The sequence below is a fragment of the Arvicola amphibius genome, chromosome 18, assembly GCF_903992535.2.
Source record: "Arvicola amphibius chromosome 18, mArvAmp1.2, whole genome shotgun sequence".
Lineage (NCBI taxonomy): Eukaryota > Metazoa > Chordata > Mammalia > Rodentia > Cricetidae > Arvicola > Arvicola amphibius.
Genome location: NC_052064.1, coordinates 1,251,140 through 1,395,318, shown reverse-complemented (window position 1 = coordinate 1,395,318; position 144,179 = coordinate 1,251,140). Strand labels below are relative to the sequence as shown.

Here is a 144,179-nt window from a genome sequence, read left to right as displayed (position 1 = left end):
AGCTCAAAAGTAAGATGGTAAGCTGAAATCCCCTTACAATAGAACCAAGAATAAATGTAGTAATAGTTGTTCTTAAGCCACATAAAATATAAAATAGATTTCAGTCAGAGCTGATGAAAAACAATGTCTTCATATAAAGGAGTCAATTTAGCAAGTGTCTCACTTAGGGTTTCTATTGTTGTGAAGGAAGCATGACCATGGCCACTCTTATAATGGGGTGGCTTCTGTTTCCGAGGTTTAGTCCATTATCATGGTGGGACACGGAGGTGTGAAGGTAGACTCGTACCGGAGAAGGGGCGGAGGGTTAGCAAGAAGGGAACTGGCTCACTGGGTATGGCATGAGCAAATAGGAGATCTCAAAGTCCACCTCCACGGTGACACACTTCCTTCAAACAAGGCCATACCCCCTAAGAGTGCCACTCCCTTTAGGGAACATTTCCTTTGAAACCACCACAGCAGGAGATGCCAGTTCTCGCTGCAGGTATGCCCATTTAAAGTCACCAAAGTGCAGAACGTGGGTGAAAATAGACAAGAACGAAGAGATGTGTTACTGCGCAGCGTTATCTGGGAACCTTCACACCTTACCTCCACAACGTACGGGATCATTTAACTAGAACATCAGTGAGCACCAGAATTCATTTGCATCCTACCCAAAATGGGACTCTCGGACACCTATAGATCCCTGTATCTAACAGGGGCCAATACAAACATTTCCTAGCCAGGTACATAAATGTCTCTAGGATACATTAAATGAAATCATACAGAATCTTATTTCTAACACAAAAAGATATAATAAAATTGGAAACTAAGAAAAAGAACAAAATAAGTCTCTGAAAGCTATAAAAAAAAATACACAGAAATTAAAAAATTACCAGTGGATCCATGAGGCTTGATTGCAGGAACTTTTATTTTAAAAAGTCTCAAAACAAATGAAAATGGAGACATATTACATTGAAGCAATGAGAAAGCAGGAGTAAAAAGGCAATTTACAGCAGTCTGTGCCCATATCAAGAAAAGTAACGAGTTTCCAAATAATATCCTAGGACCACATCTTGCGGCCCTAGAAGCACAAGAGCAGACCCCAACTAAAAAAAGAAAGAAAGGAAGAAAAACAATCAAACTGCAGCAGTAGAACATGCAGGAGCAGTAATATGCAGATTTGTAGAGAAAGAAGATGGGGAGGAGAAAGGAGTGGTGAGAAGGAAGAGACAATGCTTGCCTAAGCCCGGGTCCTAAGAGATTGCCTGCCTGCAGATTCCCCAAAGGAAGGGACTGTTAAGTGGGCTTTAAAAGCTTGCTCGAGGGGTAGCATAACTAAAATCCCATCACTACATTTAATATTTATTTTGGTACAGTAGCTCTTCTGTACTAAGGACGGTGGGAATGTTTTCTGTAATTCTCTGGCTTGTGTTTGCAATTTTAATTGTACTCCAGAAATATCCAGTGGCTTCCTTCCCTTCTGAGACACGAAATTCCAGGGCTCTTTTATACTTTTTCCCTACTGCAGGCCAGGAATCAGCCATTTCTTCAAATTCAGGTATCCATTAATGAGGGACTAAGGGACTAAGTGATACGGAATGATGTCGGTTTAAAAGGCACATTGTGACTTTCTCCCTGCACTTAGCCAGAACATGCCCTGAAAGAATACACATTACCAATGTGAAACTGCACAAATAAATCTTATTCGTAGATCAGACCCACACTTGAGAGTAAGATGTTTCTCTTAACTCGTTTGACATTTTATCACTTTTCTCATATATGGACTCTTGCTACCTAGCCACATGAACTTAATTCCCCCATTTGTTTTATTTTATAACAAAATAATTAAAAAATAACATTAACAAATAGGGTTTAATGACTCGATCTTATAGAAGCACGTTTTATTTAGTATTATATTCAAAGGCCTCTTCTGCCATGTATATTGTCAGTTTGTTAGTGCTGAACTCCTGGCCAAGCATCCTGCAATTTGTGCCTGAAAGAAGCTCATCTAAGTCACACACTCCCTGTTTTTTCTCTTTTAGAAAGTATATCACAGCCTTATTGGGAAGTAGCTTGAATCCAGCAACATACTTGGGGACTATTGTAGACAGCGAAGTATGGGAAATGCTGCATTAAACAGCCCACAAAAGTGGCTGTTTACAGCAAGAGAGATGAAAGAGGAAAGCCAGCATCTCCTCGTGAGCTCTTCGGTGATAAAAAGCTCCTCAAGGAAGCCCACTCTTTCCCACTCCATTCATGGGTCCTAGTCTCTGTGAAACTCCTGGGGTTTCATTGGGAAGCTACACATAAATGTTATAAATAGATGGTTCTCAGATGTGGCATCTGTACATGATGATTGTTGGCTGTCTGTGAAAGAGCCGGGGTCACACAGAGAGAGGAATGACTGACTCAAGAATGGGGAAAGGGTTGTGGGATGTAGATTTCTCAGGATAGGACTTCTGTAGAGGAATGTGGACATGAAACGGTGGGGGTGGGGGGGGTTAAAGGGTTTTAATCTGCATGTTAAGAATGTGTTTGTGTTCTGTGGTCGTTTTATGTCCTGTGGGAGAAAAACGTGAGAGGAGAGTTGGAGACAAAGCAATCAGATAGGAATAATCCCTGTTAGAACGGATGGAGCCTCTACTAAGGAAGAAGAAAGGGCTGTGATATGAACTACCCAGGCTCCCTTCTGAAGAAGACCAGGACAGGAAACAGGGTTGACTTTCTCCATCATAGAAGTCCCCTGTCCTGAGAAAAGAGTTAGATGAAACACAACCACTTTCATTAAGGGGGAAAAAATGCTGCAGAATTGTATTTAGCAACCATTTTGGTTGCTACAGATGCTTATAATACATTTAGCTGTATATAAATAAGTTAAATAAAATTTATACAAGGAAAAAGGGATAATGACTGAATGAAAACATAACAAAGCAAAACAAGAGTTTAAAGGGGGTAGACAAATATGGGAAAGAAAGAGTGTGGTTTTTTTTTAATCAACCAAAACAATACCTAGAAAAGACAGAGCTTCCATAGATGCTAAGAACAAATTTCAATGTGGAAGAAGCCAGTAATTGTGCAAATTTTGACAAACCATCAAAGCAGTCTCAGTCAGGAAAGATGGCTAAACATTGGTTACCCAGCAGGGTGTCACTGTAATAAAGGCCAGACTGGTGTACCCAGAAAGAGAACTGGGTGATAAGGAAGTCTACGCAGGCCATCTGCAATCTAACACCAAGCTTGGCATTTGTCAGCTTCCCGATTTCAATTCTGTCATTTGGAGGTTGAGGTAACAATCACCATTCATGCACTGTCTCCATCTTATCAGTCATAAATTGTTTCGGTATAGTACTAGATATATAGGTGAGTGTAATGAAGAAGAAATGAGATAATACATGGGAAATGATCAGAACATTACCTGGAACTGCTAAGCACTTCCTATTCATATCAAATGATAAACTCTGATGTATTTTTATGAGAAGCATTCTGTTATAAACAACACAGACATAAAGAAGAGGGTTACATAATATGCACTTTCTAGAGAAGAAAGTCACATCATCCCTATGCATGTTTTGGGAGCTGCTTGTACTACGTAGCTATTAATATAGACAAATATAGATTATAGATAATGCCACACACTGGTGCCAACTCAGTGATCTTGTTGTTGGGCTTGCAACACGGTGCAAACACTTTAGAAGATAATCCATTTCTCAGAAATTTCTGTGCGTGATTTTATCAAATGACTTAGTAGACAAGTTTCTTGCTATTTATCCCCAAAAAGGTTATTAAAAATCCTATTTAATCAATACTCAGATTAAGAACTTCATTCAAGATGTCCATTAGTAAGTAACTGGATTAAAAGGGGGGAAATATTTAGACAATAGAATATTAATGTGTTGTCCTAAAAGAATGAGCCCTTGAATCAAAAGAGATGGAATAAATTAACTAAGTATTACTAGGTGCCTTAACTAAGGCTTCCATTGCTGTCATAAAACACCATGACCAAAGGCAACTTAGAAGAAAAGGGTTTATTTTAGCCTTTGCTTCCACACTGCGGTCAGACACTGAGGGAAGTCAAGGCAACAACCTACAGGCAGTATTTGATGCAAGGTCATGGGAGAAAGCTGGTCACTGGCCTGATCCTCATTGCTTGCTCAGAATGTTTTATTCTAGAACCTAGGACCACTATCCCAGGGCTCATATGGTCCAGAATGTGTCGGACACTCCCACATCAATCATTCATCAGGAACACCCACTCCTCCCTGCCCACAGCTCAGTCTTGTCAGGTATTTTCCTAGCCTAGGTTTTCTCTTCTAAAATGCTTCTCGCTTCTATGAAGCTGACGCATAACAAGCCAGAACTCTAAAACAAGTCAATCCGTTTCTACACACGGATTCTAACAATGATTTTAATTTTAGAAACACAAAAGCCAGGAAGCCTCTGAGAAGATTAGTGGGTATCAAAGTGCGGGTTGGTAGGAAACGGGGGTGTAGACTAAGAAATGGGGATTTTAAGACAGTCCACATACTCTGTATAATAAAACACTGGATGTGTCATTTTACATCTGCCCAGAACCACAGTGTGTAAACACCCTAACCCCAACTGTGGACTTTGCATGGTTCTGAGTTGTCAGAGGTTCAATGATTGTGAAAAAAAAAAGTCGTTCTCTGATGGGAGGAGCTGATAATGGAGTTGTTGTCTCTGTGTTGGGGGAGAAGTGGACAATACCCTATATACCTCCTTATGTCACCTAAATTTAACAATGGACCTGACACACTAAAAAAAAAAACAGACGAGTAACTGGTCAAAGGGCTGAGAACAAGTAATTGTTGAATATTTAGCAATCACCAAGACACTTGTAGGGCTCCTCTAAGGCTAAGAGAGCAGCAGAGAGAGGGGCCTGAAGGATGTGAGCATCAGAGGGAAAGGCTGGAAAAGCTGTCTGCTTACACTCATTCAACGCAGTGGAGCAGTGGATCATAAACAAACAGAGCCCAAGGTGACAAAGGGAGCGTTGGGAAGAGAGATTCTGATCTGGGCGGGAGGGAGTCCAGAGGATCTGAAAGTGAGAACAGGCAGAATGGGATATGTAGATGTGCAAAACTAGCAAAGACTGAATTTAATTGCTTAAAAAAAAGCTAAAGAAGAACTCAGTGCATAATAAAGTAAAACTTAAAAAAACAAAGTAGTTCTTATTTTCAATGAAATAAAAAAGCCAGCAAATATTGTTTATGGTTTATTGCAACTCTGCAAACTAATATTTTTCCATTTTGAGATCAGAATTTCTGCAGATAACGTTCATGGTATTTCTTGCACATAATCAACCTTAACACTGTTATTTTAAGTCACTTTCATGTCAGACGTTTTGAGACTTTTTTCCTTAGTTCTACTTAAGCTTAACATACTTTTAAAAATTCTAAAATAAAAATTATTAAGATGATAAATTTTAACCATTATTTTATTGGCTTTCTATTTAGTCAAAATGTTACGCTCCAATCATTTATCCTTCAGCATCATAAAGTGTTGAGCCCCTTTAAACATTGTGGGTTTTGGATGCTCCATTACCGTGAAACTGCAATGTTTTAAGTGTGAAAGCGCGAGGCTTTCGAGTTTGATTTGGTATGGATATTTCTCCTTGGCAAACCTTCAGCTTCAAAGGCATGCATGTCTATTTGTGGTTTCTTATGGCTCTGAGCCTCTTTGGGGGGGGGGGAGGAGAGATTGGCTTAATATGGCGAAAAGGATCTGTGTGGGATGCTGGCAGGTAGAAATGGAAACAGACAAGAAAGGAACGACTAAACAGAAGATGCTTCAAGGATGTCCCAAGAGAGAAAGAAGTCATCCCTGTGACTGTGTTAAACAAAATACCCATATTAGGTACAGTTCATACTTGACAAAACCATACTTGATATTTATTTTAGCTAGATTTGCCTTGGTATTAATCCAAGCTATTCAGTTTTCTATTTCTGGAACTTACTGTTCAAGTTGTCTTTACATTAAAAAATTTCTCCTAAGCAACCTACAGTTATGCTACAAGAACCTTAAGCTGAATTTTCCAACGTGTGCAACTCTCAGATCCTACTTGCCCCGTCATTCCCTCCTCCATAGGTGGAGTTCCAGGATACCCTTCATTTTTCAAAATGATAATTCAGCAAAATTATTGGGAAGCTAATATATACAATACATTTTATAGGTTTCAGTGACCTGAGAAATAGGATGTATTTATTCCTGGATTGCACTATAGAATATCCAACCTAGAGTGGAGTCAAACCAAAACTACTTGAAATAATCATAACTGCATCTTTGTAATGAGACATAAAGAGAATAAATCACATATCAATTGAACATCAAAAATCAAATCCAGAAATGCTAAATTCTGAAAGTGAAAACCAGAAATAGAAGGTGTGAAGGAATTCAAGAACAAGGTATTTGTGCAGCCATAACAGGGCCAGCGAAGCTAGAGTTAAAGCTTGGCTCGTGGGTAGGAGGATGGTGGATATGTCTGTACAACCATGAAGATAACATCAAGAACTGTATTTCGAAAAGTTAGCACTCATTAGATGCTTGTTGAGTGCTTTCAGGCACTACAAAAAATCTATTATTAAAATATCTAATTTTCCAAGTACCAATATAATGTACATTTTTATTGCCATTGTCCAGAAGAAAGGATTTGGCACAGAGAGCTTAGACTCATTCCCAGCATTACGTAGTTAGCAATCAGGGGAGCTAGGAATGGAAGTGGCTCCAGAGGGTATTTTCTTAGCCAAAGAGTTTTACAGTCTCACTGACTAGACTGCTGAGCTATGCTAAGGATTTAATATTATTTGAAGTTATTTCTATTCTGAAGGCATTTTCAAAATTTGCATGAGAGGTCACTAAAACTTTGATGGAGAGAAGCAAGCAACATGATAGTTTTGCTATTAAAAAGATGAAAATACTCAAAACTGTATGTTGTGGAGTAGAGCCCGGGATCTTGATGTGGAGCAAGATGACGGCAGCTCACATTTAGTGGTGGTTCCAAAATATGAGAGGGTTCAGAGAAAAGAGGGTACATGGGATTTACAATTAGAAAACAGACGAAGAGCTTAGTGTTCAGTTCAATGATCATTACAGGTCTTCCATGTTAAAAGCCATGGATTGATAATCCATCACTAAAGGAATGAAAGAAAAGAGAAGGCAAGAATAGAAAGGAAAAAAGAGGAGAAAGCAGGGAGAAGAGAGGAGAGGAAGGTAGGGAAAGGGAAAGAAAAGTAGGGAGAGGAAACAAAAATGAAAAGAAGAAAAGAAGGAATTATTACTTCTAAGCTACTTGTATGAATAACCTCATGCATTTTGAAAAATACACGTCTCTTACCTACAAAAGTCAATATATTAGCGTGCACATAAAGATTAATATTGCTTTAATAATTAATGGGGTCAAATGCACATAAATCATGTACTCAGCAAACAGCTCAAGGACTCTCATCTTGAGAGTGCTACTATTTATTCTGCATGTCCTAGTGCACACCGGAGCTAAAGATCACCAAACACAGCAATGGAAGTGAGATTCAGTGCCTTGAGAGTACGCTTGGATCATACACAAGCAGTCAGATGGTAAGAGAAAGAATAAGACTGTAGAGGCATGTATGTAAGTAAGTACAAGCAGGATAAATGCTCACAGGAGTGTTTTAATCTTCTGAAAAGTTACATGTATTTAGTCCATAATTACGAATTTATTATCAGTTTACAAATGTATCTAAGTTACTAGAGATCTGCCTTATTTTTGTCATGATTTTCTTATTTCACTAGATTGTAAGGTTCATGACAGAAAGGCTATCCCTATGTCTGCTCACCTCTATTTCTCTAGAAGTGAGAAGAGAGTTCAGTCTATAACAGCCTCTCAGTGAGCGTTTATTGAAAGTCTTCATCCATCTTCTGCCTTTTTGTCTATATAGAAACAAACAGAAGCACAGCAACTCTACATTCTGGAAGAACAATGACGCTAGATCCTGCATGTCTGTGTTACTCTCTTTCCCAGCTGTCATCCTATAAATTGACTGAAAGTCTTCAGTGATGGGGAGAGTATTTGCAAATCAAGCATGAGGCTCTGGACTTATTGCTCAGCACCATAAAGCATAGAGCAGGAGAGCAGAGGAGGAAGAGAGGAGAGGGCACCATTTCCTTTATAAGACACAAAAATAATAGCACTTGAGAGGCATTAGAGCTACAGGGCAGGGAGAACCAGGAAGACAGAGTTATGTAGACAGAATAAACACAGTAGAGTCGAGCCCAGACTCCCCATCATTCCCAACCACAGATACTTGATGTGTGTTCCTGGTACAGAATGATCATTCCTGAAATGCTTTTAGAAGCCTGAAAAGGATAATTAGGAAAAGAAATTGTTGATAGCAAAGTATTCAGAAACTGAAGAACTGATGTCACCGAAAAACAAAAAAAAGGTGAACATGTCGGTTGAGAGGACTGTCCGTAGAAGAAACTTCTGGTTCCCCAGATCTGTAAGTTAAGTAGCAAAAGAGTCAAATGTGAAGAGCTAAGGAAGCCCCAGCAGCACTAGAAAGCTGGGAAAACAAACACTGGAGCTCAGGCTCAGTAGGAAGGAAAAAAGGAGGCTGCCTAGACCAAGCCCATGCCCTCAGGCAAGACCGCTCCAGACTTTCACCATAGAAGAAAAAGCAGACAGTCTCACTCTCCACAGCTGGGAATCCAGCATCTGATTCCTTTATTGGTAATTTGCTCCTATTCCAATTCAATGCCAAACTAAACAAATTTGTCCTGCAATGAGAGATAACAGAAGCCAGAGAGTAAGTGATTTTATAGGAAGTCATAATTAAGTCAACAATTATAGAGGGTGAATCAAACCAAGTCCAAGTAACAGAAGTGAAACTAGAAATCTTCAGAAAGGAAACTATATGTTTCCATTCTTAAGTAGTTTTTAGAAAAACAAAATCTGTTCAAAGAAATAGATGGAAAAATGTTGAAATTTCACCTAGGAATTTAGGATTAATACAAAAAACAACTGCTCAGAGAGCCCCGAGAGACTGGGCAAAAGCACAGAGTTGCAGCCAGACAGCAGGGAAAAGCTCCAGTAACCTAGTGCATGCTGGGCAATCTTACCCAACCATCTGTTTTGTAATCCAATATTGATACAAGATGGATTCTGAGTGTTTTTAATCACAAATAAATGACAAATGTTTGAGATGACCAACGACATGAATGAAGCATTATAAAATGTATAAGGAGTCCTAAGAGTCACTCTGGGAAAAGACACCAAGAATGGATTCTATGTTCCCACTGCAAAAGGGAAGAGTGTATAGTAATAAATATATAGCTAGATGTAATGTATGGATGCTTCAAAGCCTGGTATAGATGACAAATACAGATTTAAACACAACAATTTGAAAAAAAAATTGTATCTGAAAAAAAAAAACAAGTGGACACTCCAGAATTGAAACGTCATAATAATATGCATAAAGTTCTCATTAACTGAGTCTTTCATCTAAACATTCATGACAAAAAGCAGAACTAATAACCTGAAAAAAATTATTCAGTTGCAGTTGCTCAATCTGAAAAGCACATAAGAAAATTCAAGAATAAGAGACACTGTGTCATAGTGGAACATTCTGGAGTACTGGTATCTGTAATATCAGAAAATGAGGACGAATGGGAGAAAAGAGACACTACTTGTGAAGATACCAACCAAAGATCCTGTCTCCCAGCCCCACCCAGGAGAGCTATTTGTAGGTGAGGGCTTCTGGGAAAGAAATGCATTATCTTCAGTACAGTCACCATTGGCAAGTGAATAGTGCTCCAGTAGATAATTCCATACTCACACCCTTGAAGGTTGTCCTGGTTAAACCCAAAGGATGACAGACAAAGAAAGAACAGAATAGTTGGAGAGATCTCATACTAGCAACTTAAAAACACACCTGAACATTCTCAAACACAAAGAAGCAAGCACACCCAAAAGTCCTCAAGAAATAATCAAACTGAGGGCTGAAATCAATAAAATAGATACAAACACAGCAATACAAAGAATCAATGAAACAAAAAGTTGGTTCTTTGAGAAAATTAATAAGATCGACAAACCCGTATCCAAACTAACTAAAGGACAGAGAAACGATACACAAATGAACAAAATCAAAAACAAACAGGGGGACATAACAGACACCAAGGAAATCCAAAGAATCATTAGGTCATGTTTTTAAAACCTGTACTCCATTAAAATTGGAAAATTTAAAAGAAATGGATACTTTTCTCAAAAGATATCATTTACCAAAATTAAATCAAGAACACATAAGTAATTTAAATAGACCTATAACCCCTAAACAATTTAGAATCAGTCACTGAAAGTTTCCCAACCAAAAGAAGCTCAGGAACAACTAGTTGTAGTAAAGAATTCTATCAGACTTTCAAAGACAAGTTAATGTCAATATTCCTCAAATTATTCTACAAAATAGAAACAGAAGGAACATTGTCAAATTCCTTCTGTGCTTCCACAGTGACTCTGATATCCAGACAACACAAAGGCTCCACAAAGGAAGAGAATTCCTGAGCAATTTTCCTTATAAACATTGATGTAAAAATACTCAACAAATTTCTCACAAACTGCATCCAATAACACATCAGAAATATAATCTATCATGACCAAATAGGCTTCATCCCAGAGATTCAGAAATGGTTCAATATACAAAACTGAGTAAATGTAGTCCGCCTAAAAATAAAGTAAAAAAAAAAAAGTATGATGATTTCATTAGATGCTGGAAATGCCTTTAACAAAATTGAACACTTCTTCGTGATAAAAAGTCTGGTGGGATCAGAGATACAAGGGACATACCTAAGCATAATAAAAGCAATTTACAACAGCCCAACAGCCAATATCAAATTAAATGGAGGGAAAGGCAATGCAAGTTAGTTAAAACCAGGAATAACACAATGCTGTCCACTCTCTCCATATTCATTCAATATAGTATTTGAAGCAATAGTATAGTAGCTGGAGGATTAAGAAAACTGAAGAAGTTCAAGGGGATCCAAATTGAAAAGAAAGAAGTCAAAGTATCATCATTTGCAGATGATATGATAGTATTAGCAACTTCAAAATTTCTACCAAGGAACTCCTACAACTGATAAACATTTTATCATTGTAATAACTGAATACACAATTAACTCCTAATGATCAGTAGCCTCTCTATATACAAATGAGTAGCAGACATAGAAAGAAATCCAGGAAACAACAACTTTCACCACAGCCAAAAAAAAATATAAAAAATCTCAGAGTAACCCTAACCAAGCAAATGAAGGACTTGTATGACAAAAACTTTAAGTCTTTCAGGAAAGTAAATGAGGAAAATATCAAAAGATGGAAAGATCTCCCTTGCTCATAGATTGGTCAGATTAATATAGTAAAAATGGCCATTCTATCAAAGGCAATCTACAGATCCAATGCAATCCCCAGCAAAATTCCAAAACAATTCTTTAAAGACTGTAAAACAACAATTCTCATCTTTATATAATAAAACAAATAATACAGAATGCTAAAAAATATCCTAGGCCATAAAAGAACTTTCAGTGGTATAAATATCCCTGGTTTCAAGCTGTACTGCATAATAATAATAATAATAATAATAATAATAATAATAATAATAATAATAACTGCATGGCATTTTCATAAAAACAGACATGTTGGTCAATGGAATTGAATAGAAGACCCAGACATAAATCCACACACTTATGGATACCTGATTTTTTGGTAAGGAAGCCAGAAATACAGAATGGAAAGCAGAAAGCATCTTCATCAAGTGATGTTGGTACATAGGTGTCTGCATGTAGAAGAAAGCATGTTGATCCATATTCATCACCCTGCACAAAATTCATGTCCAAGTGAATCAAAAACCTCAACATAAGCCCAGATACACTGAATCTGAAAGAGGAGACTGTAGGAAAAGCCTTGAATGTATTGGAACAGGAGGGACCTTCCGAAACAGAACACCGATAGATAAGGCACTGGGATCAACAGTTGATAAATGGGACCTCATGCAACTGAAAAGCTTCTGTAAGGCAAAGAACACCGTCAATAGGACAAAACAGCAGCCTACTCAATGGGAAAGGATTTTCAACTCCAGATTCAATAGAAGGCTAATGTTCAAAATATATAAAGAACTCAAAAAGCCAAATAATCTAAATTAAAATGGACTATGGATCTAAACAGAGGATCCTCAATGGAAGAATCTCAAATGGCTGAGAAACACTTAAAGAAATGTTCAGCATCCTTAGCCATCAGTAAAATGCCAATCAAAATGCTTCTGAGCTTCTATCTTGCACCTGTCAGAATGGCCAGTATCAATGCAATAAGTGACAGCTTATACTGTTGAGGAGGTGGAGCAAAGGGAATGCACCTCCATTTCTGGTGGGAGTGCAAACTTGTGCAACCACTATGGAAATCAATATGGTGGTTCCTCAGAAAATTGGTAATTAATTTACCCCAGGACCCAGCTATATCACTTTTGGGCATAAAACCCAAAGGATGTTCCATCCTACCTCAAAGACACTTGCTCAACTATGTTCATAGTTGATGTGGGATTCCCCTCTGTATGCTATGAATATGTTTTATTACCATTGGTTAATAAAGAAGGTACTTTGACCCATAAGAATGCAGAATATAGCCAGGCTGGAAGAGATAGATAGATAGAGATAGAGATAGAGAGAGAGAGAGAGAGAGAGAGAGAGAGAGAGAGAGTAGGTGGAGTGAGAGAGATGTCATGTAGCTGCCAAAGGAGACAACCTAGAACCTTACTGGTAAACCACAAACCATGTGGGGATACATATATTAATAAAAATGGGTTAATTTAGGATGTAAGAGCTAGCTAGAAATACACTTAAGCTATTGGCCAAAGAGTATTGCAATAAACATAGTTTCTGAGTAATTATTTTGACACTGGGAGGCTGGCAAATGAACGAGTGGTCTCTACCTATACATAGTGGCTTTTCTCATAATAGCCATTACCTGGAGACAACCTAGAAGCCCCTCAACTGGAGAATGGGTAAAGAAAATGTGGTTCATTTATACAATGGAGTATTACTCATCTGTTAAAAAAATGACATCATGAAATTTGTAAGCAAATGAATGGAGCTAGAAAAAAAATCACCCTGAGTGAGGCAACCTAGACCCAGAAAGACAGACATGGTACATATTTACTTATAAGTGGATATTGGCTGTTAAGTAAAAGATAACTGTGCTACAATCCACAGATCCAGAGAAGCTAAGTAACAAGGAAGGCTCTTAGAGAGACACATGGATTTTTCTGGGAAGGAGAAATAGAAGTTATTGTGAGTAGGCTGGAAACAGGTGAATATTGAAACAGGAGGGGTCAGATGGAGGAGGGTGGACAAAGGGAAAGAGTAACACAGGGAAAAACATCTGGAATTAAAAGCATCTGGGGCATTTGGGGAGCGTTGTAGAATCCTAGCGTTGTAGAAACTTCCTGTAATCTATGAGGCTGACCCTAGCAAGTACTCCTAGTAACAAAGGATACAGAGCCTGAACCAGCCATCTTCTGTAAATCAGACAAGGCCACTTGTCTGGTAGAGCTGTGACATCAACCCAGCCACAAAACCTGACACTGCCTGGATAGCCACAAACCAGAAGCTGGATGACCCAGAGGACTAAATATGACTGGCAAAAAAAAAAAAAAAAGATTACTAATGGTATTCTGCTTTACTCATAGATTAGTATCTAGCCCAATCATTCTCAGACAGTCAGAGAGGTTTCTTTCTGGTAGCTGATAGAAGCAAAGACAGAGACCCACAGCCAAACATTAGGCAGAGCTCAGGGAACCCCACAAAAGGGGGGGAGTAAGATTGTAGGAGTCAAAGGGGGTGAGGTCATCAGGAAAAGACAGCACACAGAATAAACTAAGTAGGGCAAACAGAAGCTCATAGATGGAAGCAGCCATCACAGAGCCTGCATGGATCTCTGCTAGGTTTTTTGCAAATATGTTATGGATTTTCAGTGTTCAAAAATTCCATAGCCAATTGTTACTGAGGAGAGCACCCCAAAGAATCTTTTTTGATCAATGTTGTCAAGTTCAATCCCTTCCTTATAGAATTTATTAGGGTTAGTTTAAGACAGGAATTCAGATGTGTAGATTGAGCCAGAAGCCTTCAAGTTCATGCCTTAGTTTAAAGTGTGTGTGTGTGTGTGTGTGTGTGTGTGTGTGTGTGTGCGTAGAGTAAATGAAGGCTATGTGTATTCAGATTGTGGTACACATGACGCAGTCTGCTTTGTTCATTTGAGCCTTTGGAGCAAGTGTATAAGCATAGGTATAACTGTAAGCATTGTAGCTCAGATGGAAAGGTATCCTTGTTATCGTTTATAAAGAGATGATGATCTAGGCTGGTGCCACAAGGGGCAGCAGTACCACGAGGAGCAGCACAGCATTCAAACTTTACAGAGGCTATGCTGCACCTTGGCAGGTGGGAGGTCATGGCAGATGAGAGACAGACAGATGGGCTATGCAGCGAGAGCTGGGGTATAGAGTTTATTTAGTGGGTTATGGAGGGAGAAGGAAAGGGGAGAAAGGAGAAAGGAAAGAAAGGGAAATGAGAGAAGGGAGGAAAGGGAGAAGGGGAAGAGAAGAGAGAGAGGCAGAAGCTGCCTCTCCGAAGAAGGGCAGACAGAGAAAGAGTGGGCTGGAGAGGATTAGGAGATCTGCTTGCCTGGGCAGCTGGAGGCAAGGGTTGAAAGTGGGCAAGGCTTGCCTCTTAAAGGGACAGGGTACCCAGGTGATAGGTCAGGCCAGCATATTACACAATCCTGGCAGTCAAGAAACACGACAAAGTCATGTAAGCACAGAAGCTTACAGCTCTGCTCCAGGGAAAGGTTTCCCCAGTGCAAATGTAACACCTCTGCACCAGATCTGCTCTGCTCTGTTCTGCTCCACTCCGCTCTGCTCTGCTCTGGAGATGTGTGACAGCTCTGTTCTACTAGGGGGAAGTTTCTCCACCTCTGCTCACGTAGTTGGACTTTTTTGTTGGGGCCTTATGCTCCCCAATAATGACATAGATTCTTATTGTTAATTATGAAACCTTGTCTGATAGCTTAGGCTTATTTCTAACTACCTCCTATAACTTAACCCATTTCTATTCATTTACAGGTTGCCACAAGACTATGGTTTTCACCTATCTTCCTACATGTTTTGTTCTCCCTGCATACGGCTGGCCACTCCTCCTTTCTTCCCAGAGTTCTGTCTCTAGAAGTTCCACTTAACCTCTTCCTGCCTAGGTAATACCCATTTAGCTCTTTATTAGACCAGGGGTAATGACACATCTTTTTGACAGATGCCACTCATTTGTTCCCGGACACCCAGACCCAAAATAACCACACATGTACTGTATTAATAAAAACACTGCTTAGCCAATCCCTTAAGCATATTGTTATCTAGCCCTTATATCTTAAATTAACCCATTTCTATTTTATATTTTACCATGAGGAGTGTGGCCTACAGGCAAGGTTCTGGCTACAGCTCACATCTTTCTCCTTTGGCAGCTACATGAAGTCCCATTGACTCCACCTACTTTCTCCCAGCATTCAGTTTAGTTTTCCTGCTTAGCCCTACTCTGCCCTATCACAGGCCAAAGTAGCTTCTTTATTCATTAACCAATAAAAGCAACACACATACAGAAGGACTTCCCACATTACATCTTCACACAGTGTAAAGGAATATTCCCCAATATTAGTAGAACTCTGTTCTACTAAGGGGAAGTTTCCCCAGTGAAAGGGTTATGGTTCTGTTCTGCTAGGGAGAAAGTTGGTACAGCTGGGCTCTGCTCTGAAAAAAAAAAGGCAACCCAAAACAACAACAACAAAAAAACAAAAACTGTCACACTGCACAAAAAAACATCGTCTAAGAGATTTTGGGGGAAGGAAGAATCCAGGATAATGGCTGCCTCTGAGGTGAGAAACAGCAGCAAACTGAACAGGGTATAGAGCTTATATAGGGTTTTTGGTGGGGAGTGGGATTCCAGTGGCTTGCAACTGGCAGATTTTAGTGGTCTGATTTAGTGGTAAGTTCAGGGATAGGAGGAATTTCATGTTCAGGGATTGGTGGTATTCTGTGTGCAGGGACTTCAGGGTTTAGTGGTATTCTGTGCACAGGGACCTCAAGGATTGGTGGTATTCTGTGCACAGGGACCTCAAGGATTGGTGGTATTCCGTGCACAGGGACCTCAAGGATTGGTGGTATTCTGTGCACAGGGACCTCAAGGATTGGTGGGGTGCTGCATCCTGACTCGGGACCAAGCTCAGGGAGTGGGGGAATTTTAAGCTCTGACCACAGTATCAAATCAAGGTCTGAGTATTTCTCCTTGGTCCAGGTCTCAGGTTTTGTAAGGGGCAAGGTGTATTTTCCGTGGCCCTTTTCACCCCAAAATAACATACTCATAATATACTTTGTAAAGGAGATATATGTTAAGGGTTTTTTCATCTTAGTGTAAAGGTATTTTTCTCAAGCCCTGTATTTTTCAAAGGAAAGAATTTAGTTGATGGACACAGAGTTTTGGCAGAAATATTTTTTTAACCAAGCAAACAAACGTAGATACAGATTGGAGTAGACAGACTCGAAGCAGGGAGTTGGTAGCAGCTCATTGGTTTCTTTTTCTCCCCCACCCCCACCACTGATTTCTTAATCGTGGGTTTTGGTTGTGAGGAGACTGCTAGTTAGTTCCCGGCTGCTTAGCCCTGAAATAATCACACAGAAACTATATTATATAAAACACGGCTTGGCCTGTTAGCTCTAGCTTCTTACTTGCTAACTCTTACATCTTAATTTAACCCATTTCTAGTACTCTGTGTATCGCCACGTGGCTGTGACTTACCGACTAAAGTTCCATTGGGCTCCAGCGGGGCTCCATGGCTTTTCTCTACTCTGCCTTCCTTCTCCCAACATTCAGTTTTGTTTTCCCTGCCTACCTCTGTTCCCTGCGTAGGCCAAGACAGTTTCTTTATTAACCAGTGGTATTCACAGCATAGAGAGGGAAATCCCACATCAGGTATTAAAGGCGTGCGCCACCGCCGCCCGGCCCCACATCAGGTTTTAAGAAAGATTTTTTTCTCTTATTTTTCAGATATAATTACATCATTTCTCCCTTCCCTTTCCTTTCACTAAACCTTCCAAACACCTCTCCTAGCTCTCTGTCAAGTAATGGCCTCTTTTTTCATTAACTGCTGTTAAAAGTATATGTTTACTCATATGTATATCCATGAAGTCAATGACATGTAATGGAGAGAACATCTCATTATGAGTCATGATGAGTCAGATCTTTGTTTTGGGATAGTTCTTCCTGTAATTAATGTTCTGGATAATTTTCCATCAGCATGACATAAACTAAAGTCATCTGAGAGGAGGGAACCTTGATTAAGACAACACCTCCAAAGATCAGGCTGTAGGCAAGCCTGCAGAGCATTTTCTTAATTATTGATTGATGGGGGAGGGTGCAATCAATTGTGGGCAGAGTCATCCTTGGGCTGGAGATCTTGGGTATTATAAACAAGCAGGCTGAACAAACATGATGTTTAAGCCAGAAAGCAGCACCCTCCATGGCCTCTGCATCAGCTCCCGCCTTTAAGGTTCTTCCCCTCTTGAGGTCTTTTTCTGACTTTGATGATGAACTGTGATATAGAAGTATAAGCCAAATAAACCATTTCTGCCCCAAATTTCTTTGGTCATTGTGTTTCAACACAACAATAGTAGTCCTAAGTAAGACAAATTAGTGCTAAGATAGTGGGGTATTGCTGTGACAGATGTGACCATGTTGTTTTGGGGAAGATTTTGGAAGAACTTTGGAACTTTGGGCTAGGAAAGCTATTGAGTGTTGAGAGCTCAGTCACTATTCTATGGGAGTTTGAAGATAATGATGTTGCTAATCACACTTGCTTGTGATGTTTCTGAGTAAAGCAAAGACTCACCGAAGATTCTACTTGTTCTTCTGTATTAAAAACCTATGGTGTCTGGATCTGAAACTTCAACTGTGATTAACAAGAGACCAGAACAATTAAAGTGAAACCCTTGTTTTATTGGGAAAATCCATGCTGGTCAGCTGGTGCTGAGAAATTTGTGGTGGTTAAGAAGGTTAACCAGCATCACTGAGGTTAAACCTTCTGGGAAATGTTTCCTGAGAGACAGCAAACTGATAGAAGCTGTGTTGCAGAGGAGGCAAAGGTTTTACTGGCAGCCAGACTTGGTAGAGTAAGAGTCCACCAGGTGGTACTGGTCTTCAAGGCATGAAGGGGTCATGGAGAGCAGCTGAGGCTGGGCACTGGGAGAGACCAGGAGAGGCCACTGGTGAAGATGCAACCTCAGTAGCAACTGCAATCCCAGGATGGGAGGGGTAATGCAGAAAAATTGAGATTTGGCACCATAAAGAGTGCCAATGAGAAGCTATTGGTGAAAGTGCAGCAAGAGACCCCACTGTTTTGGAGATGCCGGTATCATAGGATGACCACCAGGAACAGTAGCAGCAACAGAGGGGAGTCAGCCAGAGCCTCAGAAACAAGCTGTGTGTGCAGAGGATGGAGCCAGGAGTGTGACCCACGGCAGTTGGAGGAGCCCACAGAAGATCATGATCAGATCTCAGACTTTGGACATTGAGTTATTCACATTGCTGAGGGTTAGGTTTTGCTTTGATCTGACTGTGACTGTGCCCTGATTCCTCCCTCTTGAAGTAATAAGTATTTATCCTAATTTTAATTTTTGCCTGAACCTGCAGTTAAGAGATTTTGAACTTTTAAAAGCGATTTGGGATATTGCAAAGGGACCAAATTTTAATGTGTTTTAATTTGTAAAGACTGTGGGACTTTTAAAGTTATTTATTTTTTTAATATGAGCTCTTAGGAATAAATGAGAGAGGAAATGTTGTTACTTTATGGAGATGTATTTGTCAAGTTGATAAGGAGTCAGCTGTACTGGATAATTTTATGTCAACATGACACAGCTAAAGTCATGAGAGGAGGGAACCTCAGTTAAGAAAATACATCCATATGATGACTGCAGGCAAGGCTGTAAGGAGTCTTCTTTATTGGTGATTGTTGGGGGAGGGCCCAGACAATTGTGGGTGGACTTATCCCTGGGCTGGCAGTCCTGGGTTCTAAAGAAAGAAAGTGGCCTCAGCCTATGCAAGCCAATAAAGCACTGACTCCCCATGGCCTCTGCATCAGCTCTCAAATGTCCTGCCCTTTTGAGTTCCTTTTCTGACCTCCCTTGATGATGAACAATGACAGAGAAGCATAGAAGGGTGAGCTGAATAAAGCCCTCCCCCATTTCTTTTGGTCATGGTGTTTCATGATAGCAAGAGTAACCCAAACTAAGACAATCTTTTTGAATCACAATAAAAGGGGTAAGTGATATTATAATGAACTTGTAAGCTTTTGAGAATGAAGACCCTTAATTGTGAAGGTGTGGCAATTGGTAGTCTTCTGCTACTATATTTTCTGATACAGTCAGAAAAAAACTAATGACGACTTCAAGGATATTTAAAGAAAATGGAGCATTCTGTCAGGAGACATAGCTAACACGATTCACCTCAGTTTCCTTTGGTCTCTTATACCCTCCTCCTCTTAACTAGGAGACAAAGTGCCATAATTAACTGCAGCTTCCCTTAGTTACCTCATGGCTTTTCCCTGCTTATATAACCTCATACAAATACATACCTATAGGAATAAATATTATTTGTAGCTTGACATTTCTATTATAGTGTGGTTATTGAATTTACCCCCACAAGAGAAATATTGCTCATAAAAATTGTAAATATTTAGTTTATTTTATGGTAATTCAATATATAAAGAAACAGGATCAAAGACTGGGGCAGAATCATGCATTCTTTTGGAGAGAATATAATCATTTTTGGTACTAAAATAAAGTCTAAACTTGTTTCTTATTTTCCTTTTCTTCCCTATGATATAGAAGAACAAGATGAAGAAAAGAGTTTCACTTCTAAAAGATTCCCAGCTGGACATATTTATTTATCCAGAATTTCCTTAACAGAATTGGAAAAGAAATTTGACTGAAAAATAAGTTAATAAAACACTAACAATAATGGCCACCATTTTAATAACACTGACTTATTAAGATCCAGATGTTCCTCTAAGAACTTTCAGAGTCTATGTAATCCCCATCTCACCAGGATGAGGTAAAAACATCTTGCCTAAGGCCATGCAGCTGCTTCTGGGAGAATATTGAAGTTGGTACTTGCTAGTGTCTTTGTGCCGAACTTGATAAAAAGCCATTACAGTTTTTAGAACCTGGCTAAGAAGAACATGTGACAGTGCTTTTTCATGGCTTTTTGCTTCCTTGCTTTACCTGTTAGCGTCCTGTCACAAAGGATGAAGAGTCCAGGGCGACCTGAATAATATATCATTTATAAATTACTTACGATAGCAACTTAGCAGGCTTAAAATTGGCCAATAACTGCTTATATGCAATAGCTCCTGTACCATTGGGCATCTGATTATGTCTTAGTTTCTTCCCTGTGATCAAATGCTCTAGGAAACATAATTTAAGGGGAAAGGACATTTTCATAGCTCCAGGTCACTGTCCATTTTAACAGTGAAGTCACAGGGACAGGATTTGGAGAAAACTAGTCCCAGCTGATCCACGGCCAAGAACATAGAATGGTGGATGAATACATTCAGTGCTCAGCTAGCTTTCTACTTTTTTATTCAGTCTTGGTCCACTTCAAAGAACGATGCCATCCACATGGAATGTGTTCCCTATAGATCGATGTAAGTAAGATAATCCTTTGCTTTCTCTGAGGCCCTTCTCAGAGCTGATTCTGGGTTGTGTCAAGCTGACAGTTAAAAATAAACATCACAATCCCACTGTCAATTTGATAAACAAACACATCATTTGAAGCAATAGCTTCTTGTCCCCATAAGCCATGACCTCTTTTATCATCCTAAACTATACTCAGTCCAGCTTTAAAACTTCATATAGTCATTAACAGTTCCACCAGTAAAATCCAAAATCTGTTTTTTCCCACTGACACAGGGTTTCTCTGTGTAGCTTGACTATGCTGGGACTTACTTTGTAGACCAGGCTGGCATCAAATTCACAGAAAGAAAATCCAAGTTATATTCTTTCAACTTATAATTATATTCTCATTTTAAACAGAAGAAATAGAACATAGCAAGGAATGATCTAAAATCCAGAATACTGCAGGACAAAGAACAAACCCCACAGACCCATGTCAACCATTTTGGGATTCTTACAGAATTCACTGGGCTCCAAAAGACTAGAGCAGTCTACTCCAAGTGTGCAGTCCGTAATACATAGAAACTCTCTGTTGACTCAGCTCCATTTTCTATGTTTCTATATAGATTTTTGTGGTGGAGGGCCCAGGGCCTGTCATCTCCACTATCTTGAAGTCTCTGCTGCAAATTAGGCTTCATTGCAGCCTGAGGCAGCAAACTCTCTGGGTCTCTGAGTGACTCAACCACCCTAAATATTGCCTTGCCTTCGTCTCCTTTCTGTCGCTCTCTCAAACTTGCATCCTTCCTGACTTCAAAAACCATTGCCAGGATGCCAAACCCTGCCAGCACCTTGGGATGGAACTCGCTCACTGCCCCACCACCCGTACAACATAGCTGCACCAGCTTCTGGATTCTGACCTTGGAGAAACACTTTTCCAACCAGTTGCTTTTGACAAACACAGGGCCTCTTCACTTAGCTTTTCGTTTTTACAATGGACTCGGGTCTTTACGAGATGGAGCCCCGTGAAAGAGTGGCGTTTATTAGCTTGGCTTTACACAATATGATGTGAGTAGTTCAACAATGACTGCCTCATATTGGGCTGGCTAAGAACCTGATATTTACTCAGTCCGTGGAGTGGGTGCCTCAGTGACCCCAATATGGCACTGAAAACATGGGGTATCCTCAAGAGCTTAGCTCTACACCAAAAGCTCAGAGACATTGGGTCTAAATGCTAATCTTGTTGATGTAAAGAGAAAGATCACTGACCCAAATCATCATGGAGAAATTAATTTAAGCAAGGAAGTAGTTAATGTAAGTATTTTTCTTCCTGTACATGGGCTGCCCCTTCCTAAGGAAGGGTTAAATAGGGCAGCATTGAACATGGGCAAGATAAGTGTTTCCATGGCAGCGGGTACGGGGTTTCCAAATGGGGGATTTGTCAGGCAAATAGTCAAGGTTACAGAAGCAAAACATAACAATTTGGTCATAACCACGTCTTGTGAAATAGACATGGTTGCAAGGTAGTCATAACAAGAGAGTCTTAACAGGTGGTCATAACTATAGATGATCATAATCTTTTGAAACAAAGGCATGGTTGCTATTTCCTGGAACAGGCACTACAGAGCCATTTGTAGTGAAGGCTACAGGCAGGACATAGCCCAATCCTTGAGACATATAGGTTTAATCATATCCAGGAATGAGCCTAGTTTATGTACTATAAAATGGCTTTCAAGCCTAAGATGGAGGCAGACTGGCTCATCACTGACATCATTAGAGGAATGTCGCTGCCATGGCAGGGGCAGCAGCAGCAATGGCTTCACCAAGAGGGAAACTTAGATTGAAGGCTAAGGTGCCTCCACCACAACCTGGTCAGTGACATCTCTCCCAGGTACACTCAGCAGCTTGCCTTCAGCTGGTTAAAGTTGATGCCAGATCTAGCAAGTTGATATACAAGATTAAACTCCACAATTGTGAAAGAGTGCAAAAAGGTTTTCCACCTTTTGTTTTGGCAATGGATGTTAAATGACATTCTTTTTTCTTTCTGAGAATTTTATTAATCCAAGACCTTTCCTTTGTTGTTCCAGGGATTCAAGCTTTGCTCAATATTTGCAAATCAATAAATAGCTTAGACAGAGGACAGAAATCACATGATCATCTCAACAGAAAAAGAAATGACTCCTGATAGGCTCACCATCCCACCACGACAAAAGCTCCAAAGACACCAGAAGTTCAAGAATGGTAGGAAAACCTCTCCCCTTCCCCCCCCCCCTCACACACACACACACAAGTGCAAGAATAGTAGGAATACTTCCCCCCTTCCCTCTCTCTCTCTCTCTCTCTCTCTCTCTCTCTCTCTCTCTCTCTCTCTCTCTCTCTCTCACACACACACACACACACACACACACACACAAGAAAAGAAGTATATGGTTGTTTTAGTTAGAATTTCTATCGCTGCAACAAGACACCACAACCAAAAGCCAGTTGGGGAGGAAAGGATTTATTTGGTTTACACTTCCACATCCAATGTTCATCACTGAAGGAACTCAGGACAGGAACTCAAACAGGGCAGGATCCTGGAGGCAGAGCTGAAGCAGAGGCCATGGAGTGGAGCTGATTACTGAGTTGCTTCTCATGACCTGCTCTACCCACCTTCTTAGAGAACCCAGGACCAGCAGCCCAGGGATGGCACCATCCATCATGGACTGGGCCCTCCCCCATTGATAACTAAATGAGAAAATGCCTTAGAGATAGATCTCATGGAGGAGTTTCCTCAGCTGGGGCTTCTCCCTCTTTGATGATTCTAGCTTGAGTCAAACAGACACACAAAACCAGTCAGCACAGTGACCTACCCAAAGCCAACATTATGCTAAGTAGGAAACACCTGGTAGTATTATCTCACTCATCAGGAATGAGTTCCCCACACTCATGCCACCCTCACCACAGTCTCTTCCTACTTTCTAGCGTCTTCAGTTACATCAGGTTATATATTCAGGAGGAAAGATTCAGAGCCAGGAGCCACAAAACAAGGAGCATGAAGGGTTGCTTTGGGAAGACCTTCTTTAACGATTATTGTTTTACACACACACACACACACTTCCTATGTATATGTAGCCTAATGAGTCCATGTAGAGCTGCTTATAATTTCCTGTGTTTGTGGAGCTGATCTCTTGGGATTAGATAACCCATTAAGAAGTCTGGTCTTGAGGTAAACTGATTTTCCCTCTCTCAGCAGCTATGGATTTTTCTAGAGCCCCATCATCAAGGGGTGGGGCCTCATGCAACATATTCCAGCCACGTGATCATATCGACTGCTGTGGTTATTATCCAAGTATTGTTCAGACAACCCTATTGTCAAGATTTCATGGGTTCAGGTCTTCAGCCTTTTCGAAACTACATTCTAGCAAGAGCAATGCAAAACAGCAAAACCAAAAATCAATAAGGTCAGTTTAGCTGTGCAGTAGTCTGTAGGTCAAATATTCTTCTTAAGGATGAGGAAAACAGTTCTTACTTCATAGCTTTTGCTAAGATTCAACAAAGTCATGGTAGAAAGCATTGAACTCTCCTGTAGCTACGATAAAATTACACATTTAGCTTTGGATCTTTCTGTGGTTTTGTTTGTTTGTTCGTTGTTGTGTTTGCTTTTTTCATGTGTGGAAGCAATATACACTTCCTTTAGAACAACTTATAAAAATGTTAAGTGAGGCTCCTAAGTATTCCAAAGGGGAATCTCGGTTTATCCTTGAAAATTTAGCTCTCTCCATGTCCCACGTCCCCGGTGTCAACAGTATTCCATTGTCTGTTCAAAAATCTTTGCCTTCATTAGTCGCTTTTAGGAATTTAAGATAAATATTTGCATAAGAAAGAGTTTTTATTGAAATGATCCCAAGTCAACATATGCTGTCTCATTTGCAGTATTTCCCCCTAGGAAGCAGAGTGAATAATAAATGGGCAGCCAGATGTTGGGCTGATTTAACTGCTTAAGAGAGAGTTTGTATTCCAGGCAGCTAGCCGTAACCAAACCTCAGCTGTGTTTTTATCTCAAGACACATATTTTCTCTACCTTCATGAATACAGAGAACTTCACACATCAACTTCGACTCTTTCTTTTTTTGGCTCAAATAGAATTCAGTAGTAAGAGTGTATGTAGTTAGAGCAGAGGAAAGAAAACTCAATAAATTTTGCTTGAATCTGACATGATAAATGGCAGTGCTCACACAGACTACCTGTAGGACAAGGGTTGGCTTATTATAAATACAGAAGCATAGGGAATTGAAAAACTATATACCTCCAGGGACATTTTGCTGACCTTAAACATAAAATACTCTACTTTAAACATTATAAGCATGTGGTAATTTTAAACAAATAAGCTGATATTTTTATTAACAGTAATTTCAGTATTTAGTGTGTGCCAGGCTGTCTTTCTAGAAATTTTAAAGTCTGAATTCATTAATAAGTTGTAAAAGATTGCTGGAAAATGTTCTAATGCAGATCGTGCATTTATAGAAATGGATTCTAAGGCCAGAAAGAAATCAAATTCCCTGAGGTCATTTAATTTGTGAGTTGTTAAAAAGAGATGGAGCAGCAGCTGATGATACCCATGGAGCATTGGTTCTCAAGTGTCTGTGTGTCTCTCCACGTCTACCAGGAGGCAGGTGAGTGATGATTTCTTCAGAAGCAAAGCAGGGTTTAGACATCCCTGGTATTTCTGAGATGGCTTTTTCTAACATTAGTTAATGTATTCTAAGGCAACTTATGTTTTTGGTCACTGTCATTTGGTCTACAAAGTTACTGAACTCAGCATGGTCCTGTTGAAAGGAACAAATTGTTACATTTTAGGGACCAAAAAATATAACCACGTTAATTTACATAGATGACAAAAATTAGATGTATGTTTAGTAACAATTTCAAAATTGTGAGAAATTCTGAATTTACCCTAAACCAAAATTTTTTGGATGATTTTTTTTTTACAATAAAACTCATGTCAGCAATTGAAATAGAAATGTTTAACAGCAAGAACTACATGATACAACTCAAAGATTGAATAACTTGAGTTATACTAAGGACTGGTTAAAGAACAATGTTGAAAATCTTTGTTTTCCATAATAAAACTACTAAGTTTCTGAGGTGGGATGTCCTTCAGGTTGCTGTGAATATACGTTGTTCCCATTGGTTGATCAGTAAAGCTGTTTTGGCCTATGGAAAAACAGGATATAGCTAGATCCAAACAGGAGAAGGGCGGGGTCAAGAGGAATGCGAGCCAGCCGCTGAAGAGAGAAGCTGACGAACCCCCTGGAACACCTAAGGTAATGCGACGGCGACAAAATATAGACTTTAGGAAATAGGTAAATTTACAAACGAGTACTAGTCAGTAATAGCTTAAGCCATCGGCCAAGCAATTATGTTTAATATTTGTCTCTGAGTGATTGTTTCATTAACGGCTGTGGGAACCGACAATAAGGAAAGAAACCAGTCTCGTGGGACCAGGCGAGACAGAAAGTTCCAGGTATTTGTTTCTGCATGGGCAGTAAAACCATAACAGTTTTGAACCCAAGGGTTTAGGTAGTGACGGTGTGGACCGCGCAGCAAAGAAGAGTGTCTTGTGTGTGTTCAGTACGAAGGTTTCAGTGAACTCTCACGAGCCAACACGGGTGAGCACACCTTGAAATGCCTTGGATCTGTTGTGTACTTGATTTTGAACTAAGCTTTGGTCTTTGCATTTTCAGAACCCGTTTACTGATTTTAAGTTTTGCCACTCCATCTGACCCTGTGTAGACTTTGAACACCGTTATTATTTTTATTTTCCTCTGGATTTCTTTCTTACTGACTTCTCATTTATCTTGCGATGCTTCTCCTAGAGTTCTCAACGCTTACTGATCCATCCGGGTTTATTTCTCACCTCTCTTCAGCAGGTTTTCTTCTGTTTTCAGCCAGAAGAGGTACGGCTACTAGGTAAAGGTTCAGTCTAGAGATGCAGTCAGCAACTGCATTGTCCTGTAGCCCCTTCTTCGTTATCCCCAGACCTGTATTGTATTCACATGGCCCCAGAATGTTAAGTCTTCGGTCCCAGGACAGCAGCTGCTTCCTAATGCTGCCTTCTTTAGCCTGTGAAACCAAACTTCGCAGCTAAAGTGCTTTATATTAAACATGATCAATGCGGTTTCTGTTTTGCTGATTAGGCTCCATCAGTTGTCCTGCTTAAATTAAATCTATGTACTTGTAAAATATCTAAATTTCTTTTCCAAGGAGTTGGATAAATGAGACATGGCGGAGTAAGATAAAAGATGAGAAAATAAAAAAAACACAAGGCAGCAAAAGACTATGTGAACGCTATGGTTATAATGGTCATAGATAGATAACTAAGGCTTACTAGCCTTCAGAATTGTATTTCTTAGAGCCTTTCAGCTTCGTCCCAGTTAAAATTTATTTAGCTTTATCATATTCCTTATCAGATTACTATGAAGGAATGTTACGGAATTAAATTTATGAATAGAGGTGATGAGCAGGTTTCTCTATGGCCAATAAAGTGGCCAGCATATTTTAAAACTTTGTACTTCTCATCTGAGTTTATTTCAAGGCATTATTTAGCGCTGCCTCAAATCTCACTTGCGTCCTCCCACAGTTCTGAGTCAGTTCAGGAAATGCTTGCCAACACTGCCTTTTGTTCCCAAAAAAGCCACACTTGTTTTCTTCTTTTTAATGTCATTCTTCTTAATCACTTCTAGAAGACCTGGTATTGGCATGCAGGGAGCGCACTGAATGTCCCACAAACCTGGTTAACCTCACGTCCAAGGTAGCAGCTGTCTTATCCCATGTTTTCTAGATATGTTCCCAGCGTCCTATAACGGGAACATATTCTTTTATTATGTACACACCGTTTTAATATCTCTTAGTAGTTTGCATTTTCTTGTTTTTTTAATGTTTCAAACATTTCTTCCTGTGCGCCATGTGTCAGGAAAAGACCTGGAGTACGTGAGTAGGAGCTCTTCGGTAGCAGCTGTATGTTCTGGAGAGACCTTGGGTTTCCTGTCTCTAAATATTTATGTCACATACACACACATACACCACAGAAGAAAACCAAGGCAGACAAACTGATATTTGTCTTTCCACATGAAATTTAGCAAATAGTTATTCAACGAATATATTGGTAAATTCAATGCTTCTTCATTTTGCCAAATATTATAAACATAAAAACAATAACTAGTACTAACTATACTTTTAACTTTTTGAATCAAAGACTGTCACCATTCTCAAAAAAGAGAGCAATAGCTCCACTGATCGGGGTTGTATGCACTGTTGATAATTATAGTAAATATTTTATCATGACATTCCTCTTCTGTTTCATCGTTCCCTAACTTCTCTTAACTTTTAAGATGTACACTTCACTGTCTTCCCATAAGGGTTTGGGCATAAAAAAATTAAGCATACAAAAATAGGAGAAAATGTTACAATGTGTGTGTAACATTGGAGCTGCCGTGATGGCTCAGTGGTGGGTAGAGTGTTTGCTGTACAGGCCTAATCGTCGGAATTCTCGAGTTCAGAACCCACGGTAACACATGTCAACAAGAGCAGCACTCCCGCAGCAAGACAGGAGAATCCTGGCAAGTGTCACCTGGGACACCCAACAGTCAACAAGAGAGAGGCTGTCTCAAACAAGAGTTAAAACTAACGCTTGGCGTTGTCTTCTGACCTGACACATCCCCTGCTCTCTGACACGTGTATGACACACACAGAAACATGATAAGATAGACCTCTGACACATGTATGACACACACAGAAACATGGTAAGATAGACCTCTGACACATGTATGACACACACAGAAACATGGTAAGATAGACCTCTGACACATGTATGACACACACAGAAACATGGTAAGATAGACCTCTGACACATGTATGACACACACAGAAACATGGTAGGATAGACACAAAAATGATTTTTGAAAGGACAGGTGAGGAGGGAGAGGAGGCTGTGATTCTGATGGAAAATAAATTACATTTCAAAAATTCTCAAAAACTACAATGTCATCGTTTAAATAGTTTATCAGACAATACTTCTATCAAGGGGACAGTGTGATGTTGTCAGTCACCAAGCCTAGGCTCAGCATGAGTCCGTGACCAAATGGCAGCCAGGAACACAGGGCAGTGCTCTGTCTGCTTTTGTGCATTTGTTCAATCTACAAGGATACGAAATATTAACCATAAACTAAATAATTTTAGGAAGTAAAGGGGATGGGATTTGAAAAACTTAAAGATTAGCATTACATCTTCGTATGTCTGATACAGGAACATATAGACTAAAGCTTACCAGCACTAGCAAAATTAAAATCAATTAAAAATTGCACAGGAAAAAAAGGCATGACAAATTTTAAATCAGTATTTAAGTAAGCTTCTTGATAAGTTGTCTTCCATTAGCTGATTAGGTTTAAAAGTTTCACAGAATTTTAAGAAAGCGGAAGAAAATAATTTGTAATATTTCTAGGTGCAATCTTTGTTACAACCAGGACTTTTGTAACAACTACCAAAAGTACCTTGTTCTAGTCAAACTACTTTTCTGTGTTTAGAAGAACTGTGAAAAAGCAGATAAATCAATTATGTTGGATAAAATTTTCCTGCAATTGTTTATTTGCAATAATTACCTTTATCTCATCAGCCTCATGAATTATTTGTATTCTTAACATCTACTGAGAACATGCTAATTCACAGAATGGATGTGGAAAGTTAAGAAAAACCGAGGCTTGCCTTTCTCAAAAGCATTATTTAAAGAGAATTCTTGCAACAACTTCAGTGTGGAGATGATAAATCCTAAAGTCTGTTCTTTGAAGAATGACTGTGGCTATCACGTCACCACATAATTTAATTCCCCTGTAGCCCTCTTTCACTTATGAGTCAAGAGTATCCTGCTTCTTGATCATAATCTGTAACATTGAAATTGTTCTCGGTAAAATCATAACTATGATGTGCTTTGGGAGCAAAGGAAAAACACTCCATAGTTTCAGTTACTCTAATGACTTCATCTCATCTAGTCTGAGTTCTGGTCTATCAAAACTGGAGCCGCAACAGACCACACTGGGCACAGCGAACCTCCTTGGTGACGCTAGCATGCTGAAAGAGAGGGAAGTGGCGCTCGGAAGGGTGACATTCACTAAGAGGACTAAGAAGGGACACTGAATTTACCCGAGACAATCCAGCGTGAAAGTTTCAGGTTTGCAGTGTGCACTTGTCACATTCCAAATGCTTAACAAAACTGCTTTGATTGCAAATTAAACTTTGATGTTAACGTGAGATTAAATGTGTGTCTTAGTGTCAGAGTGAAAGAGAAGGTACAGGAAGGCAACTTGAAATTGCTGTCTTCCTTTCTCTAAAAGCCTGAAAAGAGATTCCTTCAGACTTAGATTCGAGTAGAGGTCTTAGTTTAAGTTTGCATGGTCTAAGTTAATGTTGGTTTTTTTCCCACAGTACTTGGTGTGGATTTCAGTCCCGACTGATAAATCTACAATACAGCTTGTGCATCTAAGGCTCATAGAGCACCGTGGAAGAGAGGACAGAAGAGGTTACTGAGAGAGTATGATTCCTAGAGAGGCCAGGGAACCTACACGCCTGTGAGTCTCACCGACATGGCTGAGTAAACATGACTGAACAAGGTTGACATCAATAGACATGCTAAGGTGGAAGGCGGAGAGATCAGGAGACCTCAAAACATACAGGCAGCTAAAGAATGCTGTGAGCAGGAAGAATAGTCTTCCCTAGGGAAGAGCACACCAATTATATATTCAGTACTAAATGCTCAGCCTTGAGGACGTACATACAAATAGCATTACACAGACTCAGCGGCTGGCATTTGTGTGGTAAGGAACACACACACACACACACACACACAGTAACAAACAAAAAAGAACCATGTATTTAAAAGGGACCAAGGGACTGGGTCCATGATAGTGTGTGTTTATTATATTAAAATATGAAAATATTAAGCATTATTATTAAACATGTTTTAAATAAACACATGCGTATTTTAAGGTAACTTGTTTGTGAATGCAAATAATGTTTGTTCAACTCGAAAACTGTCTTTTCTGTTGTAAAAGGGAAGAAGGAAAGAAAGAAAAGGAAGGGAAAGGGGCGGGATAACTTCAAATTGGTGTATATTTTATTATTACCAGCATAGTGTTTGTGCAGATGAAAATGTTAGTAACATTCCCAAGGTTAGATGTTAAGGAAAGGAAAGTACTTGACCTGTTTGAGCATTTCATACTGAATCACTACTACGGGAAGCTAGCAAGGCTCACATTAAGGAAAGGGCATTCCAATTTAAAATACAGACTCTACCCCTCATAATACAAAATCATTTGATAGCTGCTGACTTTTTCATTAGTAATATTTGTTCTTTTCCTTTCTTGGCTGATTGATTTTCCTACACTCTTCTAAAAGGGAGTGGGGACTTTAGAATTGCCCTTTTCTCCTTCCACCCTGAGATCTTGCTGGGGAAACCTGAAAGCTAGGGCAAGTTCAAATCACGTGGATTGACTTACTAATAAAAACACAATAGAGATATCCCCAAGCTGAATAACCTGAGCTGCGTTAGCACCAGTGTGCCGGCCTTGCCAGTGGGATAGCATGAGCGTCATCTCGCTAGTCACTTTAGTTATGAAAGCAACTTGATTTGCAAAGGTCTACCTCCATCACAGATAAATGTCCAGGACGGTTATGTTTGCACTTGACTGAAAGCTATCTTGTCATCCTTTGAGGGAGAATTTGACTTTTAGATTTATTTTTCAGAGAGAAAAATCAAACAGCTGCTTTTAGTTTCAATAGTTTACTCTTGTTACAGCATGGCAGCCCAGAGACATTCTCCATCAAGATTTATCTGCACTTGTGAAAGCTCAGATAAGAGGCTGCCAGATATTTGGCTTCAAAAGCGATAAGTACAAATGTAACTGCAGACTGTATTCATTTGTCACTAGCATGGATGGCGCTACAGAACAAAGCGAGGGCTCTGTCTCTCCTGAAGAAGAGGGTACATTAGCAGGAAACAAGAGAGGAAACACCAGACATTTAATTTCAAAGACAGTGATCCATGTTCCCAGAAGGAGTACAAATTCACAATGGAGTCGATACTGCTTTTTGAAATTCACTTCATAAATTAGCTTTCTACTTCACAAGACTTGGGTGTTTTAGGAACTTGGGATAAAGACTCATGACTTTAAAATGTTCAGTCACCATTATTCTACTGTTTAGGGTTGAAGTAGTGATTTTTTTTTGTTTGTTTAAGACATGAAAAATATTTTTTAAATTGTCGTAAAATTTTGCATAATTAGCAATTGCTTGACAGTTCTACATATAACCAGTATGTCACACTCAAAACTGTTACCATTTCTCTGTAACAAAAACGTTCAAAATTAGTTTCTCAGCTTGAAAAGGAAGGAAGGAGGCAATTGTGTTGTGCAAACACTGTATAGGCATGGTGCCCACGGATGGTTAAAGGACAGGAGGAGGAGCTCAGAGTGGACCGTAGCAAGATGCAGGTGATGTGAATACATGCAGCAGTTAGGGACCAAGGGGGAGAAATGGGCCCAGAGAAGATGGAGAGAGCCGGCCGGGTGTGATAAAGCAAGGATTTCAAACAGGGCTCCTGAGGAGCAACCAGGAGCCGAGTTTCACTCTCTGTAGACGGAGACTTGGAAAAGACGTTAGGTTAAAGGGCGCGATCAAGGGCGCTCAATCATAAAATGATGCTAGGGCTCTGGAGTGATGTACAGTATGACTTCACCGCCTGTCATTAGTTATTAGAAAGATCTGTTAACTGACAACAAGGCAGACAGATTAAGCTGGATTAATACAGAAAACATCGCGGAAGCTGGGGGGGGGGGGAGTGGCATGGACATTTGCATCATAAAAAATAGTTCATTATGGTCAAAATATGTGTTTACTTTGGCTAATCAAGGAAAAGAGAGATAGAATAAAACCTTGAAAGAAAGATTTACATATATGTACAATACTGAGAAGAGTCGTGTGTGTGTGTGTGTGTGTGTGTGTGTGTGTGTGTGTGTTACTCCCTTATGTTTAACTGCAGCCCACGAGGGAACGCTGAAGGCTTTTAGCTAGCAGATGTTATGACGAGCTCTGCCATTTGGAGTAACTGCAGTGATCATACGAGAAAACTGAAGGAACGGATCTAGCTGAAGCCCATGTGTGTTGCTTCTCCCTTCCCATCAGGCTCCTTCCACATCCAGTAAAAGATCACACATTTGCCATGTTTACCATGCTTTACCCTTCTTGAAACAAGGGCGCCATACATGGGCTGCCGTGCTGCTCTGGCTTTGATGTTACCTGTTCTCACCAAAGCACATTTTACAGTTGGTTGCTAAGGGACATTATTGGAAAGTGTTGCATTTGAGAGGGATTCGTGTATTCCTTGGGAAACAGGATTAGAACTCATGGGAATGGGTTTCTTCTTCCAAGACTGTGTTGTTGGAAAGTTTCTTCTTCTCCTTCACAGGGTCCCTTGCTTTCCCGCATTTCTGTTGTGTATTGAAGGCAATGTATGAGGTCACTTGATCATAGTCTTCTAGCCTACAGAACTGTGTACGAAATAAGTCTTTTTCCTTTATAAATTACCAAGCTTTGGGCATTCTGTTACAGAAATGGAAAATGAACTAAGATGGTTATCTATCAAATTATAATATTATCTATCAAATTATAATATTATCTATCAAATTATAATATTATAACATTGAAATGGCTCTCTCGATCTCTCTATCATCTATCTATCTATCTATCATCTATCTATCTATCTATCCCTAGAAGAGACAAATTAAGATCAAATTAAGATTATTCTCATTTTTATAGGTATCACTGCTAAGAAGAGTTTATGTTCGTTGAAAGTGGAGTGCCACTTAAACATTCACACTAGTCTGGTGGAATAGCCAATTCAGAATGTTCCAATTCAGATTATAAATAAGGAAAGAAGAGAGACTGATTTCCAATAAAACCGTATCTCAGTATTAAGTGTTCAGTTCCAGTATCTAAATTCAGTTCTTGTTCTAGTAATCTGACTATGAAAATAACCCCAGTTCTTGGCTTGATGCTTCCCATGAGTTCTGAACATTTCCTTCCAAGAGTTGAGCATCTGGCCATCTCTTGCGTCTAGGATAGCATTGTGGCATGCTTTATTCAACAGCATGATCCACTGCAGAGAATCGTTATTGTAGAGAAGCTTCCTGAAAGATAATATATGATTGGCATTTTTTTAAAAATTTTTTTATGATTTATTTAACTTTATTTATGTGCATTGGTGTGAAGGTGTCAGATCCCCTGGAACTGGATTTTCAGACAGTTGTGAGCTGCCATGTGGGTGCTGGGAATTGAGTCTAGATTCTTCGTTTGCGTAAACAAACGCATGACTACCGAGAAAAAAGAAATATTTTCCTGAAATGCGTAGACACGGAAGGCTGTGTGTCTGGTGATCAGGCAGATTTTAACAGCTTGATTCGGATGTGACACAGGAAAGCACAGCGCTGTCTCCGATCTGCTGGCCCTGGCCATTGTTCGAGCCTTAATGGCAGCAAGTTCAATAGCTGACGCGATGAGGTACTGCACTGGGCTTGTCATTTAAAGATGGAGATGGGTGGAATAAATGAAGCTCCAACATCTTTGGACTAAGATAATGTTAATTTTGCCATCGGATTTTCATAGAGTTTGATATCATAAGTCAAGGGAAAGAAAAATAATCACAGCCTTTTTCAATTAACTATGAAACAAAACTAACTTCTTTCTCTAGACAGCATATGAATTTCCTGCTGGGATTATTCTTTATAGAACAGAAGCAAATTAAGGATTAAAAGCTGAGGTGCTGTTACAGATTCTGAGGGAGAACTATGTTCAAAGTAATTTTTAATGCATGGTGCGGACATCCCCCTTTTGTCTGTTTGTTTTGTCAGTGCTCTGGTAAGTACATGCTGAGTGTTGACTCTATTTCAATTACTGCTTGTAGAATTGTGCACACTCTTCTCTCCCTTCATGGAACTAATTATATATTGAAAAAAGGGACATGGTCCTCAAATAAACTGTATTTTCAGTGTACTGGATGGTCAAGCTGGCGTGGAGAAATGAATGACAATCAAAAATTGATAGGAATACCCAGAAATTTGAAGCATTGTTGAGGAGATCAGGTTTCATTGAACCTTTGCACTGTGACAGTGATCTGAAGTAAATTAATCACAAGATAGAGTACAGAAGCAACAGCATTTCTTGAGGAAGTAGCATTAGTATAGCTCTAGACAGATGTGCAAGAAACAGATTCTACTGGATAAAGTGAGGAGAGAGACAGACAGAGAGGCACAGAGAGATAGGGAGACAGAGAGAGACAGAGAGACAGACAGACACAGAGAGACAGACACAGAGAGACAGAGAGACACACACAGGAGAGAGAGAGACAGGGAGAGAGAGAGAGGGAGAGAGAGAGAGAGAGAGAGAGAGAGAGAGAGAGAGAGAGAGAGAGAGAGAGAGAGAGAGAGAGAGAGATCTGTTGGTATCCACAAAGAAGAAACAAAAGGACTAGGCAAGGCAGGCTCCCTTTAAACAATACTCACTCCATTGACTGGCTATTTTAGTTGTAATAGATTTTGGCTATCTGGCAGATTAAAAACTAGATCAAACTGGAAGAAACACTAGGAATGGGTTTAGCACCATCAGGTATGAAATTAAGAAAAGGAAAAAGTGATTCTGCCCAACTTATAGTCTAAAGTTACAGATCAGTGAATGAGTAATCTTTCGTTGGGCAACACTAGTCCCGGCCTGATTATGTTAAAAGGATTACATTTCCAGCTAGTTCTATTTGTTTGCACGGTGTATGCATTTATGTTGGTCCATTTACTGTTGAAAGAAAGCCCACACTATGCTTACATGCAGCAGAGATTTTCTATTACATTATGGAGTAACTGAACATATGAAGTTTAAGCAGCATACTAATCAGTTAATAATGAAGTTAAAATTCTCTCACTTAAACATAATCTTATTTTTAATCAAGTATTAAGTTTCTACGTATAGGAACTGTGTCATTTGAAAGGAATTTCATGATAATGTAACTGTGTGCACACCAGTAGAATTAAGGAAAACAACTTCCAAATCTGGGCTGTTTCTAAAATGGATTTCTGATTTCTCCTGTTGGAGAGATTCTGTTTCAGAAATCATAAAGGAAAATAGTTTGAACCAAAAATAGCTTAAACAACAGAAAAATCCAGTAAGAGAGACACGAGGTTTCTAATGTCAGATTTGTCAAAACTGGAGGGGTAAATGGAGGTAGCATAGATACATGAAGCTATACCAGGTTCTGGATCCTTTGAAAAGCCAGGAGAATTTTGGCTGGATCTATTTGAACCCAACAAAACACCATGCTTCGTTTCAAGCTAAGTTTATGGTAAACTCTGTCCATTTATGTTGAGTTCTTTAAATTGTTCTTTGGTAGAAAGAGACTATCCCGTAATACCACCTTTTTCCCCCCAAAATAACCCTGAGATTCAAAGAAGGCAGTAAGTAGATAAACTTTAGTAGTTGGTATTATCCATGCAAACTCCTTTCCATAAAGATGAGATGCATTTAGATCAAAGCCAATTACTATTCTGTTTCTAGAGGCAGCGACTTCTTACTCTGCTGAGTCAGAAACTAGCCTCCAGGTACTGTATCAATTCATCTATCCTATTTTGGTTACTGACTATTTGCAGAACAAACCGAATGATTGGCAAAGACAAGCAGAAGCCTCAACTCTGAATCTTACTTTCCAGGCATTTGTATTGTAGTGCAAACAGGTATGATTACATCACGTGATGATATGCAAAACGATAAAGGAATGTTTAAATGGCTCTTGTGGATCCCAGAAGAAATGGTTTTGCTCTCTTGAGGTCTAAAAGAGATTCCCAAAGGTGATGACAATTTAATTAGATGTAACATATTAATACCAGTTCCTCATGTGGGGGAGGGAGGAAGAGTGGCATTTGAGAAAGCGTATGCAGAGTTGTGAAAGTCTGTCATGTTTAAGGAATGAAAATTACTTCTGCATGATGACAGTGGAGCCTAGCAGGCACATGAGTCGCACAGTTTATAAACACTGTTGGGGATTTAAGACTTAACTACTTTACAGAGCTGGAAGTTGTTACATGCTTGACTAAATTGTCTATTCAGAAAGACAAAGTGTTGGCCAATAAGAAGCAAGTATTATTCCTAATGAAGGGCATAGTGCAAAAGTTAAATCTATAAATACACAAGCATATTCAAATTCTTCTTGATATTATTGCTCTTAGTTTTCAATCCTTGGAAATAATTTTTCCCTTCTTTTTTATGAAATTTTTATAATGTATGTTTTCATAACAGCTGGATAACATTGACACAGTTGGAACACATGAGAGGTATTCAAGAAATATTTTATTACTGATAAATTATGAAAAAATTATACTATATATAATTTATATATAAAATTTAGTATACAATAAGAACAATGGTTAATTTCTTTTTCCTTTGATGCTTAACTGCAAATAAATGAAGGAGTGGATGTATGTTTTTTTATTAAAAAAAAGAATATTTAGTTTCAAATTGTCATAAGAAAGTCTTGGGAATTAAGAAATGATTTTTTTTTTCCGGGGCAATAATAAGGTATGCTAAACCAATCTGCAGAAAATAAAAACATTGACGGTGCTGTCGTCTCTCTATCCAGTGATCCTTTACAACTATTTCAGATAGAAGAGATGAAACGGTCTGTAAATGGGACCGTGGAAAAAACATAGTCTCAACCTACTGTTAAGAGTCTGAAAAACCTGCAGCACTGTGTGTGTGGGCCAGTCACATTTAGAAAAGAAAATAGAAATAATTACATCAATAGAACACTATGCCAAAGCTAGAAACAAACTGTTAGGTTATCTCTTTTTTTTTTCTTTTTTTTTTTTCTTTTTTTTTTTTTTTTTTTTGTGGTTTTTCGAGACAAGGTTTCTCTGCAGCTTTTTAAGAGCCTGTCCTGGAACTAGCTCTTGTAGACCAGGCTGATCTCTGTGATGATCAGTACTTTCAGGTGCTCTGTGTTCTCTGCAGTTTTCACTGTCATGAGCATGTATCACATTTATATTATAAGTGTGAAATGCTAGTACATACATGTGCACCTCTTACCAAGATATGCATTTGTCTGACATTGATAATACACAAAACACAGTCCTAGCTAACAGTAAAAACCCGTATGCACAGGACATTAGCATACATAAATGCAAGGCAAAAGTGGTGGCTTTGTCTCAATGAAGACGAAGTTGGCCGTGAGGAAGTCCATGAGAGTAACTGAAGACTCAGGTGGAACCATGCCTCTCCTCACTCACGCTCCCTGTCTCTGTCTCTGCTGCTGCCCATGAACAGCACAGGCAATCTGTGCGGCTCAACGTTACATAGATGAAGATAAATGTCTCCCTTTGTTCCACAGAGCATTAGAAGCCAAGGGGTTCTGGAGCTGTAGTGATGAATGGCATCCAATTAAACCCAATCTATTGCATCTTCAGCTCCAGGGGATTTATTTTTAAGACTCAAAAAATGGGAGAGAAATTTTGCGCCTTGTTTAAATGATAAATTGAATGTTTGTGATTATGAAAAGGATTAACATGGAGTCATACAGTGTCTCCGTCTGGATTGTGCAAAGAAGCCTTGCAGTATTAAGGGGGAAACAATTCTTCCTGTGCGTGAGATCTCACATATTCTGTTTTTAAAAAGTCATGAAAGCTGTATTTGTCTGTATTATATTTTCTGCTTAGATAATCCCACAGCTGAGAGGAAAACTTTGGAAAAACACAAATTTAAATTTTCTGCTAGTCCAATAAGTCATGATTGATTTCTATTCTCTCTCAGTTAAATCCTGTTTTTCTACAAGGGACCTTAAAATCTTTTCTAACAAACCATAGAGGTCCTCTGTGTTTTTACACTAAGTGTGCATTTGCCCACATCATATGGTGGTATTTATGCTGCACAGCCAGAGTGATTTCAAATCCTCTTTCCCAGTGTCCTGTGGCTATAGATGCTGTGCTGGTTTCTTGCCACCTAGCAGTTTTCCTGTTCATTTTTATTGTTGTGTTTTAAACATATGTTATGTGTTTATACATTTATATACACTATACCAAATAGTTCCACATGTAACCTCTGCAGTATAGAATATTTTTATAGAACAAAATTTATTTTTTTACCATTTATTAAATCACTCTGAAGTTGGATACTTAATCTATTTTTCTCTGTTTGTGCCTTATAAATGTGTTATGGTAAACATATTTGAATACTTTTCCTCTGGACTTGCTTCCATAGTCTACAGAAGTTAGAGTCCTTGCTTGTCATCTCCAAAATAGTAACACTAAATAAATTCACCTCCTGACACACTGTTGGGACTAATGAGTCCTGGCCTTCAGCTGCTCTTCCCTCCTAGAACCTTCTAATTGAAGTTACTGGAAGCTGTGCCTAGTTTAGAGGATCAGAGGATGGGATTTTCACCTGTTAACCATTGACTGCAAGTGATAGGTCTACATGGTGTTAATAAAGGGGGGCTTTTGGTATCAGTGTTTGAAGGTCTGCGTGTCAGTCTGTCTCTGCCTCTGCGTGTGTATTCTCAACCTCCATCCAGCCCCTTTTGTGAAGCTTGCGAACTGGGTTTTAGCAGACACGGGGACGCAGTGCGTGGTAACACACCCTGGCCTAATTCAGAGTTGCTGATAAGTGGCAGGACAATTCAAAAATTAGCATTTTTTCCTTTAGTGTTTTTTGTCTCTGTGCATTTTAATTTTAGTCTCATATGCAAAATATATTATTTTATTTTTCAGTTCATAGAATCTTAAAGCTTATTGTGTGCTATGGCTAGTTGAAAGGCATGTTAGAGTTTTTGCATGTCTTGGAAATACATCAATCAAAATAGGGAACCATGGTGCTATATTGCATGAATATCACAGTGTTTATGTTTGTCTTTTCTCATTTTTTAGGACATGGGGTAGGGATCAAACCTAGATCTCTGAATAAGCTAGCAAAATTCTGTACCTCTTAGATCCATCCTAGCATTTTTAATACAACAACTTACTTCTTTCTATACCAGATATATAACATAGATATTATATGTAGACATGAGAAGAAAGAAACCATTTCCAGAGGTAGCTGAACACACATAAATACTAAGACATGCTTAGAAGTAAAGCAGAGAAAAGCACCCTGTGCTGTGTGAAGGCCACTGCAGAAACTGCAGTGTGCTGACAGAGATTAGAATGAACAGCTTGCTGCTAAGACAGTTGGCTCTGTGCAAAGATCTTCAAAACATGGCCATGGCCTTCGCTTTCACCCAGTGAATATGTTTTTCTCTTGAGTAAAGTTAGAGGAGATTCTTTCTCTGGCTGATCTGATAGTTTCAGTGAAAATGTAGTTTTAGTTAATCTTAAATATATTTGAAATGGTAACATTTAAACTTGATTATAAGAAGTATATGAAACATAAAACTGGAGTTATTATTTATGATTGTTTTATTTTATGTATGTTCAAATGGGTAAGTGTGTGGGGGGATGTGTGAAAATGGGAGATTGACATCTCAACAAACATAATATAAATAAACAGGTACAAAGTATAAAAAATAAGAAAACACTGATGACAGCTTATGCTGGAGAGGTTGTGGGGAAAAGGGAACACTCCTGCATTGCTGGTGGGAATGCAAGCTGGTACAGCCCCTTTGGATGTCAGTATGGCAATTTCTCAGAAAATTAGGAAATAACCTTCCTCAAGATTGAGTAATACCACTTTTGGGTATATATCCAAAGGATGCTCGACTGTGCCACAAGGACATGTGCTCAACTGTGTTCATAGTAGCCTTGTTTGTCATAGCCAGAACCTGGAAACAACCTAAATGCCCTTTGACAGAAGAATGGATAAAGAAAATGTGGCTTACATTTACACAATGGAGTACTACACAGCAGAAAAAAAATGACATCTTGAAATTTGCAGGAAAATGGATGGAGCTAGAAAACATCATTTTGAGTGAGGTAACCTGGTGTAGGAGGTCCTTCTGTTTATGTGTTGCTTTTATTGGTTAATGAATAAAGAAACTGCCTTGGCCTTTTGATAGGGCAGAACTTAGGTAGGCGGTCGGGAGTGGGGAACAGAACTGAACACTAGGAGGAAGAAGAAAAGTAAGAGAAATCCACCATGGAGCCACCAGAGTCAGACATGCTGAACCTTTCCCAATAAGCCACTGCCACACGGCGATATACAGATGAATAGAAGGTGTAAGAATTGGCCAATAAGAGACTAGAACTAATGGGCCGAGCAGTGTTTTAACTAATAGAATTTCTGTGTGGTTATTTCGGGGCTAAGCTAGCTGGGCTGCCAGACGAACAAGCAGCCTCTCCCTACAACAGTAACCCAGACCCAGAAAGACAATTATCACATGTATTCACTCATAAGTGGTTTCTAAACATAAAGCAAAAAAAACCTGCCCACAAATCACAATCCCAGAGAACCTAGACAACAATGAGGACCCTAAGAGAGACATACATGGATCTTATCTACATGGGAAGTAGAAAAAGAAAAGATCTCCTGAGTAAATTGGGAGCGTGGGGACATTGGGAGAGGGTTAAAGGGGAGGAGAGAGGTAGGAAGGGGAGCAGAGAAAAATGTAGAACTCAATAAAAATCAATTAAAAAAGAAATCTCAATGGATACAAACATTTGCCCCTAAGCCTAAGGCAGGAGTTCCATCCCCAGAACCTACTTAGGTAGAAAGAAAATCAATACCAGGAGGCTGCCCTCTGCTGACACAGGTAGTAAAAAGTCAGGCTCCTATTACTGAAAAGAACATGGGTCCCTGATTCTGCTGCAGTTGGGGTCTGGGTTGATGATGAAATCACAGGGCCATGCTAAGCTGACCCTGGCCTTTCCTGACTCTGGGAAAGCTGTCCCTGCCCCTCACTAGATACTGCAGCAAAAGAACTGACCAGACATCCCAGGAGAGCTGCCTGTCTCCCACTACAGAAAGATGACACTACCCCCTCCCCATGGCCTGGGAGAGCTGATGGTTGGAGAGCTGGCTCCGCCCTTCCCTTGAGGGTGGCAGCCCCCGTGGCTCTAACTGACCCATTCATCCGCCGTCCAGGTCCACATCCAGGGCCTTGAGTTGGCCTTCCCTAACATCTTCCCCTCGTGTGTGCTACTGGAGCTCATGAGGGGACTGGTCCTGTAAAATGGTAACCACGGGATCTCCATGACTGTGACGAGCACGGGTATTGGAGAGGAGTTTTGGTGAGGATCCAGTGATGATGGTGTAACAGAAACCAGAGGTCAGTCCAATGATTCATTGCAATGAACATTTGCCAGTAAAGCTGACTGAACAAAAGGGCACACGGTGAGGTGCCATGCTGGGAGTGCCACACCGCACCGCGAGTGCCGCACCTGCCGCATGGCACCGCGAGTGCCGCGCCACCAGCGCCGCACGGCACCATGAAAGCAAAGAAAGCCAGCCTACAGACCACAGTCCCAGAGAACTTAGACAACAATGAGGACACTAAGAGAGACTTACATAGATCTAATCTACATGGGAAGTAGAACGTAGAAAAAGACAAGATCTCCTGAGTAAATTGGGAGCATGGGGACCTTGGGGGAGGGCTGAAGGGGGGAGGGGAGATGCAGGGAGGGGAGCAGAGAAAAATGTAGAGCTCAATGAATATCAAAGAAAAAAAAGAGTGCCGGGCCACGGGTGCCGCACCACCAGTGACACGCCGCCGGTGCTGCACGGCCATTGTCGCACTGCGGAGTGCCACACCGCAGAGTGCCGCACCGTGACGCCATTGCGGCAGCACTGCGACGTTCCGTGCCCCAGCTCGAGGTGCAATACCGCGAGGTGTACCACCCGTCACTGGGAGAGCAGGAGGTGAAACCCTGCAGGGTGCAACCCTGAACACAGGGAGACCACAAGGTAAAAAACACCGAGAACCAGGAGTCTGGGAGGCCAAAGACCTCAACTCAGACCAGAAAGATGGCAGAATGAGGTGATGGGTTTTGTAGGTTTGGCTTGATTTTATTCATTTATGCATTTATGGGATGGACACCGCATGGGTCAGGGCCAGATATTGGGGGACTGGGAAATGAGGAGAATTGGTGTGCCTGATGTAAAATTACCAAAGATTCAATAAAAAAAATAATGTTAAAGAAAAGAGCCTGGCCATTGTAAACAAAACTCTTCATGAATATACGGAATCTGTATAGAACATTTCTATAATTCTTATAAATGAAGAACAATATGATTTAGTGATATTATTCTAAACTGTGCCTTTTAAATGTCAGTTTATAAGTGTGTTAATGTAAATTGAAATCACTGTTAGGAAACACATAAAAAGTATTATTTCAAGCTTCCTTCCTCTATAAACTCCAGCTCTTTTTCTAGAATTTTTCAGTGCGCCATCACATCGTGTGTGTGTGTGTGTGTGTGTGTGTGTGTGTGTAAATGAAGTTGAGACTATCATCGGATGAGGACAATAGAAAATAAAGACAGGACGAGAGATGTGGCAGTATGAACTTCCCTAGCTTTCTGGAACACGGGCTTATAACGGAAACCCGAAAAATCATTTTGAGGATGTAATAGAGCAGACTGCTTACAATAGTCTCCTGACAAAGTAGGATCAAAGTCCCTGTGGTTCCTAGAATTAATATATGCCCACTCTGGATGGCCTCTTCCACACTGCTATCAAATAAGAATGCAGTCAAATTACTGTTCTGAAATTCTTGTCACTAACAGCTAAATCTGTTTCCGATGGATGAGTCCATGTATATAAAGTTTTCTTTTCTATCACTAAGCAAAATGATTAAAATATAAACACGTAACTTTGCACACAGTAAAAGCTAACAAAAGTATAGGTGGATTTCATTAACACATACGTGATGTCAATCCCAACTACAGCTCATTAATCGTAAGCTAACTATTTTTAAAGTCATTTATCTGTGCATCGTCCTGAGCTTTCCATTCTGGAAGAAGAGGCTAAGGTATCAGGACCTGTTGTTTACAGGTAACACTTTTCTTGTAGCTAGTGAGCATTTTCAGCAAACGAGGAGGCAAAAGCTGGAGCTGCTAGGTAGGTGAAATATTGCCCAAAGAGCCTTGTACCAACAGTGTCCAAGCAAAAAGTGAGGAAATCAAGTATCAACCAGAGAGTGGATTAAGTTTGCTTCATCTGTTTTTCTATAGATATCTTTAAAGAACTTACTTCCATGGTGATAGGACTTCAGCTGTAGGCAATGGTCTGCTTTCAGAGGGGTTGTTAATCCTGCCCGGGAATGTTCAGACCCAGTCAGACAGCAGGCTGGGGTAAAGGCCAAGGGAAAGCAATGCCGAGGATCAGGATGAAAACCCAAGTTGGATTAAGCAGTGAGTGGAGGAGATAGTAGGCAGGCTGTTTCAGGAAGACAGAATACTGGGGAAGATATTGAGGCAAGAAAATCAAAGGCACAGATCAAAACAAACATCAGGCGAAGCTATCCAAGTTCTCTCAAGGAAGTGGAAGTCTCTATCTCCAGCCCCTGACATGATCTAAGAAACAAGGTCAGGGTGAGATCTGGAGCCACTAAGATTATACCCTGCAGGCAGGCCCATGATGAGCCCCAGGATTGCAGAATTGGAGACTTCATTCCACATGCTCTTTAAAGAGACGGCTCTTACAGCAGGGACCAGGGTTGGGGAGAAGCAACTTGGACAACTGCCTTTTAGAATACCAAGGCAATGAGAGAACTAAAGAGGTTTTCACCAAAGTGAGGAGGCAAATAAAAATAAGAATGGTTGCTTTCCAGGTTTAATTAGGAAGGGCTAGGAGAGTCGAGCTAATAATGGGCAGTAGGAAAAGAATTAAATAAGGCCAAGACTGTGGGGCTTTAACCCCAACCGCCTGGTGTTGGTGATTTCCAAACACTGTACACACTGGGAAACAGGACATAATCGAGCAAACTTCAATTAGAGGAAGAAACCTCTGGTCCAGGCTTGGAATAAACTGTCAGAATGAACTACTAGATAGAAAGATATGTAAAAAGCAATCTTTCTAAGGCAACTTCATAAGATTTTGAGCTCCCAAATCTCTAATTCCAGGCATAATAATTAGAGGGATTTAAAAATGTAGCTGGCTAACATGAAGTTCACATTATTATGATAATAAAGAAAACAGAATTTCACTATTTACTAAGTCAGGAGCAACAACAATGCAACAAAACACTCAGATAATGCGACTCTATATTGTGGATAACAGAATGACATGGTCAGACTTCAGATTGTCAGGATACCTAATTTCTTGGAGAGATAGAGAGGGAGGGAGGGAGGGAGGGAGGGAGGGAGGGAGGGAGGGAGAGTGGGATGGATGGATGGATGGATGGATGGATAGATTGGTGATAGATGGACAGATAGACAGATAGATAGTTGATGGGTGGATAGATACTACAGTTCAATGGGATCATTAGAAAAAGGGAGATTTGATCTTTTGGCATGTGAAAATATGACGTGCCTAGAGACTGACATGAAGGTTCAGATTGGGCTCTATGGTGGGTGAGGAATTTGTAAAGCAAGTGCATGACATCGTAAAAGGTAAGTGCCATTTCAGATCTTTACTCCTAATATATAACCTTACATGTGTGAAAAGAAGATCCTGAGTTTCAAATGATTCTATTGAGAACAAATCATCTCAACTTTCAGTCAACCAGTTTAGAAAGCTCTTTTAAAGTACAAAATAATCTCTCCCCACCAGTCAGGTGCTCCTGCAGCTTTCTAAATTAATTAACCAAACAGGATGAGTTCCCTGGGAACCAGAGAGGGGGGCCCTGTGTTCATTACTCTTCCCTGTTACTTCTCTTTAGCTTGGGCTCTATCACGTTCTGTGCTCTGTATCTCAGCTAGACTTCTGTGAAGAAATCAGTTTTCCAGGTTTTCCTCCTCAGTCAGAGAAGAAAACAGATGACAAACTGAGCTAAGAAGAGAACCAAACACAGATGAGCATTGGCTGGCTTCTAGTGTGGGAGTCTGGGAGTCTGCTAGAACTGCACCTGGGTTGGCTTTCCACATAGGTTTCATGAAGATTAAGGCGCTCCATCTGGTAAGAACCTTTCATTGTATGTTACACATGGCAAGTCATCCAAAGGGATAACGAGGGATGAGAGAAGTGGAGAAAGAGTGATGGGAAGAGGAAGAGGGAGGGAGGGAGGGAGGGAGGGAGGGAGGGAGGGAGGGAGGGAGGGAGAGAGAGAGAGAGAGTGAGAGAAAGAGAGAGAGAGAGAGAGAGAGAGAGGACTAGTTCTATATAAGATCATCATTCTATTAATACACTCATAAGGGCAGAAAATTCTTATTAGCTATGATTGCATAAAGCTCAGACCTCCCAACATCTCCATTAAGGATTCAGTCTCTAAGACTCTAAGAGAGGCAAGCATAGTGTTCTACACCTGTAATCCTAGCTCTTAAGAGGCTGAGGTAAAAGGATCTTAAGTTCAAGATCAACAAAGACCATACACATATTGAGCCCTATCTAACGTAAATGAAGTAATAAATAGATTTGCAAGATGTAAACTTTCTAGGACTTGGTCAAGATATCACTCTGTAAGATAGATTCCTTCTATTCATTTCTTTCCTTAGAAAATATTTTATATTTGTGTTAACTAATTTTGTTATATAAGGCATAAAAGTCATTTAGCATTTTAATTAGATTTTAGTGTAATATGGTTTATGAATATAATCTCAGTCACAGAATAAGTAAATAAAAGACCAAAGAATTGCATTTAAGAAATCATAGATTTTATTTCCAGTACTGGCTCTCTCTGACAGTATGATGCTGGCCAAGACATAATTTTCAGTTGCTTTTTTTTTCTTTGAAACACAAAGAACATACATTTTCAGTTGTCAAATGTCATCATTCCTGGCAATAAAAAGATTGGGTAGTGACTCTATGTAAAAGCCTTGAATATCTTTGGAAGGTATCTTTTGTGTATAACTTCCTGTAGCATCTGTGGTGACAATAGGAACCCTTACTGCTTTTCATGGCTTCAGAATTCAGAGTTTTGTTCCCAGTGGGACCACCAAGAATATGATCTTTTGTTTTTGCACAATTCTTTGTTTCTCAAACGGGTTTATTTTGTTTTATACATACACACATACACATATGTACATATACATAGATGTATATGTATATATATATTATTGATTTTGTTGAACTCTACATTTGCTCTGCTTCCATTCCTATCCCTCCCTGCCCCTTAACCCCTCTTCCAAGGTCCCCATGCTCCCAATGTACTCAGGAGATCTTGTCTTTTACTACTTCCCATGTAGATTAGATCTATGTGTGTCTCTCTTAGGGTCCTCATTGTTGTCTAGGTTCTCTGGGATTGTGATTTGTATTTTTTTGTTTGTTTGTTTTTTGCTTTATGTCTAAAAATCACTTATGAATGAGTATATATGATATTTGTCTTTCTGAGGTCTGGGTTACCTCACTCAATATGATGTTTTCTAGATCTATCCATTTTCCTGCAAATTTCAAGATGTCATTTTTTTTCTGCTTTGTACTACTTTATTGTGTAAATGTACCACATTTTCCTTATCCATTCTTTGGCAGAGCGGCATTTAGGTTGTTTCCAGGTTCTGGTTATGACAAATAATGCTGCTATGGACATAGCAGAGCACATGTTCTTGTGGCACAGTTGAGCATCCTTTGGATATATACCCCAAAGTGGTATTTCTGGGTCTTGAGGAAGGCTATTTCCTAATTTCCTGAGAAATCACTACACTGACATCCAAAGGGGCTATACCAGCTTGCACTCCCACCAGCAATGCAGGAGTGTTCCCTTTACCCCACAACCTCTCCAGCATAAGTTGTCATCAGTGTTTTTGATCTTGGCCATTCTTACAGGTGTAAGATGGAATCTCAGAGTTGTTTTGATTTGCATTTCTCTGATGACTAAGGATGTTAAACATTTCCTTAAGTGTCTTTCAGCCATTTTAGATTTCTCTGTTGAGACTTCTCTATTTAGGTCTGTACTCCATTTTTTTTGTTGGAATTTTTGTTCTTTTGATGATCAATTTCTTGTGTTTTCTGTATATTTTGGAGATCAGACCTCTGTCTGATGTGGGGTTGGTGAAGATCTTTTTCCATTCTGTAGGCTGTCGTTTTGTCTTGTTGACCATGTCCTTTGCTTTACAGAAGCTTCTTAATGTAGGCATTTAGTGCTATGAACTTTCCTCTTAACACTGCTTTTATTGTGTCCCATAAATTTGGGTATGTTGTGTAGTCATATTCATTGAATTTGAAGAAGTCTTTAATTTCTTTATTTCTTCCTTGACCCATTGATAATTCAGGTGAGCATTGTTTAGTTTCCATGTGTTTGTGGGCTTTCTGGAATTAGTCTTGCTATTGAATTCTAGTTTTAAGCCATAATGATCTGATAAGGTACATGAAGTTACTCCATTCTTTTTGTATCTGTTGAGATTTGATTTCTTACATAGTATGTGGCTAATTTTTGAGAAGGTTCCATGAGGTGCTGAGAAGAAGGTATATTCTTTTATGTTTGGATGAATTGTTCTATAGATCTCTGTTAAGTCTATTTGAATTATAACATCTCATAGTTTCTTTATTTCTTTGTTAATTTTCTGTCTGACAGACCAGTTCAGTGATGAGAGTAGACCTTTGAAATCTCGCACTATTAGTGTGTAGGGTTTAATGTGTTATTTAAGCTTTAGAAGTTTCTTTTACATATAAGGGTGCCCTTGTATTCAGGGCATACATGTTCAGTACTGAGATTTCCTTTGATTAATTTTCCTGTGACTAATATGATATGTCCTTATTTGTCTCTTTTGATTGATTTTAGCTTGAAGTCTAGCTACACCAACTTGTTTCCTAGATCCATTTGATTAGAAAAATTTTTACCAACCCTTTTTTCTGAGGCAATGTCTGTCTTTGAGGTTGAAGTGTGTTTCTTGCTTGCAGTAGAAGGATGGATTCTGTTTTCGTATCCAGTCTGTTAGCCTGTGCCTTTTTATAGGTGAGTGGAGCTCATTTATATTAAGGGATATTAATGAACAGTTATTGCTATCTTTTGTTAATTTAGTTTTCATTGTTGGTGATGTTATTTTGTGTGTTTTTCCCTTCTTTGGGATTTTCTACTGTCAAATCATCAACTCTCTGTGTTTTTGTGAATGTAGCCAACTTCCTTGGGTTGGAGTTTTCCTTGTAGTACTTTGAGTAGGGCTGGGTATGTGGCTAGGTATTGGTTAAATCTGGTCTTGTAATGGAATATCTTTTTGTTGTTGTTCTTCTTCTAAAGTAATTGAAAGTTTCACTGGGTGATTGAAAGTTTAGTCTGGGCTGACATACATGGTCTCTTAATGTCTGCATAATGCTTGACCAGGACCTTCTGGCTTTCCATTGAGAAGTAAGGTGTAATTCTGATAAGTCTGCCTTTATTTATTACTTGGCCTTTTTACTTTGCAGCTCTTAATATTATTCCTTTACTCTGTATGTTTAGTGTTTTGATTATTATGTGGTGAGGGGTCTTTTTTTCCCTCCAGTCTATTTGGTGTTCTATATGCTTTTATATCTTCATATGCATATCTTTCTTTAGTTTGGAAAAGTTTTCTTTAGTGATTTTGTTAAATATATTTTTTGTGCTTTTGAGTGGAACTTCTCCTTCTTCTTTAGCTATTAGTCTTAGGTTTGGCCCTTTCATGGTGTCCCATATTTCCTCGATGTTTTGCATAAAGCTTTTGTTAGATTTAATGTTTTCTTACACTTATGAGTCTATTTCCTCTATTGTATCTTCAGTGCTTGAAATTCTCTATTCCATCTCTTGTATTCTGCTGTTTATGCTTGCATTTATGGTTCCTGATTGTTCTAATATGATTTCTGTTTTTATAATTTCCTCAGCTTGTGTTTTCTTTATTTCTCTATTTCAGTTTTCAAGTCTTGAATAGTTTCTTTCAAATGTTTGATTGCTTTTTCTTTGTTTTTATTTAAGGGATTTGTTGATATCTTTCAATTTTTTGTTTGTCTTTTCCTCCATTTCCTTGAGGGAATTTTTCATTTCCTCTTTAAGGGGCTCAAACATTCTAAAGTTATTTTTTAAGTCATTTTTTTCTGCTTCATTTATTTATAGTTGGTCATTCAAGTATTGCTGTTGTGTGGTCACTAGTGTTTTTTTTTTAACTGTTGTTGTGTTACTCTTTGTGGTGTTGCATGTATTCTTACCTTATCTACCCATCTATTCCTCTGATTGGTGTAATTGAGGCTATCTGTGACTCTGGTGATTAATCTTCCAGGTGCCAGTGGATCCAAGGCTCAGATGGTACAGTCTGGGCAACAGTTTCAGTCACTCCGTTGGTCACTCCCTGTTAGGATGCCACTCACCCCGTGCTCCTGGGCTTTCCCCTGCAATACCAGGGATCCTTCGGGCCTGCATCCACAGTGATTGCTTGCTTGGGGCTCTTTATGCTGAGGTTGCTGCCTTGGACCTGCTCTGGCAGAGGTCCTGACTCAGGCTTATTCCCTTGGTGGTCCCATTCTCACACTGGGACCCACAGAAATCTGCTTCCTGCCTACTCCCTCAGAGATCCTAGAGTCATGCCTGGACCCTCAGAGTTCCTGGCTCAGGCCTACTTCTTTGGAGGTCCCAGACTCACACCGGGACCTGCAGGGGTCTCTGGTTCCAGCCTACTCCCTCAGTGATTGTTCCCTTTTACCTGCTCCTGTGGAGTTTGCTGGCTCTGTCCTGTTTCAGTAAATTTCCCTGGTTTGGGTCCATCCATTCCTGCAAAGGTTCCCGGCTTGGGGTTGGTCCCACAAAGGTCTCTAGCTCTGGTCTACTCCCTTAGAGGTCCCAGACTTAGGTTAGCCTGGACCACACAGGTCCTGGCTCAGGCCTACTCCCTAGGAGGTCCCAGACTCACACCTGGACTCTTAGAAGTCTGGTTCCTGCCTACTCCTTCAGAAGTCCCAGACTCACACCTGGACTTGCAGAGGTCCTGGCTCAGGCCTACTTCTTCTGAGCTCAAATGTGGCTCTTTTAAGAGGTCTTGCTGTACAGCCAAGCACTTGAGCAACTGACATTGGGTACACACTCCTGCTTCAACGAGATACAACAAATTCCCAGAGCTGGGGTAGATAAATGTGGCTTCAGCGCTGGTACTCACTGTCATGAGACTAGATTAGGCTGTCATGGAACAAGGCAGGCAAAGTCAGCTGCCAGTGCAACAATGCTACGTAGAGTCATGTGGCTGTTGCCTAGAAGTTTAAGATTTGACTCATGTGATCAGAGGAGGTTGCTGATGCACACACACAATAAAAGCCACATCCAGACTGACCAAACCTCTGAACAGACTACAGCGTTTTTAAAAAAGCACTTACATACTAAATGAAAAGAAAATGCATAGTGAATATAGAGTCAGAGAAGAAATATAAAATATAATGAAGCCTTTAAAGAAACAGTAAAGAAATTTAAAAAGACTAAGTCATGTAAGGTTGGGAAATACACAGGGCATCTGGATCCTTTATGGTGCTTTGTTGACGATGAACTTTTTAAATGCTAATGTACAAAGAAAAATAGCTGCTGAGAGACATTGAATTATAGAAACTGCTAAATTAAACCAACCTGTATGTTTTAAGAGTGTCTTAACCTCAAAATTGAAGTTAGAAAATGCATTGAGTTGGGGAGAGGTTTTGTTTACACATGCCTTTGTTTACACAGGAAATAAGAAGTTATAGTTCTCTTCAAAAGTATAATGATCTGATTTGATTGGGGGAGAACTCCTGAAGGTCTTGGATACAGACATGAAAATGAAACCAAGAAAGAATAACAGACAGGTGATATATATACTGTACCCTTGACATGGGAACAGCTCTGAGATTGGATGAAACATGATAAATCTTGTTGGATACAGAGTCCTCTTGACTTATTATTATTATGCCATAAATAATAATAATAATAATAATAAAAGCAAAATAGGTTTGCTTATACAGTCCAAACAAACATATAAAAATAGCAAATGCCTTTTGCCTGCTCAAACATAAAACAAAACATCAACTTTAACTGACTTGTGCACACTGCACATTCCATACTTGTGTTAATACAGATATATATTATCTTTAAAAGTGTATGTGTTTTCAGTAAAAAGAACCAAGCACTGATAAAGACAAATATCCCAAGTAATCCAGCCTCTAAGAGGGCCTCTGTAAAGTTTCCTCAAAATTCTGCATCCAGAACAACTTGAAAGTTGCTAGCTGATGTGGTGCAGCTCTCAGACTACCCAGCAAGATTTCAGATAAGCTATACACTTTCCCATCACACAGAGAATAAACAAAGAATGATATAGCTAGCTTTCCCAGGACTTGACCATTATTCCGATTTTCTCAGGGTCCCCTAAAAATGCCAACACTTCCAGACAACAGGAAGCAATCTAGAAACACTATGCTCACATTCCCAAGAGGTGGATGTGAGTTTTTAGTCATTTAGGGGGATTGGTTACAAGTTGTTATTGGTAATGGTCAGAAAAAAAGCTGAAGGAAGGAGACTAGGTTCACAGATTTCTTTCTGAATGGAAAAGGGGGGATATAGTATAGAAATGATAGAATAAAAGGATAGATATTGAAGGATAGATATTGAATCTACTTTTAGACTGAAAAGCAACTACTAGTCTCAAATATTTTACATTGGTATGGATTTTTGTATATTAACACAAATTTAAGGTTATTTTGCTGCAATGTACTATATATGTGTTTTTACCCTTGTTTAAGGTATAGTACCTATAATATAAAGGTTTAGAACTGGAAAGCTATTTAGGTTAGTAGAGAAAGAAATGTTAGTAGTTAATTATCTCTAACAATCAAACTTATAGTCATGTTAGGTATGTTTTCAAGGTCAAGCAGAAATATTTTAAATAGATGCTCTTCAAACACTTCAAAGATTAACAGATTATGGCACTTAACATGTTTTAATAACAGGACTTTTCATCACAGTGAGGAAGGTCTGCTTTTGGTGGTACCAATTTACTTCAAAAAATAATGATGAGCAGCAAAGGACCTCTACATGGAGTTTATTTTCAATGTGACAAAGCTAGCCACACTAATAAGACACTACCCTTGCCTTGACTTCGGACAGAATGCTGTATAAACTGGAGAAGCAGGACACAAAAGAAAGTGATTGACAAACTGCTGCCCTTCAACATTCTTGCTTCAGAAGAAGTCTGCCAGATATTCTAGTATGATAGGCCAAAGATGGATTCTCTAACATTATAGAGGAACCTTTAGTTGACTGTTTAGGCAGTCAGAAATCTCTGTCATATTTTTTTAGTTTTAGAAATTGCTTGTGCTACACTTTCTATGTGCTCAGGTAATATTTTATCCTTCTTAGGTCTCTGATAAGGACTGAAAATTCAGAAAAAAACTTGTAACTCTTCTACGTAAGAGATATAAAGTTTAGAAAGTTGAGAAACATAAAAACTTAGTTGTTTACCAAGGAAGATATTTTTAGATCCAAAACAAATAGTTTTAGGATGATAATACAAGTTATGACAGAAAATGGTTTAGGTATAAAACCTCAAATTTATCAAAATAAGATAGATAATAGAGAATTTTCTCCAAATATGCCAAATACAAATGGACTGGCCATTATGAATGCAATTGTTGCCTAATGATTGTTCTTATTGTATAGTTTTACAATGTTAGAGTTAAAACCTTTCCTTTTTATTTAGACAAAAAGTGGGAAATGTTTTGGGATGTTTGTACACTGTGAGAAGATATATTGTTGTGATTGGTTTAATAAAGAGCTAAACAGACAGTAGCTGGACAGGAGGTAGAGGCAGGGCTTCCCAGCAGGGATAAAAAGAAGCAGGAGATAATCAAGACATGGAGGAAGTGTCACCAAGACATGGAAGAAAAGACATACAGAATCAAAGAAAGATAAAAAGCCACATGCTAAAGCATATTTTAATAAAAATTGGTTTATTTAAGTTATAAAAGCTGGTTTGAAACAATTCTAAGCTATAGGCCAAATGTTCATAAATAATAAGTAGAGTCTGTGTCATTATTTGAGAGGGAACTGGTGGTTGAAAGGAAGGTACAACTACAATGGCAATCTTCAAAAGTTAAAGAAGAACCAGTTCAAAACTATCAGTGAAAATATTTTTAAATCTTTAAAATCTTCCATCATATGCCATATGCTGTTTGCAGTTGTCTGTTAAATCACCCGCATTCCTGTCCTATCTTTGTCTTCTAGGCTTTTATGTTTTATGAGCCTAAGAGTGGAGACTTGTTTGCTTACAGCTGAGTCGCCAGAGCCTTATAATGTCACAGCAGTTGACCAATGCTTGTTTGTTGATGTAAAACAGAAGCCTGTGACAGAAGTCAGTACAAACTGCATCTCCAGGAAACACCAAAGGAACTTGTAGATGTCACTTCTTAACCAGTAAATATGATTAAGATGCATTAATATGATGGTATTTAAGAAGTAAATGAAACATCACTGCAAATATTTATGTGTGCTATACTGAGTCAGTAATGAAAAACAAATGGAAGCAAATACAGGCTTAGCCCTTGTTTGTAGGGAACATAGGGTCTAGTAGAAGATACCTTGTTAGAGTGTGGTGTGTGTGCAAATAACAACAAAATGGTTTCTATAAACAATACATAAGCTGGCCGAGGGAAGTGTTCTGAAATAGAAATGCATCATACTTTGGAATGTATAATTGGGTCAGCAAGGTGGGTGGGGGGATATTTGGTGATTTTTAAGCTGGGTGAACTCAATATTAGTCAGGCAAAAACTGTGGGCGGAAGGATGACTCCCCACAGAAAGATGAGCAGATGCAGAGGTTTTATGGAAAGGAGTGCTCTCAGTTTTCAGAGCTGAAAGTGCCCACAGAAACTGTAATACAGTAGGCAGAAGGAGAGGAAGTGCCTGATAAGTTGGATATTCAGAGACAATTGATTTAAACATTGATCAACCAATGAGGAGCTATTAAAGGAGTTCTAGTTAGAGAATTACAGTTATATTTTTTTAATTGTGTAATTTGTACTTAATTTGGATAGGACATGGAATTTAGGTGCAGAAACAGGTCTCAGACTTTGTTCTAGTTAAATTAAAGAAAGATCATGGCTTGGAGAAGATGATCCCATTGGGGACGAAGACATGTGGGTGATTGAAGCCAAAGGGCAGGAGGTGTGATTGACACCTGGACAATCACCTGAATGTCAAAAGGGGACAGGTATAGATGAAGGTGCTTTTCTGGATTCTGCTTTGGGCACTATAAGGATAAACTTTGGATTGGGAAATCAGAAAACAAGTAGGAATTGAGGTTCAGTTTTGGATATACTCAGTTCACACCCTAAGAGAGCATCCCAACAAGGAGGTCCTGTGGACAGTTGAGCAACCTTGACGAAGTTCTAGGGTCCTTTGCCTATGTAGTGTGGCTTTGGGGAGATGCTGAGTTCTTTAAAGGTAGAAACACTTTAAAGAAAAACTTACCTTCTTCTCTGTTTTGCTCAAAGCATACAAACTTATGGTCATAAAATGAATAAGCACGGGAGACTTAGTTGAAGCATGGTAACTGTAGTTTAAATACTGTATTGCTAAGCACAGAAGACAAGTGTTCTCATGATCATCTCCCACAACCTCCCAAATGGTAACACTATAAGGTGATAATTATTTTAGTAGCTTATTATAATTATTTTATAGTGTATGTCAACCATCAATTTTACTCTTTAAATATGTATGTTTGTCAACAATACCTCAGTAAAGTTGTAAGAATATCATTGACAAAGTTCAAAGGTATTTTTAAAAAAAATCAAAAAGGAGATTAAAGAATAAAATAAAACATTGTGATTAAGAGGTGAGCCACGTGGCAGAACACTCTCTAGGACCCCTACAGTGGGACAAAATCCCAGGCCCCTCCCCCAACTGCCTTGGCTTCTCTAGTCAGTCATGGGGAGAGTTTCCTGCAGGTCGGCTGCCCCAATACCCACCCCCATCCACCAGACCCTGCAAGCTACTAGCCTCCATTCCACCAACAAACTCACCTATCCTCCTGCAACCTCAGTGATACTCTGAAACAGAACTTGCTACAACACTGAGGGAACCTAGAGAGAGGACCAAAAGAGCAAACCAGGAGAGAAGACCAAGAAAGCTGGCTTAGAGAGACCTCAGTGGCTCCCTGAAACACAGACATTGACAGTACAGAGCAGACCAAGAACAATTACCAAAGACTCAGACAGCCACTGCAAGAATCAGACCAAGATGCAAAAACACTGCCGACCTCATTTGAAGAAAGAGATGAGTAGGCGCCAACCCAAGAATTCATCCAACAACCTAAAAGATAACACCAGTGGTCACACAACAGGAAGATTTGACCATCCTAACCCAGAAGAAGCAGAAGAAAATGACTTTAAACATAACTTTATGAAGATGATGGAGACCTTTAAAGAAGAAATGAAAAATTACCTTAAAGAAATGGAGGAAAAGACAAACAAAAAAATGGAAGAAATTAATAAAGCCTTCAAAGAAACCCAAGAAAAAACAAACAGGTGAAGCAAACACTTAAAGACTGGAAAATTGAAATAGAGGCAATAAAGAAAACACATATGGAAAATGGATATGGAAAATCTGGGTAAATGAACAAGAGGAAAGTATAACCCACAGAATACAAAGAGATGGAAGAAAGAATCTCTGGTGTTGAAGATACTATAGAGGAAATAGATTTCATTGGTCAAAGAAAACATTAAATCCAACAAATTCTTAATACAAAATATCCAGAAAATTTGGGACACTGTGAAAAGATCAAACCTAAAAATATTAGGTATAGAAGAAGAATTCCTGCTCAAAGGCACATAATATATATTCAACAAAATCATAGACGAAAGCTTTCCCAACCTAAAGAAGAATAACCCTATGAAGGTACAAGAAGCTTATAGAACACCAAATAGACTGATTCAAAAAATGTCTTCATGCCATACAACAATCAAAACACAAAATATACAGAATAAAGAAAGAATTTTAAGAATTGCAAAGGAAAATGGTCAAGTAACATATGAAGGTAGACCTATCAGAATTACACCTGACTTCTCAATGGAAACCACGAAAGCCAGAAGGTCCTGGGCAGATGTGCTGCAGACACTAAGAGACCACAGCTGCAAGCCCAGACTACTATACCCAGTAAAACCATCAATCCCCATCAATGGAGGAAATAAGATATTCCATGATGAAACCAGATTTAAACAATATGTATCCAGAAATTCAGCCCTAAAGAAAATACTAGAATGAAAACCCCAACTCAAAGAAGCCAACTGCACCCACAAAAACACAGGCAACAGATGACTTCCCACCAGCAAAACCCATAGAAGGAAAACACAAAAATACTACTACAAAAATTAACAGGAATTAACAACCACTGGCCATTAATGCCTCTTAATATCAATAGACTTGATGGAGGAGAGTTATCTGTCTATGTTTCTTTCATTGGTTAATTAATAAAGAAAACTGCCTTGGCCCTTTAAGAACAGAAAATTAGGTAGGTGGAGTAGACAGAACAGAATTGTGGGAACAAGGAAGTAGAGTTGGAGAGACGCTTCAGGCAGTCTCCATAGGAGTCTCCATGCTGCTGCTCTCCGAGATGGACGCAGGTTAAGATCTCTCCTGGTAAGCCACAACTCGTGGTGCTACCCAGATTACTAAATATGGGTTAAAGCAAGATATGAGAATTAAACAATAAGAGGCTAAAACTATGGGCCAGGTAGTGTTTTAAAAGAATACAGTTTCCGTGTAATTATTTCGGGTGTAAAGCTAGCCGGCGGCCGGGTGGCGGGACGCAGCCCTGCCGCTTCTCACTACAGATTGGCGCGCCAACGTGGTGACCAAATCCACTTAAAAACCTTGCCCGCTTGGGATCGGAAAGAAATTACTCTGAGACCATGCCAATGGCTCACTGCTCCCTGCCTGCACCTGGGCAGATGGCGGAATCAGGCTTAGGCGAGCGGGACAGCGTTTGCGGATTCCTGCCGCCATAGAGAGAGAGGTGTTTTCAGTCTGCGCAGTGCTCTGCGCATCTGATTTGGCTGTAACTTGGATTAAAAGAGTTTCTGTGCTGCACGCTCAGAATCAAAATTAAACTGCTGAGTGCAGCTCCAATGTGGACTGCTGTGTACTGCAGTAGCGGCTTTGGCTCTGCTCCGCCATGCTGAACTGTGCTGATCTCAGGCAGGATCTATCGTAATTACCACAATAACTGCGCAGTTAAGGTTTAGACTTGGCTGTAAACAGGCAGTACCGTATTACCTATAAGTGGCGCAACTTAAGTTTTTAAGAAGTGCTTAACCTTTTAAGAAATGCTCCTGGATAGTAAAAAATTACAGATTCACAATAGAAAAGATTCAGACATAGAAGGCCTTTAAATGGCTCACGTAGGCTTAAAAGAGAGAAAAAGAAAATATAGAGAATAAAGTTAATGCCTTAAAAAAAAAAAGGTTAAAGTCTTTAAAGAGACAGAGTACAGATAGTTATAGATTAAAAGAAGTAAAGTGATAGAGTAAAAATAAGCCGCATAAAAATGGAAAATTCACAGAGAGTCTGGATTATGTATTTTGTTGTGTTTTCTTTCATTTTTTTGACTGTAAAGGAGCTAAATACAGAGAGACATTTCATTATATGGGCTGCCAGGCTAGACCAGAATGGACATCTTAACGGTATGACTTCAGGATTTGGATCTAAGAACATGATGCTTTGGAAAAGAGTTTCTTCTTTTGTTTTCACAGAGGATGAGACTCTGTGGATTGCTTCTATCCCAATATGGTATGATAGACCACGCCCTCCTGAAAGGTTGCTGTGAACACCCTCAAAAAATTACTTCGTTCAACTGCCGACTGAGATGAACCTAGCACACAGGTTATACCATGAAAGACCTAAATAACAGCGCCCCCATTCAGCAGGAAGCAGTTTAGAGAGAAAAAACTGCGCCCATTTTCCCAAATATTGCTTATAAATGTTCTTTTACATTTAAAGGGGGAGATGATATAGATATGAATTTGCATTGGTATAGATTTTAAGGTCAATTTGTTATATGTATATGTATTTCTGATTTTGATTAAGCTATTGTGATTGTAGTTCATTTTAAAGAATGTAATGTATAATTAGGAAATATAGGTTGTTAATGGATAATCATCGATTAATAGTCAAGCTTGTAGTCATGTTAGTCATTTTCTAGATGTGCATAGATATATTTCAGATAGGCATTCTTCATATCTTTCAAAGACTGCAGAATATGGCATTTAATGTTTTAATAACTTAGGGTTTTTCATGACAATGAGACACGTCTGCTCCTGGCAGCACCAATCTACTTCAAGAGGAAGATGGGCATCGAAGAGACTTATGGAGCCATTTGGGCAAGAAACTGCTCTTGGCTGGACTGTTCCATAAACTGGACACAAAGAACCCGCAGAGAGAGGACTGCTGAACTTGCCTAAAGGTGAGATGGTCTTTTGGGGTTCCTGATTCATTAAAGAGTCTGCGAGACGTTCTGCAGGACACAGCAGAAAGTGACTGAACTGTCTTTGGAATTTCCTGCTTCATGAAAATGTCTGCTGGATACTGTGGGCCTGAAGCCCGAAGATGGATGCCCCAACGGTACAGAGGAACTTTGGGTGACTGTCCAGGCAGCGAGTTGTCTCTGTCATTTCTAGAGTTTTATAAGTTACTTATTTCTTGTTTACTTAGGTAGCATTATAGCCTTCTGGAGTCTTTGATGGAGTTGAAGAATAAATAGATACTTATAGCTTTCCTTAGTTATGATAAAAGATAAAATAGATTTAAATATTGTAACTGTAATACTTGCTTGATAACTGTTTTGTTATATGTAATTTTGCTATGTTAAAGTTGAAGCCTTTCTTTTTTGTTTAAACAGAAAAAGGGGAAATGATGGAGGAGAGTTATCTGTCTATGTTTCTTTCATTGGTTAATTAATAAAGAAAACTGCCTTGGCCCTTTAAGAACAGAAAATTAGGTAGGTGGAGTAGACAGAACAGAATTGTGGGAACAAGGAAGTAGAGTTGGAGAGACGCTTCAGGCAGTCTCCATAGGAGTCTCCATGCTGCTGCTCTCCGAGATGGACGCAGGTTAAGATCTCTCCTGGTAAGCCACAACTCGTGGTGCTACCCAGATTACTAAATATGGGTTAAAGCAAGATATGAGAATTAAACAATAAGAGGCTAAAACTATGGGCCAGGTAGTGTTTTAAAAGAATACAGTTTCCGTGTAATTATTTCGGGTGTAAAGCTAGCCGGCGGCCGGGTGGCGGGACGCAGCCCTGCCGCTTCTCACTACATAGACTCAATTCACCTATAAAAAAACAGGCTAAGAGAATGGATACAAAAATAGGATCCAGCCTTCTACTATATACAAGAAACATACCTCAACTTCAAAGACAGACATTACCTCTGAATAAAGAGTTGGGAAATGGTTTTCCAATCAAATGGACCTAACAAGTAGGTGTAGCTATCCTAATATCTAACAAATAGATTTCAAACTAAAATCAATCAGAAAACATGGAGAAGAACACTTTATACTTATAATAAGAACAATCTATCAAGATGAGGTCTCAATCCTGAACATCTATGCTCCTAATACAAGAGCACCCACATGTGTAGAAGAAACATTACTAAAACTTAAATCACACATCAAACACCACACACTAATAGTAGGAGACTTCAACACTCTACTCACACCATTGTACAGGCCAACAAGATAGAAAAATAATAGAGAAATAAGAGAACTAACAGATGTAATGAATCCAGTGGGCTTAACAGACATTTATAAAACATTCCACCCAAAAACAAAAGAATATACCTTCTTCTTAGCACCTCATGGGACCTTCTCTAAAACTGAGCACATACTCGGTCAAAACAAACCTCTACAGATACAAAAAAAAATGGAGTAACCCCCAACATTCCACCCAAAAACAAAAGAATATACCTTCTTCTTAGCACCTCATGGGACCTTCTCTAAAACTGAGTACATACTCGGTCAAAACAAACCTCTACAGATACAAAAAAAATGGAGTAACCCCTGTGTCTTATCAGATCATGTAGTAAAGTTAGAATTCAACAACAACACTACTCCCAGAAAGCCTACAAACTCATGGAAATTGAACAGTGCTCAATTAAACCATCCCTAGGTCAAGGAAGAAATACAGAAAGAAATTAAAGACTTCCTAGAATTCAGTGAGAATTAAGGCACAACATACCCAAACCTAAGGGACACTATAAAAGCAGTGCTAAGAGGAAAGTTTATAGCAGTAAGTGCCTACATAAAGAAAACAGAGAAATCTCACATTAGTGACTTAACAGCACACCTGAAAGCTCTAGATAAAAAAAAATATGCAGACTCACCCAGGAGGAGTAGAAGACTGGAAATAATCAAACTGAGGGCTGAAATCAACATAATAGAAACAAAGAAACAATACAAAGGATCAAGAAGACCAAGAGCTGGTTCTTTGAGAAAATCAACAAGATTGACAAACCCTTATCTAAACTAATCAAAAGGCAGAGAGAGAACCCCCAAATTAACAAAATCATAAATGAAAAGCGAGACGTAACAGACACTGAGGAAATTCAGAAAATTATTAGGTCATACTACAACAACCTATACTCCACAAAATTGGAAACATAAAAGAAATGGGACAATTTTCTAAGTAGATACCATACATCCAAATTAAATCAAGACTAGGTAAACAATTTAAATAGACCAATAAACTATGAGGAGGAAATAGAAGCTGTCATCAAAAACTTCCCAACCAAAAAAAAAAAAAAAAAAAAAACAAAACAAAACAAACAAAAAAAAAACAGGGCCATATGGTTTTAGTGCAGAATTCTACCAGAACTTGCAAAGAAGAGCTAATACCTATACTCCTCAAAGTGTTCCACATAATAGAAACAGAGGGAACATCGCCAAACTCTTTTTTATGAGGCTGCAGTTACCCTGATACCAAAACCACACAAAGATTCAATCAAGAAAAAGAATTACAGACTCATGAACATGGATGCAAAAGTACTCAATAAAATAATGACAAACAGAATTCAAGAACACATCAAAAATTATCCACCATAATCATGTTGGTTTCATCCTAGAAATGCAGGAATGGTTCAGCATATAAAAACCTACCAATATAATCCATCATAAAAATAAACTGAAAGAAAAAAACATATGATCATCTTATTAGATGCTGAAAAAACATTTGACAAAATCCAACACCCCTTCATGATAAAGGTCTTGGAGAGATCAGAGATAAAAGGAACATATCTAAACTTTATAACATACAGCAAGCCAACAGCCAACATCAGATTAAATGGGGAAAAAACTCAAAGAGATTCTCATGGAGGACTCTCATTGGTTAATGAAGAAATTGCCTTGGCTTTTTGAAAGGGCAGGTTTTAGATAGGTGGAGTAGACAGAACAGAATTTTGAGAAGAAGGGAAGTTAGTCAGATGCCATGCCTCTCCTCTCTGAGACAGACGCCATGGAGCCAGCAGCCAGGTCATATATGCTGAATCTTTCCCGGTAAGCCAACACCTTGTGGTGCTATACACATTACTAAATATGGGTTAAAGCAAGATGTGAGAATTAGCTAATAAGAGGCTGAAGCTAATGGACCAGGCAGTGTTTAAATGAATACAGTTTGTTGTTATTTCCAGGGCTAAGCTAGCTATGCAGGAGCCGGGCGGGATGAAAAGCAGGCCTGCTAGTCTCCTCAGTACATGATTCTACTAAATCAGGAACAAGACAAGGCTGTCCTCTCTCTTCATATCTCTTCAATATAGTTCTTGAAGTTCTGGCCGTAGCAATAAGACAACACAAGGAGATAAAGGGGATTCAAATTGGAAAGGAAGAAGTCAAACTTTCATTATTTTCAGATGATATGATAATATATATAAGTGACCCCAAAAACTCTAGCAGGGAACTCCTATAGCTGATAAATACCTTCAGTAATATGGCAAGATACAAGATCAACTCCAAAAATATCAGTAGCCCTTCTATATACAAATGATAAAGAAGCTGAGAAAGAAATCAGAGAAACATCATCTTTCACAATAGCCACAAATAGCATAAAATATCTTGAGGTAACACTAACTAAAGAAGTGAAAGACCTACTCAACTAGAGCTTTAAGTCTTTGAGAAAAGAAATCAAAGATGATACCAGAAAATAGAAAGATCTTTCATGCTGTTGGTTAGGTAGGATCAACATAACAAAAAAAAAATGGCAATCTTACCAAAAGCAATCTATAGATTCAATGCAGTCCCCATCAAAATAACAAACAATTTTTCACAGACCTTGAAAGAAAAATAATCAACTTAATTTGAAAAAGCAAAAAACCCAGTATAGCCAAAACAATCCTGTACAATAAAGGAACTTCTGGAGGCATCACCATCCCTGACTTCAAACTCTATTACAGAGCTACAGTAATGAAAACAGCTTGGTATTGCCATGAAAACAGAAAGGTTGACCAATGGAATCAAATCAAAGGCCTGGATATTAATCCACACACCTATGAACACCTGATTTTTGACAAATAAGCTAAAATTATTTAATGGACAAAAGAAAGCATCTTCAACAAATGGTACTGGCATAACTGGATGTCAACATGTAGAAGAATGAAAATAGATCCATATCTATCCCCATGCACAAAACTAAAGTCCAAATGGACTGAAGACCTCAATATAAATCTGACCACACTGAACCTGATAGAAGAGAAAGTTGGAAGTAGCCTTCAATGCATGGGCATAGGAGACAACTTCCTAAATATAACTCCAGTAGCACAGACCCTGAGAGTAACAATAAATAAATGGGACCCCCTGAAACTGAGAAGCTTCTGTAAAGCAAAGGACATAGTCAATAAGACAAAAAAGCAGCCTACTGAATGGTAAAAGATCTTTACTAACCCCACATCAGACAAAATACTGATCTCTAATATATATATATATATATATATATATATATATATATATATATATGATATCTAATTTCTTAGACATCAAAATTCCAAATTACCTATTTAAAAATGGGGCTCAGAACTAAGCAGAGAACTCTCATCAGAAAAATTTCAGATGGCAGAAAGACACTTAAGGAAATGTACAACATCCTTAGCCCTCAGGGAAATGCAAATCAAAACAACTCTGAGATTCCATCTTAGACCTGTCAGAATGGCTAAGATCAAAATCACCAATGATAGCTTATGCTGGAGAGGATGTGGAGCAAGAGGAACAGTCATCCATTGCTGGTGGGAATGCAAACTTGTGCAACCACTTTGGAAATTAGTATGGCAATTTCTCAGAAAATTTCTCAGGATCCAGCAATACCACTCTTGGGCATACACCCAAAAGATGCTCAATCATACTACAAAAGCATTTGTTCAACTATGTTCATGGCAGCACTATTTGTAATAGCCAGAACCTGGAAACAACCTAGATGCCCCTCAACTGAAGAGTGGATAAAGAAAAGGTGGTAATTTACACATTAGAGTACTAATCAGTGATAAAAAAGCAATGATATCCTGAAGTTTGCATGCAAATGGATGGATCTAGAATATACTATCCTGAGTGAGGTAACCCAGACCCAAAAAGATGAATATGGTATGTACTCACTCATAAGTGCACACTAGCTATAAAGAAAGGATATTAAGTCTATAATTCATGATCCTAGAGAAGCTAAGTAATAAGGTGAACCCTAAGAAAAACATATAGATCCTCTAGGAGGTTAAAATAGAGAAGATCGCCTGACAATATTGGGAGCATGGGGGTGGGGGAGAAGTGAGGGTGGAAATGGATGAGGAGGGGAGAAGAGGAGGGGTGAAGAGAGCATGAGGGATGGGATAGTTGAGATGAAGGACAGAGATGAGAGCAAAGAAAGAGATATCTTGAGGGAACCATTATGGGGTTAGCAAGAAACCTGGTTCTAGAGAAATTCCCAGCAATCCACAAGGATGACCCCAGCTAAGACCCTAAGCCATAGAGGAGAGGGGGCCTGAACTTGCCTTGCCTTTTAGACTGATGAATATCTAAATGTCACCATAGAACCTTCATCCAGCAACTGATGGAAGCAGAGGCAGAGACCTGCATCGGAGCACTGGACTGAACTTCCAAAGTCCAATTGAAGAGTAGAAGGAATGAGAATATGAGCAAAGACCATCATGGTTTCACCCACTGAAACAGTCTACCTGAGCTAATGGGAGCTCATCAAGACCAGCCGGACTGGGAAGGAACAAGCAAAGAACCAAACTAGTCCCTCTGAATGTGATTGACAGTTGCATGGCTGGGGCAGACTGAGGGGTCACTGGCAGTGGCACCAGGATTTATCCCTACTGTATGTACTGGCTTTTAGGGAACCTATTCTCTTTGGATGGATACCTTACTCAGATATAGTAAGGAAGGCCTTGGACCTTCCCAAAAGCAATGTTCCTTACCCTCTCTGAGGAGTGGGTGGGGAATTGAGTGGGGGGGGGAGGTTAGTGGAGGAAATGGGAGGAGGAGAGGGAGTGGTAACTTGGACTGGTATGTATAATGAAAAGAGTTTGTTTTCTATTTTAAAAAATTTTTAAAGTAAAAAAAAATGTAATTAGATTATTACACCCACAGGCTGCTCTTCTTACATACTTAGTTTGAGGGCAAGTCATCACGCTAAGCTTTAGAAGCAATACAAGTGACAATGAATTAGAAGAAAGAAAGGAAGCAAAGAAAAACAGTGCCTACTAGTTCTTCCGTTAACCTTGCTTTGGGGAAAATATAGAATCTTTGTAAATTTTTTTCTTAAAGCACTTCTAGTTTTTAAAATCTTTCCCCTCACTTCTTATATAATATCTATTTTTCTTACTTTCTCTTAGTCCTCTAATTCTAAAAATGAAAAAGTAACAGATATTATAATAAGAACATTGTAAAATCTACTGAAATGAAAACAAGCTACACTATTTTTCAAAGCTTTAGTGATAACAAAATAAGAAAACTTTTCGATTGTTGCAATAATTAATTTTGCAAAAACATAAATGACAGGATAATTCCAATAGATGTTACAAATGCCCAAAAAAAAGCAGTTCAAATATTTCTAGGTGTATTAACATTTTTGCATTGATTAGAAAAGAGAAAACTTGAGCAAAAGTATTGATATTGGACATTGTGTCAAATAAATAGGTTTTCTAGAAGTTATTTTTGCTAAAAAAAAATTAGTACAGATTTTGAATCGAGTAGAACTCTCAAGCCACAGAGTTAATACAGGAATCAGTCCTTAAAACGGAAAAAAAAAAACATTGTCTTGAATATGAAATAGAATTTTTCATTGCAATAAAAGTAAATATTATCTGCGGGATGCTGCGGAGGAACAGGTGTTGGTGTCTGGCCGTGGCCAGTCAGAAGTCAGGTTATTTGCTGCTGGTCGCCAAGCCATGGGTCTCAGGGTTACTAGGAACATGAAAATTAACACAGAAAATAAAGCCAAGGTCAACATGACTGGCACCAAGCGTGTGCCTGCGGTAATTGCTGCAGTGAGACCAAGAACCGCTCTCAGAGATATGGTAACAAAGTCAACGAACTGGTAGTGGCAAGAGTCCTTCTGAAAAGGAAACTAAATCTTTACTTCCTGGAAAAGTTTCAGCTAACATCCCACCAAAATCTCTGGAGAAGGTGCCTGTGAATGAACCAGAGGTGGAACTTGCTGAGCCTAAATCTGCTATGGAAGAAAACCTTTCTCCTGGACCTATTTTGGTTGACAGTCCCTCTCCAAGCCCAATGGAACCATCTGGATGTGCCCCTGCAAACGAGTATCTGTGTCAGGCTTTCTCTGATGTAATTCTTGCCATGAGTGATGTGGATGCAGATGATGGAGCTGACCCAAACCTGTGTAGTGAATATGTGAAAGATGTATATGCTTATCTCAGACAATTTAAGGAAGAAGTCAGACCAAAAGACCTACCGGAATCATGAGAAATCACGGGAAACATGAGAGCTATCCTAATTGACTTGCTGATACGGATTCAGATGAAATTTAGGCTGCTGCAGGAGAACATGTACATGACTGTTTCCATTATTGACTGACCAGTTCATGTGGGATACTTATGTGCCCAAGATGCTGGAGCTGGCTGGTGTGACTGCCGTGTTTATTGCAAGCAAATATGAAGAAATGTACCCTCCGGAAATAGGGAACTTTGCTTTTCTGACTAGCAAACACTAAACACCAAATCAGATCGATGGAAATAAAAATTCTAAAAGTTCTAAACCTCAGTTTGGGTGGCCCTGTGCCTCTGCACTTCCTCCATAGAACATCTAAAATTGAAGAGGTTGATGCTGAACTTCGGCCAAATACCTCCTGGAGCTCGCTATGCTGGACTACAGCATGGTGCACTTTGTTCCTTCAAAGTTTGTAGCCAGAGCTTTGTACTTAGCACTGAAAATTCTTAACAGTGATAGGACAGCAACTCTTAAGCACCGCCTGTCCTACACAGACGAATCCCTTCTGCCTGTCACGCAGCATCTGGCTAACAATGTAGCCATGGTGTGCTGTGGGACAAAGGTCTTTTATCCCATCACTTGTATTATTTTTAATAAAATGCTGATTGGCCGGTAGTCAGGCAGGAAGTATAGGTGGGCAACCAGGCAGGAAAGAGAGGCAAGGCAATGAGAATGCTGGGAAAAAGGAAGTGCAGTTTGTAGTCGTGACCCAGCCACAGAGGAAGCAAGATGTGACTGCCTCACCGAAAAAGGTACCAAGCCACGTAGCTAACATAGACGAGAATAATGGACCAATTTAAGATCTAAGAATTAATTAATAAGAAGCCTGAGATACTAGGCCAATTGGTTTATAATTAATGTAGACCTCTGTGTGATTCCTTTGGGACTGAACGAATGAAGGACCAGGTGGGACAGAAACCTCTGTCAACAATGGTGAACTTACAAATACATGCCTATCAAGAACAAGTCTGCAACATCCAACATGCTAAGATCAGTGCTCTGGCGCAGCTGAATTGTACACAGCTCAGAATCTGTCCAAGGCCGTAGCAAAGGCATAACTCAAGTGGACCACTGCATCTGCAGTTGGCACCATGTGCCCTCTGTAATAGTATACAGTGTTTACTTGCTCTTCAAAAGGTTGTCTTACTTTCTTAGCTTACCTTATTTGGATGTGGTTGCTTATGACTCTAGGCTAACAACATTGTCTAAAACATTTAGGAATATTTTTAAAACTGCTTTTTAGTTTAACAGTGGATCCAGCTAATTATATATATGTATATATATTTGTGTGTATGTATATGTGTGTGTATGTATGTGTGTGTTTATCTACTTTCTTCACTTTATGTGTCCAGATCGTATCTCGTATCTTAAGTTATCTTGAAAAGTCCGCTGCCTAGATCTGGTGTCAACTATAAATCTACAAGCTTGTCCTTGGTTCCCTTTTCTATTTCTTCAGGTGCTTGCTGCCCATCATCACTATCACTTGAGCTGGACTTTCAGATCTGAAACCCAGTTTTCTTGTTGTGTAATTATTTATTTGTTTTTAATAGGCTTGGGAAATAGGATGATTAAAATTAAAGTTATCTTTTAAAGGAGTTTGCCTCTTGTTCTCAGTGTCCTACGTAAATGTGATCGTGCCTATGTTGTCAAGGAGATATTTTTATATGGGTTCTTTTTCTTCAACAACACCCCTTTCAAGCTACATTACATTTCACAGTGTGCATTTCATACTATATGCAATGTAATCATCCCTTTAAAGACAACCAAACTGCATTCTCCTGTCACCTCTAGACACAGTACTGCTAAAATGCTGTTCTATGCGCTGCTTGACTTTATACATAGTAGCCTTCCCAGGGGTATGCTTTAAATTCTGACAAAGTCACACGAGACTCTGAGTGTTGTTGGCACTAAACCAAAGTGCCACTTTCTTCCTCCTGTGTTGTGACACTAACTGGCAAAAATCCTGTCTCATTTGCTGTTTTAACTTGTACATCTGATGTCAAGTTGAATGAAATTTTATTAATGGAAAAATGTAAATATTATCTTATATAATCACGCTCATGGAGCCTTAGAGTAAGTATTGAGATCCCAAGTGTCTTAACTACTATAGTGTGGAGTAGAATTTGAGACCTCCATGTACCTCTACATGTTTTTCAAGCCTTGAACACATGGTTTTCTCCACATGGTTCTGAAAAGTTACATGAAAGACTTGTTTGAGTAAAATCCAACCTTAATTGAGCAATTATTTCCTAGGGAATGCCCAGGATTAGAGTTGCTATGGTTTTTCATATTCATTTATATGAGTTCAGCCTTCACAACTGAGAATTATTGCCAAAACTATCTGATTAAGGTGTCATCATTATTTTTTCCAGATTCTTACAATCAGCATAACTTGAGCATTTCCTATTATAATGACTCTTTGAACAACCAAAGAGAAAAATATTCTTACAAATTCTTCCCCACGGTCTAGAGACATTTAAATGCTTTTTTAAAAAATCATTTCTTGGTGTTTTTTCATAAAATGTCTATCTTTTCTTTAGTGATTACTTTTAGTATTTGATTTTCTCAGTGATATTTTTTCATTTGTGTTGAGATATGATTGATATAGGTATAGAGCAAAGTATTATGGTTGATAGGTTGTATACATCGTGAAATACAGGGTGTGCTTATGTATTCTTCAGTTACGATTATATTTAGATTTTATGTCGTATGAAAACTCGGAGATCTGAAAACTTTAGACTATATTTTAAAAGCTATAAGGAACAATACAAAACTCCTTCCTTGTATCTCTCTGCAGCATGCTACCTATGTTGGCTTCTCAGCTGAAAAGAAATCCTCAAATGGAAATCTTGTGTTGATGAAGTGACAGTGTTAGTGTTATGAAACTTTATAACGCTTCTCAAGTGACAGCTTTACCCACAAGAAATGTGTAGACTATCCTGAGTGTTGACTAAGAATATTTGCAGTAATTGCGGTGTTTTTCCTCTTCATGGTTATGGCATTGATTGTTCATGTGAAATACCAGATTGGAAAACATACCCTTACATAAATTAAATTGTATTTGTTTTATTAAGAAAACACCTTTACTTTTTTATTTAAAATATTTTTTTAATTTTACATTCTAGCCCCAGTTCCCTCTCCCTCCCCTTCTCCCACCTCTACCTGACCATCCCATCCCCCACCCATTCCTCAGAGGAGGTAAGGCCTCTACCTTGGAGAGTCAACAAAGTCTGGCATAGGAAGCTGAGGCAGGACCAAGCCCCTCCCTCCTGAATCAAGGCTGAGCAAGGTATCTCACCATATTGAATGGTCTCCAAAGTCAGTTCATACACCCAGGATATGTCCTGGTCCCACTACTAGGGAGTTGCCCAACAGATCAAGCCACCGATCTGTCACCCACATTCAGAAATCTTAGGTCCTATGCAGGATCACAAGCTGTCTGTCCAGAGTCTGTGAGTTCCCACTAGCTTGGGTCAGCTGTCTCTATGGTTTTTCCACCATGATCTTGAACCCTCTTGCTTATATGATCCCTCTTCCCTCTCTTAACTAAGTTCCAGGAGCTCAGCTGAGTGCTTGGCTGTGGGTCACTGCATCTGCTTCCATAAGTTACTGGATGTAGGTTTTATGATCACAGAGTAGTCACTAACCTGATTACGGGAGAAGGTCAGTTCAGGCACCCCCTCCACCATTGCTAGATGGGGTCATCCTTGTGGATTCCTGGGAATTTCCCTAACACCAGGTTTCTCCCTAACCCCATAATGGCTCCCTCTACCAAGATATCTCTTTCCTTGCTCTCCCTTTCTGTCAGGTCCCCAACTTGGCCATCGGGAGCCCTCATGTTCCCATGCCCCATCCCATCCCTTTACTCCCCTTCCCAGTTTATTCAGGAAATCTTAACAATTTCTCTTTCCTGGGGACCTCCATGTATGTTCTTCTTAGGGTCCCCCTTCCCCCTAGCTTCTCTGGGGTGTGGATTGTAGTGTGCTTGTCCTTTGCTTTACGTCTAACACCCGCTTACCAGTGAGTGCATGCCAGAAAACACCTTTATTCATAAGCCCACAAAAATCTAATTCCCCTAGGCCTGGATATTTGGCTAGGGTTCCAGTCCCAGGGATGGTTTCCCTAGAAATATTCCTCTCTCTCTCTCTTCCACTCTCTTTCCATTTATGTGTATTTGTGTGTGTGTGTGTGTGTATGTATGTATGTATGTATACTAAAGACCATTGATTGTGTGTGTGTGTATGTATGTATGTATACATGTATACCACTGATTTGAGAAAGACCAAATGATCAGTCCTGAATAAGAAGATTGTATTTAGGAATTTATACAGATTGATAATATATTTAATATGAAACAACTAAAGAAAAAGAGGCCAGGAATTTGAAAGAAAGCAAGAGGGTGTATGGAAAAGGTTGGAGGGAGAACTAATAGAAAACTGTGCAATTCTCATAATTTCAAAAAATAAAAAAATTGAATTTCCTATTTTCATTTCTAAAATCAATCTACAAAGAGGAAAACATTAACTTTTTAAAGCCAATAATTCTTCACTTTTTAAGAAATGTAAGAAGGTTAAACTGTTATTTCTGTGCAGGATTATGCTAATGTTAAATCTAGATAAGCACACAAAAACACAAAAGTGCTCCAAAATATTCCTGATAAACATAGATACAAATATCTTAAAACATTAGTAAACCAAACCCTACAAATTATTGACCATGATCAATACTTCATTTCATATGCAAAACAGTGTACATAATACATCATGTCAATTGAATGATGAGCAAAATCAATATGGTCATTATAAGGAGCAGAGAATTATTTGATATAATTTAACATTTCTTCATGGTAATGCTTTTAATTAGTTATGGGAGTAATGTATGCCATCTTAATAAAGATGATACATAGCCCAGCAGTGGTTGCAGACACCTTTAATCCCAGCACTCAGGAGGCAGAGACAGGCAGATCTCTGTGAGTTCAAGGCCAGCCTGAACTACATTAGCCAGTTCCAGAACAAGCTCCTAGCTACATAGAAAACCATTTCAAAAAACCAAAAATTAATTAAATAAATAAATAGATAAAAAGATGATATGCAACAGAGGCACGGCTAACATCATACTAAATACAGTAAAAACGAAAACGTTCTCTTTAGGATCTGAATCAATACCAGGAAGCCCTCCTGTTATAACCACTGTTATCACAACAGTGCTGAAAATCTGATCGGGCTATGAAACTATTAAAATAAAATATAAAATAACACTTAAACACATTACAATTGGAAGTGGTTTTTATTTTTTAGCTAAGAAAAACAGGAGAATTGAAAACAAAAACAAAATTATAAAAGTAGGACGACAAGCTGAGAAGCATCTGCACAGCCAAGAAAACCATCCAAGTGGAAAAGACAGCTCACGGGACCAGGAAAACAAGCCTCAACTGCACAGCTGACCTGAGGGCAACACACGTAATGTACTCAAAGCTCAGCTGATGGCAGCAAAATTGTAAGCCTGGAAAAGCAGCCCAGTCATTAAAAAACAGAAAGCAGGTGTCAACAGACACGCTATAAAGAAGATGCAAATGGACAACACATATAAAAAAATATACTCCACATCATCATGGAAGCATAAATTCAACCACAATGAGCCATCATTTCACCATGAGAATGATTATTGTAAAAACCCACAAAGCAAAACTAGAGCTTCAGGGTATGAGAAGGGGAAGGCTGGTTCACATTAACCCAGCCATCGTGGAAACCAAGACGGAAAGTACCCAGACACGTAAAATAGATCTGCTACTCAATCCGCGGATCCCATTGCTATTAATGAACTCTGTCTGCTACCAGGGCATCCTCACTCCCCAATTCATTTCAGCACTTTCATTCAATCAAAGTAAGAAATCAATCTAGCTATCCATCAACTGATACTGAAAATGTGCCAGATAGACAAAGTGGAGTATTTTTAAGACATCAAAATGAATTAAATTCTGCTAATTGCAACCCCGTGGATGGAGCAGGAGATCATCATGTTTCCTGAAATAAGCAAGAAACAGGGAGGCAAATGCCACAGTCTTATTCATACATTCAGTTTTTAAATACAGTCTCATCGATGTGAGAGTAGAATGGGGGATACCAGAATCTGGGTAAAGTTGGGGAATGGAGATGAGTTAACCCATAGGTACTAAATTACATTTAGTCCAAAGCAAGGCATTCTGGTGTGCAATTGAGCAATGAGGTAACTCTAGATAATAAATATGTCCTGCATACTTAAACAACATCAGAATGATTTATCATAAAGAAATTATGGGTGTTCAAGAAAATACACTTAATCTGATTTAAACATTGTACATTATACACACTGCCAAAATATCACGAGATGCCCCACAAATACTATGCATAATTTCTATGTATCAGGTAATAAATAAAAAATACTTTCCAGGCATCACCTAGTATATACAATTCATAGGACATTTTCAATTAGCCCCATTTGCTGATTCAAATCTAAATAATTGGATTAAATTTAAACCCTAAAATGTATAACACTTAGTGATAACTGTAAAATTTGTATCCAAATCAAATTCTCTTAGAAACAGTGTTAAGTCTCCAAAAAAGAGAACTCATTTTTTTTTAGTATTCATTATGAATATTTTACCACCATTATATGTGAAGCACTGTGAAAAATCAAGACTATAGAAATGTTAATAACAGGACATTGCCAGTGTTTATGAGTATAAACTCGGGGTCATACAGTGCACAGTAAAAATAATGCCCACTGTAGCAAGTCTGACCCAGTCCAATCACAGGGCAGCTACAACCAAGTACAGGGGAGAAGGGACAAGCACTACAGGGGCTGAAGGGGACTTCTCGATGGGGATGAGGATGCAGACACAAAAGCAACCACATGAAATGTGAAAGCTTAGTGATGGTAGAAAAACTCTTGTGAACTAATGCTTATCTGGGGTCCCATGTGTTGCTATAGTGCTGATGTTTTTATATTTAAACCATAAATGGGCACACAGTTGATTTATAACCTATTATTATATTTTTTGAGTTCTGTGAAGTAAAAGTGAGTTTTATTTTTGTTTATTTCTATCACAGTAGACAAACTTAAGGCAGTCACATATTTATGATGGTTTCATAATTTCTTCCCTAATTTCTACAAATACACCTTTAACTTGCAGTGAATGTCTTCTTTCATGAACAATATATGCAACAGAGATACTTGTGGATGTAAACAGCAAAAGATGACCACGAGCTCCTTAGAGTAAACCGTTTGCGGCTACTCATACATGACAAGCTTGCTGTTGATTAAAAGGGTGTGGAGAGCTAGTTTAGAATTGCCTAGGGGAAGGATAGTGCACTTACGAGATTAATGACAGAGAACCTTGATAGGACATCTGGACCAAAGCACAGAGGAAGTACAGATTGAAATGATTCTTTGGGGTCTTGGACAAATAGTGATTAATTACAGTGCCCCAGTGGACTTCCCCACATACATGCGTATGCGGGTGGCACTAATTGGTCTCGGTGGGTTGTGATCATAAATGACGTGATGTTAGGAGGAGGATATGAAGGGATTCAGAGGGAGCTGAGGGGATGGGTGAATATATTCAAAATACACTGCATACATGTGCATCATGTGTGAAATTCTCAAATACTAAATGAAAAAGTTAAAGCACATATTAAATATTGGTTTAATTCAGCAACTAAAAATTCATTTCAATACTGATCACTCACTAAAAATAGCCCTGAGAACTTCTACAAGAAAGCATGGATGAGTTACCATTCTTTAAGCGTCTTAATAATGACTGTAAACATTTAAGACTTGAAATTAGAGATTAGTTAGAGCAGGCCAATACAGAAGATGAACAAAGTTGTATTAGGAGCCCAAGCTTTCTGAGTTTACCTATGAATTTGCTCTCTTATCTGAGAAATGTTGCAAATGACATTTCTCAAAGAATTTGTGACTCTTTACTTGAAAGAATACATGAGATAGATTGTAAAGAAGGATAAAGTGAATTTTTTTGTTTTGTTATGTTTTGTTTTTTTGAGACAGGGCTTTTCTGTGTAGCTTTGGTGCCTGTCCTGGAACTAGCTCTTGTAGAATAAAGTGAATTTTAAAAATTCATTCTATAGAATCGTAAACATCATACTGGCATAGTGAGTAGGTGTGCATATTCTACTTTAAGCATACCATTAAAAATGATAAGCTGTCTTAACTGTGCCTATCAAGTTATATATATGAGAATCATCATTTGCAATAAGAATCTATATAAAATTAGTTACTCAGGGAGAGACAAAGTTAGAAATAATCAATGGTGTTCCTGAGCTCTTGTTTAGACAGTTAATAATTGGTTCTTCTTCTTCTTTTAAGTAAATACATTCCTTGGACTCATATGTATTGTGAAATTATTGATAACCCTGTAAAGATGTCATACCTCAATTAAAACTTATAAACAATTTTATAACATCTAGTTGTATGGGAAATTAGGGACATTTATAATATTCTCTTTATAGTTGCAAAACGCAGCATAGTAGCTTCCTAGCAAATCTAAATACTGGCAGAATAAACCTATTTTACACTTGAAGATATTCAAGTTCATAAATGTTAATGATTTTTTCGAGAGCCCTGAGAGTATCATGGAAAGAAGGCAGAAAAATATGCAATTTTTACCTAATTGTATACAGATATTATGTATTTCTTGTGATAAAATGTATGTCAATTCTGTCTACCAAACCCATGTTGTTGCTGGTTGCCACTTTAAAGTCCTCGAACAGTTACATAAACATATGATTATAAAAGAGAAAGGAGACATTTGGTAAAATATTTTATTATTATTAAGAATAATAATATAATTATGGTTATAAAAATAACAACTTTATTAACTACAGAGAATTTATAATACAAGACATCACCACAGTGTTCCATTTTTGGGGTAAGCATCGAGTTATCCCACTCAATCGGCAGCTATCCTAGTCCTGATTACATAGGCAGACTTGCTGTGATTTCCACAGGATTCGGTTTTCAGCTTCCGAAGACAGAAGCCTTCTATGCAAACAGAAATGAACCTACGTGAAAATGGCACTGTCAAGACGTAAGGGTCTGGGAGAGTTCAATGTTTCTGTTTGTTTGTTTGTTTAGTTGGTTGGTTCTTATTAATAAGTTCTTAGTACAAACTTCAGTTGAATTTTGAAAGACATATTCTTCCTTGGACTTAATTATGAAGAGTGATTTATTGCAAATTACTCTTTGTAAAAAGGCAAATATATTGTGTTTACCCAAATCCCTTTTATTTTATGAGTTTTCTATAAATGTAAATAAGTGGTTGTATACACACAGTGAGTAGAAGTAGTTATTTTAAATCAATTTAAGGTTTCCCTTTACTTAGCATGATATAGTATTGACATTTTCTGTTTCATATTACAAAGCTAGTGTTTGTTTTGTAAGAGAAAAGAAAATGCCTGACAGCAACTACTAGTTCTTGACAGTGCTCTTTTTCAGGGATGCTTTAGCTGGAACATCAGCTCTTCACAGTACCATTGGTACCAGCAGGAAGCATCCACAGGAATAAGTGAAATACAGCTTTTCTAACACATGCCATTATTGTCATCTTTCTCGCCTTCTAGTATTCCTGTAGCTTGAAACACTTAGACGGCAAGCCAGAGCCTTTTAATAGAGACCGACTCACTAGAAACAATTATACTGAGGACCGGCCCACAGCAAATTGATAAAAGTTACTTTATATTTTACAATAACATTAAAGTAATATACAAAAGAATTATCACCTCTCTGCACAGCAGAGGTATATGACGAAGATTTTAGTTTTACACTCCTATTCCTACAGACATAAGAAAATGTCTACAATTATGACAGTGTGAAACTCTTACCCAGCCAAAACAAAACCAATTTTGAAGCTCATAATTCAAAAGGCCCACTAGTCCATGAGACAATATCATAGAGATTTCTAGATAAGCTGACTTTTTCTCTCCTCTTCCTTTGAAATTTATTTATAGAAAACCATCCCATATATAGTGTTGCTGAGAAAATAACTCTACCATTTTCTAGCAAGTAAGACCCTATGGATCTTGTTCACTGTCAGCCCTACCTACTTTGGCCATTGCAAAGAAAACCTCATGGGAAGAGTTGCTTAACAAACCATGTTTGGTGAATTATTAACATATTTGTTTGTTTTTCACTAAAATTAGAAACACTGATTCCAAAGTATCTAAAAACTTGACTGCACATTGTTTCTAGGTAATTTCTGTTCCTCTTTTCATGGATAATTACAAAAAATACACTGTAGGAAGTATTGTAAAATGTTAGTATGTTAAAGTATTATAATTATCATAACAACTTTATCAATATATATAATTTATACATAACATTGAAATCTATTCCATTCAGTAAGAAGCTATGAGAAGGACTTTAATATTTTAATAATATATATCTTTGAAATTTATGCTATGTTCAAATGACATGTGTCAAAAGGAAAGAAAATGTAACGGATGTAAAATGATAGGGACAGCAATTCACTGGGTCTCTCTGCATCACAACACAGCACCTATGCTATCACAAACATATATGAATTTGTATGCATGTGTATATATACCACGCACACACACACATATATGTCAGAGCTTGTGCAAGAACTTTTGGACTGACTTCCAGAAATTCTGAGAATGCATCAGGGCATCTTTGGAAACTTCAGATTTCAGATACTCTAAAAGAATTCAATCTCAAGAATGGGAACACTGGTTTCAAACACTCAAATTATAACTTTTAATAATCTTGATGTACACATGAAGACGGAGAACTTAGAAGTTGTCTTATTACTTTTTTGTATCTTACTTCTGTACATACAACTCTTAGCTAGTCATGGCAAGTAGAATAATAAATATAATTTGAATGTTATCATATAGATTATAAAATCTAAATGAATATTCCATGTCACTAAGAGTTTTGTTAAAAGAAATGAGAATATATGATATCTTTCCAACATATTTGATTTTTCAGAATCAATTATACTTTTGAAAGTCATTGAATTAAAAAATTTAGAAAAACTATTTTACTTCATATTTTTTTCTATTACTCAAAGACTAAGAATTTTTAGATTAAGGAAAGTATTTTAATTTTTTTTCTTCAAAATATTTCAAAGTAACATTTAATAAAGGGACGGTCACAAAGCTTTGCAGACATGATATTTTTATGCTAAATCATTTTTTTAATTTAAGGAGAGCTAGAAGCCAATCACAGCAGCAAGTTTTAATATTAACCCATATAAATACATTTTTGAAGACAGAGACACTTTAAAATTTCTTCATTGAGACATGTTTGAAAACTGAATAAATGTTTTAAGAAAATAGATCTACCAATATCCTCCATAAATAGGTAGCTCAAATTTGGAGGAAAGAAATAAGACAAATACACAAATTACTTTCTGCTTTTTAGGAATTAGAGAGCACACAAAATAACTAGGCTAATAAATATAAATAAACACACAGGCTAGTCATTCTTTTATCTGATGGGTCCTGTCCTGACTTTGAACACTTTCCAGTGGAGATCACATGTGATACGTACAAAGGATCCACACTTATACCTTGTACCTTTCCTGAAAATTCCCACTGATCTTTCAGAAACTTTATATTTTAGAATTAATATAGATACATACATCCAAAACATTTAGATATTACACTAGATACATCATGGTTTAAGCTGTAATATTGCTGCATGTGTACTCAGCCATTTGTTATGGTCATCTGTTTTCATAAAAGGATGTTTGTGTGCCAGTACTGCAGGATATATGTTGTGAAAAAAATGAATGAACTATAACATGTGCCATAGGAAGTGTAATATAATTTAATATAGAGTTACAAGTTAAAAACACAAAGTACAGATTGGTTTTGGTGGGGTTAAAATAATGTTTAACTTATGATTGATTCATCATTAAGATATTAACCTGAAAAGCAGCATAGAATGATAATCAACCTTAACCTTTAAATCTCTTATCATCTAGCAACTATTGCATTTTTGAATCCGTTCAAGTATCTTCAGGAGATATGTTACTGCACTTACAGGTACCTTAAATCACTTCAACATTTACAAAATAACACTGACAAACAGAACAACAGAAAACACCCATATATATTAATGAGTTTCTGAACACTCACAACACTCAAGTAGCTGTTTTAGGATTGGTTTAGGTAACATTTTAATCTCGACGTCTCTGAAATCTTCATGTATAGATGGATGCTTCACACACTGGCTTCTTCTACGGCTATTACAATTTGTATGTCAAAATTACTTTGTGCATCCACTTTGCATAATATGCTACTCGGACGAAAATACCAGGACGATTTGGGATGGCACATCCACGACCAGGAACAATGACACCAAGAACCATTTTCATTTTGTGTTGCTCACAAATGAGTGGGCCACCATAATCTCCCTAAGAAGAAAAAACAAATTATTTTGTAAGTAAAACAAAACAGTAATTCTTCAGTAGCCTTCCCTGATGACTTGCAGCTAAAAGGTATAGTAATTCAATGATGTCAATTTTTCTTACATTTTAATTATTGTATATGTCTCCATGTATGTGGTGGTCAGAAGACAACATGTGGGAGTTGGGTCCAACCTTCTACCTGGGATTTGAACTCAGATCCTTTGGCTTGGCCACAGGCACCTTAACCCACTAAACCATCTCTCAGCATTCCCCCTCTGAGTAATGTCAATTTTATATTTATTTTGTTGTTGATATTCACCATGTGTTCAATATCAACATTTGGAAAATATATAGATTTGTAAAATATAGAGAAAATCCACTTGTAATCACACAATTTAATGGCTAAGAGCACTTTAACTTTCTCTTCTTTCTAAAATACTCTTTGCCTGCCACCAAAAGGCTGTCTTAACAATTTAAATAGGAAATCCTTAAAATTGAAAGAATAATTTTATATAATTTGGAAATTACTTTTCCAAACATGAAATATTTCTTTATTCACAATTGATACTAGTAGTTAATATAGTTATAATTGAAATATTTTACTATTATCATCAGGTAAAGAAATATGACAAATGAATATAGATTAACTTGTGCATATACATATATTATATACATATTAATACACAAATGTTAACTATATGAATATGCATGTATTCATACTGCACACCTTTGTACAGATAAACATTAGAACTGTGTTGTATCATGTGCCATGCACCCTCTTAAGAGTACAGTTACAGAGCTGGAAGCATGGCTCAGTATTTAAGAGGACTCTTTCAGAGGACCTATATCTGGTTCCCACCATCCATAGAACATGACTATAATCCCAGCTACTGGGAACCTGACACCCTATTATGGCTTCCATGGGAACCAAGCATGCATATGAGGTATGTATAAGCATTCAAGCACTCATACATACACATAAAAAAGAAACACAATGACTAGCTTTAAGCATCCAAATATAAATAAGAATGTGTGAGCTAGGTGGTGGTGGTGCACACCTTTAATCCCAGCACTCGGGGGGCAGAGGCAGGCGGATCTCTATGAGTTTGAGACCAGGTTTTTCTACAAGAGCTAGTTCCAGGACAGGCTCCAAAGGTACAGAGAAACCCTGTCTCATAAACAAAACAAATAAACAAAATAACAATGTTTGAGATTATCTTCATTTTCCTCTAAAAGCAATGAAATTTTTAAAAATTAAATAAATGCTATAAAAATTATGTCTGTACGTTTTGTAGAAAGGAGTCATTGATATATATTTTTTGATAGGTAAATTAAGGCAGACCTGAAAACAAATATCAAACAGTACAGAAATCCTTTTTTTTAGAAAAGACAACAAGCCCCATAAGGTAACAAAATTGCGGTTTAAATAAGACATCAGCCACCCCTGACAGTCACTTTTCAAAATGACTGTATTTAGAGACTTTCTGTAGACACTCTACCACTTCTACCACATAGAAATCTAGGGTCGTTCTCTTCAAGTATTCTTGACTGATGAAATAACCAAATGACAGATGCAAAGAGGCTAGGAAGAAGGGAGGAATGGAGGAAGACAGGGCAGAAAGGAAGGAAAGGTCACATGTAACCATGTGAGTCTTTGGGATGACAATTATCTTCTATGGAAGACGTGCAAGTGATATAAGGCCCACTCTTCTCCACAAGTTTGGAAATTGTAAACAAAGGATAAAAGAACAAATAATTCAAGGCTAAAGTAAGGAAACTAAGACCGTATAGAAGGATAATGATGGAGAAGGAAATTCCACAAGGGAACACGTAATGTAGCACAGAGGGCATATCTGCATTTCCTTCTAGAGGATCTCTCAACTCTATGATTCCTGAGCTCACAGAGCTCTTAGGGCTAAGAAATATCTTTTCTCCTTATTAAACATTCCTCTCACTATACCACAATGGTGCTCGCTGTTTTGAAAGAAACCAACCTTTTTTACTTTATCTAAAAATTCCATAACTCAATAAACACAAACTTGATGGGAATAAAATTCCAGAGAAAGATGTATATGCCAGACATACCTCTTAGTGTGCTTTCATTCTATACTTAGGAGTACATTCTTTTACATATCAGCAGCTACCACACTATTATTGAATTCACTACACAGACTATCCCAGCATCCCACAGCTATGAGGCTGGAGGAATATGCTTCTCATATTCAGTATCTACCTAAAATGATAACTTAGCAGCTTGTCTGTGTAGAACAAGGGTGGAAACCATGCCAAGATTTAAGGACAGTTGCCTAACACATGAAAATAAACAAGATATTAAAGTCAGTAACATTAACCTTTTATTTAAAAAGTAGAATTTCTTTAAAAATATGAATATCTATCCATAGCACCCTTAAAAACATTGCAAGCTTGTATCTCCCAATATTAATACTAGGGTTCATCCAGGGAGACTCACAAAGATTAACACATTTAGAAATGCACTAGAAGATTAATCTGCATACTTCTTTTTTGTATATTATTATTTTTATTCAGGTTTTGAAATAATCTTTTCTCATTTTACATACCATCTCAGTTTTCTCTCTCTCCTCCAGTTTCCCCTGATCTACCATCCACCCCACCCCCATCCACTCCTCAGAGAGAGTAAGGCTTGCCATGGGTCATCAATAAAGTTCAGCTCATCACTTTGAGGCAGGACCAAGATCCCCTATGTCTAGACTGAGCAAGGTATCCCTCCAAAGAGAATGGGCTCCAAAAAAAAACCCCAGCTCAAGCAGTAGGGATAAATCCTGGTCCCACTGCCAGGGGCCCCACAGACTGTCCCAGCCAAACAACTGTCATTCACATTCAGAGGGCCTAGTTTTGGCCTATGCAGGTTCCTCCACGGTCAGTCAGGTGTCAGTGAACTTCCCCTGGCTCAGACTGTTCCTGTGGGCACAGCTTGCTCTGAGACTTCTGCAGTTTGTATGGTAGTCTTTTTAGACATGAATGCCCTGAACGTGCTTTGTGGATGAAGCATGGGCTGGCTCATTAGTCAATTAAAAGAAATGCACAAAAATTACAGAAGTTTTTTTTCTAAATTTCCTTTCGCTAGGATGTCTTGGTATACAAATACTTTGATTTCACAAAATAAACAGAAAACACACAAGAAAATATGGCATTGATTTTAAGACAATTTTGGTTTAGTTTGGTTTATAAGATAGACTTTTATCAAGAACTTATAGTCTTCCTGCTTTAGCTTCCCAAGTTCTAGGATTACAGGAATGTTCCACCTCTAGGTAGGTAGGTAGATGGGTAGGTAGGAAGGTAGGTAGGTAGGAAGGTAGGTAGGTAGGTAGGTAGATTAGATGATAGATAGATAGATGATAGATAGATAGATAGATAGATAGATAGATAGATAGATAGATAGATAGATAGATAGGTAGATAGATAGGTAGATAGATAGAGAAACAGGCAGGGCAGGGAGATAGACAGAGACAGACAGACAGACAGTCAGGCAGGCAGACAGATAGTCAGACTTTATCAAACAACTTTTTCTTACCTCACATGGTCCCGATCCAATCTTTTCAGCCCCAGCACACAGTTCAGACTCATTGAGAGTCACCTTCCCTTGGTGGTGCTGACGGCATTTCTCATTCCCCATAATATACAGATGGGCTACTCGCAATAAACCATCCGAGTTGATCTCTGGAATGGCATAGAAAATAAACAGTTATTGAGCAATGAATACAGGCAAGGAAATCAGGAAAGAAAAAGCATGTATATGCTAAATAACTATATTCCTTCGTGTCTTAAAAGTTAGCTTACGTCCAGTGTAGCCCCAGCCGTAAACACTGCAAGTGGTCTTCTCTGGGATTGTGCAGCCATAATTGGGTAAATCAATTGTACTGACAAAGTCATCTAGGACTGCAGGCCTGAAAAGACAAAATCCAGCATGAGTACTCTGGGAATACCATTCTACAGAAACATGGACATGCCGTGACATGTACAATATTAAGGAGAGATTTACTAGCAATTGTTTGTAATAAATGTTCACTTGCAAAAAAATTACTTTGATTCTTTTCTGAGTCAAATGATTGTCATTAAGTCAAATGATTGTATTAAAGTAGTGAGAATATTGTGTGAAAATCTCCTACCGCTATATGAAAATCATATTATGCCTCAGCAGAAAAGCAGTGTTTCAGTAATCCGAGTTTCTGGGGAAATAGGTCCTCTCTAGAACCTCACCGAGAAAGCTTCAGCAGCACCAGATCTGAGCCTTCGGGCCCTGAGACCAGCTGGGAAATGTTGAGAACCTGCTTGCGTTTCTCATCACCTCTCCCATGGACATCATGAATTCCAAGCCAGGCTTCGTAATCCTTCAAGTCTTTGTTTCTAGGTAGGAAAAGAAATACAAACTATAGTGTCTAAGTATAGATTATTATTAATTTCCATTGTCGTTTTAACCTATAAGGATAAACACTACATTTAAATTTGAATCCAAAGTATAATACATAGCAACACATTTGTTAAGAGAGATCCCCGGGCACCACAAATGTGTTGAAGCAGAGGAAACTTTGAAGCTGCACAAATTCTAAGGCTATTCAGTTTATAACATGTTTTATTACACTTGCTATTCAGAAAGACACCAGTTACAAAATCTTCATGTTCTTTATTGGAATCATAATTTGCATATAAATTTTGTTTCCTTTCAGCTGTGTATATATTTGGCTTATCACTAAGGTTGAAGATATTCATGGAAACCCAGTGATATGATGAAAACTGAGAAGGAAGCTCTAAGGACATTCTCCTTATCTTTGCTGAGGTCATTGTCCTTGAAAATATCCCCAAGCTGGTCCTCAAGCTAGATAAAAAGAAAGATGCAAGGATTCATGGAAGCCTGCTGGTCATCACAAGTATCTCTCTAGAAATACTGAGTAAAAGTGAGAAGTCGGAACATGGTGTTTTACAGAATTCAGAGATATATTTCCCCAAGTGAGACTAAGGTCAATCATGAAAAAAACAGTTAGCTGAATGAGCAGTAAACACTGAATGAGCACTAAATATGAAAGTATCAGTAAAGCCAAACTTTTATAATCAAATTTTAAAACAAAGGACTGACAAGATGACTCAGTGGGGAAACATGTTTGTGAAATTTGATTGCAGAGATGCACATGGCGGAAGGAGGGAGCTGACTCCCACGAGTTGACTTCTGACCTCAACATGCAAGCCATGTCAAGTACACACACACACACACACACACACACACACACACACAAACACACACTCACACACACACTCACACACACACAGTCACACAGTCACACACTCACACACACACACTCTCACACACACACACTCACACACTCACACACTCACACACACACTCATACACTCACACTCACACACTCACATACACACACTCACACACTCACACACACTCACACACACACACACTCACACTCACACACACACTCACACTCACACACACAGTCACACACTCACACACTCACACTCACACACACACACTCACACACACTCACACACTCACACACACACACTCACACTCACACACTCACACTATTTTTCATTTAAAGTAGACTAAATGGCTCCCTTCTTCTGACAAATTTCTGTAAAATAAATGCTCAACATCAAAATCACAATGGAAGATATATTTGGATGCCTCAAATAAATGTTGATTTAAAAACCATCTTACCTCGATGGAAAACATTGCCTTGCAGTAAGAACCCAACTTTCCTTTATCAGTGATCCTCCACAGATATGTTTATTTCTATGGAAAGAGAAAAGAACAAGTAACATCTTTGTGAAAAACAAAACTTCCTGCCAATTAGTGAAAACCTATAACTTCACAAATCAAAACTAAATGAACTGTCAAGAAGAATAAAAACAATCTACTCGGCCGGGCGGTGGTGGCGCACGCCTTTAATCCCAGCACTCTGGAGGCAGAGGCAGGCGGATCTCTGAGTTCAAGGCCAGCCTGGTCTACAAGAGCTAGTTCCAGGACAGGCTCTAAAGCTGCAGAGCAACCCTGTCTCAAAAAACCAAAAAAAAAAAAAACAAAACAAAACAAAAAAAAAAAACAAAAAAAAAAACAATCTACTCGGAACAATACGCAGCAGTGCTTTCGTCTGAGGGTGGCATTTGGTCAGTGTGGCATCCCTAACTGTTTTCACACTGTGACTAAATTTTAGGGCATCAAGTTTACAATAGAAAAGTCACCACTATATGCCAGTATATACTCCCAATGCATGCGTTTATGCTTATGACCACATATAATAACACTGCAAATAAAGGATACTTTAAATGAATAAAACTGTAGAAGTGTTTAAAATTCAGCATTTGCCGGGCGGTGGTGGCGCACGCCTTTAATCCCAGCACTCAGGAGGCAGAGGCAGGCGGATCTCTGTGAGTTCGAGGCCAGCCTGGTCTACAAGTGCTAGTTCCAGGACAGGCTCTAAAAAAGCTGCAGAGAAACCCTGTCTCGAAAAACCAAAAAAAGAAAAAAAAATTAAAAAAATTAAAATTCAGCATTTGACGATGAAAATGGTAATTTGAGATTTCACTCAACAGTTCTAAACAATCACGCAATGGTAACAATGTTTCATCCTAACTTTTGCTTTTACACCATTCCCTTTTTCCTCTACCATTATTTAGTAGTTTCAGGTTTTGCTTTTTGTGGGGGCCCTGGATATGCTAAAAGCATATCCTCAGAAAGTTTTCTACATGGAGCTACCCCTCCAGCGTCTCCATTCAGGTTTGACCTGATTAAAAAGCAACTGGATTTAGATAAATTTGCCAAGAGTAAGACCACTACTATAGTTCTTCATTTATGAAAGCAAAATAATTGTTCAAGATAAATCATCTAGGAATTTTTAAATATTTGTACAGAAGAATAAGAACTGGTCTCCTTATTTGATGATTTCGAAAATCTGTAAATCCATTTTTTTTTTTTTTTGGCAGAAACGTGGAAAGACTACAGCTCTCCCTTAGTCACATTTCCAAGGAGCACAGCTGCCTGTGGCTTCAGAGCCGACACTCAGAACGCCCAGCTGAAGGGACAATTATTTACGGCTTGCCACACAGGACGATGACAGTATTATATTGAGCCTTAACTTCTATTCCCCTTAGTGTGTGTTTTGGAAAAAATAACCAAACATCTGTGGTTACTAAGAACTTGGACTACTATACGTATGATTTGATCAATGTGAGTCAGATACTTCATTTTTTTATTACAATTCTAAACTTCTTTGTAACTTGCATATAGATTTTACATATTAGTGATTCTTAAGGCCTTTGAGAAATAAACATAATAAAAATTCTATATCTAAGCTGTTTACAAAAATCAAAACCACCCAATTATTCTAATAGGTTATTGATTTCCATAATAAAACCCTTTAAAATTGCTATTATTTATTTCAGTGATGTTGAAAACTAAAAATGTCATTTCGGTGATTGTGTATAATCATCTTAAAACATAAATTTAAAGTATCCTAGATTTGAAAATTAATGTATATGCCATAGCTATTATAGTGACATTAAGGTACAAATAGATCTTTTGTGTCATTTTCTTCCAGTTCATCAGAATCAGTGTCACATAGAATCAGTATTAATGGAAACTTTGCTAAAACGTACAAGGATTACCATGTGCATATATTATACAATACATTATAAGGGTTGGTAAGGACACGAATCAACTGTTGATCCCCAGATTAGTATCTTCTATAGAGCACAGTCTTCTTGCAATCTTAAGCTGAAAAATGTTTTTGCAAATATTGAGACTATTGGAATTGTGACCATTAATAATTACCTGTATTTCAAACTAACCATCCATCCTACGTTTGTCCGTGTTGGGATGCCGTTTACAACCCGCAGCTGCTTTGTCTTGGCACAGGATATGACCGGGTCTAAAAAATAAGACCACGTATAGCACTTGGTCATGATATTACTCAGTACCTATGACTTCTATTAAATTCTATGATAGCTAGACAGATATAGCTAGTGTGACTTCATTAAAACAACATTTTGGAGAAAGACCACAGTTGTTCATCAAGTCCATGATACGTACATCCCCATTTTTTTTTTTTTTTAGTAAACAACAAAATACTTGAATAACTTCTTTTGGGCTAAGAAGAGTGTGAAAAAATTAAGAAACGAAAACAACAGCAGCAGCAGCAGCAACAGAAGACCAAGTGTGCGCCTCCCTGAAGCTCTTGTTCTCATGACGATGTAAGTCACTGTCTCACATTCCCCCGTCTCTCACCTAACAGATCCCAGGCTGGTAAAGAGCTTTAGGGCAGGACAGACTGTAGACGCTATGGAACTGTCCAAAACCTGACCTCTTTGTTTCTGCCTTTAGTATTCTCATGTCTCTGTGAGGGGGATGTATATAAATGTGACCCACTGCATAATGGAGTTCCTCAAATTAAAAGTCTGTAAATACATTTTTCAAAGATATGTGCAGGTCTTTTGACTAATTCACGTCTATAATCAGAACAGTCCAAATTTTAGAATAAAAGCATACAGAGGTCAGAGAAATGGTCCAGCAAGCCCAGCTCTTGCAGAGGAGTTTGGTTCCCAGCACCGACATCAGGTGGCTCTCCGCTAGCTCCAGGGCATGTGACACCATCGTCTCATTTTCTGGAGCTGCTGCATCAAAGTGCACATACCCCCTCATTGACACACATACATACACATAGTTTAAAACAAAATGGAAAAACGGCATTGACTTTAGATGGGATGTTGCTATGGTGCAAAATACTTTTCATATATACCAAAGATTTCTTCGTAACCTTTTTCTACCTTTATTCTATGAGGATAATAATGAAATCATTTGTGACACACAGAGAGTCAATTATGTTTTATGTTTTGAATACTACTCACGGTCCAAGTTGACAATTGTAGGTGTGGTATCTCCTTCACCTGTAGAAATGAATATTATGATATATAATAATTCATGCATACATATTCATTAATCTATATAAAATCAAACCACGACATCAAAATCTTTGTTGTAATTTCCCCAAATTACTGATACTCAATTCACTTAAAAATCAATAATTTGCTGATCACATCAAAATAAATTGTAAATGTAATATAAATTTTCTGAATAATTCTGTCCTCCTTCCTGTCTAACATCATGAGCATCTCCCTCTTGGTACTACAGGATGTGGGAAAGTCTTGTTTGCGACTCTGAAGGCTGCAGGTGCATATGGCTTCGTGGCCTTTGACAGACTGGATTCTAAACAGTAGCTGGAGATATCCTCATTCTGCAAGATATTCAGCACTATACCCAAGGCTTTTCCATACAGTACCATGCATGTTCCTTATTGTTTGAGTGGGTAGTTCATATAGAATGACTGTCTTATTTTCAGTGCAATTGATCTGTTTGCATTTTTTTCTAAAAGCTACTTTTACGAATACTTGAATGAAGAGAATTGAAACTGTACGTGCTTGGTATACTTATTCAAGAATTTAGAAAATAGAAATTAATGTCATCCCTGCAGAAATGGGGTAAATAATTACTTTTGTTAATAGACTAGACCAAAAGTTAGCTTTTCCAGATGTTTGTAAAAAAAGAAGAAGGAGAAGAAGAAGAAGAAGAAGAAGAAGAAGAAGAAGAAGAAGAAGAAGAAGAAGAAGAAGAAGAAGAAGAAGAAGAAAGAAAGAAAAGTATGGTAAAAAGAAAACACTGGACATCACACATAAGTTTACCTGAACTCTCATGACTTAAACCTTTTCTGTGAACTCTCTACTGGGGTTTAATTGCTGCCTAAAGAAAGGCTTAAAGGATGCGAGGACTTTGGAAGTACTTGAACAGCAATGAATGAGACACAAGACATTTCCTGAGTCTTAATGTCTTAACTCTTCAGAATTGATGGCATAGAGTTCAGCCAGGCGCGGTTGAGACCCAGCTGGCCGTTAATCCCTGGAAATGCCCTGAGCTCAGATAATCCAGCAACAAAACAATAATGACACATAGACACCTTTGGAATGCAAATGCGATTGTTATTTATGAGAGTACTTGAGAGAATTATGCACACTAGAGGGCTTTTATTTATGTTCACGTTCCAGGTTGAGGTATTATAGGTGGATAAAGATACAGCAAACATAAATTTAATCATTATTTTATGTGGGGTGTTCCCTGGGAGTCCGCTGAGGCCTAGGTTTTCAGTACATAATAGAAGCAAGCACTGAGGCCACTGACGCAGAAACGATGTTGGTTTTGCTACTCGAGTTAATGATTTGAAATGTTTGAGTAATTTGATATTCATCCCTTACCTTGTCATGACAAAGATTAAGATATGCACTCTATACTAAATTCCACATTAAATATGATTAGTTTCACAAGTGGTTGCTTCATGGTTGTATCTTTATTTATTTGGAAATATTTAAAGGAGTCTTATATCTGATGTTTTAGTAATCAGTAGCTTAATAACAATTAAGAGTTATTTTGATTCCTCAAGTTCAGCATTCTCAAACTTAAAAATAAGCTGAAATGTCATGTACAACCAGACTGTAGGGAGTAGTTTTCTGGGTATGTTTGAACATAGTAAGTTCTTTTGGTACATACTGTAAGAAAGACACTGAGAAACTATTCTCTGGATATTTCTAGCTCACTCTTGAACACTAACCACATGCCTTTTCCTTTGCCTACCTTCCTCTACCTACCCCGCAACTCACATCTAATCAATGCAGACAGTAAATCTTGTTTCCATGATTCCCTTAAATATGAAGGAAATACTTTATAATCTTATCAATTACAAAAGTTTTACGTACAGAAGATTGGAAGTTTGTGTGTGCTTGTGTGTGCGTGCATGCACTCATGTGTGTATGCCTCTCAGCAGCCCAGAAACATACTATAGAGGCTGTTACTGAAAACATGAAAAAAACTCTTTTCCTGCAGTTCAATTTTGCAGCTATAACTCAAAATAGTATGTATATATCTTATGTCTCCATCCAAACATCTATATTCCCATTGTTATTTTATATATTAATGTGAATATACATTTACAACATATAGTGTTTTATAAGTTTTCTTTACTCCATACTGTAAAACACTTCAGGTTGAAAGACAGCGTATAGATAATTTGTGTAACTAGCTTGTTATACAATCATTTGTATACAATGGCAGCTTAGCACACATTACAGAAGAATGAGTAAATAAAATGTTTTGGGGGCTGGAGAGATGGCTCAGAGGTTAAGAGCACTGCCTGCTCTTCCAAAGGTCCTGAGTTCAATTCCCAGCAACCACATTGTGGCTCACAACCATCTGTAATGGGGTTTGGTGCCCCCTTCTGGCCTGAAGGCATACACACAGACAGAATATTGTATACATAATAAATAAATATTAAAAAAAAATAAAATGTTTTGTACTTACAAATTCTATCCACAACTACCCAGTAAAATTGCTCTTTATGTTATAGAATTTTTGCAAACACAGAATATATGTCATATATAGGATAATTAACTTGACTTAGACAGTTGTAGAGCCAAGGAATTCTTTTTCTACTTCAAAAATCTGAGTTGAAATCAACTACGACACTCTCAATACCTAAAATTTATTTAAGCTACATTAAGAAAGAGAGAGCTTGTATGTGTGTGTGTGTGTGTGTGTGTGTGTGTGCATAGAAATTCACAAAACACACAGCCATTTGTTTGTGATTGTTGATTTGATAAGCTCCACACCACTATCTACATGGTAGCTAATGTTGGACAATTTTAAAGGACACAAATCTTCACATGGTTTGTGAGAGGGCAAAAATGATGAATATTGTCTCTGAGGTTAAATAAATAATAAGAGCTCAAATCTTCTAAAGATAAATTGCGTTAGCCTTTCAACAGGGAGAAAATGTAAATAAATCCTGGCTATAAATACAAGTAGGAAAAATGACAGTGTAAAAGATTAGTGTTCGGTACACATTTAAATAAAAGTGAGCTATTGGTGCGAGCATTTGATCCAACACCAGTAACACCCTTGCGTCTTTCACCAGCATCGTGCTGATTTTTGGTTTGCCGAGGTCAGTAGAATATCGTTTCTGAAATCCTGAAAATCATGAGCGCTTCCTCCCTTAAGCATGCAAAGCAAGCCGGGCGGTGGTGGCGCACGCCTTTAATCCCAGCACTCGGGAGGCAGAGGCAGGCGGATCTCTGAGTGCGAGGCCAGCCTGGTCTACAAGAGCTAGTTCCAGGACAGGCTCTAGAAACTACAGGGAAACCCTGTCTCGAAAAAACCAAAAAAAAAAAAAAGCATGCAAAGCAAGCCACAAGCCCTGAGTTCACCTAGTCTAGACATTTGTCCTAGGCTGAGCTAGTCTTAACAGGGAAATTGCTATGATCTATTTGAAAGCCAGAGACTTTTTCTTTACCCTTCCATGACTGTATAATGTATAAGCCTTTATTATTCTCAATCAGAATGTCAGAGACACTGTGAAGTCATATGAATGTTCAGAAAAAGGAAAGATGGGGCAGGTATTAGTAGGAGTGTGATATGGAGCATGGGAGCCTGGGATTTGATCCCCAGAACTACAAAAAGATTAACGATATCAATTATTTTATTTAATGATTTTTTTTTATATTCTAGTCTCTGGTAGAGTAGAATTGTTTGTTTTAGTGTTGAAACATGGAAGTTATCTTATTTGGGAGAACTTTTTACGATATATAAAATCAATAATCAAGAAAAATAAAGATAATTAGAAAAGATCAATTAACTTGAAAGACTATAACCAGAGGGTATAAAAATGTGATAACAAAAATATAGCTTCCTTGCAAATATATGAGGAATTCCCTTATTATTATAACTGATTTCCCTATTTCGTGAAACAAGACTGCATTTCGAGGTCCCTGAAGAAAAATTCTCTCTTTAACCCAACATGAATTTTTGCTAAAATTATAGATGTATTTGCATAATATTTTTCAAAATGACATTGCTTCTTTGATGCAATGGTTTGTTTTTAATGTTATGTTTATATGTATGTATCTGTATACATGATTAGGCGTGTGTGTGGACACACACCTAATAGGACATAGATGGCGAACAGAGACCAGTGCTCAGGAATTGGTTCTCTCCTTCCGTCATGTGATGTGATGACTGAACTTCGGCCATCAAACTTGCTATAAACACAGAGCTGTTGAAAGATTAGAAAAACACTCTCTTACCATCTGTTTTCTGACTTGGAGATTTCATTCAATAAGGTATGTGCAATGTATTTCTGTTTCAGTGCGTGTGTGCGTGTGTGCACGCGTGCGTGTGTGCACGCTCACGCGCATATTACATTTGTGAGGATCCTTTTTGGGGGTGAGACACTGTACATGTCTGAAAGTGTTTCTTAGATTCAGGACTAGTGGGGAAAATGTTGTTTCTGGCCACCTAGTAAATAGCAAATAGGGAACTAAGTGTCCTACAACTACACAAAACAACCTCCCTGAAAGAGTTTGTAGTGCAATTACATATGTGTTATTGTTACTTTTGATCCCTTTGTCTGAATTGGCTTCCAGACTGGCCTTCCCACTACACAAAGCAGTACAGCATTGGGACCATGGTGTTGTCCCTACGCTCCCTAATCCTGAGAACTGTCAAGCATTTTTATCATTTACCATCTGATATTAAAAAATAAGTTCTCAGAAAGTTTAAGCCCTTTTTTCTTGATGGTTTTAATTCATTTTCATTTATTTTTTAATTGTATTTATTTTAAAAAGCTGATTTTGTCATTTTCTACTGAATTCTTTCATTTTTATTTAATGAGCTATATGGCACACAGATTTTATGAAGTATATCAAATCTTTATACCTATTACTTTTACATGAATACTTTTTAAAAAGTTATCTTTCACTTAGAAAAGAAGAGCTCAATATCCATTTGTTTTAGTATTTTGCTAAAGATTTCATGTCCCACAGACTTCACAGAATTAGAAAGTTTACTAAGAGTTCTGCTGTAACCAGATAATCATGAGGTAATGTCGGTGCTAGGATGAAGCTTTAAGTTTACTTTTTTTTCTTCCCAGTAGAATTTTTTTCAGTGCATAAACACTGTAAAATAAGCACAATGGCTTCTTTTCTATAAGGGAAGTGATAATAGGGGTCAAGGAAGAAAAGGGGAGAGGAGGGGAGGAGAGAGGAGGATGAACAGAGGGGACAGGCTGTGGACTGTGCATTGCTCCAGAGGAACTTCTTTTCTTGAAACAACTGCAGAGTCCTACATCATTGCAACCCCTGATTGAGGAGCTGTTTAAGTGGAGATGCAGTACATTTGAAATATTTCAAGTGAGAAAGAACATGACATGCACTTACAACGGGAAATGGGGCAATAATCCCAAGGAATAAGAGGATTCCCCGTGTAGCACCAGGGGCCATGGGCATCATCATCAGGATTCCGGCAATAATTCTTGTTCAACTTGCTCGCATCTGGCTCCCAGAAAATGTGACTATGATAACAAACCAGACATTAGGAAGTGCTTCTTCCAGCCAAGAGAAGCAAAACGTTACAAGAAGATATGATCGTCACACACCTCTTTCATTGCATACTCAACAGAAGCCTTGGCGGCTGCCCTCATGGCTTGGAAACACATTTTCAGTTTAAAAGTTTAGGGAATATGGAATATGGCTCCATAATTCATACATACAAAACTGTGAGAGATTTGGGGACCTTGATTCCCCTTGATGTGAAATACAACTTTATGCATAAAATTAGGGACGCACTATCTAAAAGTAGAGCAGGTAGATACTGAAGATTAAATTATAAAGTACATAGAAATACAAGTTACTGTAAAATGCTCTTCATCTTCCGCATGTGGAAGCATCATCACTAGCAACAGAATTGTCACAATGAATGAGAAAAGTTTTCATAAATTGACAGCTTAATTCTAAATTTCCTTGGCTTAATACTAGTAAGAGTTTTCTGGCAGAAAGCTAAGTAACTTTTTTTCCAATTTATATATGAACTTTTCAAAATAAAAAAAAAGTGTTGTTCTATAAGACTGTGGTCATTTTTATAAATTAAGTAAGTTTATGTTTTCATTTGCCTCAGAAATATTAATTAAACCAAGTCCTACACAGTAACTTCTGATCAAGTCATTAAAAACTGTAGATAAATGTTTTGTGTTATTAATTTCTACTATTTTTAAATATAATTAAACATAATTTAAAATAAAACTGGCAAGCGCTTGCACACAGAAACTTGGAGTACCTTTCCAGATGCAGGTTCACTTTCTAATCAGAGAACAGTGCACTTCCCATATGCTTGATTGTGGTGTTATTTACATACCATTGAATGAAAATTGCAAGGGATGATCTAAGACAATGCTATACTTATTACAGGTGGGGACACCAAGAATCCAAGAGAAAATTAATTATTGTAAACCACATGACTTGTGAATAACAGAGGTGGTGTTGGAACCAAACGCTGTTCTGAGAGCCAATCATTATTGTCTACCTCATCTTTGAGTAGTTCATTCTTAAGCCAGAATGCTACTGTGAAACTCGGTAATTCACCAGTTTACTCCACAATGTCTTGAAGTGACTTTTAATTGGTCCCTCCCCCATTAAAGCTAACGTCAGTGAATTATGAATGGTTAGCAACAGATGTATTGGTGCACACCTGTGCTCACATAAGTTTCAAAACTGAGTCATCAATGAGTATGACTCTAAAAACAGCTTGAATTACACAATGGCACGCTGATTAAAAAGTATATATCCTATCCCTATTTACTTGTGAGTCAATTAATTTAAAAAAATATAAAACATGGTAGCATCCAATTTAGAAGAAAAGAATTTTACATTTAAAATACAACCTAAAGAAATGTGATTCAATTTGGTTTCTTATACATACATAAAAATATCTTTCATATAATAATATGGTGATAAAATACCACAAAATGATGTAAGAAGCTATGTGACAAGGATTTAATAAAATATCATAATTTTTTTATTCTGGTGTATATAGTCTGAGGCATTTACTAACAATCTGTTTTAAGCAACAGCTATATGCAAGTTTTCTTTATGGTTTCACAAGTGCTAATATTATTTCTAGTTCCATGTGGATGCTACCCTCTTTAATAAAATACACATCATAAATATATATATATTTCTTAAAAATATAAATATTTTCTTAAGTTACAAGAGTATTTCTGTAGTGACTTCAAAGTTTTATACACTATAACTACTATGGAAAATCTGTTTGCATAAATTTTATTAACGTGTATACTTAATACATATAAAATCATTTGTACATTTATTTCACAAACCATTATTAATCTTAATGTTACTAGCACTATCACCCTTGACCTGCCAACTATACTCTCTTGTTGAGTTATGTAATTTTTTTGTCAATGTGACTAGATCTTCCATGAAATTTGGGACTGAAACTACATTTCTACACTTGCTTTTCCCCCATAGTATCTGTTATATTTCAAATATAATATTAACTGTTCAAAAATATGCACTGGTTAGATTGCATATTTAAAATTTGCTATAGACAAAGAACAATGGTATGAGATCAATAGACAGAATCAATCTATTGTTTATATTGGCTCCCTCTACTAAAGAATAGAAGGAAATAACTGTATATGTAGTTGAATATACATAACTACTACTATCATCAAATTTTGGAAGTTGGAAGAAAGAAGTCTACATACCGGTGTAAATCTTCCATATTCTTGTCCCACATTGAGCATGTAAGTCCAGACCTTGTTTTGGATAAGTTGCCCATATAATTTTTCCCATTGCCGCGATAACAATCTAGGCATAAAATACACAGGATTCAATACTATTGTAAAGGGGAAAACATTAACACTTTGTAAGCACATTAAGCCATCAAAATCAACAGAATAATAAAAACACAAGCTAACATCTGTGTAAATCAATGAGAAATATACCGGAATAAAATATCTCTAGTCTCAGTCCAGTTTTGATTCCAATGGTAAATGTTCATATCAATTTGAACAACCCAAATAATAACACCTCTCACATTAAAAAAAATCAGACAGGAGGCTCCTGATGAGACCAAAGAAATAAAAAGTTCTGAAGTGATCTTTGTAATTCCCAGAATTTTCTTTAGAAATGTTTCATTGTGCAGAAAATAACATACAAACATTTGTACAAAAATAACATAATAAAATTCTATTCCAGTCAGTTACTTGTGTTTAGATTTGGGTTTCTCGTGATGGTGACATCCTGAGTCACCTAGGACAGCTGTTGCACAAATGTTTTCAGTCTCAATCACAATGAGAGCAAGATAAAGTGTCCAGGTGACAGTCTGTGCTCTTCCGAGTGTGACATCCTCGGCACGTGACGTCAGTTTGGCGCATCACTGCTGATGTATCTGGTCACTTGGTTAAGTGAGGGAAAGGAAAAACTTCTCTTTGCACGTAACAGTAACAACAGATCCTAAATCTTCCAGGCTTTAAACTGAGTAACCATCCTATTTCCAAACAAAATTTAACCAAACGCTGAGGCATATGATGATGGGTTTTCATGAGTCAGGTTTAATGTGTTGCTTACAGAATGGTTATTTTTCTATTTCTAGTAATTCTTCTCTCTATCTGCCTCTTCCACTTCTTATTAATAGAATTGGTGGTATGCATAGAGACTTGTACATTCCAGTTCTCTTCATAGGATACATATATATCTCACACATCTACATGCCTATATATTTCTCATATAAATGTGAGAGATATATACGTTACATTATGATATGTATGCATGTATGTGTGTGTGGCCCCCATTCCTTTTGATGCTCAAATGTTTTCCTGTCACAATCACTCAGCATGTAAGTACAAATTAGTGTCTTTGCATCTAAATGCTTATTTTTTTAGGTTGGGCTTTGAGTTACAAACTTGAATTTCAAAAAGTAGATAAGTGAATTTTGTCTTGATATTAGAATAGCATCCATGAGTTTTCTGAAACAGCCTTAAACACACTTCTGTCTTTTGTGCTAATTATTAACGTGAAGGTCTTCTCAACATTGAAAACTGAAATGAAAACAGGAAACACTGACATTGTTGGGTAACTGCAGTATCAGTCAGGATTAGAGTTTTCTATGAACAGTCATATCTATCTCAAGTAACAAAATATATACCAAAGAAATACATCAAAATTAATTTCTTTATTATCTATTGACTGAAAATTCTTTCTTGTATACGGAGTCTCTATTTCTATCTACCCAGGATTGTGTGAAACTCTCTCAGAAGAGAAGTATTCTCATCTTCCACATCACACTTCTTTCTCCATGAGATGATGGAGAGAATTTTCAAAAAAAAAAATAACTATTTGTGCTTCTCAATTGCCTGTTCTGGTAGCCACTTCTCTCCTTAGGCAAATGCTATTTTGTTATCTTTTCTTCTCCTTCCTAAGCTGGATAGCAGACTATTGATGAACTTTTAAAAATTTTTTCAAAGACAGGCTTTTTCTGTAACAGTAGCTTTCCTGGAACTAGCTTTTGTTAATTTTTAAATCTTTCAATTTATTCATCGATTCTATATTTTTCCGAGGTGTATTTTTGTATGCTTTTACTATGATAATTTTCTTTCTTTTGGTTTCATTCATCTCAACCCTTTTAGTATAGAATATTATATATTCTGATGATTAAATATATAAAACTCTATCCTCATAACCTAGCAAATACTGTTGCCACAAGATATTGAAGGAATTAAACAATTTTTTCACTTTCTGTTATTGTCCAACTGGAAAATGTTTCCAACTTACTCATCTACAGATAAAACTTATACTTGTTATTATTCAAAAGGACAAGAGTAACATCAGTTTATATGAGTATATGCATATGTATAGATAGATAGATTGCTTTACATGTGTGTGCATATATGTGTATGTAAAGAAAGAGAAAGGAATTTGCAATATATAGTGGCATGTAATAAAGATTTGTGTTAAGATTATAGAATGTAGACTTGTAATATATATCAGTAGATGATACCTGATAGATTATAGGTATAAAAGAATAGATGATAGATAGATGATAGATAGATAGATGATAGATAGATAGATAGATAGATAGATAGATAGATAGATAGATAGATGATAATAGGTATAGCTTCTGATGTAGTAATTGAATGCTGAATTGGCTGACAATATTTCCTGAGTAGTGGCTATATGCTTTCTTCATAGCATGTTGTTGACCATGTCTAGCAGACTTTTGTATTAGGTAAAATATATTGTAAAATAATAAATTTTTAAATAATTAAGGAGAGAAAAGATGGGAAAATATAAAGGTTGTTCGAAGAGTCTAATTCAAGCTCACTTGTATTAGTTAAATAATTTGAGCAAATTTCTTTATTCATTAAACTTTTCATCTTTATTAAATATATTTATTAGATAAGCACTATTATCTATTTAATCATTAAATAAAATATTCATATATTCTGTTCCCCAATTCTTTTGTAGGTGGCCATGTGTGTGAGAACATCTCAAAATACGCCAGAAGTTCTCCAAACAGCTGTGTTCATTTTCTCCTACCCCGATTTCACGAACCGTCTTAGTGAATGAGACAGGGAGGCTGAAGACTCACTTGCTAGCAAATGTCCCTTAATTATTAGTTTTCACTTTACTTCCAGCTGACCTTTAAGTGTGACAAATAGTGGAATGGATGGGAAGGAGCCCCTCCCTCTCTCTGCCTACAGACTGTTTGCCGAGCTGCTCCTGAACCAAAGTTCATAGGGGCAATGAGCCAAGAGATGGAGCTGGAGGAAGGCTTGGACTCATCATGACAACAGTCATTGTTTTTAAGTTTACGTGAACTAGAATATGATTGTTAAGAATATAATTTTCTATTTATTGCACACCAACACGTGTATAGAGTACATCGTTATTCACCAGTGACCAATTATTTCCAGAGTGAACTTCGATCCATCTCCTACTGCGCCCTGAATCAGCTGTCTTAAAGTACCTACGATTCCAAGTCAAAGACATTTTCCTTACACCCCGCAAGGAGGTCATCTTCGCTAAGACCCAGGTCCCAGGCACTTCCTTGTGCAGGATTTACTGAGACGCTGTTTCTTTGGCCCACCTATCTGAAACTCTCACTGGGAATTCTCCTTCCATAAGGCATCCAGTGCAATCCAGCTGAAGCTCCACTCAGATCGTCTAACTCCTCAGCCTCCTTTATCAGTCCTGGGAGCTCCTGCAAGGCCAATGCCATTTACCCCAATGTCTTTAGAATCTCATTTGCTGGTCCACCTTGCTCATTAAAGCACAGCCAGAATGACAGAACTGATTTCCTATTAAACGTTTGAACTACTTGCATTTACAGTGTCCTAGACTGTTCTTTTCATGTTCAGATGGGAGGCATAGCTTTCTGTCCTCCCAACTCTCCTTAAATCCCCCTACCCTTTACACAGAATATCCACCCAAACCTTGGAAACATAAGAGATCAACACCCTCACTTCTCACTTACAGCTCAATTTCTCTCTGGAATCTAGGCACAAATTCACATAATAACCCACTAGCAATTCATGCTTCTGCCTACTAGAAAGCAGTTCTCCGGAGCCAGACATTTAGTTTTGTGTACTGGTACTGATTTTATAATTCCTTAATAACCACATAATCCCTTAAATAACAGCTAACTAAACACATGAGTAAATAAGTATTGAAGGAATTAGTGAAGAAATGGATATATAAAACACACCATTCCTGTTCAACGATCTTCCTTGTAAGCCTCAAAAACAGTTCAACAGAAACAGAATGCGTTCCCTTCTAGGCATTTCCCCTGGTTTTAATCATGCCCCTACCACAAAATGTCAGCTATTACCTTGTCCACTTGACACATCACACTTGGGAATTTGCGAGCAGTAGCCAACTCGGATGTTTGGGTCAGTGGTAAAACACCACGGTGATTCAGCCCCATCTGGATTGCGGCAATAATTTTCTCTAAGGTCCCTGTGGAGAGGAAGTGCGTTAAGGTAAGTAAGTCGCCTCACAAAGTTCTCACCACTACATTTCCCGGATCCCAGATGTATGCCTGCCTTGATTAGAACAGTGATAATAACTTGGAACTCTGTATATACCCCACACACCAGGACTGTTAAATAAACACTGTCCTCCAAACCTCAGGGTTCTCCAAGCATGCAGCTGCCTGAGGGACTAGAGAGAGAGAGAGCAGCGCTCAGTTATCTTCACTGAGTAGCAAAGTTTGACTCCCACTATATATGTTTAATATATAAAACAAATTTATTAATGATGGGGAAACTCATAATTCTCTTCGTAGAAGAAATCTTACTAATAACTGCTTCTCATTTAAAATGGAATTTGAAACTATGCAAAGTTTTAATAAAATCAAAAGGTTTCTTTTTTCCCTTGATTTTTATGTATTTATTTGATACATGTAGTTTGACACGTAGATTTCTTCTAATCAAAAAGTTTTTCTCATAGAACCTCCATCCGGCGATAGATGGAGATAGAGACAGAGACCCACACTGGAGCACTGGACTGAGCTTCCAAGGTCCAGATGAAGAGCAGAAGGAGGGAGAACATGAGCAAGGAAGTCAGGACCACAAGAGGTGCGCCCACCCACGGAGATGGTGGGACTGATCTCATGGGAGCTCACAAAGGCCAGCTGAACTGGGACTGAACGTGCATGTGATCAAACCGGACTCTCTGAGTGTGGCTGACAATGAGGGCTGACTGAGAAACCAATGATAATGGCACTGGGTTTTGATTCTATGGCATGGACTAGCTTTTTGGGAGCCTAGTCTGTTTGGAGGCACACCTTCCTAGACCTGGATGGAGGGGGCAGGTCCTTGGACTTCCCATAGTGCAGGAAACCCTAACTTCTCTTAAGAATGGAGAAGGAGGAGGAGGGGGAGGGGGAGGGAGGGAGTGGGAAGGAAATGGGAGGATGTGAGGAGGTGGATATTTTAATAAATAAATAAATTAAAAAAAAAGTTTTTCTCAGTTTAGAGAGGTTACTTATTATCTTTATAGGTATAGCTAAGCAATTAAGACTCAATTATAATGCATGTCCCTAAGAGCAGAGAAAGTTATCTATGTAGATCATGTATATCTTTCATCATTGTTTTAATTAGAAACATAGAGTTCCCTAGCCTAAGATGTCTATTAAAGTTCTTTAGATTTAACTTATTTTACCAGTATTTTTTCTGCTTACTGTGGCGCTGTTTGCAGTTACCCTAAAAGCATTAAATCTCCATCCATGTTTTTATTTCTTTTGATAAGGCTTATATTGAACAAAACATGGATGCATGCACGTACAATCTTCTAGAAAGAATTGTAATTATGTCAGCACAAATAAGAGTTTTTCAATCTCATTAATATCCAAATGAAAGCCAAGAAACAGACAAAGTTGTGAGGCATAAGCTTGCATTTAGTCAGAAAACCAATGAGTAAATCTGTTGCACGATAATGCTCTTGTACACTGGAAAGATTTGTCACCCATACTGGCTTAAAAAATGCTGATTGGCCAGTTGCCAAGCAGGAAATATAGGCAGGGCGACCAGACTAGGAGAATTCTGGAAAGAGGAAAGGCAGAGATGCAGTTGACAACCAGATGCAGAGGAAGTAAGATGAGAATGCCTTACTGAGAAAAGGTGCCAAGCCACATGCCTCAAAATAGACAAGAATTATGGGTTAATTTAAGTTGCAAGAGTTTTGGTTAGTAATAAGCCTGAGTAATAGACCAAACTATTTATAATTAATATAAGCTTCTGTGTGTTTTTTTTGGGGGGGGGACTAGGTAGGACAGAAACTTCTGTCTACATAAATCTATCTTGTCAAACTCAATCTTGACAGAAACTCATTTCTTACTATATATTCTAAATTTAATAAAAATATAATTATATCACTTCTCCATTACCTTTCCCCACTATACTTTTTTCTTTTTATTTCTTTTCTCCCATATATTACATAAACTGCAGTTTACCCTCCCCTTTCATGCCAGTCTCTCCTCCTCGTTCCCTCAACAAAGCATGATATAACAAGCTACAATAAGAGTAGGCACATCACTTCATTTCCAAGTTGGATGAGGCAACTGAGTGGGAAGAAAAGAGCAACAAAAATTGGCAAAAGAGTCAGAGAGAGCCCCAACTCCCACTGTTAGGAGTTCCACAATACCAAGGGACACAATTGTAACATATTTACAGAGGTCCTATGGTGTGTGGGAGGTCCTTCTGTCTGTGTGTTGCTTTTCTTGGTTAATGAAGAAAGAAACTGCCTTGGCCTGTTTATAGGGCAGAACTCAGGTAGGCAGGGTAAACTGAACAAGTTGCTGGGAGGAAGAAGGGCAGAGTCAGAGAGACACCATGGGGCCGCTGCCAGATTCAGACATGCCGAATCTTTGCCGGTAAGCCACTGCCATGTGGTGATATACAGATTAATAAAAATGGGTTACATTAATATAAGAGTTAGTCAGTAAGAAGCTAGAGCTAATGGGCCAAGAAGTAACTTAAATAATACAGTTTCTGTGTGATTATTTTGGGTGTAAGCTAGCTGGGTGGTTGGGAAGAACGAGGCCCCCCTCCTCCAACAGTCCTAGTCAGACCCATACAGGGTCCCTGATTGTTAGATTAGTCTCTGTGATCCCCTATGAGCCCTGGATAGTAGATTCTGTGGGCCATTTTCTTGTTGACAAAACTCAATAAAGTGTCAGAGAAGATGACCAGTGTCTAGTCATACCATGAGAAAAGATCAACCCATAAACAAACTCCTACAGTTATCAAATTCATTACTGGAAAACATGAATATTTTTTCCTTTAAAATATCATAAATATCATTACATTTTAAACTTTATATATTTATATATATAAAGTATTTATATATGTAATATTTTACATTTAATTCATATAAGTTTACAATACTAAATACATAACTGCTCAGTTAAATTATTTTGCACTTTTGATTCAAAGCAAGATAATTAAGTGAATCTAAAATTGCAAAAGTCTTCATGGGCCTAGTTTTAGAACTAGCCCCCAAAGTTGCCAGCTTAGCCCAGAATAGATCCAAGCAAATATGGAGAGCTGCCCAAATTGCCTCTAGATTTTGATGTATTTAATTGAGTAGTTATTTACAATTCTTGAAGTGAATTGATGACTAGATTATTCACGTGTACCCATCTTAAATAGCATAGCCCAGTTATAGCATTCTATGTAATGGAGCAAACCTTGTTTAATAGAAATAAAGACCAATATTCCTGTTTCTGCTAGACTGGAAAAAGTAAATAGGAAACCAATATTGTGAGTATTCAAATATTGTATAACATTTTAGTAACATTATAACGGCCCAGACTCTGGAGAGGAATTTATGCCAGGTTACTTTAGTCAAATAAGTTAATTAAGAAAGGAAAATTTGAATTCCTGTAAGATATAAGCCAGATCCTGGAGACAGCCTAGATGCCCTTCAGTGGAAGAATGGATGAAGAAACTGTGGAATATATACATGCTAGAATACTACTCAGCGGTAAAAAACAATGACATCTTGAATTTTGCAGGCAAATGGATGGAAATAGAAAACACTATTCTGAGTGAGGTAACCCAGACCCATAAAGATGAACATGGGATGTACTCACTCATATTCGGTTTCTAGCCATGATTATAGGACATCGAGCCTATAAGTTTGGGATCCTTGAGAAGATAATAAGAAGGTGAACTCCCAAAAAAGATATAGTAATCCTCCTGGATATTGGAAGTAGACACGATCGCCAGGCAAAATTGGGAACTTGAGGGTTGGGCAAGACTAGAATTTAACTCTTGATGGTTCAGTTTAGAGTAAGCAGTTTACAAACCAAATTTCTATAACCATCCTCTTCTTAGATAAAAAGGTAACCTGGTATTTTTATATGCTTAATAGCTAGTATTATTCTTAATTTATATTATGTATTTACTTATTCTGACATTTTAAATTAAAATGTAATTATATCACTTCTCTTCTTCCCATCTTTCCAGATACTCTTACGTGCTCTCACTCCAACCCCTCCCCTGTCACCTCCCAACACTCAAACCAATGGCCTCTTTTTCTTTTATTATTATTGTTATATATGGGAAAATATAAATATAAACTGTTTAATCCATTTTTATTGTTGCGTGCCCCTGGTTTCAGGGCTGACCATTTTGTATTGGGTACTCAGTGAGGGGTCAGGGGGCTCATCTATGGATAAGGTTAATTACCCCCTCAGCAGTCATAGACTATAGTTTCTCTTTCTAGGAGGGGGCCACATGGGATTTTCCCTCCTTGTTTATTTGAAGCCTGAAAAGAAGAATAGCCCCCATTTTTCTCATAAGTAGACCTAGGCCATCAAATTATGAGGGTTGCTAATACAAACATGAGCAGACCCTATGTGTCCCATTTCCTTGGGAACCACTGAAGTTTGCAGCATATAAAAAAAAATCAACTCACTTGCACTTGAAGTTCTCAGGGGTTACATCATGCTGGTGAGGGTACTGAGAATCCCAGCGCTGACAGGGAATTCCATTCCAAATGGTGTTGCTGGTTCCCCTGTAACCTTCTCCTTGGCCTTGGACGCATTCAGTTGTTTCCATAGGGACAGCAGTATCATTCACAGAACTGTGAGCTGTTGGTGCAAAAAAAAAAAAAAAATCATGAACTTAAAGGAGACCTTTCTTTCATCATGCCCGTCCCCCTTGTCACTGCCCATTGCGTTGTGGTACTAGGGATTTTTTTTATCATTCTAAAAGTTTAAATGAAAATTAAATGGAGTCAGAAATCGACTTAACATATTACTATCTCCATTCCAATTTTTCTTCTATTTCAACCCTAACTTAACATTTTCATCAAGAGTTCTATAAAGATATTGACTTCCATATATCTCTGAAATGCACATGCTGAGACCAGTTCCTTCTGAAATGAGTAGTGTCATTCCAACAGTCAAGTTTCTTCAGTACACAAAAACCCAACAAGTTAATCATCATCAACTGTCTTCTATATGGTAAACATGGAAGTTAATACAGTATCTTTTCAACTGAATTTTGGGGATTTACAAAACTCAGTTTTCCAACTATCACACATCAGTGTGTGTGTATGTGTATGTGTGTGTGTGTGTGTGTGTGTGTGTGTGTACAAGATACTCTTACTGTGTAAAATGAATCATGAAATTTATTTTTACCATCAACCAGAGTCATTCCTTCCATGTTGAATGTACTCTCCACCAAGTATAACTGGGGGCATTTTAGGTGTTGAGTGTGAGGCTGTACACAAGGATCTAGGCACTCAGAAGACTGAGGGGAAGATGGAGGTTTGAGACCAGTCTGGACCATGCTCACACCCTTCCTCAAAACAAAGCACCAAGGAAAATGCATAAAGCTTTGATTGGCTTGTTACAATCAGAAGTAAACTCCCCAGGTATCTTTATGACAGATGATCATACAGCAATCTCTGGATAAAAGCCAAGTTTGGAACCATATCAGACTGTTCAGATTGAAGTAAATTTCTCTGTGGCTTTACACTCTAGAACTAGATGTCGGGCCCCCTCTACAAATACAGAATGGTCTCTCCATGCTGTCTATATGCAACACTATAAAATTAGTAAAACAACTTCGTTTTCTCTTTTACATGTAGACAGATGCTTCATTTTATTAAGTTCTTTGAGCTATATCCATGTAAGTTTATCATTGTTCTCTAACATTTTGTAAATACAAACAGTGATAATAACAGTTACACAAAACACCACTTCTCCTGGACAAAAATCTAGAATTTGTGGGTGGTGGGCTTCAGTGTACCTGTGGCCTTGATTATTTTAATCAAGGTGGGAAACCCCACACATGAGTGGCACGGTTCTGTGTGGGGTACTGGAAGGCAGAGAAGGGACTGAGGAACCCTCATCCTGCTTCCTGCTTTCTGACGCAGAGGTGACATGAGCCAGCATATAGAGCTTTGCCATTTTAACATCCCCCCATGTGGACAGTGACTTTAAACTGTGAGTCAGAATCAACTTTCTCCGTTAGGCTGCTTCTGTCAGGGTGTGCTCTCACAAGAACAGGAAAAGAAGCTGAAACAATGGGTTTCCTCTAATTTCTCTTCAAACTTATCAAAATAATATCTTTGCTCTAATTCATTTATAATAGTCAATATTTCATGTATCTCCTTTAGAAAAGAGAACTGTCATTTAGAAATGCCCTAATTTATAAAAAAAAATGAAGATAAGAATGTTTGGCGATTGAACTCTATATGGCTATTTGATAACAATATATAAAATAACAGTGTTACTAGAAATAGGGAAATGATACACAGATGCATGAATAGATAAAGGATAGATGACAACTTCATAAATAATAAAAATTATTGTTCTATTAAATGACTTGGATAGAAGTTTGTACTGAGAACCCAAGACTTGATGTTAATACTAACTAAAATGTTATGCTAAATAAGATGGATTTCATCAAAGTTAATTCTATTAAGTTAGATAATGTAGGATCAAGTAATTGGAGGAGACGCAATATGAGATGTCTTGGAATGAAAACAACTCTAAGATAAGCAGACCTTGTACTAATACATTGCACTTCTTACTATGAACATCTTACTAGTCTATGATAGGAACAAGGACAAAAACATATCTTGAAGAATCAGTATTTTCCTCCATTGCTATGGTTTGGTTAGGACCATTTCCTCTGGGTTGTTGAAACATGGTTGCCATTGACTGTATTAGTTTTGGGATCTGGGAACATTTAGAGCAATCAAGATATCAGGAGACATTCACACTTTCTTAAGAGACAGGGAGCATTCTACTGACGGTGACTCAATAAAGCAACATCTCTTTGTGTTTGTTCTTCTCCTCATAGGTCTACTTGTTCTTCTCCCTTCTAAGATGTTCAGTGCAATGTCAATGCCTCACCACGTGCTGTGCCTCAGCCTTGAACCCGAAGCTGAGCGATCCCCTCTGTCATAGAAACAGAAAAGAGACTAAGATACTCAACTCTTGGCTACAAGTTCTTACACCAACCTGGTGACAGCGATCAGAGCATGAATCCTGAAGATGGAGTGGAGTTCACAGTTGGGAATGCTAGTAAGAAAGCACACTTCTTTTGGTCTTTTCAGAGTTATAATTGCCCGTCTTACTCACTTTAGCTCTTTACTCTCTTTACTGCCCTCCTTACTTGTGTGTTTCCTGTTTACTGGTGGCCAGCACTGTCCTTGCTATGTTACTCCTGTGCACCCTAGCTCAGTCTCCCTGGACATCAGACAGTGCTACATTGACTAGATAAGGCCTGATACTATCCCTGAGAAAACAGCTCAAACGTTATTTCAAAGAAATGAATATGCTCTGTCTTGACAGATACTAACCAAAGAAGGAAAAATTAAAGGATAACGTAGTCAGACATAATGGAGAATTTGGCCATTACCTGATGATGTAATACTTTAATATATTACCATGTTCTGAAGACTGCTTTCTCTACTGTGTGAAGCTTCTTTTAGACAGAAAAAAAAAAGTTGTCAGAGGGCTATCTGGAAACAGGATGTTCTGCCTCAACTCCCTATTCATTTTCAGGTCTTAAATACTAAATTTAAGACCTATGAGAGCTGCTATCTGAAATACTACATAGAGATTTCAGTTCAAAGATGAGTTGAAATGTGCTTGGTGAGAAGAAGATTATTAGGATAAGAAATATGACTGTAACTTATTAAAAATCAGTCTCTGGCAGAAGCAATGAATGGTTGTGAGCAATATCATAATTATCAGAAAAACTTGAGGAGTAAATAAACTTAGAATAACAATAGAAAATAAATAATTTCAATGAGTGAGCACATTTTTAAATTTTAGGAAAACCTACACTAGGAAAAATGTGACTAATAAAATCAAAGAGAAAAAGAACATGAAGTTGGATGGATAGGAAAGCGAGAAGTCAGAGAGAAGTTTGCAGTGGGCAAGTATAGTTTCAAAATGTATTGCAAGAAAAAACTAATTAAAACAAGGAAAATCAATTGTCTAATGACATTAGGAACATATCTCGCTAATGTTTACCCACTGTAATGTCAGAGTCAAGTTGAGAAGCCTGTGTTGCTAGAGTTGACTTTATCACAGCTGAAGAGGTTTCCAACGGGAGCTGATGGAATATCGTTCCACTTTTAAATGTATTTATAAGATGCTCATCCCTTGAACTGTTAAGCTGACTGTTCATCTCAGCTTCCATTCACATTTCTAACTACTACATTGGTTTATATGATGATGATGATGATGATGATGATGATGATGATGATGATTCTCATCATAACTATTGTTTGTGATGTTTTGGTTTTTAACACAGGAATGGCTTTCTTTTCAGCCTCCTAAATGGAATTACAGACATAATGCCTAACACTTCAGGAGGATATTTTACAGATTTTGATGGAAAACGATGTTCAAAAGTCAATATTCACTAAGAATAACAACAAAACACATTAGTATATTACTATAAAGGCAAATTTATGAGGATTCAGCCACTAAAATATCTTTTACACAAGCTTGAGCTCTTGAATTCTGCAGCATCCACATAAAAGCTGAGTCTGCCCATGGGTACTGTAACCCAGCACAGTTTGTGGGATTGCTGGGGACAGGCAGATCCCTGGTGATAAGTGTGTAGACAGTCTAGCCAAATCAGTAGGTTACCAGTTCAGAGACCCTGTCTCGACAACTAACAACGGAGAATAACTGAGAGAGAACCATGGTTTAAAACTCCGGTCGCCAGAACACACACACACACACACACACACACACATACACACACACACACGCAGATGCAGATGTATTTGCATAGATACATTTACATACTCATACATACATATGCCACAAACACACAAAACGGAGGGCTTGTATTACATAAAATATTCTAATTTAACTCAGAAAACAAAATATTTTAATAATTGAAATTATAAAATGCCCAGATTTTAAAAATTAATATATGAAATAATTGAAATAGTTGAAAATTAATATTGTGTCAATAAATATTATGTTTCATTAAGCTTCATAAAGATGAAAAATAAGTAAGCAACGATTGTCATTTTTACCTATTAGTTTAATGAGCATTTATAACCTTATAGAATCTTAAATATCTTAGTTTTTATTTTTCCTTGTTTTAATATATTAGAAATATATCATAGTTTTAGCCACAAATAATGATACTGAATTCAGGGTTAGTACATCTGTATTTGTTTTAGCTCACATTCCGCTGCTAGAAGTGACCCCGTCAAGAACAACATAATTCTACAGTGCATACAGTAAATAATTATGTATGATATAATAATGAATGAAGATGTATTAGTACAAGCACTTACGGCAACTAAGTAATTTTCATCAATAAGACTTATTAAGAGACTCTTTGAAGCTGTTCAATAAATATTATCTGATACATGGTATTATACATGATATATGATTTGTCCATAGACCATTAAACCATGATATAAATAAAATAACTTACTTCTGAACTACAATAAAATAGATTCCTTCTGCTGCCCTACTGTATCAACACTAAAACCTAAAGCAAAAGAGAAACAAATGCTTCACGATAACTGATTTGGAAAGGGCTGTCAAATACTGCGAAAGGCATTCCTTTGTACTTAGTCCTTCAACAAGGGGCTCGGATTGAGGAAGGTTCAAAGTGTCTCTAGTGACCGTACCAAGAGTAAAGGGAAGAACAGCATCACAACCCAGTATCTGCTGGAGCTGACCAACTTGATGTACAACAACATACTTTTGAAATACTTCATCACCACACACACAAATATTTGTGCAAGTTCACGCTGAGCATACCAGGAACTCTTTGGAGAATTCCTCAAAATAAAATGTTTTGCCAGGGGTGTCAGTGGTGGCCAGACTTTGGACACAGATTCGAAGCTATTTAGCTCTTCCTCTGTTGCCTAGCCTAAGAGGGATGTTTGTCCTTGATGATTGACACAAAAGGGGACTCCCGCATCATTTCTGTTTGGAAATACTTTAAAGAACACAACATTCACTATTGAAACTTCAACTGCCTTGTTACAAAACCATCAAATACAGTGGGAGCTTGTTGGAACATTAGACTAACTTTGCTGGTTTGAATTCAGGGTGATCTGGTTGCCAGAACATTTGAAGGCAGTTTGCAAGTTTAAATAGATATGTTTAGATAAAGAGGATTGATTTATCTAATTCTTGGGATAAACATCTTTTCCAGATAGGCATAAGTAGAAACAGATTACTAAAAACAAATGAATCCAGCCATGGTGGAATATACCTGTAATCCTGTATTTGGTGGGCGAAAGAAGTTGGTTCATAAGATCAAAGTCAGCTTTTGGACTATACCAAAACACCCTATCTGAACTACATAAGTAAGTAAGTAAACAAATAAATTTAATTAATGTTCTCTGTGAAAATCTTGCCAGGTCTTTGCAGAGAAACTGTATTTTTTAAATAAATGTTTATGAATGGGAGCTGGAATGTAAGGGTCTCAAAGAGCCACACCCAGGGCTTTCTAAGCTCTATCTCTACAGACAGCCAAACCCTTACGTTCACAATCCTTCACCAAGTCACAATCCTTGTCAAAAATAATTCAGATTTCCCAAGAAAGCTAAGGAGCCTGACACCCGCCACTCTCGAGAATGAGTGTATGTGTGTGTGTGTGTGTGTGTGTGTGTGTGTGTGTGTGTGTACATGTGTGCAGAGATCAGAAAAGAACAGCAGGTATCCCTGAGACAGAGAGAGGTCCCCTACTCTCACATGGATGCTAGGGATGTAGGCTCAGGTCCTCACGCTTGTAATCACTCTTACCCACTGCCCCTGATGTTGCTCTTTGGCCCCAGACTCCTATTATTTTTTCAATAGTGAATACTAAATCGCTTAACACGCCAGTGGACAAACACCTGATTATCCGCTGGAGTTCATACCCCCTCTTAGCTTCCTAACCATAGCTACTGAGGGGCAAGGAAACATAGAGTTCACCTCACAATGGTCCTCAGAGGCTTCAGTACACTATATAAAGCCACTCTCCTGTCAACAGTACTTGTCCTCCGTGGACCACAAAGGGCAGGATCAAGCCCACTGTAAATTTAAAGAGCTTCTTGCTTTAAAGTTGACATGGGAAAGTAGTAAAGACCTCCAAAGTACAAACCTCAAATTGCTTGCACGTTTGCTCCCCATGTGAAGCCAGTATTCATACTGAAACATTTCTCTGGACTTTCTCCAAGACTCTTCTGGTACAAAATACACAGGAGACAAGGCATTCATGAAACGTCTTCAAGTCTGTAGTATTATTTCTTAGAAGATGACTTGGAAAAGCCATCCAAGTGAAAGACTTTTCCCTTGAGAAGGGCATTGATAGTATGATTTTTTTCTTCCTGACTGAGAATATAATACAGTTTTATTTCTACAAATCTTTTCTCTGGCCTTGAATTTCCCAATAAAACTCAGTGAAACAGTATTTTTTTAAGAAGGAAGACAGTTTGTCATAACTATTTTCCCAGCATCTGAATGCACTGTACTTTTATAGATAATGATAGAGCCTCTTTTAAAGAGGCTCATATTGAGTTTTACTGCAAGGAAGCCTTTCTGTATTTGTTATCAATGGTTATTTTGTAATAACATAATGCCAAGGGCTCAGTAGTTCAAGCAATGGTAACTTATTTTCTCACAGTTCTGGAGACTGGGAAGTCCAAGAACAAGGTTCTGTTCCACAGGTTCTTAATGAGGGTGGGTAGATGCCTGGCTTCTTGCCTTGTTCAAATGATGAAGGAACATAGGGAGAGTATTATCTTCCTATTGTTATAAACCATTATCTCCACTAACTTTTGGCTCTTTCTTAGAACTCTACTTAATGTTAAATCCCTTCTAAAATACTTATGCCAAAATCTAATCATGTGGGGATTTAAGACAACAGTATTTAAATTTGGGGATTGTAACAGTCAGTCCATTTTCATGCCACAAACAGATTCCTGAGCTATGGAATATCTGGGCAACACACACTTCTAAAATGTCCCTGATCAAATACAATTTATCTACAAATTTAAAAAAAAAATAAGAAGGGAGAGGAGAAAGAGTTTAACAGAAATGAGATAAGACAAGACCAAAAGAAAAATCTATTAAGCCAATAGGCAGTAAAAATCTTAATAGCGCAGTAAACCTTGAAGCCTATGTGTGAGGTAAGGATGGGGTAGAAAACTGTGGAACAACACATTAGGTCTTGTTTTTGTGGAAATCAAGAATCACAGAAAAAAATCAGAAAAACATAAAAGAAAAGTGAAAATCTCAAAGCCTCTAAGAATCAACCTTCATTCATTAACAACTTTTTATTAAACTCCTGCAATAGCCAAATACTCAGCTTAACTGGAATCTACAGATTTGCATAGAGACTAAAAATAAAAATAAACTTGAAATATTCAGACTAATTAAGGATATGAAAGGGGATGTTTTGGTGATATGAATATATAATAAAGGATAGGAGAAGGGCATTGTGGCACATATCTTTAATCCTGGCACTCAGGAGGCAGAGGCAGGCAGATCTCAGTGAACTGGTCAGTTGGGTCTACATAGAGAATATCAAGCAAACCAGGGCCACATAGTAAAACACTGATTCATGAATAAATAACTGACATTTGGCCGAATCAAAGATAAATTTAGAAATGATAGTGGTACACACCTGTGATCTCAGCAAGTAGAAAGCAAAGGCAGAAGGATGTTCTATGTTTAAGCCACCTGGTACTATACAGTAAGTTCTAGGACAGCCAGAGCTACATAATGTCATCTGTCTCAAGAGGAAAAAGATAAAGGAGGAGGTGGAAAGAAGGAAGAGGAGGAGGGAGAAGGAGAGAGGAGGAACATGGAAAGAAGGAGGGGGAGAAGAAGTTGGAGGAGAGGAGGAAGGACAAGGAAAGTGTTTCTGGTCTGTAATCTAGACAAGAAAAGAAAGAAGCTAGTTGTGAAAGGCAGAAATAGCATTAGGGGAAAGGAACTGCCATGGGAATTCAGAGTACATGAGACATCAGAAAGAAAAGGAAAAGGGGAAAAATAAAATAAAAAAAAAAAAAAACACTGTACCTGAGACAGCAAGCAAGACTACTGGAGAGAAAGCTGGCAGACTATGGGGTCAATTAGAGCATCAAAAATGTAGGAGAGGACCAAAAGATGCTTCGTTTTATCTTCATTTGGGATCAAAGAAAGCCTTTGAAGTATTTTGATTCTGTGTGTGTGTGTGTGTGTGTGTGTGTGTCTGTGTGTCTGTGTCTCTGTATCCGTGTGTCTGTGTGTGTGTGTCTTTATGTGTATGTGTGTGTCTGTATGTGTATGTGTGTGTTATAGTACAGCTTAAGGATGAAAACTAATGTCACCAGAATTTTGCAAACATATTAGTTTCGTAATGTGAAAAAGAAAATGGAAGAGGAAAACCGTGAAGAAGTTATAACTGCTCTCATAAAACTACTCAGCCAAATATTGATAATGAAAAATAATATTTTGGGGGACAAAGGGGATACTGATGAAACAAAATGGCGAATGAGGACATTCACAGAAGACTACACAGGTAGCTCTAGGTGAGGAACCAACAAGGAAATATGGAGGATAGCCACAGTGATGGGATTATCCTAGGATTTTATATTCTGAATGAGATGAACAATTACTGCAATCATGCAAATGAGAATTTCAATTCCAGAATAGACCCTTCTAAGGGTTAATAAGGAAATTCAAAGAGAAAGGTCTGACGAGACAGAAGTCCTCAGTTCGCTAAGTTACTGGTGCTGAGAGATTGAGATCAGTTTGGAGCAGGTAACAGGTGTATTTGCTCCAGTCCATGCACTCCAAGGGACCAAAGCAACGGTAAGGGATCTAACCCAACAAAAAAGTGCTTTCGTGTACACTTGACTTTCCTGAGAACCCCAGGGGTCTGCAAAATCAAGACTGTATCCACAGTCACACTATAAGGTCATTTGTTTCCAAAACGCTGAAGGCACAACAAACCCAACATGCCTGGTTGCCTTCTTTTAAGATGGTACTAAGAAATTTGCAAAAAGAAAAAAAAAAAAAAGAAAGGAAGGAAGGAAAGAGCAAAAGGCTAAAATGCCACAGATTTATTTCTGAAAATTACATATTTTCTTATTAAAACTACATGTGTTATTAGCCAATGTTTTCACCGTTACTAATGAGCTGGCATGCTTTTAATTTCTAATATGGTAAGCACCGCTCACATAACCCACAGAGATATGTTGAAGACCCCAATGACAGCAGAAAATGCTTTCAGTCCTGATGTGGGATTCCCTTCTGCCTGCTGTGAATATGTTTTATTGCCATGAGTTAATAAAGAAGCTGCTTTCATCCAATGGCTTAACAGAGTAAAGCTAGGTGAGAAAACTTAACTGTGTGCTGGTAGAAAGAAGGCTGAGTCAGGAGAAGCCATGTAGCTGCCAGGAGCCCATCGGAACCTTGCTGGTAAGTCACACAGCTGCATGGCCAGTGATACACAGATTAATAGAAATGGGTTAATTTAAGATATAAGAGTTACCACAAATCTACAGAGAAGCCCTGTCTCAAAACAAATAAACAAACAAACAAATAAAAAAGATGTAAGAGTTAGCCAGCAATACTCTTAAGCTATTGGCCAAGTATTATTGAAAAGAACATAGTTTCTATGTGTTTATTGTGGGACCGGGCAGGACAGAAGCCTCCCACAACATGGTTAAAGAAGGTTGTAAATTGACTTAAACGATCGGTGAAGCTTTCTAAAGGACATCAGTCACAAGGGAGGTTCATGAGCACCAGATGACTAATGTGGCCAATACCATCAATCTCAGCCAACACTCTTTCTGACTAATATGCAAAACAAACATGCAAAATATGAGCTTGTCCCAAAGAAAGGCAGAAATAAGAAAGCCAATATTCCATGCAGTCACTACACAGGCTTGGGACTGCACAAACGTTATACCATTCAAATGTCTGTGGGCTTCTGATACTTCTGGAAATATCCCTTTGTGAGGAAGGACAAGAATCCTTCTGTAGAAGCACTCTGGCACATATTCGCAGACAGTGAGCGACACCCGTCCTGCACTTCCAGAGACACGCTGACCATAGAACCAAAGCTTAGAAAGAGTTCCAGGCACTACCTTGGAGTTCATTTACCAGTGAAAGTATTGCATTCAAATGGAGGCTCTGCAAGTCATGAATTTCTCTATCAAGACAGTTTAGCTATGCTTTGGCAGTTCATGCGAAAGTTCTGAAATTTCAGTGCAATCACTTTGTCCAGCTCGGTCGCATTCCCATCCTTCACAACTGCTCAAGTGTGTGGCACGTAGCAGTTGCTCAGCAAATCCATGTCCCACAGAAACTGTCACCTGGCTGACAGAGCCTCACAGCCAAGGCTTTTCTGTCACACTCACTAAGGACACTCCCCAACAGCAGACGGAAGAGTGGATTTACGTAAATCCCATCCAAATTTGGCACTTCCCATCCTTAGATTAACACCTCTCACATAATCATGTATACAACACCCTGGGAAACTTGCTCCTCCTTCATCCCACCTCCAGGTCCTCCCAATGTGAGAGATGTACTTTACATTCAACCTCTTGAATGCCGTCCACACCTCTCCTCCCCACTTTGTCTTCCCTCTGTCTGCTCCTCTGGCTTATACTCTATTTCTTCGTAGCCTGTATTTCAGATACTTTTGTGGGAGCATCTTTTATTTCTCACCTCGTTTTACCGCTTTGAAATAAATTTATATATTAAAATGGAATTGCTAAATTTCCTATGGTTATTGGACATATACAAACATTAGCACTTATGTGTACATATACATGTCCATATGATAGCTAGAGGTATAGAAATATTAATAATCCATGTTGATAAATGCTATAAATATGTCTAATGAATTTTCAAAATCTCTCTTTTTTAGTGTCTTTAGGGTTTTTAAAACCTCAAGGCAATGCATTATAGTAAAATTCAGGGGGTCTTAGATATGTGTGCCCTTGTCCCAAAAACCAGGAAAGAATAATAACAGAAGTATCATTCTTTCTTTTCCCAACCTCTTTTTAAAACATCCTCATGATTTGGTTTAGAACCACAGAGAATAGCATTTTGGTTTCCCCGTATACATATGACAGTCAAAAGGTGATCATGTATGTGAGAACACATGTGAATGTGTGTGCATATGGTGTGAGTGTACATTTATGGGTTAGTTCGCCAAGCATTCATGTGTGTGTCTACCAACCCTATTCCAGGAGGAGGCTTTAATAATGACTAGGACAGCAACAATAAAAGATAAACAATTGGTGTATTATATCTCCCTGATCTAAAAAGAGGGAGAAATGCGTATGATTAAATAAATCAATGGGTGGAACTAATCCAGTCTCAACAGAGCAGCACTGTCCAAGGAGTCAGCGTAGATTTTAAAGGACAAAGCAGATGATTCAATCTCCCTGGAACACTGTGTCTCAGCTGAGAGGCTTCCAGAAGCTGTGATAGATTCACATATGCTCTGTCCCTTCTCCACGACTTGCCCAAACACTTTCTCTTACTACTGACTCTAAGAAAGAGACCGACAGTTCAACACGCTGAATAATGTTTTAGGATATATTCAAAGATATTCCTCATTAACCTGGTTCGGGGAAACATCCAAATATCTACCCACGGTCTCATAATTTCGTGTTACTCTGGGTGTGGCTATATCACTTTATATAGCTCATCCCCTTATGTATCTCTATATCAGTACATAACTTTAAGCTCTCAAGCCAATTTACAACATTATTGTATCTTCATAAATGCATGCAATTGTGCTGATCTTAAAGCATGTTAGATTCCAGATGCAAAAATAAGAACTTTATACATGGAAAAGCATGTCTTTATCTAATTATTATTACATAGCATAACTTCAAAGAATAGGAAAAGCCCGAATTAGGTATAAAAGAGACGCCATGTGCACAAATTTAAGGGGCTATCACAAGTTAGAGGACATGAGATTTAGCTTCTTTCCTGAGCAGTTAGCTCAGTGTGAGCATCTAGAAACAGAATTTAGGGACATAGTAAATTGAAACAAAATGTAGGCCATGTTTGAGGCTAGCCAGAGGGAAGAAATCGCTCTCTCGAGGTTACAGACACCATGAGAAGCTTCAATGAGGCGTACTTTCCCCACTGTGGGTCTACCTTTATCCAAGAAAGGTTTGCTATCAGATAATAGCTCAAGCTACTCCTCGGAGAGACAAGGCAGAGAAAGGGTACAGAAAAAGGTGTAAACTCGAAAGGGATTGCAGCCATACAAACTTCAGAGTGATGTGTATATTCCCTGCTCATTTTCCCTCTCTTTAGACTTAAAAAAAATTTCTCGGTAGAATTGAACTGCAAGTATTTACTATCACATGTATGAACATGTTTATTTGTGTATACTTTATGCATGCATCACTTTCAAAACAATTTTATATGAAAATTGAAAAGATTGGGTAGAACGACACAACAATATTAAAACTCATGCATACCAAGATATGAAGTATAATAGTTGCTGACCTATCTTCCGAATAATTGCTGCTTAGATCCAATCTGTTAAGGGGAAAGGAAGCAATAAATTTGACCCTAACTTACCACACATTTTAATTGCGCAATATTCCCAGGGGGTGTCAGGGTCAAGAGTATAGCACCATGGCCTCGGCTTGCCATCAGGATTGCGGCAATAATTATCATCAAAGCCCTTGTCGGGATATCTGCAAACCACACCAGGAAAAGTGTCACGTAAATCTGCCTGGAAAGACCATACACAGCCCTCAATTCCAAGAATAGCTTTCCACTTAGCCTGGTAGCCAGAGCGTGGAAAAGATGGGTTTCCCACCTTTTGCTTTATAGGGTCTGCCAGTCGCTAACTGCCCAATTTCATTTACACATTCCACTAAGGATACAGCATCGCCCTCTTTGTTACTAAAGTAGGTCCATTTTGGACCTGTCCCCCAGTTAGGATCTCCAACTGCATCTCTTTTTCCACAGAGTCCAATTAAAGACAAATTTCACAAACATGACCTTGTGTAGAATGTTCATTAAGGGAGCAGGTTCTTTTCTAGGGCAGGCTTAAACTTCAAACTGAAGTCCGGTTTCAATAGCTCTGCTGCTAATGACAGCTCAATTTTGGAAATGGAGCCTTGCTAGGTCATGCCCTCACCTCCACCAGAGCAAGAGACAAACTCCATCACACCACTTTCCCCACATCCCACCTCCCTTTAAATTAGCAGCACCCTGGACTGGTGGTTTGAATTTAATTGCTACCATATCCTTTCTGGTCTCACTTAAAAGAAATGACACGCATTTAAAAAATAAAGTTTTCATTCCATTTATAAGAGCAAAAAGAAGAAATAAACAAAAACATAGAGAAAACTTAAAAAAGCAATTTACACTAATTTCTAAACGAAGGTGGAGATAGACTAATTATTTGCCTTTTAATCATTTATTATAAAATTAATTCCATTTTGCTTTTTTTTTCCTCAACTGAAAATTTTCACATGACATTTTGGCCATCTTAAAATGCACGAGGCTAAAACAGCCAGAGGATTGTTTTGCGTTGTCTTTTCTTTCCACGGTGGACATGAACTATGCTAAGGTATTAGACATGTGGCCTAATTATCTAAAGATGCTAGCAGAAATTTGGTTGTACTTAGCAATATACTGACTGCCAAAAGGATGGGTCTATCAAAGTAATCATTATCTCATTAGGCACATTGGACTGTTTTTTGTTTTGTTTCCATCTGTTTGTTTATTGCTATGGGAAACAAGAGAAGGCTCTGCTACTGCTTTCATTCTGCATCTTTCTGGCAGTTTTGGTCAACAATCTTCCTTAGTTTAGCCACTCACTTGAAAGTGTAGCTACTGTCCTCAAATGTCTAACCACGAACATATCTCATCACGCCACGACTACGTTCTGCAAACCCCAACAACTGTGGCAGAAGCCAGAGCAGAAAAGCTAATTCCACATTACCTGGCTGTGCGCTATAAAGAAAGGATTTCCATGGTGGTTTGTTACAGAATGAACAAGAGTATGTCAAGAGAAAGCTATGGGAGCAAGATCTGATGAGACATTACCTTTCGGGCAAGAATTTGTGCCGGTGTGGTGTCTGATGATCCCAGCGCTGACAGGTCTTGCCCGACTCAGTGTGATCCATGGGACCCCGGTAGCTTTCACCATTGCAGGTCATGCATTCAACTAATAAAATTAAAAATAGGCTATGTTAATTGTTTCTGGTAGTAAGACCAATACCATTGTTCTGTTTAGAACAGCAAATTAATCAGTTATTAAAAATTCAATAGCCATACACTCCATCCTAATTTTAAATTGGGATCCTATGCCCATAAATAGCAACATAAAATAATACCTATAGAATGCACCATGTATTTTATATTATTTTTAACTTAATTTTATCGAGATTTAACATAAGGACATAATGCTGCCTAATTTTCAGTAATTATTCAAAAATACATAAAAATTGGATATATAAGATGGACCCTCGCAGACTGCTCCCCTGTGAACTACGGTGTAAGATCTTGGTGCGTGTATCACGAACACACTAGTGGTTCTCACTCCTCTTGCCATCTCTACACACACACATACGATCTTGGGACTTCAACTAAGCATGTATTATATACCTCCAGTCCATTAAGAACTGCCATACTTAAGAGAGCAACCAAACAATTGGTCAGCTACAACTTAAGAACACAAGATTTTGCACGCAAATTTATAGGTAACTACAGCTCCATTTTGTTAGTAGCAATTCATGCCGAGTATGTGGGCAAGCTAACATTCTTACCTTACGGAAGATGACCTGCTACTGAACTCCGTGCGCCCACTCTTTAAAAATGTATAAGCTGATCTAATTATGCAGGATCATACTGATGGCTCTGTGGGTTAATTAATTGTGCACCTCTGGCTGGTCTCAAGTCACACTGAGAACTGAGTCCCATCAACTAGCTGCAAATGAGATTTCTCAAACAGAAGGTTGATTTGTAGCACAGCAAGCATCCTGTGGAATAAATCATGGCATGGCTCTCCTACGAAGCTGTCCGGCTTCCCCAAACACATCATTTGTATCTCGTGAGCACTGATCATCTAACTTTAGCTGGAGTGAGGAAAGATATTAATGTTAAAATTAATTTATCTGCTGGATTCTTGCCTAATAAATATTGGGAGTGTTTCGGTATGTGACATTAGAATGGTCTCTTCTTCTGAAATGTTTACTTTAATAACATAACGGGACATTAACTGTTAGCTGTCTGAATGGATGATCCATGTATTGGAGTGTCCGTCTACTTTCTTTTCCTATAGGATAATTCATGCATTAAGACGAAGGACCAATTCTGCTCCTTGCATGTGATACAATACTGCGCAGGATCAGTCAATAGGCACCGGAACTGTGAATGTGGGTGGCGTCACAAATAAAGGTGTTCAGTTTAGTCGCTGTCATCCACACCAACATGCTTCACATGGGTTACAGCTCGTGATAGTTCAGCTTTCATTTGAATGGAACAAATTTGTTTTGTGCTCCCCATTTTTAAAAGGATGTTAAGCTTTGCTCTTTTCAATGAAAATGGTACTGTTCTTGTCGCTGTTCCTTTGTATTCAGCGAGAAGTAGATTACCTATTCCCGTTGTAATGCACCGCTCAAAACTGTTTCTGCAGCTTGTAATAATATATCTGCCAATAAAATGGAATAGAACTATTTTCTTGGAAGCATTCCTATGGGAATTATTATAAAATATTTTCCGACTTCGAGTTTAACAGCATTAGGAAAAAGTTGCTACACAGATGAAATTCGTGACTACATAACATGACTATTTCCCAGAAAGAACGTGGTAGATTAATGTGCCTCCACATTAAATTGCATAAAAGTCACCTTCAGCTCTCCTTAACTGTCACATCCCTGTTGAGCAGGGTTGGACTGGGTGGTAGTGAGAAGGTCTCAGAAGACCCTGATATTGCTGGCAGCAGGACCCCACCGTGTGATAGGATCAAAACTTCTATGTGTTTGAGGGAATAGCTTTTGGGGAGTAGTTTTTCTTGGGTGGTTAAAGTATAGATAAAATTAATAACATATACAGGAACAAATAAGCAGTAAATGGTAGTAATATGTAATAAATTAATTAGGTATAAGTTAACATTAGAAAACTAATGTTAAGTTGTAGGAGGCAAAGCCATTGTTGATGTAAAAGATGAACAGGCCCTTGAGAGGTCCAAATAGTCCCTCTTTTAAAAACTACAAATTTGATCATAGGATCTTATTATTTCAAATAATAAAATTATAAAGCTACTTGATAATTCCTAACTCATTCATAATGAGGCAATCTTTGCCACTTACCACTTAATAAATTAAACCTAATAACAGACAGCCAATTCATCATATTGTTTAAGCTCAATGGATTTTGAGAGTTCTCCTTCTTGTTTCCATTCACATCACATGTATGTCAGTTTTACATTATTAATACCCTGTTTATTAGTAGTTCTATGGTTCATGGGTGTATTGACAAAACGGCTTATTTTGAATTTTTCTTCGTTAAAATCCACATAGAACCTAGCTCACTTTAGCTTGAATTTAAAATCTCTCTGTTCAACATCATTAGTTAATGATGCCTGAGCATGTTTAGTCTACAGGGCATGTGTGCACTCACTTCTAAAGGATGATTTCGCTGTTATAAGGCCTCCAGAAAGCACTTGTGTGCACACTTTGTGACACGGTGCAAGACAACACCACACGTCTTCCACACCAGTGAACAATGGGCTCCTCTAAGAGATGCTTCATAACCTCCAACTGGTGAAGGATGTTAAGGAACTACCTCCTCCTAAGCACAGCTAAAAACAAGAGTGCTTTAAAATACTTCTTCTCTAGCACTTGTATCTTACGTCATCCCTGAGAATAAATGTCGATGTGTTTGCAAAAGGGGAGCGAGGGATGAAAATCATATCCCAACAAGAACTAGGAAGGGAATGCAGGAGTCAAGTTGCATAAAGTTTGGACAAACTACCTGCCCTCCGAAATACTTTCTCAGACGAAACGAAAGCAGTAAATATACTAGCCAATGATTCTCAATCTCAGAAAATTATGCTTGTGGAGACTTCTCTAAACATAGAGGTTTATTTTCTTCCATGTGTAATTTAGAGACCAATATGCATTACAGACTTATTCATACAAAACAGACTTATTCATAATGTTATCACAGATGCATTTATTAGTTTTAAAAGGAAAGGAAACAATGAAAATGTTGGCGGGAACAGAATATGACATGGGATGGAAAGGAGCAGGTTACAGAGACACTGTCTAGCACATGAAGTCGAGAGCTGCAACTTAACGAATGACAAACATATTCTCCTTCTCCATGACAGTTAGCTAACAACGCCTTTACTTCCGTGATAAATAGCAACATAATATAAAATAGATATTCATGGAGGATATAGAAAATACTGCATTAATAAACAGGTATGACATCCTACTATAAAAACGGACAGAATTCCAGAGGTCTTTTCCATTCCCCCAAGTACTTCAAAATCCTAATAAATCTGAAAACGATTTAATTCGTGTTTCATCTGGATTTGCGAGATCATAGGAGCTTTGACAGAACTGAAAAACCCAATTAATTCTGTAGTCAAATGACTGAGAGAAAAGAAACTGCACACAATGCTAAAATGATCATGGTACCGTCTTGCTGGTCATCCAGCTTTCCAGTGCAAAAGGGAATACAGAAGACGTTCACAGTGAGAACACAGTGCAAGAAGTGGCTTAGGTGCTCGCCTTCCAGGCAGCGTGGGACCCCAGTTTGATCTTCTCAAACACTGTTTTGAATGGTACTGAGTTGCAGACATGCCTCATGCGTGGTTGCAGTCACCCCCAAAATAAAATGGAAATTTGAGTTTGGGGGAACCCGGCATATCGTCTCTTGAATCTATTCAGGCTGGGCTGTGCGGCTTCAAAACAGCCTTAACCACATTTCTTCAGAAACAGGTGCTGGATGAGCAGCCCCAGGACTACTAATCAAAGACAGTTTTATCTAGGGCAGTGGTTCTCAACCTTCCTAATGCTGCAACCCTTTAACACAGTTCCCCATGGTGTGGCGATCCCTAACCACAAATTATTTTGCTGCCACTTCAGAACTCTCATTTTGCTACCGTTATGAATCATCATGTAAATATCTGATATTCAGGACTATCTGATACACGACCCCCAAAGGTTGGCCTAGATTCTAGGTCCTCTCAGGGGGTCTATGGTAGCAGAATTAGAGGTAGGTGAGCTTCAGTGAACAAGTAAATGCCCACTGTTCCTTTTCACAGAAGATTATTCCAGGCTGGTGTTGCAATTCACATTGGTAACTGGCGCTGTTACCTTGCATGAATCTGCTGACCCCAAGTTTGTGATATGTTGTGAGAAAACGCTCCCGTTACTATCTATGCTTGCACTTGAATGAACAGCATACTCATTGTAACTGATTCATTGCTGTTAACCTTTAAGGTGAATTACAGTTCTATCCACGGGGGACAGGTAGTGCCTCACGTGGTATTCAGGTTCATTTACCTTCTGAACACTGAGGAATGTCACAGACTTCGTAGCGTACCTCTGGATTGCTTGTGAAACACCAGGGTCCCCCTTCTTCCCCTCGAGGATTTCGACAGTAGTTTTCCTGTAGGTCTTTATCGCGATAGCTCGAAGGCAAAAAGCTAGTTTTAAAATGATAATCATCACAGTATAAGAGCATGCAACATGAGTGTTGGCCTATTAATTATGCTAGTTACTGGGTTTACTTTCCCCAAAAGTAGAGAAACATCTACTCATGTAATTTAGCATGTACTTTAATTTTGCTATTTCCAATATACTTAAATATTTGAATTTTATCAAAATTTACCTAACTGAACTATATCTGTACCCCACCTAAAATCAGTAATTACTAGCCTCTGAATTTCCTCAAGCCCAAATATTCTGAAATATAATCATGTATTATAAAATATAATTTCAACACTCCAAGTCACAGGTAACAATTTCTCAGATTTAGAAAAACTTAAGCCACCATCTCTGCAGTTGACTTCCAGACCTCACCTTACACTGCTTATCCAGGGTCATCATCTGCTTATATACTGCTTTCCGCAGGAGGGAAATCACTCACACACATATGCGCACACACACGCATGCCCACACACGCACGCACACACACACACACACACACATACACACACACACACACACACACACACACACACACACACCTTGTTTCTTCACAGTTGAGGAAAAGATTGATGACGTAGCATGAGCCAAGAATCCAGGATCAAAATAAGCCCGGGTACCATTTTCAACTCTTTCTCATACCAAGTGTGAGATCCCAGCACATAATTGAAGCCCTCTGAACCATTTGCTCAGTAATTCACTAAGAACCCAGCACTTATAAGAACTTAGATCTCATATGGCTGCTTTGAGAACTTCAAGGAGATGATGGAACACTTGACAAATAACACCTATAATACCTATAATTAAGAGACCTAACTCATTGCCATAACAAGGAAGCTAATGGCTTATTTTCTTCCAAAGGTTCGAAAACAATGGCTGAGATTGAGATTTGGTGTTCTCAGTTTTAGTCCATAAGTGTGTATCATTGGTTATATTGAGATCAATTTAATAGCTTCACCAAAAATAACTAAAGATCTAATGGCAAGAGAAAGGGAGAAAGCAGTCTCTGTTTGTAATGCTTACAGTAGTGGATCCTTTATTTGTTTGCTACAAAGCATCACAACAGAAAGAACGTTCTTCTATAGGCAATGCCAGTCAAAACATTTCAACCCAGTCACAAGTTTAGTAGTTGACTGGGCTTTTGCTAAAAGATGTTTCTACATTTATTGGCCTCATTTCTGTGCATGAACACAAGCTATAAAGATCTAAGTCTCTCATTAAATATGATTCAAATGAGTTTTCTATCCAGCGACATGATAGTTGGGAAGCAGATAGGTTAATTACCCAGCGCTGGTCTACGACATGAATCAAAAGATCATTCACTACATTTAAAGTTATTATGTACTAAGCAAAAAAGAAAGTGAGAGAAATTGTTTTAAAAATAAAGATGTTATACCACAGACTGAATACTGGCATGTATCCTGTTCCAAGCAACATTTCACAATAGAAGGTTTTGTCTGAGCACGAAGGAATGCCACAGTCAGGCCTTCAAAAGACATAAACTGGTGCTCAAAAATTAAATAGCCTATCTAAGACATTGCTAAACATAGGCAAGGAACCAAACTAGCACTGTAATAATTAAGCAATTGCAAGGTGTAGCTCCTTAAAGTGCTCATATCCTTACTTCCTCAGCATTTTTAAACAAAGCAAATAGAAATAAGACATTAGGTCATGTGACTGATGGAAGTTATAATGCAATTAAAGGTAATTATAATTTTTAAAGCCTTCACAAGAATTGATTTTGAAAGAGAAACCATTTAACTTTTCTTAGTTGTAGTCCCATCATTCTAGAATTTTGTGTCTGTGTCCTGTGTTTGTAATATTGCCTGAAGTATATTTTCTTTCATTGTTTAGCACTTCCCCAAATGCTCATAGTAAATTTATAACAAAATACTTCTCTACCAGAAATAAAACTGATTTTCACTTTATATATTTGATGAAGTAATACATCAACTACATTTACTTAAGAAAAGTCTATTGTAATTTTACATTAGGAAAAATCAGTGGTAATATTGGTTATGAGCCATCACTGCATCATATGTATGTACTTATCACCTGGTTGGTGTGGGAATGATGCTCCCCAGACAATTCTTTATTTAGTTACAGTCTGTCAAAGGAACAATGTCTTACTGAAGACACTAGTGATTTCAGAGAACTGGATGAGAGGGCAGGTGGGGGAGATCTGCCTGGGAGGGGAGGTGGGGAGGAACTGAGAGAAGGGTATCCCATAATCAGGATACACTGTGAAAGAAAAAAAAATATCTGTTTTCAACTGAAGGAAAAAAGTTTCAAATCGTAAAATAAAATTGCCCAGTATAACCAAAGAAGGAAGAGACTAGTGATTTTAGAATGTGTTCTTTTAAAAGTAACTGGAGAATGGGTGGAGGGAAAGAGAGAAGGGGACAGGGGAAGAACATGGCCAAAAGCAGAAAAAATTCTCACTGGAGTTAAAGTCAGAAAATAAAGAGAAAAGATGTTCTTGTTTTTATAATTATGAGTCAATTGACATCAAATTCCTCTTTGGGTCATAGAGGTTAAAGAGCTTCTCATTTCTTTATTTGGTGATTTTAACCTTCCCCCAAGCTAGCTGGCTTTCTTCGGTGTCACAAAGTGTTCAGGCTGATCATCCTCAACACCCAACACTTGGTCAGGGTATGAAGCCGTGCCGCTCTTTCACTTGTAGGTGTTCATTAGACGAATGTTTATGAGAACTCGTTACACAAAAGGCCTGTGCCAGCCTGTGGGGTCTGCACTGAGCTGTTACTCACACAGATACTATTTTTATCTCTGTCCTTGCTGTTAGCAAAGTTTAAGAGCGATAAGTGAAGAAATATTTAAAACTGGGTTATGTCCAAATATACTCTAAACCATAAACTAGGTCTTCTGGATGCTAGCCTCTCTCTCTTTTTTGTCTTTTTAATATAAACTGTGTTCATCGAAAACTTGATCTATTCTATCATCTGCTTCATTAATGAATGCTAGGAAGCCAGTGATGGATATAGATGTAGATATCAGGTCACCTGACTCTCTGTTAAGCTTTTATACTAATTTCAACATCTATCATCATCTTTCCATTAAGCCATTTGTAAAATATTTCAGTTTAGAAAGTCAACAATAAATCACTCTGCTAGACAAAAACGTATTTCTTTTTTAAATTAAACTTTAGTTACCACCTCATTTTAAAGTGTTAAGCTATCATGAAGCTAGCCCCCCAAAACTGCTAATTGATGAAAATTAAGTATTGTTTTCCTTAAACAAAAGGGTATTTGGATAATATATAAGATGCCTATGTTCCTTGGCACAATATCTACTTGGATAGGAAAGCCAGTTCCCGGGGAGATTTATTTCACATTTACTCCTCAAGCAGAGAATGACAATCATAGAGAATTCGGGTTAAAATAAAACCTCGACTGAGTCTAGAACTCTCTTTGTCTAAGGTTGGATTGATTTTGATCTGATTTCTTTGCTTGTGAAAAGTTAGGTCTAACTATCAACCAATGAGTTTTCTTCAGTATGCATACCTATAACAAGGGAGAACAAAATTCATTGTAATTTCTGATCTAGAGGCAATATCATGTTTTAGAAGCATTCTTTTAAAACTGCTGTAAATTACTTCGGAAAATTGTCATTTCCTATTATTGTAATACTACTACAGACTTGATCAACTTGGACAGTCACTAGCTAGGGTTCGTCAGGCAAAGTCCCAAGGTTTCATTACAGCATTAAACAACCTAACTTCTACATTATACCTCAGTTGGTTAACTCATATGTGTTTGCTAAAACAAAATCAATCTTGCAAGCAAATGCTTTTTAAAAGTAGAAAGGAATTGGAGGGTGGGGGGAGCGGGAGAAGAAGTGGGGAATAAGAACATGGGGGAACCGGTTGGGTCACTTTGGGAGAGGGATGGAGAGGGAGAGCAATGAAAGAGATATCTTGATAGAGGGAGCCCTTATGGGGTTAGGGAGAAACCTGGGGCTAGGGAAACGCCCAGGAATCCACAAGGATGACTCTTAGCAATAGGGGAGAGTTCAGTGCCTGAACTGGGCTTCCCCTGTAATCAGACTGGTGACTACCCTAACTGTCAGCATAGAACCTTCATCCAATATGATGCTCATCAGATGGAAGCAGATCCAGAGATCCACAGCCTAGCACTGGACTAGGCAAAGACAGGAAGGAATAATTATATGAGCAAGGTGGGGTCAAGATCATGATGGGGAAACCCACAGAGACAGCTGACCTGAGCTAGTGGGAGCTCACAGACTCTGGGCTGACAGCAGGGGAATCTGCCTGGGACCAAACTATGCACTTTGAAAGTGGGTGGCTGTTGTGTGGCTTGGTCTTTTTGTGGGGCCTCGGGCAGTGGGACCAGGTTTTATCCGTGGTGCGTGACTGGCTTTTTGGAGTTCACTCCTATGGTGGTATACCATGATCGGCCTTGATACAGAGAGGAGGGGCTTGGTCCTGCCTCTCCTTGAAATCCCAGGTTTTGTTGACTCCCCATGAGAGGCCTTACCCTCTCTGAGGAGTGAATGGGAGGTGGAGGGAAAGGTGGGGAGGAGGAGAAGAGAGAGAGGGAACTGTGGTTGTTATGTAAAATGAATTTTAAAAAATTGATGTAGAAAGGAATGAAATGTGTATTCATCAAGGGAAAGGCATCACATTTTGCTACTACAGACAAGTCAGAAAACACATCCTGCAGGGAGACCCACAATCTCATGCTGGAGGGTAGGCACACATTCTGGCTTCCCTGTGAAACAGCCTTGAAAACACTAGACTGGGATACGATTGCACTCCGTAACTAAGAACATAAAGCCATGTGCTGTGCTATTTGTCTAAGGAATATATGAAAAAATAAGGTTAATTGTCTACCGGGTTAACGGTCTAACATGGAAAACTTAACCATCGGCTGAAGTTTCTAACCAGATAGAGCTTTTTCAAACTATTTGAGTTATTATTGAGACTATTTGTGAAATAGGTCTGGACATTTGATTCTCTGCTGCATAAAAATGTTGATTTTTTTCTCCATGATGATCAAAATCTCATAAGCTTATGAATATTATCTTTATTGATCTTAAAATCCATTTCTTCTGCTATAATGAATAAAGTTCTCTTCAGTGTAGATGTGTAATGTGGAAGAAAAATGTTTCTCAAGACTTTAGCAACAGGTGACATAAGGAAGAGCAAGCTAGTTAATCTGGGGCAAGAGAGCTTTCACTAATGGGATCCAGTTTCATGTGCCCTTCAGAATCAATCGAGGACCGCTATCCCCACCCGTTCTCTAAAGGATCTAGTTCAATCAATCTATAACTTTGGTAGTGGGATATTCCAAGGTTTGCAGTGAGTCATTTTAACATGCAGCCAAAGCCGAAATCTACCAAGGTTTAAATACACCTTTTGTGAGGTCTAAATCACAGAAGCCCAAGAATTCATAGTACCCTCTCAAAGGCAAAAAGTAGACAGAATCGTTTTTAATAACAAACTGAGACACTGAGGTTAAAAAAAATGTTAGGCCATATTTAAATAGTAAATATGTGAATCTTTTGATGGCTCTATAATAATCTGTGTAAGTTTTGGCCTTGTGCAGTTCAGCACACTGACTGAGTGATGGTGGCAGGCTGTGCTATCCTAAGGACTAATGAGTAACTGTTCACATGCAGACAGGCAAGCTTGCTTCCTCTTTTCCCCATGCTGTTCTTACCTGTGCTCATGGGGGATCATGGAACTCCAAGGCTGACACTTGATGCCACTCTTGGTGATGGATACTGTCCCTTTGTAGCTGCTTCCTTTGCCAATGATGCAGTTTCTAATATAGTCTATTGATTAACAGAGAGGGAAAAAGGTGAGAACTCTGTGAAGCGTGTGCTGTACTCACTGGAGAGGAAAAAATAAGAATCCACTTATGCACGAAAGTCATTGACTGATGCAAACCGTTTCCAACGATACTAACAGCTCTTGCATAAAGCTAGTACTAGTATTTTAAAAGCAGAACATTTCAGAGGAAAGCAAAGCAAGCAAGTCAAGCAGTCAGACATATTAATTTTGAGTGTATAATAGAGGCTAAGCACAGAGATTATTCCTCCCCCTTTACTTGAATGAGTTTACAAACTCCACTAGGTAGACCACTATGACTTGATGAATAAATACACATAGGAAAATAATAAAAGCAAAACTTAGTTAACTTCCAGAACCTGTTTTAAATCTGAAATAAAATATAAGAAAGCAAACCTGATTTGTCTTTTCTAGCTCAGGAAAGTCATGTGGGTTTGTTTTGTTTTGCAGTTTTTATTACCTCTGTGTGTGTGTATGTGTGTGGTGGCGTGAAATAACTACACTGGATCAGTTATTGTTCTGTATTTTTAAATAACATCAGCTTCTAACACAGGAACTGAATTCTAAACAGGAGCATATGAGTTTTAGACAAGAGGATCTGCAGCTAGTCAACTGGAGGAAGACTGAATAAAGGGACTCCTGTTTGATCACAAATTAGACTTCAGATATGTAAAATCATGGGGACATGTAAAAATTGTTCTGTTTCCTACTATTAGCTTTTACTTAATGATCCAATAAATTGACATAAAGGTGTCTATATTTGGTATCCATACCTAATTCAAGAGGCTACAATAGGTTCTTACAAAAAATTAATAAAATAAGGATCACTTTCATGAGTTCAATTAATTTTTATGTCACATAATGAAATATTTAACCTGTCAAAAGCATATTTAATATTCTATAATTATCTCATTGGTATATTTTTGCTTTTAAACAGTGTAAATAGTTACATATTATATCATATATAATATAATTTCACATAATAGACAAATTAAGAATTTCGATTCTTTAATTAAATAATTTTAAAGGAAGCATACATGAACTCAACCTATTTGCCCCAAATCTTCATGCATTGTTATCATCACCAACCGCCATTATGATGAATCACACAAAGTTGTTGTAATTGAAAATACTACCTTAATCTTAAAATTTGCCACAATAGAGGGTATGCTGAACTCATTACCTAAATGACACATCAGAAAATGAATGTAGAAAAGACAAGCTGAGGTGGGAGAAGGATCTAATTTAAGGGAAATCTGGGAAGCGCAGCCTTCTGTCTAACGCAGTGCCTGACAATCATAGTCAAGGCACCAGGTTCTTCTGTCTAAATCAGCGACTGACTAGGTGGGTCACAGGTCAGAACCTGATCAGGACACCAGCAGGGAAGACCCAGTGGCGAGAAAATGCAAGTGTAGAGATTACCCTTCATTTCATCATGTAGGCCTTAGAAAGAAGGCCATTACCTTTGTTTTCATAGAGGTCAAACTCATGGCCGAATCCCTTCTTCACTCCACTTGACATACTATTGAAAGGGAACCAGTGGCATCGTTTTCTTGTCTTATCAAAAACAAAGGCCCTGTAAAAGACAGCTGAGTGAAAAGAAAGACTAGCACAATTCAACAGTTTTGGTTGGGCACATGGTTTACCAAAGAGGACGTACAGAATGGGACATTATTACATATTAAGATACAGTGGTGTGTGTGTGTGTGTTCCTGATTTTGATGGAACAAACAGGAAAGACAAAACAAAGATTTTTGTAGGTATCGATTAGAAAACCAGACCAATACTCTGTGGGAAGTTTTGACATTAATCACAATGACTTGTAGAAAAACTGAAGGTTTCAACATTGCATACAACAACTACCTAGATTATTTCTGAAGACTTTTAATAGTTTTGTTAAATGTCCAGTTAGTTGGAAGGTTTTAGTTATATGCAAGTGATTACATTTGTGATATCATAATTAGCACGCAAAGCTTGTAAATATACAAATATATTCTTAAAATAACATATCTCCTGGGCCTGGTGATGTAGCTCTTTGCCCAGCTACAGGGATGCTGAGTTTGGAGAAATACATTGAAGGCCTATATAGAGTACAGAGTAAGTTCAGTTTTGCAAGACCCTGGCTCAAAACAAAACAAAATATATAGAAATGGCTAGGAATATAGGTCAGTGGAATTCATGTCCTAGCGTGGATAGATTTCCCCCTCATTCTTGCAATAAAATAGCTAGAATGATTAGCTGCATTCGGCTGAGTCCCCAGGCTCTAGAACAGATAACGTTGTGCTGCTCTTACACTCGGTCAAGGAGGTTTCTTATCAAAGTAGACAGTGCTTAATGCACAGACTTTTTAACCACCGAAGTACTGAACAGTAACTGTAGGAAACTGGCCGCTCACAGCTCAAAGAACATTCTAGAGAAGGGGGAAGAAGGAATGTAAGAGCTGAGAGATGGGGAGATGTGCTATGAAATACTGCCACCCCTGGACACAACCTGGCCATTCAACATAGCAATTCACAGCAGCTATTGCTGCCCACACAAGACCGAGCCAGTTGAAAATTCCAGCATGGAATGATGACCGGCTCCTGAGGAGCTATGGCCAGCTGATGGCTGCGAAGGGAGAAAGAGTAACTTTTCTTTCAGGGGTGTGGTCACTAGTAGATTGCCTATACTTCACTGGACGATCCAAAGTCATGCACAAATAAGTACCACGAATTGAACTCAGTGGGCACTTTTTTTAATTGATTTTTACTGGGCTCTACATTTTTCTCTGCTCCCCTGCCTGCCTCTCCCCTCCCCTACAACCCTCTCCCAAGGTCCTCATGTTCCCAGTTTACTCAGAAGATCTTGTCTTTTTCTACTACCCATATAGATCAGATCCATGTATGTCTCTCTTAGGGTCCTCATTGCTGTCTAGGTTCTCTGGGATTATGATTTATAGGCTTGTTTTCTTTGCTTTATGTTTAAAAACCACTTATAAGTGAGTACATATGATAACTGTCTTTTTGGGTCTGGCTGACCTCACTCAAAACGATGTTTTCTAGCTCCATCCATTTGCTGCAAATTTCAAGATGTCATTTTTTTCTGCTATGTAGTACTCCATTGTGTAAATGCATCACATTTTCCTTATCTATTCTTTGGTCAAGGGACATTTTGATTATTTCCAAATTCTGGCTATGACAAACAATGCTGATATGAACATAGCTGAACACATGTCCTTATGGCACGATTGAGCATCCTTTGGATATATACCCAAAAGTGGTATTACTGGGTCTTGAGGAAGTTTGTTTCCTAATTTTCTGAGAAATCACCATACTGATATCTAAAGGGGCTACACCAGTTTGCACTCCCACCAGCAATGCAGGAGTGTGCCCTTTACCCCACATCCTCTCCAGCATAAGCTGTCATTAGTGTTTTTGATCTTGGCCATTCTTACACGTGTAAGATGGAATCTCAGAGTTGTTTTGATTTGCATTTTTCTGATGACTAAGGATGTTGAGCATTTCCTTAAGTGTCTTTCAGTTGGCACCTTTTTTTTTAAAGGACATGAATTTTAGAGCAAGATGTATTGGGGGGCCTGAGAAGAGTTGGAAGCACTGGGGACTAGATGTGACTGAGATATATTCTAACCATACAAGAAATTCTTGAGGAAAAAAACTGTATTAGGCAAATCACCACCCCTACATAGTGTCTTAAAAAAGAAGAATCTGAGTGAAATGTTTGGAAACTGTCATATAATATCCTTAAGTTTGGTAAGCCATAAAATGTGAAATTTACTAAATAGCATGGACATCTAACTATAAGGTGCTATGTTTCTAAGTCAATACTCCTGAAATAAGTTTATCATATACATTTTATTTCAAAACTATTAACATTAGACAATATGATTTAATTCATACTCTTATGGAAGACGTCCACATTTGTCCCCATTATTCCTGCAGCTAATAGTATACTGCTTTTTCACATTGCTTACTAAAAGTATTAACTAAAACAAGTTGATAAATACCGCAAAATACTTTAGATTTTTTAAAGTAATTTCAGTCAAAAAAGTAGTTTTGATTTCCAGTGTATGGAACCTTTCCTTCCTCCAATTATAACAGCATAGGCTCTTTCTGGTATTCTTTTATGTGAAGTATGTTGGACCATCACATTCCCAGCATTGAATTTTTCTGTAAATTTACCTCGTCCTTATTTTCAAGCTCTCCATTAAATATTCACAATGAAATGTGCTTCTTCTATTGCTTTTCTCCTACCTTGCAACTCTGAGGAGAGAAGACCCAACGCCAGCCCAGTTGCCAATAGAATATCTCCATAGATTCATGCAGCTTGGACGCTGATTGAGAGTAATCTTTCCTGCTTCATTTTCCCCAATCTCGGGGCTTTTACACAAAAGTCGGCCTGAAACCCAGTTATCCTAGGGACAAGTTTACAAATCCAGTTCTCACTGTGGTTGCCAGGAAATGTCTTCCTGGGAGTGGCAGTTGGCTTTGAAAACAGAAAAGAGATAGACTTTCCTCTGCCCAAGTCTGCTGAAGACCTTCTGTGACCATGTTCTGCCCTACGGGCCCATAATCCTCATTTCTCTGAGACAGGGAACACTAAATGGAAACCTCTCACATGAAACCACTGAATTCTGTATTCTCATAAAAGGCCACTGTCAAAACGCAGAATATGCAAGAATTGAACATTCATAGAATGTCTTCCAAAATATCATATTTAATACCATCTATAAAATTCAGGGTCCTGTGCATTCCAAGCAGGCACACCAACACTGAGCTACATCCCAGCCACATAATCTTTTGTTAACGATTTATTTATTATCAGATTATATGGGTGTGCTCAAGGGAATTAATGTGTACCACATGTGTGCAGATGTCTCTGGAGGCCAGTACAAGACATCAGATACCCTGGAACTGGCACAGGTGTCGGGTGGTGGTGGGGAGGTAGGGAAGTCCCTGATATGGGTTCTAGGAGCCAATCAGGTCCTCTGCAAAGCAGCAAGTGCCCTTAACCACCAAACCATTTCTCCAGCACCCAATGTTGGTTTTTAAGGGACACTAAAAAATAAACCAACAAAACACATTTTAAGTATGGTGTGTGTGTGTGTGTGTGTGTGTGTGTGTGTGTGTGTGTACCTTTGTAACCCAGGGTAGTATTGATCTTGAAATGACCAACTTCCTCATTTGGGGATTATAAGAATGCACCACTACACCTTGCTCAGGAAATCGATGCTCTTACTGCCATTTCAGATGAAATTTTCACCTTGTTATTTCAAGGTTGTAAGCTTTCGCCTCTGAGATCACTGGCAAGGTAGTGAGGAATTTTAGTGAGAAGGGGGCTGTCAAAAGATAAGACCCTCTCTACTTGAAACCACCCGGGCCTCAATGGCTCCACCCCTCTCCGCCATAGCTTTATCATCACCTCCCCAGCTTCTTTGAAGCAATCTGTGCCGCTGACACCAGTCGCTCTAGGTTTATATGAGTCTATCAACACTTTTTATTGAAATCCCTACAGAGATGATAGAAGTTGCAGGAAATTTTGGCTGTTGCCCAGTTCCTACCCAGAAAATCCTTGCAACGTTCTGCTACGGAAGAAAACAAGACACACAATAAAATTAAAAAAAAGATAAAATTCAGTCCAATTAAATTTTAGCTCCACGTTAATTGTTCAAAATCCATAGCCAATGCAACTGTTTACTTTGAAAGGCAGTTTTCGGAGCCGCGCATGCTCATTCAGTTTCTATCGGCTGAGAGTTCTGTCTGCTATTGTAATGAATTAAAGCTAGACTCATACTTACTCTAAAGGACCCATTGCATTGACTAGCAAAAAGGGAGAGAAAATATGATCGTTATATACTTACTTTATTTGAAAATTACTCAATAAAGAAAATGAAGAGGCTTACTTGCAAGTGAATGGAAGGCCCTTATTCCTGATACATCTGTTGGCGCACTCATCCGCTGAGTTCATTTTTTTGGTTTTAATCTTCAATAATGGATCTTCCTTGGTGAGAGTAGTCTTTGCTGACTTTTTGAATTCATGAAGTGTATTTCTCCTTTTCTTCTGTCCTTCTATTAATGCAAAAATTAAATAGTTCAACATGAAAGAAATGTTTTTTTAATATTTATAGAGGGGAAAATGTCTTAAGGAACATCTTCAAAATAATGATTTTGTAGAACCTCTAGGGGTTGGACAGAGTTCGATGAGGATGTGTAAGAGAAAGAGAGAAGAACATTCTAATTATGTAAAAACAGATAGATGCTATGTAAATCCACTAATCTACATCCTTTCAAATGAAGGATGCATTGAAAAATTAGGACAGAGTTCACCCCAAAGAATAAACAACCTTAAAGAATAATTATTTCAAAATTAGGACAAAGCTCACCCTAAAGAGATGATGTTCTCCAGACAACACTGAATCAACCATGGGTGCCAGAGGCACATGGATGCTTTGTAATTAATTCTCCTCTCAGTGGTTCCTTATAGAAGCTACACTACTAAATAGGTAAATCTTTCCAAAGGCAAGTGAGAAACTTCTAACTAAAAACTTTGCACTGAACAAATTCTTCCAACTTGTTCTTTAAGTGCCTCATACTACTATACATATTTTAGCCCCTCTCTTCTTAGTTTTGTATAAAAAGAATGTATTCCATGTTTGGGACACTATTTCTTAATTTCATGAAATGATTTGTATTGAGATCAGTCCAAACACTGTAAATCAAATGTCTGTAAAGTTTTATCCTTTAATGTAGTGATACCATTTTTCTTCATGAAGGGACAAGACCTCTCGATAGCATGAAACTTACTATAAACCTGAAAAACAGAACCAACAATTCATAAAGAGCTTAAATTTATGTATAATTTGAAAGTAATAAGAACTTATTCCTTCATTCTTTTTGTTTGTTTGTTTGTTTGTTTGTTTGTTTGTTTTTCAAGACAGGGTTTCTTTATGTAGCTTTGGTGCCTGTCCTGAAACTCCCTCTGTAGTCCAGGCTTGCCTTGAACTCACAGAGACCCACCTGCCTCTGCCTCCCCAGTGCTGGGATTAAAGGTATGTGCCACCACAACCGGGCTTATTCCTTCATTCTTAATTTCCGAAAAGTACCAGGGTATAATACTGTTCAAGCTAATTTGCACCAGTCATCTATTAGACCACAGCTATTACAAAACAAGTATGGGACCATGCACATCTGCACATCTGCTTATTTAATAGCCCTTAAGACAATGGCAATTTAGTACATTCGTTTTTAGCTGGAGGTAAGTAAAGACATAGGGGGAAATGAATTGAGCACTTTGAAGACTTCAGACCGGAAAAGTGGAGGCCCAGCTTCAGAGCTAGCACCCAGAGCCATTCACACGGCCATTTTTTATCTAAGAATTGCTAAGAATGTATGTGAACATGGGATTTGTAAACATTTCCTGAAGATTTGGTTTAGAGCTATCAGTTAAAGAGAAGCTTGGATGCTGCCACAGGAAATACAATTCCCTCTCTTAAAATGTTGTGAAGTATGTCAGGAAAGGAGGGTGCAGCTTTCTGTTCGGGAAAGTTGGGGAGAAGGTTCCCGGAGTGCAGTGCTAAGAATGGCATCATCCCGTTTGCCAGCAACAACTGGCACTGGTTGGTTGGCTAAGGATGCAGATGCTGCTCCTTAATGTCTATCCTAACCTGAGGTCAACAATAAATGAGAGAAAGCATGCACTTCTCCAAGGTCTGAGTTCTTTGCAAAGCTCCAGAACACAGACTCCAACAGACTGGTACTAACCCCTGCAGTGATGCTGTCCCTTGGGCTCTAAGATACAACTACTCTGATGTCAGAGATTTTGTTTAAACAAAACCTTGATGCATAAAGTCAATCAAATAATCTATCAGTATGTTATTTCATGAAATTGGGGTCAAAATTCCTTGCATAACATGGACAAGCAGCTGAAGATGGAATTTTTTACCGACTTGCCAATGACTTTGTGTAATTACATGAAGTTTTAAGATACTGATTGTTCAATCTATAAATAAAAAGGCTAAATTAATCAATAGAGCTGTTTGAGCTATATTCATTAAGTAAATATTATGAATACAATTAAGAATTGCAATGAAGTGGATTTTTTAGAGTTCTGGTATTAGTTTTGAAATTTTATCACTTAATTTCTGACACAACTGTTTTTCTTACAAGAAAGAAAGTCGTGATACTGGCAGATTGACATTCCTATCATTGAATCTTGTTAATGAGAGATAATTTTTTCCATCATGAGTTTCTCTTTCTGGGCCTTATTTCACTACTTCTTTGGTGCTCCCAAATATTTCATACCATAAAGATAATTTAATTCCTTATAAATTTAAGCATTTCCTGTAAGTGGTAGGAGCTCACATTGAGCAATATTTGTTTTAAAAATAGCTTTTGTCAAAATTAACCATATATATACACACACATATATATATACTATCTATACATAGTATATATAGGTATAATATATATGTGTATATGTGAATTTTGCCAACTAAGAATATAGCATTGGTATTATGTACAGTCTGCTTTTGTATGTGTCTAAGGATATTAAAAACACAAAAGTAATTTCAAAATAGCTTTGATAAGCATTAAGTTCCTAAGGCATTTATTTTAGTAATTATCAATCCAAGCAGAGCCGCTGGCCAATGCTATAAAAGAGTGAAGACTGATCTGTGGAGAGGAGGCTCCGATTAACTTTACAGATCGTACTGAAATGTGTCAGTGCATGAATTCGCCTCAGAAAACCAGCTACTCTCGCTTGCTAGTAGAGGTTGCCTGACTACAGATCAAAAAGAGTCCTGAAAAATAAGTAAATCCACAATCTCGCTTTACTGTGGAATATAGCAGCCCCAGAGCGTCAGTGCTAAGAACCAATCAGAAACAGATACCAGGAGTCCCTTGAAACTGGAATATCTGAACTTCCCCTCAGAACTCAGTCTCTAGACTAGATCACTCACTAATTATTCCAGAATATGAAGTTCAAAGTACGTATACATCATTTACTTCCTGCGTCTATAAAATTAATTACTTCTTTAATAAGAGAAAAAAAGGCAAAACAGAAGTCACTCAAAATCAGCATCTGAAAATGGAATTCTTTTCCTGAAAATAGATTTCACTGCCTCCTCCACGTGTAGCAACTGATGCTTGTTTTACTGAAAACAATTAAAAAGACAAGCTTAACCTGGGGAGGCGGGGGACTCAAAATACATTTGGAACAGCTTTTTTGCCTACTATTTTTTGATCGTGTCTGTTCAAGTTCATAAAGAAAATACTGAAGTGATATCAAAGGGTAAGAGAGCCCTACAAATTTGTCTGCTTTCTTGGATTTTCAATTATGCTCCTTTCTCTTTTCCCAGCTTAGGGAAATATTCTGGAAGGTAGATTTCCTGCACAACCTGAAGGCCCTGTTTTAGAACCAAGATTGGTGGAAACCTACACACAGAAAGCAGCGTCAAGCATATGAAGGTAGACACAGAAAGATGCATTTCTCCCACAGCCCCTAGGCCCAACGCTCATTTCTCTCAGTACCTCATATATTTCCTTCTGTGTGGAAGAACCGTGGACTTCAAAGGCAAGCCAGGCCAAGGAAGGATTTGCAGGGTGTGGAAAGAATAGAAGCCTGGCTCCCTGTAACTGAAGAAAACTACCCACATGATTAGTGATTAACAGTTTGAACTGGCAAGACGTTATGAGCAAAGTGTACGAAGAATTGATGGGGCAATGGCTGTGCCTAGAGAATTTTAACTCCTAAAGACTAGGATCACAAAAAGAAGTCACACGTTCCACTGTTACTGTCTAGGACTCAGACTTTACTATTTGGCAGCAATGTCCTCCCCCTTTTTGGAGGAGCTAATCTCATGGTAAATGAAGACAGTGAGAATCAGGAGCTTAAACTGAGTATTGGTGGCTGAGAAGCAATGTAATAACCCCTCTCCTGAAGACTTGCTGGATAAAGTGCTCAAGGTGAGCTTGGGTGTCTCTCCTTCTTCTTACTTCCTTTCTGGAATTCCTCACTGTAGATGTCCTGTCCTGATCTCCTTTGTCCCTGCCCCCTCTGCCTGAAACTCCCTTCTACACAGCAAGTAAAGTAACCACATTGAAGTGCAGCTGTTCGTGGCCTGTGCGTGCAAAATTTTCACTTGCTCTTTCCGATGTTCACTACTGAGACCCCTTGGTTTCACATGGCATACAGGGCTGTCATACTGTCCCATCTTCCCTTTCCAACCATAGGCTATACTCCCACTAGGAACCCAAAATAGCATTCCTAAGAGATGATCTTCCTTTGATGTCTAGGTCTTTCTGGAGCATCTCTTACACTCTCTTACCTCTGGGATTCAGGCAACTCCTGAAACATCCTACCAGGGTACCCATCATACTACAGCTCATCTCATATTTGACTTAGGTACAACATGCATCTTTAACCAAGCTTGAAGACTAAACTAAGGAACTCTCCGCTATACCGTAACATTTTCTAATGCAAAAAAAAAAAAAAAATTTGTTTTGTTTTCCTTTTTATCACTTAGCCAAAAGATTTTTCAAAAGTATGCTTGAACTGATTGCAGTGTTGGGCTTTAGTGGAAGAAAAAAATTACATTTTCCATTCAGTTAGAATTCAGAAATCCAGGTCAGTCCTGTAGTTAACAAAGATAACTTTTAAGATGTTCAAACCCCGCTTTTGACATGTCAAATAGATTGAAGAATGCAGGTGTTAGGACTAAGTGAGTTTTAGTTTCATTTCTTAGCACTATAGCTCAACAAACACAGCTCCTCTCCCATCTGATCACATTTGCCTTCCCTAGGACCCTTGAGCAACAGGTGCTCATTTAATGTTTAATTTCTTAAATGGAGTATTCAATATATGCTTACAGTATTCCGTGTGAGGGACTAGATGATAATGCTATGCAGCAGATAAACTCCTATCAAAACCCCTTGCATCATCCACATCAAATATTTCTCAAGAAATCTCTTTTAAAAGCATCTCCATGACATCTTCTTGCATGACTGCCTCTCAGCATGTTAGAGGACCCACTTGCTGTTGGATGAATAGCCACTCAAGTAACAATGACACAGTAAATATTCAACGTCACATGGAAAGTCATAGAGCAAAACTCTCATCACATGTTCAAAAAAAAAGCTACCTGTTTCCATTTTGGAAGTCATTTCAAACAAGGAGACTGTGCAAACAAAGCTGCAAACGCAACAAAGAGGGGCCCTCTTTTGATGACAATTTCAGTATCTCCCACTTTAGAAATTATTCATAGCATATATCTGGAATTCCCAACAGCCCCCTCCTGGCTTGCCGGCACTCTCTCAGACTGCTCTCTGTATACTCAGGAAACAAAGTCATCTCAACATTAGCCAAAGTGAAATACAATTACAAATGTCGTCTCCTGCCAAAAACGTGTAATGCACGCCAAAAAATAAGTAGACATTGTCTTTGGTCGATCTACTGTTTGAGTTTTCCAAGCTGAGGTCTTGCATTAGCTGAACTGAGTTCAGGTAACCACACTTCAGGACAACAACATTTCAGCCTTTGAAAAGTGAAACCAGCAAACTGGACCGAGATCAAAACTAATTCTAATACCCCCTAACCTAACAATGTCTTAAAGGTCCACCTTAGTACGGTACATCTCTGAGTTCTTTACCACTTCTTCAGGCATATTTGCCTACACCCTTTCAAAGGACACTTTCCAACGTGTCTTCTTTGAAAAGGCGTCCCTTCCCAAGGCAGAAAAACACAGGTGGGTTCAATACTTTTATTAGCACTAGCTACTTCTTGTATTACATGAGATACTAGATCAGAGGTGCGATAAATGTCATAGTTAACTTATCTTAAATTATGAGGCCATTTCCTTGTTCTCTTGTTTTTAAAAGGTCACCTCGCTGCCGGCTAGGCCCTTACTGCAATCTTTATTTTCCTGCGCCTACCCTACAGTTCCCCAGCTCTCCTGCTGGCACCCCAGGCCAGCCACTGCAGCAATGACGCGATAGATACAGATGTTTCCTGCACTCTAGCTACTAAGAGAAAACCTCCTCGACCAGCATTTGAGACCCCCAAATACACAGGCAATCTGAACGAGACCAAGGGTCTCCTCCCCAACCTGCAAACCAAGCCAAGACAGAGGGACAATTCTGCTGCCTCCATACAAGCCACAGATGTGGTTCCTCCCCCCCCCCCCCCCCCCCCCCCCCCCCCCCCGCTGCAGCATCCAGGGCAATCACCCATACCCGAGAGAAGAGGAGCTTGGAAGGAAAAACTTTCTGTTTCATTTTTATAACATGCATTTACTCAGAGCTTAATCTGCCTCCTCCAAGTGGAGACCTGCGCAATGTCATAATCTGGAGCTGGAGGTGGAGTGGATGGGTGCTTATAGGAAATTCTCCTTTCGGGAAATCGTGGGTCCCTGGTTAGATGGACTATCATTCTCCCCTCTTCAAGCCAAAGTCTGTCTTCATTTTTTTAAACTTGGCCAAGCCAACAAAGTTCCAGCCAGGGTTAGCACTTCATTCCTATCCCGGACAGTTTGGCTCAATGAGGTGGGGCTCAATGGGGGTGGGGATATCGCTGATAATGCTAATTATCATTTTACATGGTTTTTTCAAACAGAAAGGAATGCCAAAAGAAAGCATAATGAGAGGTTAGGAAGCCCCGCACCACACATGGAGTTCAGAAAGGATGCTGGAAGCAGCGTAGAGAGCTTCTTGGAAGGAAAGAGCCGGGTCCGCGGGAGAGTTCAAGCACCTCCATGAAGCAGAAGTAAACTTACCTGCGTAGGGGATGGTGACAGGAAGCAGGAGGAGGTGCAGGAGGACATGCTGCAGCAACAGGACCGGCAGAAGTTTGGTCCCCCACATCACGCTTGCAGTTCGAGCAGGCTGATCCCTCTGCAGGAGATGCCGGGCTGAGAGAATCCTGTTGCGAGCCGGTCGGTTCTGAGCTGCTTTTATTGCGATGAGCTAAGTTTGTTGTGTGATTAACTGGAAAGATCCAGGTCTGAACTCCCTCTTACGGTAAGAAACTGTTTAACAACAGCCCTTTACTCTCTTCCAGCCCCTTCCTTTCCTCAACCCCCCCCCCCAACACCCAACAGAACCCAGCTCCCCCTTCCACGCACTCCACCCACCCCCCCCCCCGAAAGAAACTTACAAAGCAAAGGTCACCTGGCCCGAGGCCAGCTGCAATTTGGAAGCCCGAGTTCCAGATCCTTGTGGCTCCTATCCGAGCAGAGAAGGGAGGAGCAATGCTCAGCCCAATCGCTAAGTCAAGGAACAGGCACAACAGCAATTCGCCCCGTTTGAACAGGAAAATGCATGTGTTTACATATCTATCTGGGAAAAGAGGAAGGGGAAGCAGCATGAGAAGAAAGAGGAGCAGCCCTTCTGCCAAATGAGCCCGAGCGCCCAAGTCTGCGAACTTGCAGTGCCGGAGCGACCCATGGATGGAACACTGACCCCAGTTCCCTGGGTTTTAAAAACAGTGGCAGCAGAGGGAGGGGGCTACGGGGTTGAGCTTAGGACAGCCCAGGTAGAAAGTGGGCAGGTAAAAAAGGGTGTGGCCTTGAGGGATGAGACTAAATAACAGCAGAAGCAAGGCGTCCAGGGTTTCAGGAGAGAAAACTGCCCTATCCAATGGGCTCAGGACAGGCAGCTCTCCTCAGGAGATGTGCTACACCAAACCACCACAGATGGATGCCAAATACATTTTTCAAAGGTCTCTTTTCTGATGTATCTGGTGATGCTTTCTCTTAAGGCGTTTAAGGGGTAGACATGCCCATTGCTTGTCCCTGACAAGCAAACAGATGCTCGTCCTTCTGAGCTTGTACCCAGTCACATATGTACGCGTGCCACTATGTGTGCCCTCAGACTGTCACGTGAGATCCCTCGAGCTATTTTAATTCATAAACACTGTCTGCACCTCTTTTCTCCTGCACACCCCCACAGCATCACACAGTCTGAGGGGAAGGGAGGATGCACTTGCGGGTGGTGGAGGGGCCCTGATCCCCGAGTATCACGTTTTGGTGAGATCATTGAGCAGACTTCTCCTTTTATTACCAACACGGGGGGGTGGGTTTTGCTCTGACATTTCAGATGACAGAGCACTTTCTTTCTCGTGGGTTTTGAGGAATAGCTGCCTCTGTGTGTATTTCTGAGGTGGATACCTATAGGAAGTAGTACCTCTTCGGGGGAATGGGAACACCAACAGAATGTGAGACTCTCTCTCTCTCTCTCAAGTAGCCTGCCGACCTACAGAGGTAACCAAGGGCAAAATAAAAGTCAGTAACAGGATGGCCTTCCTCTGCTTCCATCAGCAAAGGCAGTTAGTTCTTTTCGCCCTCCTCCAGAACAGCTACAGCTACCACTACCTGCAGAGACAAGAGAGAGGGAAAGACTGGAGAAAGGGAGACCGGGAAGAGAGAGGGAGATGAAGAATGAGGAAGATATGAAGAGGGAGGAGGAGGGAAGATGAGAGGAAGGGAAAGGAAGGAGCAAAGAAACTAGCCTGATGGGTCCTTGGGGCTGTGGGGTATTTAGCCATGAAGAACTCATTTGAGGGATTTGGGGTTGTTTTTTTTTTTTTTTCATTTAAATACTGATTTTAATTAGGAATAACTGTCATGATGAAATAAAAAA

The 144,179-nt window shown here is 38.5% G+C and overlaps 1 protein-coding gene and 1 pseudogene across 2 annotated transcripts; one reads left to right on the top strand and one right to left on the bottom strand.

Moving 5' to 3' along the window:
- Positions 1-66,159: 66,159 nt before the first annotated feature.
- LOC119804083 lies at positions 66,160-67,779 on the top strand (annotated as a pseudogene).
- Positions 67,780-75,526: 7,747 nt separating this feature from the next.
- Positions 75,527-142,574, bottom strand: Hgf (hepatocyte growth factor). Of its 2 annotated transcripts, none has more exons than XM_038315338.2 (18): positions 142,316-142,574; positions 135,452-135,617; positions 131,016-131,128; positions 129,422-129,536; positions 123,579-123,721; positions 119,107-119,227; positions 117,625-117,743; positions 104,508-104,682; positions 99,916-100,043; positions 95,792-95,894; positions 93,450-93,583; positions 88,044-88,082; positions 86,971-87,067; positions 84,859-84,933; positions 83,391-83,537; positions 82,971-83,077; positions 82,705-82,850; positions 75,527-79,157 (listed from the first exon to the last, which is right to left on the bottom strand). In XM_038315338.2, exons 1-18 carry the CDS (start codon positions 142,401-142,403, stop codon positions 78,990-78,992), a joined length of 2,184 nt encoding a protein of 727 aa, XP_038171266.1. In that variant the 5' UTR covers positions 142,404-142,574; the 3' UTR covers positions 75,527-78,989. The 2 variants fall into 2 exon arrangements, with proteins under 2 accessions (XP_038171266.1, XP_038171267.1); XM_038315339.2 differs by having other exon boundaries at positions 123,579-123,706.
- Between the last annotated feature and the right edge of the window lie 1,605 nt (positions 142,575-144,179).

Coding starts and splice junctions, on each gene's coding strand:
- Hgf (XM_038315338.2), bottom strand. CDS start 142,403: ATGTGGGGGACCAAACTTCTGCCGGTCCTGTTGCTGCAGCATGTCCTC. Junction 84,934..86,970: donor ATGGTTAGTTTGAAATACAG/GTAATTATTAAT, acceptor CTCTTTCCATAG/AAATAAACATATCTGTGGAG. Junction 83,538..84,858: donor AGGCAATGTTTTCCATCGAG/GTAAGATGGTTT, acceptor TTTCCTACCTAG/AAACAAAGACTTGAAGGATT.